The sequence below is a fragment of the Ischnura elegans genome, chromosome 7 (assembly GCF_921293095.1).
Source record: "Ischnura elegans chromosome 7, ioIscEleg1.1, whole genome shotgun sequence".
Taxonomy (NCBI): Eukaryota; Metazoa; Arthropoda; class Insecta; order Odonata; family Coenagrionidae; genus Ischnura; species Ischnura elegans.
Window position 1 is genome coordinate 78,932,403 of NC_060252.1, and position 144,179 is coordinate 79,076,581.

General features: G+C 39.2%; 5 protein-coding genes and 1 long non-coding RNA gene across 12 annotated transcripts; 2 read left to right on the top strand and 4 right to left on the bottom strand.

Annotated features, from left to right (window-relative positions):
- The first annotated feature begins 1,840 nt into the window (after positions 1-1,840).
- Positions 1,841-4,584, top strand: LOC124162555. Of its 2 annotated transcripts, XM_046539131.1 has the most exons (3): positions 1,841-2,008; positions 2,345-2,503; positions 2,644-4,584. In XM_046539131.1, the coding sequence occupies exons 2-3, from the start codon at positions 2,361-2,363 to the stop codon at positions 4,463-4,465; spliced, it is 1,965 nt and encodes a 654-aa protein (XP_046395087.1). In that variant the 5' UTR covers positions 1,841-2,008; positions 2,345-2,360; the 3' UTR covers positions 4,466-4,584. The 2 variants fall into 2 exon arrangements, with proteins under 2 accessions (XP_046395087.1, XP_046395088.1); XM_046539132.1 differs by lacking the exon at positions 1,841-2,008 and having other exon boundaries at positions 2,413-2,503; positions 2,633-4,584.
- Positions 4,585-6,904: 2,320 nt separating this feature from the next.
- LOC124162776 (uncharacterized protein KIAA0930 homolog) lies at positions 6,905-48,695 on the bottom strand. 4 transcript variants are annotated; one of them, XM_046539411.1, is made up of 11 exons: positions 48,246-48,695; positions 47,738-47,898; positions 40,909-41,088; positions 37,593-37,694; positions 35,024-35,173; positions 31,652-31,793; positions 28,548-28,654; positions 26,351-26,513; positions 18,706-18,954; positions 17,171-17,320; positions 6,905-16,556 (listed from the first exon to the last, which is right to left on the bottom strand). In XM_046539411.1, the coding sequence occupies exons 1-11, from the start codon at positions 48,355-48,357 to the stop codon at positions 16,516-16,518; spliced, it is 1,557 nt and encodes a 518-aa protein (XP_046395367.1). In that variant the 5' UTR covers positions 48,358-48,695; the 3' UTR covers positions 6,905-16,515. The 4 variants fall into 4 exon arrangements, with proteins under 4 accessions (XP_046395367.1, XP_046395366.1, XP_046395368.1 ...); XM_046539410.1 differs by having other exon boundaries at positions 18,706-18,957; XM_046539412.1 differs by having other exon boundaries at positions 18,706-18,957; positions 35,033-35,173; positions 48,246-48,694.
- A 555-nt stretch (positions 48,696-49,250) lies between these two features.
- LOC124162775 (histidine--tRNA ligase, cytoplasmic) lies at positions 49,251-75,841 on the top strand. 3 transcript variants are annotated; one of them, XM_046539406.1, is made up of 8 exons: positions 49,251-49,711; positions 50,088-50,294; positions 50,371-50,592; positions 51,667-51,774; positions 61,865-62,098; positions 62,783-62,942; positions 67,329-67,651; positions 75,245-75,841. In XM_046539406.1, the coding sequence occupies exons 1-8, from the start codon at positions 49,610-49,612 to the stop codon at positions 75,452-75,454; spliced, it is 1,566 nt and encodes a 521-aa protein (XP_046395362.1). In that variant the 5' UTR covers positions 49,251-49,609; the 3' UTR covers positions 75,455-75,841. The 3 variants fall into 3 exon arrangements, with proteins under 3 accessions (XP_046395362.1, XP_046395365.1, XP_046395364.1); XM_046539409.1 differs by having other exon boundaries at positions 49,251-49,702; XM_046539408.1 differs by lacking the exon at positions 49,251-49,711 and adding an exon at positions 49,819-50,004.
- A 9,486-nt stretch (positions 75,842-85,327) lies between these two features.
- On the bottom strand, positions 85,328-86,019 carry LOC124162897. Its single transcript, XR_006865701.1, has 3 exons — positions 85,771-86,019; positions 85,578-85,644; positions 85,328-85,468 (listed from the first exon to the last, which is right to left on the bottom strand). It is a non-coding gene; the product is annotated as an uncharacterized LOC124162897 (long non-coding RNA).
- Positions 86,020-89,609: 3,590 nt separating this feature from the next.
- LOC124163014 lies at positions 89,610-90,035 on the bottom strand. Its single transcript, XM_046539797.1, has one exon. It carries the CDS (start codon positions 90,033-90,035, stop codon positions 89,610-89,612), a length of 426 nt encoding a protein of 141 aa, XP_046395753.1.
- Positions 90,036-96,848: 6,813 nt separating this feature from the next.
- LOC124163015 lies at positions 96,849-97,430 on the bottom strand. Its single transcript, XM_046539798.1, has one exon. The coding sequence runs from the start codon at positions 97,428-97,430 to the stop codon at positions 96,849-96,851; it is 582 nt and encodes a 193-aa protein (XP_046395754.1).
- Positions 97,431-144,179: the final 46,749 nt, after the last annotated feature.

A 144,179-nucleotide genomic window follows, 5' to 3' on the forward strand; every position in this document is an offset into this window, starting at 1 on the left:
CAAGCCTTCACTGCTGTCATGAGCCGCTTTCTAACCCGTAATGGCGATTAAACCTGGGAATAGAAGATCTGTCGTCCTGGCCACCTGGAACGTGAGTGGAGGTCTCCACAGGAAGATCCCGGAACTGCTTAACTTCTCAAAAACATCGAGAACAGCAATTCTTTGCCTACAAGAGACGCACCTTCAGAGCAATTCAACCCTCAACATCCCTGTATGGCAGCTCTACAGGGACGACAGAGAAGGCCGCAAAGGAGGAGGAACTGCGATAGCCGTTTCAACGAACATCATCTCAAGACGCCGGACGCTGCCTGCCATGCAGACTTTAGAAGCTACTGCCGTAGAAGTTGAGACGAGCTTGGGCATAATACGAGTTGTTTCGGCATACCTGGCGCCTAAACGTTTCCATGCTGCTGATTTCGACCACATCTTCTCTTCGCCACATCCGGTCATCATTCTGGGGGACCTGAATGCCAAGCACGAAGAATGGCTTTCCCGAGTGCGGAATCTGCGGGGAGATGCCCAGTACAACTGGGCTACCAGGGCAGCGGTGAAGACGGCGGGACCGCATGCACCAACTCGGCTCCACTGGAACGGCAATGAAGATGTGCTCGACATTGCACTCCACAAAAATCTGCGATGCTCACTGGCCCTGACTACTTCCATCACCCTGGACAGCGACCACTATCTAGTGTGTGCATACCTGGGCTGCCAACCCATCCTTGCACCGCCGAAGGAAGTCCGCAACTGGCGTAAGGCGCAACTCCGTAACGGAGTAAGTGTAGTTTGTGTGTGTGTTTCCTTAACTTAAGCAACCTTAGCGAGGTCCCCCAAAACCCTCGCGAATGTTTCTACACTGTTGATCGTGTGTTAGTGAAGGGTTTCCGGTTGAGAGGCTGGGGTTGGTCACTGCTGCGAATTTTCCCGTTCCAGCATACCACACAGTCTTTTGTTTATACCTGTGACGAGGTCCCTTGTTACGGCCATTGGAGTGTTTCTTTCCCCATTTGACTATTGAGCAAGTTGATAATTGTAAATTTTTAGGAATCTCTCTTGAATATAAAATATCTTAGGATGATCATAAAATATACAGCAGCAGCAAACTAAGTTGTACCCGGTAGTTGCTGAGGCAGCTTAGTTCCACAGTGGAAAGAAAAACTTAGCTAAACCCACATTACAGTGACTTTTACCCTCATGTTTTACCTGAAAGGGAATCTACTGTGACTTTAGTGACTACTGTCTCAAATTTGACCGCATTACCATAGGGTCCATACTGAAGAACATGAGGTGAGCAGAATTGTAGGACTGTCCACCAGAGTGCCGAGCATCCTGACTCAGAATGCTGCCTTTTTAGGGGTTAAAGAAGCATTTCCGTGTAACAATTGCGGAATAAAGGGGCATCGGAAGATTCAGTGCTGCAGACCAGGAGGTAGAACCTATTGCAGAGCAGTACGAAGAGGTCGTATATTCAAAACTTACAAGGGCCGAGGATCAACAGGACAACACCTGCAAGAAGGTTGTGTCAATCGGGGACATCAAGGAGGCTGGGGCAGCAGCTAATGGATGCCGTAAAGGCAGTTACAATCGCGGACGTGGACACTGTCAGGCAATGCCAGCAACAGCCAAGTATCAGGGAGAAACTGTCAGTTTTACCTCTGGGGGAAACTCTGGACCAGTGGCTTATAGTTTTATAACCGATGTAGGAGATGGAATTGAAACTATTGAGCATGAAACTTTGAGTAATAGTAAAATTGTTGTCAGTTCTAAAGCTTACAGCTCCCTAATGGAGTCAGATGTTGTCTGAATGAAACACAAGTACTGTATGGTAGGGGAGGGTGGGGCACAGCGAAACATGGGGCAGGGTGAAACAATTCAAATTTCCCTCCTCCTGACAATTCTATGAATTAGTGCTCTCTGTGTTATATTAAGGAACTAACACCACAACAGCTGCTGCAGTCTCATGGCTTGTGCTCTTCTAGTCTCCTGTTGATGGATCAAAACCTATTTTAAGGTGAGAAAAGTAAATAATTCCAAAGAATTATTTCACACTGACAAACTTTTCCTTTTCATGGGAAATCTTAACTTATCATTGTATTTACTGTTACCATTTCTTAAGTTTTGGAGACCACCAAACATATTTCTATATCTTCATTTGTTTTCATGCAGTAAGTTTATTTATTCAAGATGGCCTGGTGGGGCACACTGAAACAAGATAAATGGGGCACAGTGAAACATGTTTCACTGTGCCCCATGTCTCATTTAGGAAGAACTATTTGACTTGAAATATGCAGTGTGGATTACTATAGTAATTATTATTGTTATTCTGATGGAATTTCATTATTTTCAGAATAAAGATTCCAAAAATGAGGAATAGAATAAGAAAGAGCCATATTGGATCCTTCACAGATGGTGAAATGCGCGCTGCAGTTCATCTTGTTCTGCATGAAAACTATTCAATCAGGAAAGCAGCCAAAGAATGTAATGTCAATTATGTAACACTCAGTCGGTATGTTTATTTGTTTTTTGCATGTGAACATCTTGTAACATTGAAAGTTTTCTGAAAATTTTTTTAAATTTCAAATAAACAGTAAACGTAAACTGACATTCAAATTTTCCAAATAATAATTTTGAAAAGATTCTTTTCAGGTATGTGAGTAAGCAAAAAAAGGCTAGTGATGAAGGGACTGGTGAACATGTTCGCATGACACCAAAATATCAATCCAGATTGATTTTTACAGCTGAACAAGAAAAGTGCTTGGCTGACTATTTGATAACATGCTCAAAACTCTGTTATGGTCAGTCGACTCGTAACACTCGAGAGCTAGCTTATGAAATGGCAGTGGTGAACTCTATACAAGTGCCAAAAAACTGGCATGATGACTCTGCTGCAGGTTTAGACTGGCTACGATTGTTCTTGAAGCGAAATCCAAATTTAAGCATTCGGCAGCCTGAAAACTGTTCTCTTTCTCGTTGCACATCATTTAATGCACACACAGTGAAAACATTTTTTGACAATCTTGGTGCAGCCTTAAGACGTTCAGAATGTTTTGGTGATGGTTCCAGAATATGGAATCTAGATGAAACTGGTACCTCAACAGTCGTAAATAAGTCTGCCAAGGTGATTGCAGAAAAGGGATCCAAAGGGGTAAATAATGTAACAGCAGGTGAAAGGGGAACTCTAGTTACTACATGCTGTTTTGTGAGTGCATCCGGAAACACCATACCCCCTGCATTTGTTTTCCCAAGGGTCAAGTTCAGTGATCATATGTTGATCAATGCCCCTCCTGGCTCTCTTGGACTGACATCGAAAAGTGGTTGGATGACAGCAGAAATATTTCCTGAAGTTATTAAGCACTTCATCAAACATACAAAAACAAGTAAAGAAGACCCTACACTGCTAATAATGGATAATCACCAAAGCCATATTAGTATACAAGTAATAGATTTGGCAAAAGAGTATGGCATAATGATTGTGACTCTTCCACCTCATTGCAGTGCCAAATTACAGCCCTTGGATGTTTCCTGTTATGCTCCATTTAAGACCTATTATGCCGCAGCAGTTGATTCCTGGAACAAAAGCAATCCAGGTAAAGCTCTTTCCATCTACCATATTGCAGGATGCGTCAATTTTGCCCATCAAAAGGCTATGACTCCAGCTACTATTATTAATGGATTCAAAAAAACTGGAATATATCCATATAATAGGCACATTTTCACCGAGGCAGATTTCTTGAGTAGTTCTGTAACAGACCAGCCTTCTCCTGAAACTGAAGAGTGTGACTTATTGAGCCAAGAATTAAGAGCAACTGCAAGTACTTCCAGTTTAAACAATGGTCAAGGTGAAGATAAAAGAACTTTTCAAAGTCCTGCTCAGTTCAAGGGCTATCCTAAAGCCGCTCCAAGGAAAAATTCAACCAGGAAAAGAGAACCAGGCAAAAGTATGATCATAACAGACACACCAGAAAAAATCCGTATGATGGAAAAGAAAAATACAGCTATAGGAAAAAAAACTTCTGAGGCAACTAAATCATGCAGAAGTTTATTTAATGCCAATGTTGCCATTGATAACTGTGAGGGGCCCCATCAAAATTCAGACACCACGTCAGAGGGAGGACTTTCAAACCCCTTGGAAGGTAATGAGGATATTTTAGAAGGTTTTGGAAATAAAGTAGGTACAGTAAAAGTTGGTGATTATGTTTTGATTGAGTTTTCATCGAAGAAAAAATTCTACTATGTAGGTAGAATAATTAAAGAAGCAAGAAAACACAATGGCGCTGAAGTTACATATTTACGAAAAAGTTCCAAAGTGCCAAATTCATTTTTTTTCCCACATATTGAAGATATAGCATCTGTCAGCATGAAAGACATTAAATTAGTTTTACCACCTCCTTCTTATCGCAAAGGAACTGCAAGAATGAAAAGGTTTATTTCATTTAAAATTTCATTTGCCAATTTAGATGTTCGTTAAGCTTCTAATTATCACTGACTAAGGTGCAGTTTGTTTCATGTTTTTTAATCCATTACTGTATTCATGCATTGTGAGTTTCATTCTAGTGAAAATATTGCCAAAGGTAAAAATAAATGGTATTATAAAATCTGAAAAAATGTGTTTCACTGTGCCCCATAAGTAAAAAAGGCCCTGTTTCACTGTGCCCCACACATGGGGCACAGTGAAACAATTGACATATCACTACAAAAATTGATGTAAATCCATTGCTTTTTTAAATAATTCCATTTTTTAAAGTAGGAATAGTGAAGAAAATGACAAGCACCATTTATATATTTTCATTGTTATTTTATTTTCAAAAGCAATGTTTTTATAGGCAAAATAATAATTTTTGTTTCACTGTGCCCCACCCTCCCCTACATTGATTCTGGCACATTGGATCTTATGGTGCAGGGAGGAGTGCCAATATTAAATAGAAAAATATTTAAGTTCTGGTAATGATTAAAACTGGTCAGAAGGAATCATATTTGAAAGCTTTTGAAGTTGGAGATGTTGGAGCAGTGCCGAAGTTGGGAGGTGAAAGGAGCATAATTCACCTTAAGAATGTTCTGCCAATATTATATAGAAAAATATTTAAGTTCTGGTAATGATTAAAATTGGTCAGAAGGAATCATATTTGAAAGCTTTTGAAGTTGGAGATGTTGGAGCAGTGCAGAAGTTGGGGGTGAAAGGAGCATAATTCATCTTAAGAATGTTCTTATTGAGAAAAATCTGAATAACAATTTGATGTTTCTCCTTCATCTGTCTCCTGCAAAATTGTAAGGGCAGGGTTTTCCGACCACTTTGGCCTTCAAGTGAGTTTATTTTACGAATACGTACTGTGTTAAACCCATGCCAATCATGACATATTTTGAAGCTTGTTTTCCTCTCAAAAGGTTCAAGACTAGAAATTTCCATGAAAGTTTTAAACTTGACTCTCCAAAACTTTGAATGTTGTCTGAGAACCTCTGCTGTCTTCACTACCTAAGCAAATTCACATATACATCCCTTCATAGTCATTATAATACTACCGTCAAGGATTTTAAGAACTGGCATGCTTAGTGAAGACGTTGATAGATTTTTAGAACTGATCTGCATGAATCTACTTTTGTCTAAAATTGTTCTATTCATTCGTTCAGGTACACCATTGTTATCAGGTGTTCAGGGAATGGTTAATTCAAAATGAATTCCTTTTTCATGGTAGAATGCTCCAATAGAATTATGTTGAGAGGGAATTCAAGTGAATACTCTGGCAGGAAATGAACAGAAGGACTTACATAATGGCAATGAGAAGTCACTCAGTAGTTGCCCTAGTCGAGGATCTCAGAGTGTGGTCGATAAGCAGGCTCCAAAGAGACCAAGTACAATTGTTGACAACGGTCCTCCCGTAGTTCTAACCCACTCTGGTAGAAGGGTTAACAAACCAGTCAGGTTTTGTGCATAAGTTTAATTTCATGTTGATGCAAATTTTATTAGTGAAACTGATGATTATTTTCCATATTTCAATGTATTGTTCATGCCATAAAAATAATTAGTGAAAAGGTTGTTCATGTCACATAAGACTGATTATTTGTATGACATAACGTGTCCTAATTTCTCATAATATTTGTGAAAGGGGAGATGTTAAGTAGTTGTGTATTTAAATATGGTGGACCAGAAGGAATGCCGGGGAGGACCACCAAACAGAGAATGCCAAGATGGCGGAGTTGTGGCAAGGCTATGTATTTTGCAAGCTGTATCATTTAACAGTGAATACAAATACAATTACTGTTCCTGAAATGGTACACCTTATCACTTTAACTCTGTTGCGGTCATAACAGGTACAAAGCTAGGCTGGTGATAAAAGGTTGCGCTCAAAGGAAATGAATGCATAGATTTCAATGAAACACATGCTCCAATGCAAGGTTATCCACTTTCAGGGATCTGTTGAGTATTGTATGTAAAGAAAATATAATTTTTCATCAAATCCATGTAAAGAATGCATTTCTCAATGGCATCCTTAAGTAAGAAGTATATATGTGGTTACCAGAATGGTTGAATGTTCAATCAAGTCATTATCCTACCAACCCTACCCTTTTAGTCGCCTCTTACGACAAGCAGGGATACTGCGGGAGTATTCTTCAAACCCCTACCCGCAGGATTTTCATTGCTAAGCAGGAAATGGAAGAGAGTAGTCCTAAGATCATTTTCATTGACCTTTTCATGTCGGAGCTGCAAGGAGGGAAATTTATCCACAGTATGAGTCCCTTGAAAATTTTCTGTCCCCTATATGAAGCTCTCTCGCATCCATGGAAGGCAGAGGTGTGCACCTGTCCCATGGTAGGGACCCAACTCAGCGGGATGCTGTACCCTTTCCTTGGCCACTGTCCCAGACCCTAGATGGACAAAAAGACTCCTTCACAGCACAAGTCCATGGTCAACTGAATGAAATAGCCTTGTTTAATATAAACAAATACATATAAAAAATAACAAAAATAAAATCCCTTAAGGACCCAGTTGTCCTTATGACTGCAGGAGTTTATAAAATCCCTAGTGAATGAGGTGATGTCTTCATGGGAGATACTGGGCGAACCATCTCTACTCGACTCAGATAACACCAAAGACATTTCCGACTTGGTCAACCGGAAAAATCAGCTATTGTCAAGCACAGCCTGAGCAAAGACCATAAAAATAAGGTGGGATGACTACAATTTTAGCCAACCAATTTAGGGATCAATTAACTAAAGAGGCTATAGATACTAAACTCAGAGAAAATGTAAACAGAGTTACTGGATATTCGATCAGCAGCTCTTGGAATAAAACTTTGAAAATAATATATGATCACCAAAGCAAAGTCTTCACTGAGACACGGTCCTCTGCCACAATAATTGGGACTCTACCAATCCTGCCTCTCCTGATGCCGAGCACAAACAGTCACTTCAAATTTTTAATTAGCAGCTTTGAGAATGGGAGACGAGAAGAAACCTGGAACATAGGCACTCTTAGCTTTTCTTACCTGTGCAGAAACCCGAGAAAAGTTTATGCACCCTACCAGCAGGATTTTCATTACTATGAAGCAAATGGACGAGAATAACCCTAAAAATCATTTCCATAATAATGAAAGCCCTTAGGAGCTGATTTATTCTTGTGGCTGACAGTCAGACTGAAACCCAGTTACTACTCCCGAAAATGCCAAAAATGCTGATGATAAAAATTCACAAATTTCACATGAGTTCAGGGAAGGGAACTATTGAAGGTGATGGTCAGGGCAAGAAAATAAATATGTACTCAAAAGCAGCACCTAAATCTTCAACATTTCAAACTCGACACAGCAACTGTTCAGGTAAGTGTGAAAAAAATGAAAAGTTTAAACAGCATTATCTAGAAAATTTTCTGGGCAAGACTGATATTACAGTAAACTCCTCCTAATTAATTATAATAAAAAACACGTGCATATAATTTTCAACATTAATTGGCATTGAAGACCTGAAGACAAAATTCACAAATAGATAACAAAATTTATACACATCTAGTTTCAAAAAAATAGGACCATGATTCCCATTTTTAGGTATGCTCGAGGAGAGAACAATGAGGTTCTAAGAAAAATTATCATTTTCACATTATTGAAAATACTTCCATTCTTTTATAAGGGAATCATCAACATGTAAATCCATGTGAAAATTCTTACATATCCATTACATCAAAGCAGAAAGTTGTACAGGCTTTTAATGAGGCCTTTTCAGCAAATACTGCCACTAAGAATATCTTCTGATGCATACACTTTCCTGAATCATTCCAGGTATGAACTAAAGCTTGCCTATCAAATGATCAGGCAAGCTACATTTGATTATTTTTAAAGTATTATCTATTCAGTAGCCACTGAGGTAAAATTTCACACATTTTTGATACCATAACTGTATCCACATTACATGATGTTCTATCAAAAAGGAGAATACAATCAGGGTGCATGGAATCATTTGTAAAACCATTCACACACATATTTTGTTCAGGCCAGTGTCAATTGAAGGCCCCGCGTGCATTGTCCACCCTGAATTCACTGCTTCAGAGCTGGCACATGCATTCTTGAGTGTTATATGCCATTGAAAAAAATGGCAGTGTTTCCTATTTTTAAATAGTTGAAAACTGGCAGGGAAGCAGGAGGTATTTCATTATGTGCAAATAAGCTAAGCATTGGAATGGCATGCATGTTTTTTACAACAGCATATGCATTATCACCTTGACACCAAGGACACAGCCAGTAAAAGGGTCAGGGGGACATGAGTTCAAATTGCCACCCCAATTTTTGGGAGATTGAGTCGTGAGAGTATCCACACTAAGTGGACCCTCTTTCACAGAATAGTTTTACTGGCTATGGCCTTAATTCAGATCAACACATACATACATACAGTAAAAAAGGCATCTTAGGAACAAAAATCATCACAGTATAGCATTAAACAGCTAAATTATAAGTAATACACAATTTCCAACGTATAATATGAATGAATACACAGATATCCCAGCATTGGTGCTCTACAAAAACCTGATGAAAAGGTTCAAAATCCAATGAGTTTGTGAGACATACATCAATAAGATGCCGCTTAGAACAGCAGTGCAGTTACACACCATTTAAAGAACAATTTATATAAGTACAATATAATGAGGGAATTGAATGCAGCTTTAAAATATCAAATTACACTTACTTTCATTGATTAATAATAGACACAATTACAGACGATAGCTAAGACAATGAGCTCCACTGAATATTGCAACTAAACCTTTTCTTTTGTACCATGATTTGAAGTCAATGGATACATCAAAACCCTACAAGAATAAGTTAGAAAGAATGTCAATGATTGCTCACAACACTAATGTATAGGTAGTTAGCGCATGAAAGTTTAGTTCACAGAAGTTTGCGCCACACATTGAGATAGTTACACAATGAGTAACATCTTTAAGACCTAAGAACAGTAGGAAATATAAGTATTAAAATATAGTATGTTACATTCATAGATGTAGCATGATAAAGTCAACATATCCACTACGACCCAATACTTCAAAGTTGTATCCACCTATACTGGTAAAAGTAAGCCCAATCCGAAAGTAAATTTTAGTATTTCAAATGATTATTATTATAATAGAGTAAAACTTAAATGCCATGATTAGAATAGGTAATATTCCTCATGAATGAAAAATGTTTGCTAGTTCTACTGTCTGTTTCAGATGAGATGAAGTGGAATCATATTTCATTCATGATGGAACAGTTCGTTCTACCACATCCTACATCAAAACCAGTTAAAAAAAATTCAAATCCTGACATAGCAGCAACTGTACATTCAAAAGAACAGTTATTTTAAGTTAAAATATTAAATTTTGAAGAGAAAACAGTCACCGACAGTAATAATACCACCTTCATGTACAGATTAATTGGTCTAAATGTAAGTGCACTCATCACCAAAAAGATATAGCAAACCAAATGATAGAATTCGATAAGAATCTTTCACTGCTAAGGACTAACTATTTATGAATATCAAATTATATTTTTTCCATTACCATAATCACCTCCTGTGTATAGAGAGCTATCATTAGCGTAGAAAAATAACAAGAAAAAGACATTCACATATGCAATGCACCCCATACTCAAACAGTATTTTGCTGAATTTACTGTCACTGAAATGCATGGACTAAATTCACTACAGCATCATTCTCAAAGATATATCAATGTTACAAAAGTTAGGCTGGCTATTGAAATTACTAGAAATATCTTTTAGAGACCTCTAACGCTTTTTAAAAATTTCAAAATAGAAAAAAACAAAGAATTGTTCTTCACATCCAACAACTGAAATTGCAGATCAAGGTATTGTAATCCTATAACCATTATTCCTACAACAACAATCCTAAATTTCCACAAACCCATTCCACTAAACACACCTAAATGACATATGAAGAAAAATAATAGTATATGTCATCCTTCCCTTCTTCTAATGATAATAGGCAGACAATTCCCATGAGTGAAAAAAGTTATCATTTACAACAAATAAAATTTAAGATCAATCAAGAACCAACCAAGGTGAAAGAGAAAGACAGCGATGTAAAGTAAACCCCCAATTATCCGTGCGCAGATTACCTATTCTAATTACGCATTATGTGTGCATGAGCTGCACCCTTCTTCAATGTCATCCGCATAACAAATAAAATTGGACCCAAAAACACCATATCATATCATAAAACACTGATCATTGTATTTTAATGGAATGACAAACAAGGCTTATAATTTTCCATTAGAATTGCCTTTGAAAAATGCAATTACTCTCTTTACTTGCTAACAAGGAATGCTCATAAAATGCAATTACTCTCTTTCCTTGATGACAGGGAATGTTTCAAGTTTACTTGGGTATCTGCTCCAGTATTGCAGATGACAATGAGCGCTGGGAAAAAATTGTTGATTAATTTTGTAAGACTTCTTCAATAGACAATTGTAAATTGAAAAAAATGCTATCAGCAATCTTTAAATTTATTTTTCAAATTGGAAATGTGTAATATTGCTCTAGCATGTGGTTGAATGCAGCCCATGCAAACCGGAGATTTCACCACATTCAAGCATGTTTATGCCTTGGTCAGTCAAGGTTGAATGGGAGGGAGGAATGCATGGACATACCCAGAGGGGCGAATGAGGGGCCAGGCATAGAAGCCCCCCCTAGAAGCAAAAGTAAATTTAGTTCAAAACGAAATTTTTGAACAAATTTTCTTTATTTCCAAGAAAAGTGACGTTAGCACAAAACATGTAATTAAAATAAATATATTTTTTAGAGCAAATAATTTTTTAGGATAAAAACGCACTGCTATAATTTTCCATAAATTTTGTTTCATAACCTTTTCTGTGTTACACCTTGAATGACCACGGCTTGCCCCCCTCTAGTTTTGATACTGGGTATGCCCTTGGAGGAATGGATTCGTGGAGGTGAAGACAGTGGGGGAAGTAGAATCAGATACAAAGGAAGAAGCTTGTTGGAGTACCTACATATATGGAGCAGTGGCAATATGAGTATACATATTGGCATTATCATCACCAAAAAATCTGCTGTTGGGTGATCTCAATGAGCCCTAGAAGCAATCTGGAATACATCAGACTACGTGCATAAATCACGAATATTACAAAAGAGGATCCTCAAGTCGGCCTATAAATGTGCTGTCACACACCATGCATTTAAATGGGTTCACAAAAGCCACCACTCACGTCACTGACCGACAAATTGATCCGAGGTTTCATGGAGAAATAAGGTATAATTAGAGGCGTTAACCAAACTTTATTAACATGATGATGTGATGTATCAAATTCTTTCTTTTTCAATGCTATTCCTCACAATTAAAAACATTACACAACAAAATATAGGAAAAAAGTGGATCGCATTGCCCTTGTCACCGTGCCGTGCACATTTTTGAAAACTGATTCAAATGCAACTGAAGTGGCCACAGAAATCGGCCTTCTGTGGGATGGAATTGGGCCTCCTCTATGCTGTCCCCTTGGCATAAACAATAACATTTGTTTTATTTACGTAAAATATGAATATTTTGAGAAAATAAGTTAAAGTTTGGATTGTCTGTGTATTAAAGCCTGTCTTTTCCAAGCTTGGGATTATGACTCTACAGCTTGTACATATATAAATACCTTTGCAATGTCAAAGATAATCTGTGCTCATTGGAAAAAAGGTCTAATTTTCATAATCTCTACACAAGGAACTGTGACACCCTAGACGTCCTTTATTGCAGGTTAAGCAAAAATAGCCATTCATTTGACATATTAAAAATTCGTTTTTTTAACAGACTGCACCCAGAAGCTTAAGTTGTGAGTGTGTCAAAGTTTAAAAAAGTTGTACATGACTGGCTATTAAAAAAAGCCTTTTACTCCATAAATGAGTTTTTCAAATGTGAAATTGTGTTGTCCTTTATATATGCATAATCCTATTGATTTTGCCATATGTATTTTGTGTATTTGTTAATTCCTATAAGTATGACGAAGACTATTGCAAATTCAAATTTGTTTAATGTCCAATAACTATTATTATTATTACAATTATTTGTCCCGCCTCTACCCATCATTTGCCTAGAAAATTGGGAGTTTACAGTACTGGAAGGAGACAGCAAACACGTCCAAGGAAAAAAGTAGAAACAAAAGGATCAGAAAAGAATGTACAAAAGAAAGACATGAGAATGTTTCAAAATGCACTGGGACCTGAGAGAGGAGAAGAAATAACATGGGTAAGGAAGCTGTCTTTGATTGTAGCCAAGAATATGTAAAAAATAAATAAAAATCTAACTGAATTAAAATAATAAAGATTCACCACTACTATTACAATATATATAAAATAAATTTCTCTAATTAAATGAAAATAACCAACACTAGTCAATGTCAACCACTCTCCAGCTTCTGCAATGTAATTGCAACAAATATCTATCATAAACTTGAGGGGAACAGAAAAAAATTCTTAGTCATACCTGCTCTAATGTTAATGTGAGAGCAAAGGCAAGCCTTTATCAAAACACTTAACTCAGTATGCTGCACACACAATACAATATTAGTCACTGTCATGAAAACTGAAAGAAGAAGTAGTATAAGTTAGATGAAATTAGACTACCTTAAGAAGAGGAAAATTAAAATAACAAAATATTAGTGAATTATCCATGCCTGTAATTCTTCTCATTCTGTAAAATATCTGTAATTCTAAATCATATATGCTTTTGCACAGTAACGTTAAGCAGTATTTTAAGTACATGGGTTAGTGAAACAAAAGATGATACCTTATTTTCCATTGTAAAATTAAGTAACACAAGTTTGAAAACCATTATCTCCGAAGACTGGTCATCCAATTGTAAAAGAAAATACATCAACTAAAAAATCATTTACTAATTAATTTACTAATGACACACAAACTATTTTGATGTTGATAATAATATCACTCTGCTACCAGGAATGAAATTTCGGTGCATTCTTTTGGTTTCCACATGTATGCATCCTGACTTATGACTTTGTACATAAAAAGCTATAATACTAGCAAGCCACCACCATTTAAAGGTGAAGAACTTGGGATTCTGACATTCAAAAAGCAAAAAACCAAGTTTAAAGCAAAAGCTAAGGTAAAAATGGCAGTTTCCCTAGACTTCGTACATACATTTTAATGAGGAATGTTGATAAAATCAAGTTAAAAAATATTTGACAATTATCTTACAACATGAAAACAAAAAATAATTTCACGACATAAATCATTTTATACCCCTACTATTCTAATAACTGAAGATACCTCATGGGCATAATTACAATGCATAACTGCACAAAGTAACAATGTTCACGTACACACAAACTCACTCGAAATTGGCATAATGACATCTTAAATAAAACTTGTAATTAATTTGTGTCATTGTATATGCAATAAGGACTTATTCCCTCCTCTAATAATAATTAATACAAAAAAATGCAACAGAACTTAAGTGCACACCATCAACATCTGAAAATAATTTTCATCTCAGTCATGACTATTTGACCAAATATAAACTATGAATTACGTTATAATTTAAAATGACTTAACTAAGGCTTCTAAAGTCCTCTTCATTACTTCTCACTTTACCACACCAAAAAATGATGTCTTTCAACAACAGTATAGTTTGTCATAAAAAATTGCTCTTAAAAAAATAAATAACAGTCACTCAGCCATCGAAGTTACTGGAAGATGAGAGTATTTTGCAAAGAATTCCTCAGCTGCTTCAATATGCTGAGAGAAAATTAAAGCTATAATGATACTGACTATAATATAATTGAAGTCTACAAAAACACACCAAATGACTACACTACGAGTGAATGAAACTGGATGGCAAGAAAAGAAGAAAAATTGAATTTTTGTTTGAAAAAACCTCCACCTAGCAATAAACATTATAAATGGCAACATTGTCAAGCCAGGTTGTAGTACCACCCTCTCAGAGTGCTCATGGCTTAGGATAGAAGCACCCTTTTGTGTTACAAATATCATTGAAAGTGCAACCTCACGCTGGTAACCATCATGGGAAAGCACATTAAAATGTGTTTGTAAGGTGCTCCTCAGCGCTCTTGACAGCCTGGGCAACTTCTAAGTTAAAAAACCTGAATCATATGATCATTATATTGCATCTGTAAAGAGTCTGCCTCCAATGATATCACACCAGAGTGCTGCACAATAAAAATTTCCAATGAATAATTTTCCCCATTTTGGAAGTGGCTGCATAAAGCCCTCATTAGCTAAACCACAGGTTGTGGGCTCTGATTCCCACTGTGAAGGTTTTTCCTATCTAGCATTTGGGTTTTTGTATTGGTCAGGATAGATTGCCAGATACACTTGATGTAGAAGGGCTGAAGCCCTGATATCCAAGAATTAACTATTGTGGCTATATGGTGAGAGATGACATAATTATACATCTAATGACATAGCTGGAACTGTGAGCCAATCGTTTCCAAGCATCAAAAATGGAAGAGATTACGTTATATGATCACCTTCACACAGCAGTTACCTACATGAAAACTTGTGGATGATGCAACTTATGACACACTGACGAGACAGTTTTTGATATGTCACAGAGGTCTGATGTATCCTCATAAATAAATTTCCCACATCCATCATCAGTCTACCATGCATCATACAATCACAGACACATAGTTTTTGGAAACCAGTGCTTGATGAGGCTGTTTTTGAGGCTTTTAAAATAAAAAAAAAATAAATACAGTAAGGTGAAGTAAGAATAGCTTAATTAAATGTACCCCATCACTTTTCGTAAGATTGTATAACATAAAATTTTCAATTTCTCAAGATTCCATTTTGCCAATCTGAGTTCACAACCATAACAAGGGATTGAAATACCATGTTCAACTTATGATGGAGTGAGGGCTGTAAACAGGAAATGGCAAATTATGCAAAAAGGGACAACAAATAAGATGTGCTTAGGTTCTGCAAAAAAATGAGACACTGATTTAGAAAATTATAGCAAGCGCTATTACCTTTACACTCCCTGAAAAGCAGCCATTAGAGCCAACCTTAATAACGACAGCAAAAATGATAGTATGATTCAGGCTTAAATAGTGAATGCATTAAGTGCAACTCCCAATGTGTAGATAAGCAGCATTGCGCGTCACCAGGCAAACATGAAGAATTTTGCAACCGCTCCAATTTCCAAACTATTCGAAGTTCAAATTCATACTCCTCAAAGTATCGTACTACTTGAAAAAATTGAACACGGGAACACTCACCCTTTCATACTTCACCAATCATAAATCACCATTTAAACTATGAAACATTAGATGATCACTATTTTGGTATGTCACAGACTCGCCTTCCATGCTACCCAAGGTGTGGATAAAAATCTCTGAATACAACCATTCTCAAAACTATAACTATGTATTTGGATGGATGAAATACAAATTTCAGCACTCACTGTGAGATTTCTTTACGCAAATTCAAGAAGAGGACTAATTATGGCCAATTATCATGTTGTTGAGTATCCTGCTAAAAACACTTGCACATAAAACTATGCAGCAAAAGCTGTGAAATAAAAATCTGTCATGAAGTAGAAAAGCCACAATAAAAAAATATGTATTCCATTCACATAAAAAAAGAGAAATTACCATCTGTGAAGGGGTTCATGGAAGTGTGACAAAAGATATTCATGTGAATATAGAAAGAATATTTGCTCATAAAGGGCTTCTAACAGAAGCCTATCACGGCAGGCACATGCTGGGATATCTGCACCCTCTAATACCAAGTAACTCACATTGATCAATGTTCTCACACATTTCTGCCAACCAGAAGGGTCATTACCCTCTTGCAGCAAGACTAGAAAGCCAAACGGGCCACCACCAACATGGCCTGCCAAGCAAACCTGTTGCCGTCACTCAACGCAGCAATGGTTGGAGACACACAGGCTTTGAAGGCACACTGGGGACATGGGACAGTTCCAAACAGCATCCATTTCCCCAACGATATATATAAATATCAACTAATTTTTTGAGTCCATAGGTATTCACTTCCAAAGCACTTCTAGAAAGTCAATATTGGGCCTTCCCGGTGGTTAAGTATGTCTGAAATACGAATAAATCAAATGTTTTTCAGAATTCACTGAAATTGAGATGCTTTTACATGAAAATTAGTCCACTCAGATGAAAAATGGAGACAAAAACACATTCTGACTTTTCCTGATTTTCATCCGTCTTCCACTAACTTCAGTCAGATGACAGCTTGGGATGCAAAGGCATTGTTTTAAAACAAAAGATATTCTGCAGATAACATTCAGAAATGGAGAATAACAAGCAGGAGTCACCCAGCTCACCCTTGAATTCAGCATTATCATGTCTATTGTGATCATGATTAACTCATAACAAAGTGTGACCAAATGCCTCTGAACTTCATAACAAGGGTCAGCTGAGGTCTGAAAAAGTTTTGATGATTGAAGACACTTTGATTGGCCAGAAAAAATATCTTGGCAAAATGGAGACAAGGATAAAAACAAAAGGGTCTACAAAAAGGAAAATATACCAAAAGTAAATAATATGGCAGAAGGGTGAGGAAATGATTGACAGTTTCAGTCAAATGAGTATAAAAAAATGCAGCTTCCCTTTGGATATAAGTCATTTATGACAAAGAGAACTTAAAATTCATATTAATAACTAAATGAAGAAAGATCCCACACACTTACCCCTTGCAATGCTCCACCATGGCAGTGTGACATATGTGAGGAGGGCATTAAGGGGCACTGATTGTGCTCGCTTTGTTTCCTTCCAAAAGTGGAATGTCTGCGTAAAGCCTCTCATTGTCCACAATGGATTGTAAGCGCCATCATCCAGTTCTGAAATGGAGAAAGGTTAAGTAGACTCTAAAGCTCATACAAAAATAAAGCTTATTAAGTTCTGGTATGAACATTTATCAAAGCCTATGCAAAAACTATGAAGGCCTACTTCGGAAAAGAGTCAAACTTTGATGCATGATATTGAGACCATTCATGTTAAGGTCAAACTATTGTCACAGAAATTAGAAGGTGCTGCCCAAACACTATAAGTACATGGAATATTGTGAACTTTACCACCTCCTTTTCATTTCCTGAAATCCCAGGACTAATGGCTAATCCAATCCCAGGGTAATGCCAAATTCTGCTGAGAGTAATCAGATGTGCCCATAGACAGGAAATAACTGATAATGGCTCATGAGTGGGAAATGTTCACATTTTTTCGTTCACTTACCACAATGGATGGATTCAGAAAAACTCTCACAGATGGAACATGGAGCTTAGCACTGAGCAATGTTTTGAATCCAATTATTTCCAAGCCTTAGTCATGAATGTAGGAGTGAAGGTTGGTGTACATCTAAATACAAATGGTACCTCTACCACAAAAATTTGTACCATGTTTGTGTTTTAACTTTTAAGACATCCCTTTTCAAAACATAATAAACAAAACACCTGCTGTTTTTAATGTAATACAAATACCAGTCAAATTTTTAACACCTGGAACTTCATACTCAGAGGCTGAGCAAAAAATTGGTATTAAAATCTGACAGATAACAGAAAAGTCACTAGTCACTGCAAATAGGCATGAATTTAAAGCCACGATTAGCTCAAGATAAAAAAGTAAGAGAAATCCGGTTTCAGAGAAAGCATTGACATCTGTCAAATCTTCAGTTGTAGTGCAAAATTATGAACAATGATTAACAATGGATTTTCAATGAATTATGTATGTCTTAAAAACTTTACATTTTTCAATCAGATTTTGATAGTTATAATTTTCTTCCAGCTGCTGACACATACTAAGTTTTAGAATACAAAACACATTATGGCAAGCCTGCATTAAATGCAAAAGATAATACATAATTAAAACTTCATCAAAAGTAATCCCATAAACTAATCATTTTAAATTAATGACTTGCTTATGCTGCCATTGAATAATAAAATAAGATTTAAATGAAGTAAACATCAGGCATGAATATTTCTTACCATAAACAGAGATGAAAGTGTAGGGATAATTATCAAGTCATATCAATAGTTAAAATCCTCTAAGGCCAAGGAAAGTTGACGTGATTTTACTGAAACTCACCACTACTAAATCCCCTAAAACAATCCTGATTTCTCTATTCCTTTAAATTTATTCCTCTCATCGGTTCATTATCCTCTACCCAATGCTCTTCTCAGCGAAAATGATGCGAATGACACTGGATTACAGCAAATAGATGAAGACGTACCACCACTGTCACCCTTGCTGGCATCACTGCCAGTGCTGGCCTCCTCCTTTTTGGCAGTTTCACCCCTAGCCACCTTCGCATCACACACATAGACAATGCGTGACCCATCACCCATCGTCTTGAGTGGGAAGGTAGTGTCGCCCACATTCACATGTGCCTTGGACACCCTGCGTGGGCATCCGCGAAAATACTGGTGCTTGGAATGGGCGGAAAGGCAAGGAGCAGAATGGTGATGGCGAGGAGGACGGACTGCTGGGAGGGCAAGGGTCAAACAAAAACAAAAGCCGATAAATTAAGGATACAAAAACAAAACAAAAATGAAAATAATAATACTTATAATAACAATAATTTTGGTCCTCGGCTATTATACTCTTCAATGTCAATCGCAATTTACTGAACTCCTAATTGACACCTCTTCCTACTTATTTAAGACTTCGACTCAAATTTAAGATTTTTGAACATCACACCCCTTTCTCTCTGCAATTTGCCAAAATATATTAATCCGAGCCAAAAATAGGCTCCCAAAAAAATACATTAAACAGACCTCTACCTATTCCTTCCCTCGAGCCTTCCTGGATAGGTTAACTTTGAAAGCGTACTCAGAACAAAGTAGACCACATAGTATAGTGCTCCCTGTACCCAAGCACGTAGGACAGGGGTCATGTAATTTGAATTCATACAGCAACCTTTATATGCTTCTTCATCTGAGTATTTTCATTTCTACAGTTTTGAGGCCATAGAAGCTCAACAATCATTTTTGCATTTTACATTTGCCTGATGTTGTATATTTGTGATGATAGTCGACACCTATAGCCAATCTACGGATTTTTCTTATAAGTATTCATATTACACAGGCATTGGGCTATAGGTAAAAAAGGGTGCTGCGAATTCTTTTTTGGCAGAATTTCCTCACTGACAAGCTTTTCATTGGAGAATGTTAGGTTTTCCTCAGAATATTAAAGAGCATGTGTATATCCCATAGAACAAGGCTTGTGAACACAGAGTTCCAAATTCTTCTTCATCTTTCAAGCCCAAAAACTTTTGTGCCATCTCCTCCAAAAACATGGCTTACTTGTTGAAGTTTATTCGGGATTGCCACCGGATAAGGTTCTCCATCTCTGCCGACGTTTCGATGGCCGAGTCGTCCATCGTCATCAGGGCTTGTCTTTGTGTTGGGTGATCCCAGTTATATAGTATGGGCTCCAGGTCAGGTGACTCGTGATTGGTCCACCTTTTCCCGCCTTTATTCCTGAGCTTCGCTGACATATGCCAGGAAAACCTCAGATCTTTCTTCACGGCTTACTTGATGTAACGAGCATATTTTCGATTTTTAGTGGTTAATTCACCATTAAATGGCTTTAGGAAAATACATCCACAATCCATGCTGAGTTTGTTCAATAAGTAAATGAGAAACAGTGATTTTGGTTCATGTGTAAAATTGCTCAGAAATGTGAATTCACAATTTTTCTGAATCCACGAGAAAGCCAGATATACTTTCACTCAGCTCATGTCATGAAAACAGTGGTGGTTGACCCAATCGATTGTTGCCTAAGGATAACATTCTTATCTAACACGTGTATATTAACTTTGAAAGTATGACTACATTTTTACTTAATCTTCTTGAAACCAGAATAGTGTATTAACTGTTCATTAACAAAAATTTTTTTACTAGAATATGTTTATGATTTCAATTTTTACCAATCATCTCTGTCACCTCCAACTTCGTTTTTTCCTAACAATACCTCTCCATAACCTGACCATTTCCCAACCTTGCTATTACTCCACACTTCTCACTTTCCCATTCCTGTTACCTCTTCCTTCAGTCCATCCTATTTTCATCAATTTCTCCCCTCATTTCCTCCACTTTTAAAAAAATATTTACAAGTCAACAACACTTGACACTAGATAGACACTGAAGGCGAAGTAGTAAAATTGACTAATGACTTTAATTTTGAGGAAAACTGAAATTTATTATTCTGATATTACGATGGTAAAATAAATTTAGAACTTCCAATCAAAATACCACAAATTGAAAAAATAACCACAACACAAATGATTATTTACCCTTTTTTTACCCTTACCCCAGCCATCTGGCAAATAAAAATCCTTTGGAGTTAATTCGCACCTACATTTGGATGTGTGCTTATACACTTAGGATTTGCGAACATGATTGAATAAAAAATAAGAATAATTGTGCAAATGGGAAGGTGAGACCAGGCATATGCATTTCCACACTTGGCAATATAAGCTCAAAATTAGCATGTAACTCAATTGATCAACTTTTGTACTCAGCTTCAATACCTAATTGCATCGCAAAGCATATGCACAAAAGCCGAGGACCCCAGGTAATAATGATGAGTTAAATTGAGTACATAGTAATAATAATAACGAAAGGTATCTAATCCAAATGGCCATTTATCGAGGTAAAAAATAAAAAAAAAATGAGAATAAACAATGGATTCCATTCGTTTCAGGTAATTCAGTCACTGGAAGGTAAGGGAATGACAAAAATACCACATATTCCACTCCTCGCTCATCTCGGAAAATTTTCTAATTTTCCGCATTACAGTAAAACTTTGATTTTACGCAGTTGGAGGGACCGAAATATGGGCACTGTGTAAAATCAAAGTGTGTAAAATCAAGAGTTGGTATTGAGGAGGAGTATAGTTTTCAGGATAACACTAGCTCATTATTGCTCGGAAAATGAAGCCTAATAATCTTATTTACTCAAAAGCAACACCACAGATGACGTGTTACCTTAAGAGAAACAACTTTGAATTCCTGACTTTGAACGAACAGTGTTTCGGATGGTTGAACAAAATGGTTGAAATGCTTTCAGGCACTAAGATTACTTCTGTTACCCAGGAGAAATTTCGGAATGGTGATACTAAATGGTCGCAGAGAAGCTAATTTTCGAAAAAATTCTCATTAGAAGCAGTTTTCAGGATATCCGTTTAACCACCAGCAGACAAACAAAGATTGGAGATTGAAGAAATGAGATACCTGAGGATAGTCATCCAAATTAACCCCATTAACAGGGTGCAAAATTTTGCTAATACATCACAAAGGCCTTACACCCTGTGGGCTTGGGTTCAAGTCCTGGCAGTAGCAGAGACTTATCAGAGATGGCCCTATCCCTACTTGAGTCTAATGTGGAGGGCACTTCCAGTGCACCACCCTATCCATCAGATGGGAAGTTAAGTCCTGGTCCCTTTTGAGCTTATCATTACAACCTGGCTAATGCCAACATAGGGTACCTATCCCCCCAGCCCTTACTTCATGGCGCTAATGACCCAAGTTGTTGGTTACCTCCAAATAGCATACCATAGATAATACGGAGCACACAGGACCCGGGATATTCGGAAATTCAGATTTTTCCGGTGCTTAGATCACTTTTTTTAAGTGAGCTATTTAAATGACCACGCAACTGCCGTCATGCCGCCCATGATGAATAAAAAATGACTTATAGTCCTGAAAAATTTTCCTTCTTTCTAATTTATATGCATTAAAAAAGCATTTCCCCATGAAATTTTAGCATTAGTAGATTGACTCTTCTGGGAATAGCTTCTCTGTCGGCATTCTTCCGCGAATTCAGCGCCGGGACCTTCGACTCACAAGCCGTGTGACTCAGCTTCACGTAATACAGTGGAACTTGGTTAGTACGTTTCTGAAGGGACCACGAAAAATGAACGTACTAACCAGGAAAACGTACTAACGAGGAAAGTAAATAATAGCAGTCCGGGTTATTGCAATCTGTGGAAAAGTCGTCATAATTACAATTACTATCGGTAGTTCTCATAGGATCGCCTACCTGAACTCTTTTCACATTTAAAATCAAGAAAATGAGCGCTACCATGAAAAACAAACCCTTTTCTGAATAAAAATCGCAATTTTTCATGGACATCCCGGAGACGATTTCATGATTACGGCGTCTATCTCCCGTGATTTATATATATTTACAGAACGAGGACGAGTGAAGCTCAGACAAGCTCAGACAAGTCATTTTTCTTTCTCACAGCATACTCGGAGAATATAACAACAACCCGGAGTAGGTCAACTGGTTTTTTAAACATCATAAAAATTGGGCAAAATTATATTGACTTTCAAATTACGGCAACAGCCGTAGACATTCGCTTCTGCAATGATACCATTTCGATTGTAAAATCGATCGATATATCGACTGATGACACGCAAGATTATTAGATTACGACGTAATTACAAGAAAATTTTATATTAAACAGTTGAAATTTACATTCAAAATTTGTCTAATGTCGTCTGCTTTCGTTCCGAGATCAAGTATTTTTAAGCTAAGCTTCGCGTGGAGATCCAGAGGATCGTCTGCTCCTGCAACAGTAGTCAAGTAAATACGCACGACGTCGAGTTTATGGAGCAGTACTGCTTTAGATAATGTGGGAATTGTCTAATACCGTTAAGACTCATTTCTTCATCATGATAACTCGTGCAATAGCAACAATTTCCCACTCGAACTTCGTGCGCAGCAGTGGGCACTCCCAAGCGCTCCAAAGGCAACAAAATGTGAGGAGCTCGGGGTGGGGAAAATTGGGGCTTCTTATTGGCTGTAGTTTTTCATAGTCAGACATTCCCGAAAAATGGCCGCATTTTATTATTCAGCACGTCACAAGAATTCAGAAATGCATTTGGATAAATTACGGTAGATGAAAGAGATGTGGAATGAATGGAAGAATGTTAATGGCTAATAATAATAAATTAAATCATGAATTCAGACGTTTGCGACCCTTAAGAAGACACTAGAGAACGAATTGCGGGTTGCGTCACGGCAAGCAATTGAGCGTACTAACCAGGAAAGCGCAATTTTTTCAAACGTACTAACCAAATTCTTTTACCTGTATTTTGTTCGGATGGTACCGGGACAGAGGGAAATCGCCGTACTAAGGAGGAAAACGTACTAAGGAGGAACGTACTAACCAAGTTCCACTGTATTTTGCTTCCCCATATCTGATAACAACACCGGACACTTTTTGTATTTCGATTTAATGGTACTAAGCCATTCCTGAGTTTAAAGGGACTGCCTTCACTCACTCACGTCTTGAATTTGACTTCAATGATTACATGACGATTGACGACGCGAGTTATTCTCCGAGGGCATTAACTCCCGTTCCGTTAAAACGCTTGCCACCTAGCGGAGTTAAGCTAATAGCTATTCAAGTTCCAACCATGTTTAACTTAAACCGTCTGACAATGAGATACAAGCTGAGTCAGTTCTGATAAGCGCGCAGCGCAAGCAATTTTCCCTCGCCTCCATTTGTCCCGCAGATGTGGGGTTAGCCTGGGAATGAGACAATGCAGGCTGCTTTTACCATCGAGTTGAATCACCATCGACTTACGTCCATACCAGAAGTACGACTATCTTTTCTGGATCACCTTGGAAGCCAAAATTTTGGCACGGGAGTATTTTTAACGACTCGAGTGATCATTTCGCGGTTATATTTCGCTGGGGCGACGGAAAACATAGCGTTGGCAAAATTCTAGAAAGCCTTGTGTTGGGGATAGATATTCCGTAGCTCATAATTGTGGATATAAACAGCGTCGATCAATAAGTCGAATAATAAACGAAAGGTGATAATGTTAATATCTCCAGCGATCATGTCTTAATCAAAAGTAGTTACGCATACACGGCGATTGCCGTGTGTTTTAGGTTTCGATATCCTTCTACGGCGAATTTGAACTAAGAGCGACATTCGCGTTCGTAATGGAGCCTGAAATATTACTGAGAGGGCTCACAGGGAAGCAATAATTAGATTTGCGATGTATTTAGTTTCACGCTCAACAGCGCGATGTCATTTCAACGGTTCCTGTATTCATTTTTGCAACTCATTGAGACGAAATAATAACCTAACTGCATATTGCTCTAGTCGGATTTTCAAAACAAGCCGAAAGACAACTGCGTAAAATCAAGATTAGCGACCTCTTAGGGGCTGGGGTTATGCTGCGCAAAATCGAAAAACTGCGTAAAATCAAGAAAAGATGTAAAATCGAAGTTTCACCATTGCAATTCCCTATGCTTTCCGGCCGGACTTGAGTGCCGCTGCGTAAAAACGAGACTTGATGTAAAATCGAAGTGCGTAAAATCGAAGTTTTACTGTAGTCTCAAATTTCTTTCTTGTATCATTTCACTTTCTTTCTTATTTCCAGTCTGCCTCCCACTGGGAGGACGTTTATATGTTAGGTAACATTTACTTTCTTTCATCTCAACAAGAAGTCATGATACCCGCCAATTCTTATTCACCATGTATATCAGCATATAAGATGACTTTTTTACCCTGGAAAATCATCTCAAAGGTAGAGGTTCATCTTTTACAGCTGGTTTTCAAACTAATGCCCCAAGCAACAGAATCTGAGGTCACTGCTAAGGGTGGAAAGAGTTCATAAATGTCCACACCAGTATCTATACCAATTGCAGAAACCCTTATAAAAGCAGCACGGGTAACCTAACATTTCAAGTTAGATTGGACTTAACTCATAAAATTACCATTATATATTTTACCAACCCAACAACTGACAGAGTAATTTTTCCTTTGTGCCACAAAAGAACATTATACAATCTTCCAAACTCCAGGTTGATCTTTGGGTTGGTGACTCAGATGCATGTTTGAACTCTCTAAATAATAAAGAGCTTTGAGAGTGTTAATACAGCAACTTCCTCCCAAAATTAAATTATTAAAATCAATAGATCAGGCACATATGAAATGATATGAAAGGTACTAAACAGGCAAAGATGTTTCAAGCCCTGTGCACAAAGTGTAGGCTCCAATGATAAGCCACTGTCTCCTCTATAGAAAGACTGCCATCACCCATGCACTGAGAACAAAATAGCTGTTGAATCAGAACAAAAACTGACTCCTTTTAAGATCACAGATCCCACTTGCAGTGAGAGAGTTAATTTTTTCCCTTGCTGTGGAAAAAAACATGAATTAAAAAAAAAGCACCTAGTAATGCTAAATCTTTCAAGCTCAGAATGGTGAAAACAGGTCCTTGTTAACTCCAACCATGCCACCATAACAAATGAAACAGTAGAATTCTGAAAAGCATTTTTGGTATAGCATTCATCCCCTTTTGGGTTGCTTTGCACCAGCAAAGTTAATTCCAAAGTCATCTAAGTCAATTAAACCACTAAAAAATTGGATAGCTTGGGACCATATTTAGGAGAAATACAGCACTTCAAACAAAATTTGGGTTTGGTTGTTCAATGTAACAATACTATACCAGTACTAAAGCAAAATGGACAAAGGCTTATGTACATAGAGGATAATTCCACCAGAGAAACAACTAAATCTCAAAATTTCAAGGAGCATAGTGATGAAGAAGCAGTGCTCATGTAAAATTGTCAAAATAATCGAAAATGCAAAAAAAATGAATAGAACATTAGGGAATGAACATATCTTCAATTCAGTTTACATTTAGTTCTCAGAGCCAGCTAGCAGTCTGATTAAAGAAGGTCAACAAATAGAGAGCTTCCAAACTAAAATTGTTTCTAGCAATGCCTTTTCCTAACTAATCTGTTAATAGATTTGGCAATTTGTGCTTCAAAGCCAACATTTGGAAACTGTGATGATTACAGCATGAGAGTGAAATAAAGCTGCCTCCCTTCTTGCACATAACTAACCATCTCGCACATCACCAGCTTCGATCTCAGCTAATCCGCCAGCCAAACAGTCGAGCCCTTCATTTTCTGAGCGTGACTTCTGACCGGAATCCGCATATGACTTGGTGCGCCATCCTCCTCTCACAAAATTGTTGAGATTAGAACTTGGGTCACTGAGTCTCCTCTAAGGGAAAAGAAAATCAATGCAATATTTCATTACTTGACAGCACAAGCCATGAAAAGAACATTTTATCACACCAGTACATCCTTCAACATAACAAAAAATTAATAAGGCCATATAGGCTAAAAACAATACAAAAATATTTGAAACAATAGTTAACACATTTTAACTAATTCTTTTTGCATATTGTCATGAAAAAATGATGGCTTTTTCTGCAATATTAAAAATGGTCCTTAAGACATGCGAATGCATATCCCTCTCTGTCTTGACAATGTAGCAGAGAGATGCATTAGCGTTGATCAGGCTGAAAGTGTTAAGAACCACAACCTTTGGAGGCTGTGAAAACACCGACTGGTACGTATACATAACAGTAAGCAGTTAGAAGTGAATACCAGTAAATCTCTTGCGACACTCAGAACTACATGTCTTTATTCATTGCTATAGTCACTACCAAATCATGGCAAAAGCAGCCCAATGGTAGGTTAATGTTTTGCATCCTGAAACATAAGTGACTTTTCATATAAAGTTTATAGACTCCATAACCATTTGGATCTTCTTTACTTAGAGTTATGCTCCCAGACACTCTGAAGAGGTAAGCTCATTGATTTTTTTAAGAGTAATGATAGTATGTAAAGATGGGTGAAACAGCTGCTCAATAACACTCGAAGTCATACAGGCAGAGCACGAATTACTTATGATGGACAGGTCATTTCATCACACAATAAAGAAGACAATTCATGAGTGGGGAAAAAGGAAATCATCAATTAAAATGGAAATTTATTATGATTTAGGTGAGGACATTTAGATACTAAAAATGAAGAAATATGCTAAGTATGTCCAAAAAGTATCAAAGTACAAAGAAAGTCCCCAAACAGTAGTTTTCAGTATTCCAATCTAATTTCCTAGTTCACTAACAGTCAATCGATGTTCATTTTCAAACCCAAGTTGCAAATGCTCGATGTTATCAGCCAGAATGAAGGTCACTACCAACATATGTGTGGTCATTTTTAAACTGCCTGTGCCACTCCTTTATGTATGTTATGCCCATCCTTTAATAAGTCCTGTTTCATTTCAATCATCTCCAAACAACTCTTTTCAAGATCGAAGCAAAACTTGATGCCTATTTGTTCACCTGTTCTTTCTGCCATTTTCAACAATAAATAAATGTTATGAACCAAAAACATGTTGCACATAAACACAAGCTGCACGTGATCCAAGGCTTCTGGCCAATACCTACAGCAATCAGGGAGTTCGTGAGGGACTACTGGTTGTGCTCACACCCCACATAGACAGCTTTAGCACTCTGATGCAAAGGTACGAATGCAGGTCGGATAGTTTTAGGACACCTCACAAAGAAGCCAGTAAATTTTTTCATACCATTTCACATGAATCTGTGAGTCTAGAAATCCCAAATACCTAAGCCTGCAATCAGGAGTTCCAGGGACCAGACAATAAGAACTTGGCATGTATCTACAGCCAGACTAATCTAATTTCAGTGCCAAGTTATACCAGTGCTCTCAAGGTGGCTGCCTAGAACTAAATTAAACTAATACCAAAGTAAAAGTTAAATAATTGCTGAGGCTAATATTAAAACTCCCACTTAAGCATTATTCTTTCAACACTTCAGAATTATTCTTTAAAGTCTTACAACATGCAAACAACTACTATCCTTGGAATCGGTCTATCAGAAACATAACACCCATCAAATCATCTTAGATTTTTTCATCCCGATATTGGTCACACAGAAGGCAATCATCCCTCTCTTAATATTAACTCTTAGCATGAAGGACCCACCCAGGCAGGACTCACAAGGCACTCCCAAAATACTTATTTGGATAAAACGAGTACACTTTACTTTCAAATCAAAAACAGAAAATCTTTGAAACACTTGTTACCACTGAGCTGTTGCATTGCAAAGGTTTCATTACTTATGGGAGGCCATACAGCAATAAAAAATGAAAAATACCTATAGAATTAAATGTGTAACATAAGACAAACAGGTACACACAGACATCCAAAATCAATCGCAAGGCTTACTTGATGTCGATAAAGATAGAAATCCTCAGGATCTTCTTCCCAATCTGAGTCCCAGGCATCAATAGCACACAATCCTGGTTCCGATGTTGGCGTCTCAGCTCCACAGCCTTGGGGAGTAAAAAAAATTCATGGGTTTATAGACAAGTAACTGTTTTCAATAAAGACAGACCAATGATTCAAACATAAAATTAAATTTATCCAACATAAATACACCAAGACACATACTCGGATCAACTACAGATAAAATACAATTAACATAACAGAGCAGAGGCAATAAACCTATCTGTGATGCTTGTGGTCCCACAAACATTTGTCAGACAGGGAGGACATTTGACATGACAATAAATTAACACAAGGCTTGCATCAGAAACAATAAATATACGTAAAAATTAGTTAGTCATCTATTGCAACACAAAAAAGGCAGTGATATGAAGGAAACGTTTCACCGGTGTGGGGCAAGGGTCCCAAATTGGATGTGCTGCAGGAATTAGAAATACATTATGTGTTTCACTGTCCGAATTCCAAAGATTGTAACATCTACCTCAAAAACTTCCCTTTAGCTAGCCTGGATTCTACCACACCATAGCCCCAAATGCCCTGATGCATTACCATGCTTGTTTCAACAAGCAAATTCTTCGTCATCCCTCCCCCTTTCGCCATCTCACCTTTTCTCCTTGCCATCTAACCTTGATTCACCTTCCAAGTGACTTCCTCATCTCCAGATGGACATATCATTTATATACAACAAGGTGTCCAGACTAACTAACAACCTTTATCAACCTTACGATCCCAAAGGGACCACCTAATGTTTTCGTTTATGGCCTTGCAGTCCCTTTAGGGCCCACTGAGACACACTTAGTTTAACATTGGCTTATAATGAGTTTCGTCACTGAGTTATTGTAAATATTTTTTAGGCTCCTGGAATGACACTTGCTAAGATCAGAAAATAGGTTACACTTGCCATTTGACTTAAAGCCGTCGTTTAAAGGTTAACAATGCACATACATACCAAACTACTGAAGGTATAGCGTAGAGATGGGTCAAAAAGAACCGAACTGCCAAAACGAACTGTTCACTGAAATGAACCGGTTCGAAAATGAACCGTTCTCTAAAACACCCTGTTCACTGTTCATGTCGGCACTGCACAATTGCGGCGTACTCGGTACAGTGTAGGTATGATCATCAAGAGGCATTTTGAACTGCAGCTTACTCGAGCAAGTGTGTTGTGGGTACAACAGATGGCGGTTACGAGGGAGGCCATCCAAGGCCGCCCAAGTGCGTCGTAGACGACCGAGCCCCTCCCCTTCTTTCTCTACTATTCCCCTCCGATAGCCACTGAACGGTTCGTTCTAACTAATATTTGAACTGATATTTAAAATATTAGTTCTTTCGAACCGTTCGAAAGATTAGATCAAATATTAGTTTCCTTGGGGCGTTCAGTTGGGATATCGCGTTCATTTTGATTTCGTATTTTGAACATTTGTGGATCTGTGGATGCATCTCCAAAAATATTGTTTAAAACGTGATTCATGAACTTAGGAAACGATTGAACTCATGATTGTGGAACATTTTTTTCGGTCCCTTTACCAAGTTGATATTTGGACTTAGTTTTTGGCGCCTACGATGAAATTTTAATTTTTTAAGTGCGCTGTATTGTGCAATGTGGATGCATCTCCAAAAATGTTGTTTAAAACATGATTCATGAACTTAAGAAACAATTTAAGTCTTTGGACTTAGTTTTTTCAGGTGCATCATCTAACTAGGAGTTTAATCGTTTCTTAAGTTCATGAATCGCGTTTTAAACAATACTTTTGGAGATGCATCCACATTTCACATCACATCGCACTTAAAAAATTTCATCGTAGGCGCAAAAAACTAAGTCTATAACTAAAAAAGAGTATATGATGACAATATAAAATGTGTACATTGTATCCACTATTTATGTTTTTCTTAGGTTGGTCGTACAGATATTTACTTTTAACTGGTTTAATCTATATTTTACCCTGCGTCGCTTAAGAGTTCTCAACTGATGATAGTGGGAAACACATATTTGGCTCCAAATTACTTGCTTGTATCGGCAAACTTTGGCAAGCTTGTAATAACCTATTAATTGCACACCACACTAGGCTTTCATGTACTCTAAACGCATGATAAACAATATTTTCTACCGAATGACCCTACCTGTTCACTATGAACCGATATTTTGAACCGTTCTTTTTACTGAACAGGATCAAAGTGAACGGTTCATAAAAATGAACAGTTTAACCCACCTCTAGTATAGCCTTGAAATTTTCACGATAAATTTTTTTTGTCATTTGTAGGTGCACAAAAGAAAGCCATTTTGCAAGAAAAAATTTATGTGGTCACTTTTACCCAATTACTGGTGAAATTTTGACTCACACAAGAAAAAAATTGAATTCTGTGCAACCTTTTCAATTTTGCATTTTAAAATCCATTCCACCGAATGGAATAACTTAACACCATGGTCCATTAAAAATAATAAATATTGGGGTCCATAGTAAAAGCAAGTGTGCATTCTTAAGAAGATAGCACTATGAATTGCACTGTTTACAGGATACTATTCAAGAAGTTTTGGTTGAAAGAAATGTACCAATAGACTCTCACTGTCTCCTCCTTTAATGTAAATTTACTTCTGCCATGGCAAAACAACCAAAATACCTTAATTTCAACCAAAAATTAATTGCAGCCAGGCCCGGCTTGACAATGACCCAATCTGAATGGAATATTTGGGGGCTCCATTGACTTAGCTTATACTATCCCAAACTTAGTTACATACATATATCAGTTGTTATTTGTGAGCATAATTAGCACTAATTAATGATTCACGATAAATATTTATGTGCCAAGTAACTATAACAAATAAAAAGATAGTCACCTAAGTTGCACACTACAACACTTTCAGTAGTTAGGATAAAATGTATGGATATGTATTTATCATTTAAGACTAAACAACATAAAGAGTAATGAAGCAGTAAAATTGCATGCGTTAAGTCGTAACAAAATCCACTACCACCATTAAATTAGCCTTAAAGTAACAATTTTCAGCACTAGTTATTGTTAATAATATCATGAGAAATTTTTACCTTGGGGTTTGGTAACAGCCATTTCTGCATGGCCTTTGCCTCGAGGCCCTTTCATTTTCACAAACTCCACCCTTCTGTTGGATGAGATTCCAGAGAATAGACCAAAAGTCATCCTTTGGGCCACTTTCCCGCCTAGACTAGACTGCATTGGTAAGTAAACAATGAAGTAAGTTATCACAGAAATACACCAGCCAACAGGATCTCCAACTTGAACAAATTTTAACATGAAGCTGGATTTATAAATATTGCAACAGATGAATCAGTGCCATAGATGTTTCAAATTGAAAATAATATTGGCATATTTGAAAATTACGGAAATGATAGTTCAAGCATCTAGACAAAAAAAATGAATAAGCAATAAATATGGGTTTTACCCACAATGGCAGGAATTCCAAGACAAATAAAAAAATTATTTCTCTGTGACATTGTACTTCGACATTATGTACTACTAATCAATAACATCTGAACACTTATAAGCTACTGCCCTTGAAATGACTCACTCAACCTCATCATTAATTTTATTTTGAAATATTGTCATTTCCATTAGATTTTTGGCTTCCTATCACCTTATAAATATTTTCCATAGATTAATGCAGCAAATATCCACCCAGCAAGCATACATAAATTCCTTTGGACGATCGATTCATTCTAACTACTGTCTGAATTCTTCAATACAGTGGAACTTGTTTAGTACGTCTCTGAAGGGACCGCAAAAAATGAACGTACTAACCAGGAAAACGTGCTAACGAGGAAAGTAAATAATAGCAGTCGGGGTAATTGAAATCTGTGGAAAAGTCGTCATAATTACATCTGCTATCGGTAATTCTCGTAGGATCGCCTTCTTAAACTCTTTTCACCTTTAAAATGAGCGCTAAATTGAAAAAAAATACCATGTGAATAAAAATCACAATGTTTCATAGATTTCCCGAAGACAGTTACATGAAAACGGCGTCTATCTCCCGTGAATTATCCGATATATATTTATAGAAAGAGGACAAGTAAAGCTAAGTCATGTCTTATATCTCACAGCATACTCGGAGATAATAACAACAACCCTGAGTATGTCAACTGATTGTTTTTAAACATCATTAAAATTGGACAAATTGTATTAACCTTTAATTACGGCGACAGCCGTGCACATTCGCATCTGGAATGAAACCATATCGGTTAAGATATCGATCGATATATCGATTAATAACACGCAAGATTATTATATTACAACGTAATTACAAGAAGATTTTTTATTATACAGTTGAAATTTACTTGTTTTTAAATTGTCTAATGTCGTCTGCTTTCGTGCCGAAATCAAGTATTTTAAAGCTAAGCTTCGCGTGGAGATCCAGAGCATCGTCTGCTCCCGCAGCAGTATTAAGTAAATACGCACGTACTCCAGAGCCTAAACGACGAGTTTATGCAGTACTGCTTTAGATAAAGTGGGATTTGGATAAGACTCATTTCTTCATCATGATAACTCGTGCAATAGCAACAATTGCCCACTCGCGAAATTTGTGCACAGCGGGCACTGCAGAATAGAAGGTGAGGAGCTCGGGGTGGGGAAAATTGGGGCTTCTCATTGGCTGTCAGACATTCAACTGATAGATGGCCGCATTTTATTATTCATCACGTCACTAGAATTGAGAAATGCGTTTAGATAAATCACAGTCGAAGAAAGAGATGTGGAATGAATGCAAGAATGTCAATGGCGAATAATAATAAATTAAATCATGAATTCGGAGGTTTACGACCCTTTAGAAGATAATAGAGAACGAATTGCGGGTTGCATCACGGCAAGCAATTGAGCGTACTAACCAGGAAAGCGCAATTTTTTCAAACGTACAAACCAAATACTTTTACCTGCATTTTGTTCATGTGGTACCGGGACCGAGAGAAATCGCCGTACTAAGGAGGAAAACGTACTAACGAGGAACGTACTAACCAAGTTCCACTGTAATTATTTTTTGGTTTTACTAATGTTACATTCCATTGAGCTTAGTCTACACAATGCATTTATCTGTGCAAATACATGATGAGTCAGATACAAGGATTGATTCACAAAATCAGAACAGGAGCAATAGTTTTCCTAGTCATGAATTTGTGCTTACTCATTTACACGTGTGGGTAAATTCTTAGCATAAACAAACCAAAGAATGTAAATATGTAAACCCAGTCAATGTAAATTTCCAACTATGTATATCATATTGCATACATCCCACTCAAAGTGTGTCCTGCAAAACCTGCTTTTTCACCTCATGGAACATAGGTGAAATCAATAGCATTATTATATACAGAAAAAACTATCATTGCTCAAAGTCAAAAGAATGAACCATGCTACCATGCACACTCAAATATATATTATCAGCTTAGGAGGAAGAAAAAATCTAATATAAGACTGTTACTATTGATTCCTACGCACAAGAGTTATCTGTGGGTAGATACCCCCCGGAGTGGCAAAAATAGACCCACATGATGCTAGTACATGTGTCACAAACCATTAAAAAATTAGAAGAAAAATAATCACGCAGTACCTCCACAAGTCTATGCATGATAAACATGGTGTACTCAGTTGCACATCATAGTGCAAAATTGCTGAAGGAAATAATAGCCAAATTGTACGGCTGAACAATTCTTGACTTTTTGAGATTCGAGCAAGATAAAAGTAATGCTCGACTCTCTATTCATGTTGAGATCAATAAGCTTGAAAAAAATTAGTTTTGAGGTAGTCTCAAGATGATTTAAGATCTCTATCATGATAGATGCATTACATGGAATTGGGAAAACTAAAATTAATAAATAGGCATAAGTAGAAAGTGGTCCACTATCTTCTTTAGTATGACAATGGACTATTCTGAATCAGGCAATCACAAAGCATGGCAAAAAATAAATATATCCAGAGCAGGTGCTTATCCATTACACAGAGCTGTGTTGTGCATTACGTTGACAAATTATGTAAGGAGAATACTTGGATGTACTTAAAATTATAAACATACATGCATGCATACATGCATTTTAAAAGCAAGGTGAATACATGAAACATTTTCAATGATATGCTTGGATAAAAGAGCATCATCAAACTGAATATATTCCTTCAATGGCCAGGTAAAAGAAAGATTAATTTACTAGTAATTGATTTGAGGTTTTCAGCTAAATCATAAAACAAAAGTGTTTTTCAGAGCCTGCCTTTCGGTAAAAGATTTGTCATCACAATATCATGTCAAAGACTAGAATAAGTTATGAGGTGTATAACTTCATCACAATTTGCACCACCATTCAAAATAAGCACATGCCTCTAAAACACACTACATTAACTCAAGCACAATACAACAGCAATTAACAGAAAATGTGAAAAGTAGATGTCATGAAATTGAAACCTACACGACTCACCCTCGCGTCGTACACTTTCTTGAGGGCATCATACCGTATAGACCCAAGAAAGATCACACCCTGCACGGCACCCTCTCTGTCAGATGCGACTAGCTCCACACATACCATTTCACCATCACGCACCAAAATATCACAGAATATCTGCAATGACAGTTGATGATAAAGTGGCTATAGTACTTTTGAATAAATATTAGAGATGTGAGAATAGTTTCCGTGAATACTTATACCTCGAATACTAGAAAGTATTCAATATTCAAGATCTAGATTAATTATACTTAAAGTGCAATCTCAAATGCCTCGAATACTTGAATTTTGCTCCATACACTGTCACACGCACACCATTTGTAGTTGACTAGGAAACCATGCAGAGGACTCTATTCATTTAGTGCATGCAGTGCCGTTTTAAGCAAGCTGATGAACTACATTAAATTCACGGATAAGAGTGGTAAATAGATATCGTTAGATGTGGGGGACCTAAAATGATCGGAGGAAAACTCTGAAAACCCCAAATTTCTCCCTTGAAACCCCTCCAAAAAATTGAAAACGGAGGGAAAAAAATTGACTTTAGGGGTACCTTCCGTCACGCATTCAGCTACTGCTCCCTAATGGTTCCACTCATCGGAAAGATCATCATGGATTCAAATACTACAAGGATGCGGGCTTCCCCCTAATGTCAGTTTTGTTTTTCTATGCTGAACAATGTCTCCTCAATTATGCAACAAAGTTGAAAAAAATCGAAATTTTCATTAAAATAATAGTAAAGAAAAACGGTTGATCTCGTCGAAGACTTCAACGACAGCATATGCAGTCCCCTGGATGAACGCATACCACCAATACACCAACATTAAAAAAATTATTTTCATCACTTCTCAATCTAAGCTCATCCAGGATGAACACACAAGGTGAAACTCGCTTTTGAATATGATGAGGTGTCTTCTGGAACAGAAACAAGGAATAACATTAGCTGCCTCTAACCTGAGTTTTAATGTGGACATAACTCCACCACAGTGGGATGCTATCAAGCAATAGATTAATGCTCTGGATGTTTTTGAAGGAGCAACATTTCTTGCAAGTGGAAGTGCAGTCACAGTTTCTTAAGTTATCCCCCTTGTGAATAGCATCATTAATATCCTAAAAACTAAAAAGCTTTTGCATATTCATCTACAAGGTTTCGTCAATGAATAGCTGTTTTCCATTCAAAGTCGGCATGAATTTCTTGGAAAAGAACAATTATTCACTTTTGCCACAATTCTTGATCCACAATTCAAAATCAGTGTGTTTCAAGATTCAAATAAAGTTGATATGATAAAAAATTAATAGGCTTTCCAGATGAAAAGTCTGTCTAAACAATGTCACCCAACAAAACAGATACCTTAGGAAAAGTGCAACTGAAAATAGCTGATGTAGAGCTACAACAATCAATATGGGGAATTTATTCAAAATAAAAAAGTTGATTTTTAAAATGTTTTATATACATACCTTTTTATTTATATACTCATCAAATGAAATAGAAGAATAACATTTACAATGCTTCGTGCAATTCTAGTATTCGAGGTATTCAAAATTTGAGATATTCGAATGCTCAAGATATGATTTAATATTCGAATTTGATATTTGAGCTCGAGAAATCTGCTACTTGACCCATCTCTAAAAAATATCATAAATATATACAAGCAACATCTGTTACAACATAAGGACTGATACCACCAGAATAAAGCTGCAGTCAGTAAAAAACAAAGATCGGAAGCAAGAGACCTAACAGTGACAGTAAGAAATGTAAAAAGAGTGACTTTTTCCAACCATTCGGAGAAACAATTTTATGGCACAAAGAATCTCTCAACATTTTCCAGCACCACATTTACATGAATCCTTACATATAAACGATGCAATTCATAATATTGACAGAAAGTAAACTGAGGATAGGCACATTGAAATGCCCTCTCATCAAAGGTACTGGTCAGATTAAAAAAAAAAAAAAAATTCATTAACATACTGCTAATAGTTATCACTTGATATCAATAAGTGAATGTGTAAGGCAAAAGAGTAAATTAAATCTCTATCAGATTAAAGAAATGGTTTCTCACCTCACTTCTATACTTTAAAAAGTCCAACCAAGATATTTAATTTATAGCAATTAAATGTCATTAAGTAGTGACTTACTAAGCACACAAATATTTTTCCAAAGATTTTATCAGCAATTTCGTAAGTCATCAGTGGTATTATATCCACCTAAATTTCATTGCTTATTTGTGGAAATTCGTTATAAGGTTCATTTTGTAACCACCGGGACAGGGACTGAGATTCTTAATTTTGTAATAACGTTTCTTTTACTCTAGATTGGATAGGCCTTTTCGTCGGGACCAATGATTTGCTTCGTAACAACGAGAACTTCGTAATAACATTGTTCATATTAACGAGAGTCTACTGTACCACTTTAAATGCAATTTCAATTTTTTCTTATCATTTCATACATGATTATTCTGATATAATTACATGTTAGAACCAAGTCAATCAATTTCAACATATTTTGTGTACACAACCTCTCCTGCTGTATCCTCACCTCATCAAAATTGTCCACCATAAAGCATATGTGTGGATAGGTCATCTCCTCCACCTCTCCCTTTGTGTCCATCCTCCGGCGGCTGGGAGAAGCATAAACTTTCTGCAAAGGGTATCATGATGATATGAGGAAAACATGATTAACTTCAAATTAACCCCCAAAATAGCTTTGAATACTTATTTGTATTGGGACAAAAATAAACATGAATTGTTGACATTGTAAAAATACCCCTGAAAACCTAGACCAATACTGATATGGTCCCATATAAAATCTTGTTTTGAACTCCTTGCACAACAAGAAGCCAAATGAAATAATCATTATATACATTAATAACGGATGGTAATTTAACATTTATATTTTTAAACATACAATTGGAAACATGAAAAATATAAAATTAAGGGTGCATTTGCACAGGAACTGCAGCATTTGAGAATGGCTTGGGGGGGTGTCAACGAAATCAATGAATAAAAATAATGCACTAAATACAGTGCAACCTCGATAAAACGACACCCCACGGTGCACCAATAAACACTCGCTATAGCGAATTGTCGCTTTACCGGAGGTGGTGCAAATAATAGCCAATATACCTCATATTACTCCTTTATTTTTATTTTATCACTTAGACGTGTTTGGTGTTTTTTTTGCCATGATGTGTTCCATCAGATGGTTCCTATTCACGCTACTCACGGACGTGCGGGTATGCTGCCGTCTGCTTTCTGCCGCCCGAGGAACAAAAGAAGATCAAGCATTCGCAAATGCTAATGCCACAATATTTTCACCAGAATTAACTACTTATTTATCGAACGACAGTTTACCACATAAATTTGAGACTGAGCACTCCATTAACTTCATTTCTAAAAGATCGCTAGCAATTACAGAGATTAAGGAGTCTTGGTGTAAGTTTTTCCGGCGGTGAAACCCTCGCTATGGCGAGAGCCAACACCAAAAGGGCCTCGTAAAAACAAATTTTTTAACACGCTTATTATAGGGTCAATTGATCGGCTATCTCTCGTAATAGCGGGGGTCTCGCTATAGCCTGTACTCGCTTTAACGAGGTTCCACTGTATACAAACTATCTTGCATGGCACCTCATTAAGTGAGTGGTGGGAGCTGTTGAGACATGAGCTACAGCATCAATAAAAACCCAAAAAATATAATAATGACTACATAAATTATGCTTCCAATTTTAACATAGACTAGCTTATTGAAGTTGTTTATTGCTTGAAGGAAAATGAATTCCCATGCACAGGGGTGGAAAAAAAATGATGCTCAGAACACGTTAACAGATATCTGGATGAGGTGACATGGGAACTATTTGAAATAGTCTTCCAATTATACATCAACTATAGATGGATCGGCTCCGGTTCCCAGTTATGCCAGTTCTTGGCCTGTGGAACCAGTATCGAGCACCAATCTCTTAAAGTCGGTACTTCGGAGCCGGCTAGGAACGGTCGCGAGGATTTGAATTTGGCACCCAAAGCTGAAATGGTATGCTGCATATTCAAGGCCAAAAAGTAAAAAAAAAGAAGATTTAAAAACATATATATTACTTTCCGATTGCATGGCATCCACTTTTTTACTTTTGAGAGTTTGCTCACTAACATGTGCATTTGGGGTTTGTCAGTTTGTCACTCTTACCAACATTGTCACATTTCCGTGGCCACGGCCACTTAGGCCCCCATCAAACGAGCTGACTTTTTGCTTGCCACCGTCTACAGCATCGTTCTTTCAACTTTCCATTGGTCTCTATGGATGTATTCAAACGAGTCGAATTGTGCCGTTGACGGCATGGCACCCATTTCAATGCGGCCCGGTGATAGGCCGCCTACGGCGTGAAATATTCTCAATGTTACATTGAGATCGCTTTCAGACGGAACGACTCTTTGCCAGCCGTCATTCACGTGAAAGTCAGGTGGCTTACAGACGAGACGACTCTGTGCAACACCGTGTGCCATGCCATGAACGGCGGCCGGCAGAAAACCTTCTTACGTAAAAGTGGTACTATGATTGATTAATTTGCATATACAGTAATTATTCAACATACGAGCAGGATACATTCCGAAAACTTGTTCGTAAGTTGCGTTAGCTCACAGGTGCTCAGTTTATCCATGGTGTGGCTGTACTGGCGTGTTGAGCAGTTTATAGTTGAGGTTATAAGAACTGTGACAGTGAAGCATGCGAATAAATTGTCCATTTCAGTAACAATTTAAGCTACATTGAATATACAGATAAATTTTCAACTGACTCACAAGTTACAATAAATTAACAGATGATGTCGTCAGATGTTGGGGGAGTTTCACCATTGATCCTGACTAGCTATCTAAGCAGTATGTTCTGTATTCAACCATATTTTGGGCAGCCCTTCAAAATTAACATTGTCCGCTGCTGTTATCAGAGAACGCCTGTTCAATACCGCAGGCAATATTTCAGCCAAAAAAAGAATAGATAGGGTAAAAATGCTGAATTTTTTAAATTGAACCCTGGAGAAATAACCAGTGACTGCCACATGTAATCTGACATATTGGTCGATCATGCATTCTTTAACGTGTTATTTAAACTTTTTTGCTTGGCTAATAAAATTATAGAGACGATCTTAAGCTTTTTTTCACAAAACTTTCCTGCCTATTTACATCTTTAGTGAAATTATTTTCATTTATTTCTGGTGGTTTTTCATTTAAATTTGCCATTAATTCATATAATAAGAGTTCATCCTTGGAACCGAGTATCGAGAACCAATGGGGGAGAACCGCACCATTACGGAGAACCAAGAAAATTTAAGCACTGACTCATCCTTAACATCAATGAAGAAATTCATAGAACCCAGAATTTCAACACTTAATATTCTAAGAAAGTCGACTCATTGCACTGTCATTGAAAATAATTAAGAGTTCAAAAGTGTTCATATTACATTATTGATCAACTCTCATCAAGAAGGGACAGTAAGAACCTGAGATTTTGAAAAAGATGTAAATGGTACAAAATCCCTACTAGATTAAATATTTTTTCAATACTTTAACTGTACTCTATGGAAATTATCACATAAACATTCAACAACAGCAACTGTAGCATACATTACGCTACCATATTTGTGATATTTTTGCACTGGCAACAATCAAATCTCCAGAACACCATATATGTATACACATGGCTTACTATGGTAATTTTTATGACCACATTTATGCTCTCCACACCAATACCTTCCATTATTCCATAAACATATAAATATTGCAATTCAATAGATTTTTTGAATGGGAGGGCTTGAGATAGCTTTGAGACGAAACAGGATCATTACCTATTCCATCAATTTTTCATTTACCTGTGAATGTCTCTTCAGGACTTGCAACTCTTTTGGACTAGTACGAGTGCAGATAGCCAAGGTGAGGGTGTAATCAAACTGGTGGACAATAAGGTTCAGGTACACAGTCTCCTCCCAGTCAATATCTGGATCTCCGATGGGCAATTTTCGACTGTCCTTCCGAAATACCTCAACCTCTGTCTGTAAAACATTCACACAATTCATTCTAACAACTTGAGCTCAAGAATATCATACATCAAATTCACACCATGCTGCGAAGTCCACTATGCCTATGGTGAGGCCCACTAATGAAAAAATGCCACACAAGAGAAGCTAAGTTGCAATGAAAAGCTCAAAAAATATACAAATTACCACAACTTATGAAATTTTATTTAATCAAGCTGTTCTATCAAAGCAATAATAAAAAAATTACATTTAAACCAGAAAATCAAATTACACTCTTCCTCATGGGTGTACCCAGGATCAAAACTTGCCATGGTTGTTCAAGTTGTAACATGTTAGCACAGAAAAAAGGCAACTGCCCAACTAATGAGGTTTATCTCTTCACAGAAGCCCATGGCATTGTCTGCTGGGCCATTTCATCTCAAATCAGGCAGATAGTGCAAAATCATGTCAGGTGACCATCACCGATTTCTCTGAAATTTATATATGTGAAAGCAGTATCCTTATGATGAATAACGATGACTTTATCTCTGCTCAGAACTGAACCGTCATAAAGTTACCGCCCCTTGAACATTGCAGTGTCAGGCCTCACAGTAAAAAATGAAAAATCACATAAATGCTGATTACTTAGGAACCATGGCCCATAAAGCAGTGCTTATTGTTTTATTTTGAAGAAAATTTATTTATGCACATTATGGCATAACTTTCAAGTCATTTGAAGCAATAATAAACAAATAGGACTTGTTTAAACAATAAAAATTAGTCATTATTTAACAATTTATTACTAAAAAAGGCCACCTTTTATTTTCTTTAAAATTTCTCAGCAGGTAGTTTAAATGTTCTGCTTTCAATAAAAAAAATAAAAAAAGGTAGTATTTTTATACTTTTTGTTTTAAGGCATGTCAAAGTTAGGCATGTTTTCGACTCTTTTACACAAAAATTGCATACCTTCAAGGGGGGGAAAAATGCAGTTTCATTCTACTTAGCATTCATAACAGTGAAAAGTTCATATCTGAGTGATTGGTTACATCTATTGACTGAAAGCAAGTTCAATCTTGTTTACTTCCATGGCATCCAATGTGTGCAAACACCCACTGCTACTGGCTGGAAACGGTGAATGGGTCACAATTTGCACAGAGTATTTTTCAATGGCAGTTCACATAAGTCTTTCTTCTACTTTGGGCCATGTGGAACATTTCGATGGACCATGTGGATGCATAAATGAGACACTAATGTCATTCTCTTCTAAAGACACTGCAGTGATTTTTGAAATTGACCAGGTTTTTCGGAAACACACAATGAAGTCATTCATGGTGAGATTTTGAGTACTGTACATATGTCATTATATCTGAATTTGTTAGTGTCACAGCCTGTTTGATTGTGTGGATTATAGAGCGAGCTTTAGTTGTCCCGTGTCTTTTAACTACCAAGCATGAAACTGTGTATACCATGTACAGGTGCTACTTTCACCCAATCATTTTTTTGTCTACATAGGGTGGTTTCCTATTATTGTTCATCGCCTAAATCGAAAGATTATTACTGCTGGAGTACATATATCTCGCTTTTAGATTTTAAAATGATGATATCTGTTTTTTGTGATTAAATGAAAAGTGAACATTTTCAAACGTTCGAAAACGCGACGGCTAAGTATGAATGCTGCGAAAAGCCCGTGTGACCTCTGGCTGCTTGCTGCCGAACATGGCGGTAGCGCTGAGTTCCTTGCTAGCAGGTAGTGCTTGGTTTAAATAAGGATTATTAATACCCTATAAAACAAAGATAACTCTCTGACCAAAGGCAATTTTAAGAGGGGATTGTTAAGGGATGCTTCCCTGAGCTCTGTGCCTCATGTATACATTGGTAATCTCAGATGATGTAAAACTCCCATCTACTCATATAGCATCTAGGTCCCTGTGACGTCATGTGGAGTGGCATCGTATCGGCGCCAATCTATCCTTTTTTAAATGAGGTTAAAATTGACCATTAACATTCGTCTAAACAGGGATTTCTAAAAATCAAATAAATTGTATATTATGAATATGCTAAAGGTGGGTAACGAATCGCAATCAATGCCTTTCTTTTCCTTTGATGAAGGAAAATGAAAGGAATGAACCCTATTTGGCTAGTTTAACATGTGTAAAATGCAAAAGTTTGATATTAGGCAAGGATATACTCACATGTTGTACAAAGGACTTGTTTGAATTTACTTGCCTTAATTGAAATATCTCAGGTTTTAGTTTGTGTCATAATTTTTGACCAATTCTTGCAACTCTATCAGATGGACCCAATTCATGTCCTGTTGCATTGAACAACCACCAATGACTTTCTTCCTGTTTAAGACTTTTCTCCAAGTCAAATATCTGAAATGTTTTTTTTAATTAGCGGCTGACTTTTCTAGAATATATGATTTATTTCTCCATATGATATCTTTTTACTCTATTGTTCTTCTATTTGATTCATCCTAAGAAAAGCATGTGCAGTGTCCTGTGAGAAATCATCTGAAGTGCCTGCATATCTTAGTTATTATATTCCACACAGGTTAATATTGATATCTGTACTTTTTCCCAGTCATACAGTTGTACTTAATCTGGAAGAATCACACTCCAATTCTCGGAAAAGTCGAAATGAAGCACAAACTCCATACCAATTAGTGTTACCAACTTCTCTTTTTGAATAGCTTCCCTTTCTTTTTTCCAGATATGGTGATGATAAACACCTTTCTTGGTTCAATCCTAAACTTCAGCAATGAATTTGTCTGAATGATTCTCAGTGGCAGTGAACACATCTTGCTGATTAGGAGTTACACAAGAACAATCTTTATCATCATCCAAGTAAAATGAAAGCACAATGTTGATTGAGCACTATGAGGAAGAGGATGCCAACAGTATACATCAGCATTGCCCCATATTCCGAGTTGTTTTGTAGCTCTACATGATATGTCAATCGTATGTTTGGTTGAAACTGGAAAAGCAGCCATGTTATGTTGTTTAGATTAACTTGTGGAAAAGAATGATAAAATTTGAAAATAGTCACTCATAGACATTTTACTCTCGCTTCTTCAGAAGCTGCTGAGACATTATTTTACCATGAAGTACATATTACATTTATTACCATGAAGTACATTTACAATGAAGTATATTTACCATGAAGTACATTTATCACTTTCATTAAGTTAGTAAATTCTTGCCTAATATGAAACTTGCATTTTACACATGTTAACAAGCTCAATTTAGACAAAAAAATGATTGGGTGAAAGTAGCACCTGTACATGGTAGGTATACACAGTTTCATGCTTGGTAGTTAAAAGACACGGGACAACTAAAGCTCGCTCTATAATCCACACAATCAAACAGGCTGTGACACTAACAAATTCAGATATAATGACATATGTACAGTACTCAAAATCTCACCATGAATGACTTCATTGTGTGTTTCCGAAAAACCTGGTCAATTTCAAAAATCACTGCAGTGTCTTTAGAAGAGAATGACATTAGTGTCTCATTTATGCATCCACATGGTCCATCGAAATGTTCCACATGGCCCAAAGTAGAAGAAAGACTTATGTGAACTGCCATTGAAAAATACTCTGTGCAAATTGTGACCCATTCACCGTTTCCAGCCAGTAGCAGTGGGTGTTTGCACACATTGGATGCCATGGAAGTAAACAAGATTGAACTTGCTTTCAGTCAATAGATGTAACCAATCACTCAGATATGAACTTTTCACTGTTATGAATGCTAAGTAGAATGAAACTGCATTTTTCCCCCCCTTGAAGGTATGCAATTTTTGTGTAAAAGAGTCGAAAACATGCCTAACTTTGACATGCCTTAAAACAAAAAGTATAAAAATACTACCTTTTTTTATTTTTTTTATTGAAAGCAGAACATTTAAACTACCTGCTGAGAAATTTTAAAGAAAATAAAAGGTGGCCTTTTTTAGTAATAAATTGTTAAATAATGACTAATTTTTATTGTTTAAACAAGTCCTATTTGTTTATTATTGCTTCAAATGACTTGAAAGTTATGCCATAATGTGCATAAATAAATTTTCTTCAAAATAAAACAATAAGCACTGCTTTATGGGCCATGGTTCCTAAGTAATCAGCATTTATGTGATTTTTCATTTTTTACTGTGAGGCCTGACACTGCAATGTTCAAGGGGCGGTAACTTTATGACGGTTCAGTTCTGAGCAGAGATAAAGTCATCGTTATTCATCATAAGGATACTGCTTTCACATATATAAATTTCAGAGAAATCGGTGATGGTCACCTGACACCCCTCTGCCTGATTTGAGATGAAATCCCCCTGCTACCACGTTGAATGTAACACTGCTTGTAAAAGGCATACTTAAAGACATACAAGGAGATCGGATGAGATTAGGCAACACTGCTCCATGAGCAGATTCACGATGTTAATAAGACTGAGGTCTGAGAGCAACTGAATTTCCGAAGCGCTAGGCCACACCAGCAGTCTGCCAATAGGGTTGTTTCCTATTATTTTTTTATTGCCTAAATCGAAAGATTATTACTCCTGAAGTACGCATTTCACGCTCTTAGATTTTCGAATGACGATATCTATTTTTCGCGACTAAACAAAAAGTGAAAAATTTCAAGCGCGCGAAAACGCGACGGCTAAGTAGGAATGATGGGAAAACTCCGTGTGACGTATTTCTGGTTCCAGCTGTCGGCGTGTGAGGTGACCTTGGGGCGAGGTTTGAGCGCTGATACGACGCAGGCTGCTAGCAGGTAGCGCTTGGCTTAAATAAGGATTATTATTCCCCTATCAAACGAAAGAAACTTTCTGAACTTAAGTATTTTTAATGTGTGATTATTAAGAGATGTTTCCCTGAGCTCTGTGCCTCATGCATGCATTAGTAATCTCGGACGATGTAAAACTCCTATCTACTCGTATAGAAACTAGGTCCCTGTGACGTCACATGGAGTGGAATCGCATCAGCACCAATCTGACCTTTTTCAAATGAGGTTAAAATTGACCGTTGCCATTCGTCTAAACTGGGATTTATAAAACCAAATAATTTGTATATTATGACTACACTAATGGTGGGTAAGAAATCTCAATCAATGCATTTCGTTTTCTTTGATGAAGGATACTACCCTATAGGCAAAGGGAAAGTCTCGTGTCGAGAAACTACCCCTTCCCTCACTCCCACTTCCTTTGGCCACACCAGCTCACCCATAAAATATGCAGATAAAATGAACAGAGAATAGGAGGAGCTAGACATGAATGGCGAGAAAAGGAAACTTCTAGACTTTAAATTGTCATTTAAATGTGTTTTAAAAAATCCAGCCCAATTTCAAGCCTGAAAAACATGGTTATACAAAAATTCCACTCAATCAAAAATGTAAGGCAGCATTTTGCTCACAAGACAGTTAAGCGTATCCTGTGAATTCAAGAAATAGAAAAAAATGCTACAACCTTTCATTAAGAGTTACAGAGCATGAGTTCATAATATCATAAACCTTTTTGCAAATGGGTTTAGCCTGTTGATTATTCATGACGAATACCTCGAGAAGTAAAGATCTAAAATTTCCAAATTAGAAGCATTGATACCCACCGGGTTGCGAGTGTTTGGTATACGTTCACAGAAAAATTCAATATGATACTATAATTTAAGTAAATGAAAGGTCGTAGCACTTTTCCACAAGAATTTTTAATGCGTACAACGCGTTTCGGCTCACTGAGCCATCATCTGGTACAAGACGCTTGAACACATGTGAAGATCCCTTTTATACCCTTGAGAGAGGAGAGTATTGGAGAAGGAGAGGATTTGACATCTTTGAGGATGTTTTAATGTCAAAGATGTCAAATCCTCTCCTTCTCCAATACTCTCCTCTCTCAAGGGTATAAAAGGGATCTTCACATGTGTTCAAGCGTCTTGTACCAGATGATGGCTCAGTGAGCCGAAACGCGTTGTACGCATTAAAAATTCTTGTGGAAAAGTGCTACGACCTTTCATTTACTTAAATATGTCTAACTTCCACCAATTGAAGCCTGAATCTGTTGAACTTATGATACTATAAGTTTGTTACAAGAAGAAGTAACAGAAAAAGTAGAGGTTTCAATTTCAAAGAATAGGCGCAGAAGAAATAGAAAAAAAACAGAATTCACTAATAACCTGAATTAGGAATAATGATAGGTGCGAGGCAGATATTCTCTATTTATAAAAAAGTCAGCAATTCTTAGAAAAATATTTTGCGACCAAGAGGTAGATGAGGTTGAAGATTGTGATGGAATGTGCACAAAAAGTTATTTAAATATCTCCAACGTTTGAAAGAATTATCCACAAAACAAAAACAGCAGTATTACACCTATCTTAAACTACACATTTCTATAATAATTCCTTTCTTTCAAATTACGAGTTTCAAGCTTGAATCAAACTAATCAACTCAGCGGTACTGTTCAGCACACGCATCATGGTACCAAAAAGCATGGTCAGAATTTCTACCGCAACATACGTTAAATTCCCTGACGTTCACTTTAAACAGAATTGTGTTATATTCCCCTGATTTACACAATACTCCGCCTGCAGCATATTCTTCATTTACAGGAAGGCATGGCGATTTTCGCCTTTCGACCAACATTTTCTTATCAGAGTGGAAGTCAACTCACGTTGTATGAGCATATTTAGATAAAATACAGGGGAATATACCTCATATTTAGGCAGATATCGGGAACTTCCTTTGATATGCCTCTTCCGTACAAAGAACAGAAGATCATCACAGTCGATGCAATTTTCAGCTTGAAAGAGGAAATGCCTTACGAAAAGGTCTGTCCAATAAGTAGTTCCCTGGAGGACAACAAACCCCGAATCTGCAACAGGTACATCAATGGATTTAGCAATGTAAATACCATATTTGAACATAAATTTAGTCCAAAATTAATAACATTTAAAGGCCTGAAAATAGAAACTTCCCATGCGAAAAACTCCACATTTAGCAACTCAATTCAAAGGCAGAAACAGTTTACGTTTCACTCAATTTCTAAGGAAAAAATCGATGACTTGGAAATCAATACCGATTTGAATGTACACAGAGATGATTAGAAAATAAATTAGAAACGTCAAGATTGCAAATATATCTTTAAATTCGACCAATGTCTCACATGATGAAGCAAAAAGACAATTATTGACATGAAAATAGAGGAAAGTAATGACACACCGTCTTTCATTAACTGTCTCATTTCCTTAGTTCTTTGAAAATTAATTTCTTCGAGCAACTGCTCCAGCATGGTAGGTCTATTCAATGAGATCGACATTTCGCCGAAAGCCATTGAACAACCTCTCAGCAAGTTAAGTAGCAACTAAACTAACAGGTGTTTAGCCATCCGATAATTACAATAATATAACTTCATCCACTTTTCCGATCCTTGAAATGTTCGTTCAACCTTCCATCAAATTCCCTGTACTTCCACACTCGATACTCATTATGCCGAGCTTAATATTCACATTCCTCAGCTTGATTGCGATAGAGAAATCCACGGACATTACTAAGAGCACACCATGCAGGTTTCAACAGATATACACTACATCCAAGTTTTTGCTACCGTTGCTACGGTAAAGTGCTGCCACTTCAACAATTTGTACACTTTTTCACCACCAGGTTGCACTAGTGGGCAGTGTTGCGGAAACGCGTCAATTCGATAAATAAAAGGTCTTCTATGATACATGATTGTTCAAATAAAAAATTGTATATTAGTTATAAATGCAATTGTAGATTTTAATTTATAAATACCCAATTACTGTAAATTTACTAAAGAAATAATAATTTACGAGAAACCTAATCACTCACGAATAAATATTCCTTCACTAACACTGGAAAGATTCTACAAGTTACTTGTAAAATCTTATACTGGTCCCTTTGCTAACTACGTGTGATGGACCCTATCCTTTAAAACATCATGAGATGGATGCGCGAGGCCATGGCCAACTCTAATACCAGTTTAAAGTTGGCCATGGCGAGGCCGAGCAGTAGCGGAGATACGGTGAGTCGCTCGGGTCGCTGAGTGTGCGGGCATCACGCATCCGAACGCCACGACGCCACTGCTGCTCCAATTGATCAAAAGCATGAAACTCCATCGTAGTCAATTTCATTGGTCTACGTTCCTTCCTACAAAATTCAGGGGACGGAAAACGAACCGTGGGAATTTGGCAACCTCGCGAATTGTTGTGAGCATCGGTTGGTAGTGGTCGGTGGTGGTTCTCGGCGATTCCGGACATGTGTCATGGGTGAAGGGTTTTTGAGACCAAGGTCTGCTCGTTTTCGACGTCAGCGTTAAATTGAGGAGTTTTTTTGGGTGTTTTGATAGGTTTTTAATTCTTTACCGTGTTTTACTTCTTGACATTTTCATCGCCGATGAGTGTCTCATTCCAGCTGTTTAGCGTTGTTTTCTCTCGAGTAACCTTGTGCTCTGTTTGAAGCTTCTCCCTCCAACAGCTGGAAAACTTGGGCGTCATATTTATTTTCAGGCTTTGGAGTGAAGTTTAGGTTCTGGTTAATTTTTTGGGAGCATTAGTGGTTCTAAAATGGCAGACACCAAAGCTGTAATTCAGGAAAAAATCAAAGTGCAAGGAGAAATCGTTAGGAAGCTGAAAGCTGAGAAAGCAGATGGAGACAAGGTTCGTCAGGCATGTTGCCATATGAGATAATTTTTTTCCTGTTAGTTAAGGCAAGTTAGTAGCATGTGTCTAGAATTCGGTACGCATGTGGTTCCGAGTGTTGCTGTGCGCTATTTATTTGTTTTGCCAGAGCGTGGCCAGTTCGTCCTTCCTCGAAGCAGCACATTTTCCTCACATGTCCCCATGATTTCCGAATCACTGATATGCCCTCTGTATTGCTTTCGAATCGTATGACCATATTCCGGATTGGTAGATACGTGAATTCGCTACACTTTTCTCGCAATGCGAGCGTTGGTTCTCAGGCCAGTTTGCCGCCCTATATGTCTGGATCTTTATTATTGGGTATGTTTATTGCTATTCTTACAACTATTTACTTTATTTACAGATTGCTGAAGAAGTTAGCAAACTGTTGGAGTTGAAAGCCCAACTTAGCGATGATGGCCCGCAAAAGTTTACCTTAAAAACCCCGAAAGGAACTCGTGACTATTCACCGCAGCAAATGGTCATTCGTAATCGTGTGTTAGATAAAATCATTACCGTTTTCAAGAAACACGGAGCCGAAACAATTGATACTCCTATATTTGAGTTGAAGGTACGTAAATATTTCTACTTCTGTTGGTAACATTAGTGTTTGTAATCATTTCATATTTCGTTATAATTCTTTTCAGGAAGTCCTAACTGGGAAGTATGGAGAGGACTCGAAACTAATATATGATCTCGCGGACCAAGGAGGCGAAATATTATCACTCCGGTATGATCTGACGGTTCCTTTTGCTAGGTACCTTGCTATGAACAAAATTACCAACATCAAAAGGTACCAGATTGCCAAGGTGTACCGACGTGACAATCCAGCTATGACAAGAGGACGCTACCGTGAATTTTATCAATGTGTACGTTTGACCGGGGTATTATGAGCGAAAAGTTGAATGATTCCGCTGTAACATTATTCGTATTCGCGTCATCTTCCATGTTTGCTTGAGCGATTTATGAAATTGTTTGAATTTGAAAGGTATCTACGGTAATTTTAGAATCTGTAATAATTTTGGTATTACTTTACAAGAGGTACATGCAGTTACCATTTGTGAAGATGGTGACATTTGTTATTATAATTGTGGTATGAATTTCAAAGTAACACCAGAAAATGTTCAAATTGGAAATCGGATCTGTTAATGCTGTGAATAAATTTTGGATTTTCAAATTGTGGAACTTCGTTTAGTGAGTAAGGATGCTCACTAAACGAAAAAATTGTTCGTGTAAGTATGGAGGATGACTGAAACGGCTATTGGCTCTTGAATAATTGAAATTTGGAATGCATATTCTCCTTATGTGCAGTTAGTGACATTTAAGACAAGTAAACTACTTTCATAATTAATTCGGGTCGATTACAGAAATAATATTGTTCTAAAATGGTCAAATATTTATTAGTGGGTGAAATACAGGGGAGAAATTGGCATCTGAGTTAGGATGAACTTAAGCTAAGAAATAATGCTTACGGTTGTTGACATGGGTCTTTGCAATGATATCACCTCATCATAAGCACGATTCCTCTCTGGAGATTGAAAGTACCATATAATGGTTGCCAGTGATCAAAGAGTATAGACTTAATGTAAGAACAATTTCATTCAACATTGAGTCATGACTCTACGTCCTGCAATCTCAGAGAAAAGTTGATGATATCCGGTAATATATTCTGCATTTATCCCTGCATACTTTTGCTGATGATTTATTTTAATGTTAAAAAAATCAAAAGTGGCTGCATCTTGAATTTTCCATTAGATTTACATGACTTACTAAATTATGGTGGCATGTATTTTCAGCAAATTTTAGAGACAGTCATGAATATTGATTTATGTTTGTCTTAAAATATTACCCTCTTATATAGTGTTGGTTTGAAACCTTTTTTTCTAATTTAGCAAGAACTTAAATGTTTTATTCATCACTGTTTCTTGCATTATTCTTTAAAGGATTTTGACATAGCAGGACAGTATGATGCCATGATTCCGGATGCTGAGTGTGTGAAGGTGGCTACAGAAATCCTCTCATCTTTAGAACTCGGTGATTTTGTTATTAAGGTAGGTGGTCTCCTTTTTTAAATTGTCTGGTAGTTGTGTTCAGCAATTCTTAACCCAATAATTCCATAGCATTTTAATAACTTGAAAAGTGTTTGCTATTCACATCTGGAAGGGAATCCAGGTGGCAGCACTAAATTAGGTGTCATGGCCGAATAGAGGTGATCGGTTGCCTTAGTACGTTTGTTCGTGTGAAACGATCGCCAGCCAGCACTATACCCTTTTGGCGAATATAAATGGCATTATGATGAAAAAAATAGAAGGAGAAGTTCATGAGCAACAAAATGTGTGGCGTTTATAATTGCACCAACCAGTGTGAGACAAAAGCTATCTCTCTACATAGATTCCGCAACACCCCTAATTTGAGAAAGAAGTGGGAGCACGTCATGAGAATGGGCAAGAGTTATCTAGCTTATATAAGAAAAAAATTAGAATGGGTCATAGAGATACATATGAAGACATGACAACGTCAATGTATTATTTAATGCCTACTTAAAAATTGTTCGTGTAAGTATGGAGGTGTCAGATGAGGAGATGCAAACGGAAGGAAGGTTGATCAAACTTGCAATAACTATCAATGAATTTTCAGCTATCCAATAAGCCAGGAAAGTTAAGGTAGGGGAAATAATTCGAATTGCGACAACTGAAAATTATATGAATATTCCGGCGCGACTACCCACCAATTGAGACATGTAATTTCTCCCAAACTCGCACAAACTTTTTTCCGGGCGATTCCCCTCACGATCGTCGGGATATCTTCCTCCCGGGGGCCCGTCAAAACCGGGTCGGTCCTTAAAACATGTCTCTTTCTCATTCAATAGCTAGGCCCTACTCTTCGGAAAATGATGCGGGGCGAATCCCCGACGTTCCTAAGGCCTGCGTGCTTGGTTCGGTTAAAGGATTTCACGAGTCGCTTCACCCAAATGGGCAAAATTTGATTTTGCTGACCGGGGCCGAGGCACGGAGACCCTCGCGCGACCTGAATCGCCACTTCCCCATCGATCTTCGCTAGCTGGTGAGAGTCGAGTGACTCCACATAGCAGTCAAAATGCCAATGCAATTCCACTCGCGACCACACCAAAGTCAAAATCCCCTAAGAAGAATAGATTGAGGACGGATGGCTTATGTGAGGAGATGCCTATCATATTGTTTGATGATTTTAATGATGATATCTATTGTAATAGATGGTTGATAAAATCGTCAAACATTACACACGAAAACTGAAAAAGAAGCACCAATTTTCTTCTGAAAAGCATGCATCTCGTGTGACATGCCATTAATGACGCTTGTTTGTATGAAAAAGCCATTACAAGAACCAAATACTCTAGTGCTTCAGCCATGACAACTTACAATATGTGATCACAGCATTCCACTTCATAGCCCTCAACGAGGGACCTGTTGAAGTCTCTGTTGAACTCCAAAACGTCTGATGTGGAGAAAATTAATGCATCCATTATTCACATCTGAGATATACATCAGTATTTGCTTCACAAAATTGCTGAAAACACACCCGTTTCGCTCACCGCTAGGCTGCAGCATTAGTAAAAAAACAGGCCGACTACCTCTGTCTCATTTCTGAAATTGGCCACCAGATGTCAGCTACTTTGATTCCTGTTGCGATTATAGAAATGGAGTGAAATACATATTTGCTGTATAGAATGTTGGCGAAAAATTGCTTGTACACAATGGTGGAAGTCCGGTACAAATGAATCAATATTTGTGCTTTTTCTGACTGTTTTGTTTTTTTTGATAAACAAGTTATTTTTGACAAAACAAAATATAATAGCACAGAAATAATTCAATAAATACCATTTCCTTTATTAAATTTATTGAAGTAATCACAATGAATATAAGTTTTGCACCTATTACACTCACAAATAGTTCTACAAACTGTTTGTGAATTTTTTAATGTGTAAAATTACATGGCCAATTCAATAATTAATCTTTCCGAATTTCATCTGGGCAATGAGGCCTGTATTCTTAGTCAACCCTGTAGGGCCAACCGACCCTGGATACGTCATCAGCCCCTACGTAAACCGATCTCTCCCTACATACGCCATATCAAGCCTTTCAAGTACTCATTATTCAGAATAAGGCAATAAGAGCAACATCGCTTTGACGTTCTCCATTTTCAAAGCAATTGACCTCGTTCAATTTCTCTTCTGGGTTTATGGTTTTTCTTGATAACTTCTTGATTTTTCTACCCGCATCCCTATTTTTGCTGTTATTCTCTTGGTTTTTTACTCTGTATGGCTCTATCGAAATTATCTTCTACTGTTGCACTGTATTCCTAAGACACAGAGGGCCTAGGACTGCTGGGAGGGAATGAAACCATTGTTTTGAGATTCTATAGCGAACCCTTTTATGTGTTAATGCTATTCATACACAACTTGGCCACCGCTCCATTTCTCCCTCGTAAATACCGATGACCATGAAGACTTTAGCGAAGGCCCTATACCTGGAAGTTAATCGTACGATAACCTATGGCAGCAAAAATTACGTCTCAAACCGTATTGCTTAAAAAAACTCATTTCCACTAGCTCCACGCTTTATTAATGATCAAAATTAACTATTGTCATTCTGTTAAGAAGACGAGATAAATTACTTTTGTAGGTCGGCTATCTGGACCTAATGACGAGTAATGCTTTTGTCCATTGCGAGGCAATGGATTTTGATTAATATATAAACAAAAAAGAAGATTCGAGGCAAGTAATACTATAAATATGCATAAAATGAAAGCAATTTCGTGTGTATTTAGTGCGAGTTCACGTTTTATCATGAGATTGTTAAAAGTTTTGTGATTAGGCTACACTGTGTTGCGATGTTTTCCAGAGGAAAGATTAGGGTAGTTTCCTTCATCAAAGAAAACGAAAGGCATTGATTGCGATTCGTTACCCACCATTAGTGTATTCATAATACACAAATTATTAGGTTTTTGAAATACCGGTATAGACGAATGGCAAGGGTCAAATTTTATCCTCATTTGAAAAAGGCCAGATTGGCGCCCATGCGATTCCACTCCACGTGACGTCACAGGGACCTAGTTTCTACACGAGAGGATAGGAGTTATACATCGTCTGAGGTTACCAATGCATGCATGAGGCACAGAGCTCAGGGAAACGTCTTAATAATCACCTACTAAAACTGGCTAAGGGCGGAAAGTTTTCTTCGTTTGATAAGGTATTAATAAACCTTTTTTAAGCCAAGCGCTACCATTCAGCAAGGTACTCAGCTACCCGCTGGCAGCCTGCGACGTATCAGCGCTAAGCCTCGCCTCAAGGTCACCTCACCGGGCGGGAGGGGGAACCAGAATATACGACGTACGGAGATATTTCCCGGCATTCATACTTGAGCGTCGCGTTTTCGCGCGCTTGAAAATTTTCACTTTTCATTTAATCGCGAAAAATAGATATTGTCATTTAAAAATCTAAAAGCGTGAAATACGTACTCCAGGAGTGATAATCTTTCGATTAAGGCAATAAAAAAATAATAGGAAACCACCCTATTTGCGCTTTATCGAAATTGCGCTCTACTAGGCATGGGTGTACAGAAAATGGATGATCGTACTGTTGACTTTCAGTAGCAATGTATTTAAGCACGATTTTGGACATATTTGGTGATACATTTACATAAAACCATTAGTCTCCGAAGTTTTTAGTCGAAAAATACCACTTAAACGATTGATGACCAGAAAAAGACATCTTGAAGTGGACCGACACTTTTTACATGACATGCGACAACCTTTTTCGTTTAGGGAATTAAAATCCCAAGCTGCTCTCAAGGCCTGGTTACACGGTACTTTAACACATACAAGTGAATGTACATTTGAGTGAATGATTTTGGTGTAACGGAACATGTACGAATGCATGAACCAAATTAGAACAGGTTCTATTTTCTGTGCATGCATTCGCACAAGTTGGGTGGTTACACGGTGCATTTTGGTGTTCATTCTCGCGTTCATACATTTAGACATTAACCCATACGTGTTCATGTATCGTGTAACCAGGCCTTCATAGATGATTGTGGCTGAAGAGTATGTTTTATTTTTTCATGTAAAATACCACACAAACTCACCCATATTTCAAAGCTTCTGACCAAGATGTAGGTTGAGGTGTAGGTTTCTTCTTAAGGCCTGTTTACACGATACATTAACACGTACGAGTTCATGTACGTTTGCGAGAATGATTTTTGTGGAACGGAACATGTACAAATGCATGAACCAAATTAGAACAGGTTCTATTTTCTGTGCATGCATTTGCACAAGTTGGGTGGTTACATGGTGCATTTTGGCGTTCATTCTCGCATTCATACATTTGGACATTAACCTGTACGTGTTAATGTACCGTGTAAACAGGCCTTTAGGCTCTTCCCCTGATAATGCTAGTTCTGTCATACCATGGGCACAACTCTGTTTTTGATGCTCTAAAAAAGGTAACCAGGTGTATCATAAAAAATGCCATTCCTCTGCAAGGAGTCGACTCTTTTGTTGGTAGTTGTTGAAAAGGCGGTATTTTCAAATAGAAAAACCAGCGGAGGAATGGTTTTTTGTGAATACACAAACAAATATGCCTAAATTGTTTCTAACTACAGTAGACTCACCTTAACCCCTTCCCTGATTCGGACGAGATATCTCGTCCTAAGAAGACGCGCAAAAACTGACGCGGCCGAGTTAACTCGTCCTATGTCAAATTCGCTTCTTCTTTCGTGATCTGGACGAGATATCTCGTCCCCTTATTAGAAGTACGTAGTTTTGCCGCGAGAGTGCATACGTGTCTTCACAATGCATGATATACTGCAAACTTCTACGTTTTTTTGGGGTCCAAAAGAGGGGAAAAATCTATTATTTCTCGTAATGTTTATGTTTATAAACCTATTGTATGTCGAGATGTGATAAATGAACAAAGAAACATATTTAATGCGTTTTATAAATAACTGCGATGACTTTCCACAGAGTTTTTATCAATCGTTGGAACAGCCGAAGTGAGTCGTCTGACCAGTGCCGTCTTGCTATTCTGAAGGTCTCGCGTTCGAATCTTGCAATCGGAAAGGATGTTGTAATGTCTTTATTCAGTGAATAAATTGATTTGAAACATTTTATAAACACTACCAAGCAAAACTATCATTACTTACTCTTCAGTGTAGTCGACGAGACCTCGTAAATAAATTACGTCCAAGCTGCTATTCCAAAGGTCGCGTGTTCGAAAGCCATTTCTGTAAACTACGTAACAGTAGTCGGGAACTTTCTGATAATGTTCTTTTTCAGCAATATGGTGTCAAAATCTTCGCACCGAAAAGCAACTTACTCAGTGATGTTTTATTGTCTTTTTTCTTTATAATGACCAACTATATCTTTGCTTTTTAGATTTCAGTTTATTATTTAGCTACAAATACAACTGATTATTACTTCATTTCTGTAAGTTCGTCAATATTTGTGACCGTGCATAGATCTGAGATGGAACTTTCGGCTATTCAGCAATTTCTAACTTCCAGGGAAGGCATATTTTCTATCTTCCAACCCCCTTGTTTATCCATCCCTTCTCTTCATCCATTGTTTTCTCCCCTCCGCCTTTCCTTTTACGCAGCCTTTCCTTTTATGCACTGTCGCAGCCGCCTTTTCATCATCCTCCCCTCCGATCTCCCTTTCATGCAACCACTGCACCCTCATCGGTTTTTCCCTACTGCCCTCCACTTTCCCTTTTTACTGCCGCACATGACCCAAAACACTCTTTCTCACCATTTTTCCCTTCCCAATGCCTCTGACCCTCATGTTTTGGTTTCTTTGCCTCGGCCCTTTTACCACTATCTGTTTTGGGTTACTTACACTCCCATTCCATAAATTCTAGTGTCAGTTCTACGGAGTCTTTTGGAGTGTTCACTGCTAACATTTTTTTCCTCTGCGAATTACTGTACAAATAGCTAGATTCGGCATAAAAACATTTGTCCCCTGCGAGTCCAGCACTGCATACGTCTGGTCAACAATCATTTATACCGGGAAAGGCACTACTCTTGACAAAGACTTTGAAAGTAAGCCAATGTCCTCCCAAGTGGTATTGTCACTGATGAAACCACTATTTGAAAAAGGGTATTGTGTTACGACAGACAATTTTTATACCTCCCCACAACTAGCCGAGGAACAAGTTTCTTATTCTTGTGATACTTATGGAACTGTGCGCGGAACACGAAAGGGGATGCCAGAGGGGCTGAAGATGAAAAAAAATGAAGAAAGGAGATGTGGCAGCTTTCCATAAAGGAAAAATTTTGGTTATTCCCTGGAAGGACAAGAAGGAAATAACGTTACTCTCTACAGTTCACAACAGGGAAATGAGAGAGGTGCAGAAAAGGGGGGCAGTGGTTATGAAACCAAAGGTAGTCATCGATTACAATGAGACAATGGGGGTGTTGACAGGGTAGATCAGCATTTGGCTGACTATCCAATCCCAAGAAAAAGAGGGAGAAAATATTATAAAAAATTATTTTTTCATCTGATGGAAATTTACTTATGGAATTCATATGTTTTATATCGAAAAACAGGTGGTGATAAAACACATTTGCAATACAAGGCTGGACATAATAGATAAAATGATTGAACTGTACTTCCCAAGTGTTCCCTCCCCTAAGGCAGGTAGGCCACCTGCAAAAGCCTATCCCTTCCGAATTACCGAGAGGCATTTCCCAGACATAATCCCACCCACGGAAAATAAGTCAAACCCAACTCGGAAGTGTGCTGTGTGCTCCCGAAAGCGAGATGCGCGTTGAAAAAGGGTGAGGAGGGAGAGTCGCTATTTTTGCCCTGACTGTAATGTGGGTCTTTGCGTTGCCCCTTGTTTCAAAGTGTACCACACAAAAATATACTTTTAGTTTATATAATATTTTACTGTGTTTCAAACTTGGAGTTTATATTAATATTTTTCTAACTCCATCGTCTGTTTATATAGTGAGTAATTTTTGTGACTATATTTATTGTGAAATATTTTACTTGATTTTTATACAGAAATACATGACATTTTTTAAAAAGTGATATAATAAGAGTAAATTTTAAAATAAATTACTTCGTAAAACACTTAAATGAATGTTTTCTATTTAATATCTACCTGTAAATAATTAAAAAACGTAATAAAATAATATGACATTTTTTGTGATATTTGTTGAGAAATATCCGTCAGTGAAGGGGTTAATACGGATAACGTTATTACGAAGTTCTCGTTATTAAGAAGCAAATCGTTGGTCCTGACGAAAAGGCCTATCCAATCTATAGTAAAAGAAACGTTATAATGAAATTTTCGTTTTCACGAAATTGGGAACCTTAGTCTCGGTCCCGGAAGTTACAAAATTAACTTTATTACGAAGTTCCATCCATAAGCAACAACGTTTAGGTGGATACTCTCTATGCTAAGTTTTAATAATTGCGCCACATATAAGATCTTCTCGTGTTCTGTGCCCAAGAGCGTCAATTATGGTTCTTTATTCAGTTTACATGCAACATAATGTAATAAGCTTCATTCCTGTGGAGTCATGGCGACCCACTCATTATCCCTCGTAAATTGGATGCACAGTTAGTCCTCCTCCTACGACCGTTTGATTTATGAATTTTCAGCAATACGAGCATTCAAAATTTTCAAATTTCGAATTTGGTGCCTTTCGAATTGGCCGATGCTACGCAGTGTGGCGTAGAGGAACTCTCGCTGAGGGCACAACCTGAACAAAGTATCATTGAATCCAGTGCGAATTTAGGAACTTTTCAGCATTTCGCCCGTTCTTAGTCACTGTGGGGAGCTATTTTTCGGATGCACTGCGGGGAGCTATTTTTCCGGATGCATCGCACGCTCAACTAGTTCAGTTTGTCACAATTGTGAGTTAGATAATAATAACAAGACTCTACTCAAAGTCAGTATGTAATTTGGCCAGTAGTACTTCCAATTTTGATGGGTATATCATGCTAAATATGGTTTTTACATGTACATGTATAAAAGTTTGACTTTCAAAGGAAATTTGTCAAAACAGTCATTGTAGAATCTTTTCAAGATAAAATGTTTGCCAGTGAAAACATTTGTAAGATTAATTTTTGCAAGCTAGAATTACCTGACTCTATCATATCAAAGTTTCATAATTGCAGCGTACTTACTTTTGTTTTTATAGTAATTCAAAAGTGGTTGATTGGCATAGTTTGACCAACAGGTAGAATTTTCTTCTGTTACTTGATATATGCCATTCATCTTGGAAACTATTGGTTTCTAGGCCCAAATATTTTGTATATTTCTTAACAAAGGTAGTAACTAGATAGTGAGAAATTTCTCAAAATCTGAGCAAATGAATGTGGGGACCCCGAAATATTGATTTAGTTGATGTGGAATGACTCGTCTGTAAATTAGGACTGAAATGTTTTAAGAGTACATGAACTTCAATGTTTTCATGAAAACATTTTTATTTGTGAGTCTCATTAGAAATGCCCTGAACAGGGAATGAATCTGTCCAGGATTGCTGGAGTCCCCTAAAGGTTGCATGAATGCAACACTAAATATGTTGTTTATTTTGCAATATTTGTTTCAATAGTATAGGTTGTGGTTGCATAATTCCATGTGTACAGGATCCGTTCAATAAGTATCGGGACTGGTTTATATACAAGAATTGCCATGAGAAAAAGTTCCCCTGGACCGGGAATCGAACCACGAACCTTTGGCTTTCCGGGCCACTGCACAGACCATTACGCTATACAGGTTCTTTAATTCTCATGGCAATTATACCGAGGCTCTTGGTACTAGGTGTTAGGCCCTCGCGGTCCATCAAGGATGGCAACGCGAGGGAGACAAACAATTGGTTTGCTGTAGCCTCAACAGTGCTGTGTATGGGGGGTCCAACTTGCCGGCTTGATTGAGGGGTCCCCCACCACTCAGGCACACTTAGTTCAGTCGCCGACAGGCATGTGCTGAGACAGCAGGTTGATTGTTGTGAAGTGTGATTGTTTGTGGTATCTTCGTGCCAGCATGGAGTATACTGTCGAGCAACACTAGTTTTCTGTCAATTTCGGGAAATTGCGTCTGAGACCCTTAAACTCGTAAAACAGGCTTATGGGGATGATGCCTTAATCTGCACAAGAGTTTTTGGCACGAAGTGTTTAAGACCGCTTTGGACGCCCGACGACCGCTCTAACTGATGCTCAGGTGGGTAAACTGAAAAATGTTTTGGACTCTGACAGGCATTTAACCATCAGTGAGGAGACCGGCTTTTCAGTCGGAACCATCCAAACCATTGTAACAGACGATCTTGCGATTAGGAAAGTGCACAAAGTTGGTGTGACTACGCTTTAAGCGCGTTCGATCAGCCATTGCCAAGAATTGGAAACTACATCATGACAATACACCGTGTCACAGTGCGATTGTTGTGCGGCAGATTTGAAAATATGAGGTATTTGGTAGTACCTAAAAAGAACTTTTTATTGCTGGTGTTGAACACATTACAAAAACAAAACTAAAAAAAAGGAACTAGTTTTAAAAGTTCATAATATCTTATGATAAATGGAATCACTTGTGTGTGAAATATGAACATTGTATTGTTGCTGGATATGGATTAAAAAATCTCAAAAATTGATTGGTTTTCACGCAACATAAGGAAGAAATGGTTAAATAATTTCTAAATGTTACCGTATATGTCTGAATATAGTCCCCCTTTTTTTCCAAAAATGCCCAAGGTAAAAGTAAAGGGGGGGACTATATTCAAACACATTTTTTTAACTCCCAAAACTTCCCAAAACTGAAGCCTCAAAATTAGGGGGGGGGGACTATATTCAGAGGAATACGATATCTAATGTAAACATGCATCATAATTTTCTTGGCATGCACCACCTATTTGTAGCTTTAAAAAAAACTTCAAAAAAGAAGGGTCTTGCTGCTCCACTTTACCAGAAGTCGAAATAGCCTACTTTTGCTCAAAGACTTATTATGTGAATGTTAATTGTTTTATGAATGCAGATTACATATTCATGTATTTGGTATTTACATATATGATAATTTTGCATCGCAAGTGGATCTGGTATTTAAATGTTTTGCATTATACAGCTGCATACATCTGTGTCATCACCTATGATGTCCTTTTTCAGGTCAATCACCGTCGTCTTCTAGATGGTCTCTTTGAGGCTTGTGGCATCCCTGCTACCTCATTTCGCACTGCATGCTCCTCGGTGGATAAGCTGGACAAGACACCATGGGAGGAAGTGCGAGCTGAAATGGTGGGTGAGAAGAAGTTGGATGTTGAGGCAGTGGACCAATTAGGAGAGTATGTGAGAATGAATGGGGGTGAGGAGCTTGTGGAGACACTACTGGCTGACCCTAAGGTATGTGTATTTATTTAAGGCCCAGAGTGTCAAATTAATAATAAATTTTTTTGGATTTGTAATACTCTCTTTCTCAGTGCAGGATATGTGTATATTGTGTTTATCTATTTATAAATAATGAAAACATGGCGTTTTCACAGGTTTTGATTGAAATAAAATAATTTATTAGGAACACTGAAAAGGATGCAACTTACAGAAAATATCAGCTATAATTTGGTTTGAATGCCTATTTTGCACAGCAATATAATAGTCTTTTTAAGATATGGTATTGTTTGGGAGAAATACCCTGCCTCAAACAATGCTTGTTATGAAAATTTTCATATGAGTAGCATTTTTGAAAATTTTCATACAATAATTTTTGTAGGAATTCATGAGCAAAAGATGCTCATTTCTAGTATTATAGAATTTTTGTGTAAAAATTAGATTGTTTCAGGAGTGGACAGTTTATCTTGAAGTTCATACCTTATGGAAAGACTTAAATTTGATCTTCTTTATTGATGCCTAAATGTTTCAAAGAAATTATTTTCTCCCATGAAGTATTTGAGAACTTGAGTGGGGGAAAAAGTAGCATGAAAATCTAGTAATTGAATAATTGTGACCTAGATAATTATGAATACACCATGATAGAGAGAGATTAATGATGCTTCATTGTGTCACAGTTTTCTGTTGCCATTTGCCTTCTAGATTGGAGGAACAGCAGCTGCCAAGGAAGGCCTCCAAGCTGTCAAGTTATTCCTCAAGTACTGCAACTTATTTGGAGTGTCAAATAAAATCTCATTTGACCTGAGCTTAGCCCGTGGGTTGGATTATTACACCGGAATAATCTATGAGGCTGTTTTATTAGGTAAATATTGTGATATTCTGTTCATCAATCCCAAGGGTTAAATATAACATTAGCATTATGTAATAGGAGTTCTTGCATTACGTAATTACAGAGCAAAATTCACTAACTCGTTATCAACTTTGTGGTAATCCATTATAAGATTTCTTGGATATATATCACTATTACTTATACTACTACTTTTTTACACGCTAACCGGCTTTCAATGAGTTATCCTCATCTTCAGGCGTAAATTATGATGATTTATAAAAAAAATATATATATATATATATATACAGTGGAACTTGGTTAGTACGTTCCTCCTTAGCACGTTTTCCTCCTTTGTACGGCGATTTCTCTCGGTCCTGGTACCATCCGAACAAAATACAGGTAGAAGTATTTGGTTAGTACGTTTGAAAAAATTGTGCTTTCCTGGTTAGTACAGTGAGTCCTCGTTTAACGTCACTTACCGTTCCTGAAAAATGTGACGATAAACGAAATGACGTTAATCGAAACATAATATCCCATAAGAAACAATGTAAAAAGTGAATATCGGCTCCTAAACCTCACAATTCCTACGCAAAAAAATTTTAGCGTATCATATGTGGGGCATTTTTTACGATGGGAATGCCAAACTATGGCATAAATACGAGTTCCTGTCTTCATCGACGACAATAGCAGCACTGACGTAAATCCTTCTCCATTTTTGTATCTTCCCGCATTTGCTTTTCGGCTTCGCTATGGTGGTCGCCCGGGCGAGCGTCGCCTGGGCATCATGATCGCTGAAACATCGTTGCAGTTACAGGAACCAAAATTATTGTGAACACGGTGAAAAAAGTGACGACAAAAACTCTACACGGAAAAATTCCTTGAAATCACTTTTTAGGTTCCTGAAAACCATTATGTCAAGTAAAACCTTGCGCACCTACCTAAGAATTCATTGTGCAGAAAATTTGCTAAAACCGTAATCGCAATTAACAATAAACACACCGTTTTACACTTCGTTTAGACTGACTGTATTACCGCCCACAAAACGAACAACCTGCAACGCCCGCCGCTTCGCATTTATTTCTCGTGCGAAATTTAAAAGCCTTGACGTTATCGCGAAGCGAAGGCGCGATAAACGAATGACGGTCTCAAAATTTTCGTGACGTTATCGCGAAATGACGTTAAAAGGGGTGACGTAGAACGAGGACTCACTGTATTACTTTTAACACTACTTTTTTACATAACGCAAACCGGCTTTCGATTAGTTATCCTTATCTTCCGGTGTAAATTATGATGTATTTATCAAAATACATATACAGTGGAACTTGGTTAGTACGTTCCTCCTTAGTACGTTTTCCTCCTTAGTACGGCGATTTCTCTCGGTCCCGGTACCATCCGAACAAAATACAGGTTAAAGTATTTGGTTAGTACGTTTGAAAGAATTGCACTTTACTGGTTAGTATGCTCAATGCAACCCGCAATTTGTTCTTTAGTATCTTCTTAAGGGTCGTAAACCTCCGAATTCATGATTTAATTTATTATTATTAGCCATTGACATTCTTGCATTCATTCCACATCTGTTTCTTCAATCGTGATTTATCCAAACGCATTTCTCAATTCTTGCGACGTGATGAATAATAAAATGCGGCCATTTATCAGGAATGTCTGACTAACTAAACTGCAGCCAATGAGAAGCCCCGATTTTCCCCACCCCAAGCTCCTCACCTTCTATTGCCTCTGGAGTGCCCACTGCGCACAAATTTTGCAAGTGGGCAATTGTTGCTATTGCATGAGTTATCATGATGAAGAAATGAGTCTTATCCAATTCCCACTTTATCTAAAGCAGTACTGCACGTACTCCGGTGGTGCAGCGAGGGGGGGGTTTTGGGGGATAAAATCCCCCCGGAGCTCAGAAATTTTTTTAAGGTAAATCTATTTTACTTAATTGGGTAAACATTACTTATAGAATAGAGTGAGGATTAATAAAATATCCCTCAGAAGTCCATAAAACTCATTATTTTGAACCATTTGTCTTAACTTTTTTTGGCAAAGGGCCCCCGCACCTCCCGGTTACCCTGAGGGGTATGCCATACCCCAGTCACCCCAGTATTGGTTGTGCCTGAAACCCCCCCTAGCCTTAATTCCTAGCTAAGCCCCTGACTTACTCCATAAACTTGACGTCGAGGCTATGGAGTACGTGCGTGTTTACTTGACTACTGCTGCGAGAGCAGACGATGCCTCTGGATCTCCACGCGAAGCTTATCTTAAAAATACTTGATCTCAGCACGAAAGCAGATGACATTAGACAATTTTTCAAAGTAAATTTCAGCTGTATAATATAAAATCTTCTTGTAATTACGTCGTAATCTAATAATCTTGCGTGTTATTAATCGATATAACAATCGACATGGTTTCATTCCGGAAGCGAATGTGTACGGCTGTTGTTATATAATTAATATAATTAATTTTAAAGGATAATATATAATTTTGTCCAATTTTTATGATATTTAGAAACAACCAGTTGTCATACTCAGGGGTGTTGTTATATTCTCCGAGTACGCTTTGAGAAAGAAGAAATGACTTAGCTTTACTTGTCCTATTTCAGGGTTCCCACTCAACCGTGGAAACCTTAAAACCGTGAATAAGCCGTGAATTTCGTCTACCGTGACAAAACCTGGAAATAGCCGTGAATTTCGTCATAAAACCTTAAAAATCTCTCAAACTTGATTGAAAAACTACGATTGATGAATCAAAAGGAAAATCGATATGCCGAACATGTTTCAAGGTCAGTCACGCGCAGACACTGTCCACGCATTTATCTGCACACTTATATCGGAGAGCAATTATTGGTCCTTGTGCCATGACGACACATTGACCTTATGCCTGTGATTGGAAGACCGGTAAACTAAGTGTTCATTAAGTCAGGCGAAAAATCAGACTCTTCTTCATTCTCTACACACCTGCTCCATTCGTTTTCCCACTCACAACCGTTAGCCGGCCCTGAGTTTTGATAATGATAGGTGACGTCGTAAGAGATGGCACTTTCATTGCTGCGTTTGCATTCACGGTGTCTGTCGCGTTTGATAAATTTTTAGTTAACGTGCGGCCGGTGATTGTTACGTGATCAATATTTCTGCCTGAAATGGCTTATCAACAGACAGGAATTTGACGACATTTTGACCGTGAAATCCTGGAAAAAACCGTGAATTTTGTTATTTAGTTAGTGTGGGAACCCTGTATTTCTATAAATGTATATAGGATAAATCGTGGGAGAAAGTCGCTGTTTTCATGTAATTGTCTTTGGGAAATCTATGAAACATAGTGATTTTTATTCACATGGTATTGTTTTTCAATGTAGCGCTCATTTTCTTGATTTTAAAGGTGAAAAGAGTTCAGGAAGGCGATCCTACGAGAACTACCGATAGTAATTGTAATTATGATGACTTTTCCACAGATTGCAATTACCCCGACTGCTATTATTTACTTTCCTCGTTAGCACGTTTTCCTGGTTAGTACGTTCATTTTTTGTGGTCCCTTCAGAAACGTACTAAACAAGTTCTACTGTATATTTAAAATAAAAAATACATCTTAATTAACTCCTGAGTATGATGATAACTCATCGAAACCCGGGTCGCTTTATGTAAAAAAGTAGTGGCATAAGTAGTAGTAAAATATCGAAGAAAACTTGAAATTACAAAAGTATTTTTCTGTTAGATGTTCCAATTTTTTGCTTGTTATAAAGTTAAACTCTAAAGGACATGGACTAAATGATTTAAGGCAAGGCAGCTGTTGCTTTTGTTACAACCTGAAGCATGAAGACTTCTTGATGACTAGCCTTCGTCCTTGCAAGGCCTTCATAGTTATTGTTAAGCTAAGTAAGAGAGACAATAAGCTTATTGCTCTGATTGCCAAGCATATTGTCAGTGCTTCTTTATTGTCCGCTTCAGGTGCATGGTTTGGCATTGAGATGGGACTTTAAAAATTTTGTCTTCTGGGAGGTAGGATTCTTCTGTGCAAGACTTACTAAGATTATGTACAAACACACAACAGCAGTGGCTGCTTAAATTGGTTTCCTGTCATCCATTACCTACCTTTTGAATCCCTCTCATAACTTTGTGTGCTATGCCCCATTATATTGGTCAAAGCAGTGCATAATTATGTTCAAGCTTGCATGTAAATGAAGCATTCAGCCGTCAGTAACTTTAAAAGCTGTCTGTGTTTGGAAATATCTTTAGAATTGATATGTTCTATTGATAGTTGTACCACTGTGTACAGCTTCTCTCTGAAAATTCACTGTGTAAAGCTGATGTTTGAAGGCAACATGCACAAATTTCATTTGCATTATTATTCATCATGTGCAACGGCCTTTAGAAATATTTTGTCTGGTGTCTTCACTTATTGAAATGCTTGAAATCCCTACAGGTCAAACAGTTGAAGTGAAAGCCACTGATAACAAGGATGCTGCTACTCAGGAAGTTGGTGTAGGGAGTGTTGCAGGGGGTGGTCGCTATGACAACCTTGTTGGCATGTTTGATGCTAAAGGACGTGCAGTACCTTGCGTGGGCATCAGTATAGGGGTTGAGCGTATATTCTCTATAATGGAGGCCAACCTCGCTCGGGAGAAAGCCAAATCAGGAGAAGTGTTTCGCACCACTGAAGTGGAGGCATTTGTGGCATCGGCTCAAAAGAACATGCTCACTCACCGGATGGGGCTGTGTCGAGACTTGTGGGATGGTGGAATTAAGGTGGGTTCTATATTTTTTTGGGACCAAGTCCTTTGACTCAGCCACATCATATCCTTATTTATTGTGTCGCTGTCTTTGAGGAACTCTTTCATGATTGTGCTTTTCTCATCTTTTTCATACGGAAAAACAATCCCCTAGAACGGGTATCGAACCATGTATCTGAGGCTTTCTGCTTAAAATTTCTATCAAGGTATCAAGGAGGGTGGATACCTAGGTGGTCTCTGAATTGGCCGGGAAAGGTGAAAATTCCCGTGGTTCGATTTCTGGTCCAGGGTTGTTAATGTGAATTTTGTTGCTATGGCTGGATTGATATATTCAGCATGATTTCGCTGTATCAACTGTTAGCTTATAAGGTTTGACTTTGTTAGCTTGAGACCTAACAGGGGTAAGAAATAGCTCACTACAAGGAACTCTTGCTTTATCTAGTTACGGCAAAAGGTATTCAGTTGTCATAAATGTTTGGTGCTATCATTTATTGCATTATAATGTGGTAAAAGAACTTGCCATGTTGCTCAGTAACATTGTTACTGTTGCTATATTTTCTACTCTTGAAAAAAGTCACTCCCTTATGGTAAATATTTCTCTGATTATTTTGATTTTTTTGCCCAATATCTATAGGAAAAAAGTCAACTCTCTCACTCAGTGAACCTCTAACCTGTGGTGGCTTTGTAGGGTTTAGGTGATCCTAGAAAGGTCATTTATTTAAGGATGACCTTGTTGCCTTAAAGGTCTATATGGTGTATGCTGTGAGATGTACAATGCCACATGATAGAAGGCACATGTATCAGTCTCAAGGCTAAAGGCAGAACTCAGAATGTCAAGGTGTTCTCCATGGACATTATTCGAGCAATTAACTTAAACCAGCCAGTGGCATTCTTTTGCCGATTCACATTGAAGTTCATTTTCGTGAGATAGACCCACAGAAGAAAAATCGATTGCCTTGACTTTGACTCAAACCCAGATCTCCCGAATCTCTATATTTCCACACTTAATTTAACTTTGATTTTGTGGTGATTTTTTTCCCATTACTAGCAATGTATTTTCAGAAGAGATGGGTCGGTTCCGGTACACAGTTCTTGCTACTGCTGGTTCTTGGCTGTGGAACGGGTTGCATAAAGTCGGTATTTTGGATCCGGCTCGGAACAGTGGCAAGGATTTCCATTTGGCACCTAAAGTGGGAATTTGTCTGCAGCGTATTTAAGGCCAAAAAGTGAAGAGAGATTAAAAAACACATATATTACTTTCCGATTGCATGGCTTCCAAGTTTTTTTTCTTTTGAGAGTTGCTCGCTAACTCGCGCTTTCAAGGGTTCATCAGTTAGTCGCTCACGCCAACATTGTAACATTTCCGTAGCCGCATCAACTCAGGCCACTTTCAAAGGAGCTGATTTTTTGCCTGCTGCCGTCCATGGCTTGGCGCCATTCTTTCAACTTACCTTTGGACTCTATGGACGACTTCAAATGAGTTGAATCGAGCCGTTGACGGCATGGCGCCCACTTGGCCAGGCTGTGCGCCATCTATGGCGTGATATACAGACAATGCTACATTGAGTCTACTTTCGGATGAAATACCTTTTTGTCGGCAGTCATTCACGTGAATTTCAGGCGGCTTTCAGATGAGGCGACTGGAGACGACTCTTTACAACATTGTATGCCATGCCGTGAATGGCAGCCAGCAGAAAATCATTTCATCTGAAAGTGGTCTTACGATTGAATCATGTACATATACAGTAATTCTTCAATATAAAGGCAAGATGTGTTTCAAGAGCTTGTTCGTAACTTGATAAACCTATGTAAGGCATCGAAAGGTTTGGTTGTCCTGCAGAATGCAACACTGTATTACAATTTTGCGTTAACTCACAGCCACCAAGTTTATCCATGGTGTCGCTGTACAGGCATGTTAAGCAGTTTATTGTTGAGGTTAAAAGAACTGTGACAGTGAAGCATGCGAATAAGTTGTCAATTTCAGTTACAATTTCAGCTACATCGCAGAATACAGATAAATTTTGAACTGACCCGCAAGTAAGAACAAATTAACAGATGATGTCGTCAGAAATTGAGGGAGTTTCCCTATTGATCCTGATGGGATGCAGTATGTAAACTGTGCTCCTAGCATATTCTGTGCAATCCTTCAAAATCAACATTGACCGCTACTGTTTTCAGTGAACGCCTGTGCATGGCAATATTTCTGCCAAAAAAAGAATAGATTAGACCGAGATAGGTTAAAAATGTTGAATGATGAATCAAAAGCTGGAGAAAGAACCTGTGGCTACCTGATGTAATATGACATATTGGTCGATCATGCATTCTTCAACAACGTGTTATTTTAACTTTTTTGCTTGGCTAGTAAAATTATGGAGACGATCTTAAGTTTTTTTACAGAGCTTTCCTGCTAATTTAGTTAAATCAGATAATAAGAGTTTATCCTTGGAATCGAGTATCGAGAACCGATGGGGGAGAACCAGACCGGTACTGAGAACCAAAAAAATTTAAGAACCGACTCATCAATTTTCAGTCATTCAGTTGTTAAACCTTAGATTGTTATTATCTTTTTGTGTAAAATAGTTGATGTATCCTTTGATATCAGCCTATTTTTATTCCCGTACACATTATTTTGTATGAAACCCATGATAACTAAATTACAATGTCACATGATGTTATTCCACAGAGTTGACACACAATGTTCTCGCTCACCAAGGAAAAGTTCTTCTGGTGTACTGACCTTGGAATGGATTATGGAAAGCATTAGGATGGGAAGGATTAGGCAAAGCAGAGTTGAAAGGGGTGTAAGCAGTCAATGGAAAACATTCTCAGAAAACCCTGTCCTCAGAGAATAACTTGTGTCATCATTGGCTAGGTAGTGATTGAAATCAAATTCAAGAAGTGAAAGATAAGGAAGGAAAGGCCGTATCACACTAGCGATTGCGGCCGGCATTGTGGCTGTGACTGCGACTACGACTGGCCTGTCGACCAGAGTGAGGTAGTCGACCCTGCGCATGCAAAGAATAGCCGACTGGCTATTCTTCCGAGTCGCAGCCAATCAGGGAGCTCCATTTGAATCTCGCGCGCTTGCAACAGGCGTATTTGTTTCGGTTGGATGTAATGGGGTAGCTGGTGAATAATGTTGTGATAATTTCGGATATTTAAACTGAAAATAGAAGCCCAGCATCAAGTAAAAGCACGAGCGAAATTCTCCTCGGCGTAAGATATCCGTTTAATATACGAAGTAGATAACAGTAAACAAATAATAAACTGACCGCAAAAGTACGCCGTGATGGGCTGCCTTCGTGTAAAGGGTTTGAGGATTATATTTGACCAGTTGCCGAGAAAAGAGTCTGGCACCCTGCTAGGAAAAGTCATTAAGTGGAGGAAGCGACTACCTGAACAATTCCTTGCCGAGAAACAACTCCGCACAGGGTGAAAAAGAAATGCTCCAAGCCTTCGTACAGCCAAAAGCAACTTCCCGAGAAGGAGAAAGGGTTAATTTTTTTTATTGCTTATATTGATCAACTGTCAGAATAAATATGAAAACCACTTCTTTCGAGACCACATGTCCTTAAGGCCAGGCAGTGTGCAGCAATATGCGTGCAGATGTAATAAATCAGAAGACAAAACGAATATAAATTACCATCTCTCTCGAACATTTGTAATTCACATTACTCCAAAGTTAACTTCAAGTACCTACATTATAAAAGAGCCATTCTGAAATATTAATTCAATTAATAAATAGGAAGGCATAAAAGTTGATTATTTAAAATCAACAATTGCATCAAATATGTCTAGTGCTCACCACTTCCCAAAATCTTCCTCAGCCCTCCAGCATAATTACAAGAGGATCACCTACAAATGTAATTTCTTCTAAAAAGAAGCCACTGTTATTGCCCACAGTTCATTTTTCCGCATGTTCTTGAGGATGGTAGCAAGTGTAGTCTTCATATTTCCACGTTTGAAATGACACTGCTTTAAATACCTAAATGCCATTGTGATGATAAAATTTTTTCTCATGCCTATGCTTGCTGCTATTAACATTAGTGAAAAACTTGTTGCCGAATGATCAAAATGAAAACTACAAAATGTACTGTTGTGGCAAAGTATCGAATGTGGGCCCCCCAGGTGAGCGCTGGACGTACTCACTACTAGACCAACTGACGCTGTAGGGTCAGTTGGTCTATTTTAGGCCCGATGCAGAGGCAATTTCCTCCTAACTCGTTTGGAGGGTTTTAACCCTAGAAGGGCACACTGGGGTCCAGTGGACCCCAGCAGTTTTTTTCTTTGCTGTAAATTTTGTAATACATAAAATATTGAAAGCTCATACCAATGTAAATTTCCTTTTATATCTTAGTAAAAGTTTCATGTGTGTGGATATTTTTTCAACGCGCTTATTGCTTTATAATTTAATGTTGAATATGGTCTGGGGTCCATTGGACCCCAGTGTGCACTTGATGAAATTTTTTTGAAATTGCGAAAAAAAATTAACACATATGTTTATTGCCTTTTTGCTGAAAATACATTTGTTATAATCGTATTTATACGTTTATAGTAATTAAAATGTCATTTATCATTTTTTATCAATTTGGGATATTTGAGGGCATCAACTTTTGTTGTGAAATTTCTTGGTTTCCTCTTTTGCAAATAATTTAGGAACTTCGGAGTGAAAGACGTATGAACAAACTTCAATGGAATTGATTGTAGAGCAATAGTTTTGAACATATATTACTCATAATAGTAAACTATTCATCAAACATAGACGTTTGAAATCATTTGGAGATCGAAAGAGAGAGCGAAATTTGGTTTCGGATCTGCCTGGATCAAAAGGAGCAGCGCGCGACGTCAAAACTTCCCAGCAAGCTTGGGAATTACTGTTGGATAGCGCTTTACGAAATAAAATGACGCACACAAATGAGGAAATACAACGGAAGCGTCAAAATATCACAATACCTCAATCATACCACGGTGATGTAGATGTTGAGGAGATTGAGGCTTTTTTTGGACTTCCATATTTTTCTGGGGTGCAGAAGACGTGCCACACAAATTTGTATGAACTGTGGTCAACTGAGTTTGGATCTACGTTGTATCAATGCACCATGTCTCTTTACCGATTCCTGTTTTTGCTGTCAACCTTGCGTTTTGATGATAAAAACACGGGAATGCAGCGCAGAACGATCGATAAATTTGCGCCACTTCGTGAAATTTGGGAAGGGTTTGTAGATAAATGCAAGAAATGTTACACTCCTCATGAGTATTGTACAGTAGATGAACAACTTCTCGGTTTTTGAGGCCGTTGCCCCTTTCGGATATATATGAAAGGAAAGCCAGATAAGTATGGCATAAAAATTGTAATGATGAATGATGCAAAAACGTTTTACATGGTAAATGCCTATCCTTACATAGGAAAAGTAGTTACCAATCCAGATTAAACTGTTCCGACATATTATGCACGGAAATTGTCAATGCCAATTCATGGCACGAATCGAAATATTACGTGCAACAATTGGTTCACTTCTGTTGAGCTTGTAAAGAAGATGCTAAAAGATTATTCAATAACGATGGTGGGCAACATTCGTAAAAACAAGCGTCAAATTCCAGTGGATTTTACAGGAAGCTGTTGTTCAATCTTCACGATTTGCCTTTGACCCTGACGTGACCCTGGTGTCTTTCACACCGAAAAGAAAAAAAATAGTGCTTTTTTTGTCATCTTTTCATTTGGATGGAGCTATAAATGAAGACAATGGAAAGCCCAAGATTATTTGCATGTATAATGCCACTAAAGGAGGAACAGACACATTTGATCAACTGTGTCATGAATATACAGCAGCCAGAAAAACCCTTCGATGGCCAATGCGGGTTTTCTATGGCATGCTAGACCAAGCTGGTATAAACGCAATGGTTCTTTACTCTCATATTGATAGTAATGAAAAAATAAATCTGAGAACATTTTTGAAAAACTCCCTGTCACTCATCAAGCCTCATTTGCATCAACGGATTTTGAAAAAAAAAACCGCGTTCTTCAATCAGGAATACTATTGCGGAAATTTCAAAAAATTGAAATATCAGCAATTGATAAACCTGAATTCCTTCACAGCAAAATACGATGCAGCTCATGCCCAAGGAATAGAGACAGAAAAACAAGAATTATATGCTCATCGTGCCGCGCTCCGATGTGTGACGAGCACCAAAGTTATGTGTACTACCTGTACTGGAGTGAGAAATTAACAACAAAGCATTTTTTCTAAAAATTTATATTTTACCTGTAAAATAAATAATAGTAATGTGCATTTTGGAGCAATAGGAAGTCCTAATGAAATTTGTGAAAAAAAATTTAAAAAAATACACTGGAAAATTTTGTTGTTTTCAATTGTTAAAATTAATACGTTTTATGGAAAGAAAAAATATGAAACATTTTTTTACATGAACTACACAATGTAATACTTGAGCTGTTAAAACTATTTGCCTGTACATCTAAATCATTCGTAAGAGTAAATAAAAGTAGGATTGGTGACTTTCTTAAAGAATTTTTATGTCTTTAGAGTGAAAAATATTGTTTTACTTTCATTTTAATATGTTTAAATAACTTATTTTTACATATTTGTGTAAGAAACACTTCTATTATTGATATTTACTATATTAATTGTAAAAAAATATCAGGGGGTTGAAATTAAAAAATTTTAAATTTATGGGGTCCGCTGGACCCCAGTGTGCACTTTATGATTGAAAAAATAAGTGTGCACTTCTAGGGTTAAGGATAATCCTTTCACAGAGGTCTGGAAAAATGGTCTGTTACTATGCTGAATCATACTGTGAAGGGGTGGCACTATTTTGGAATTATATAACGCTTGTTAAAAATACCTCTCAGAAATTAATTAATTACTGCCAAACTAAGGCCCATTTAATGGAACCACTATCAGTTCAAAGATGTGTTCGCCATTCCGAATACCATAACAAATATGGCATTGAAAAAGGCGGAGTAAGGTACGTGGTCTCCCCTGGTGAGTGGGTGTTGCATAAGCAAGTGGGTGGACCTATGGAAAGTGGGAACACTGTCAGTGAGCTTTGCTGATTGGAAGGGGGAGTAGGGGGGGGGAGTTGCAAATTTAACATTGCCAAAAGTATATCACCACCCTTGTTCGTCAAAGAAATTGCATTAGTCTTGCGTGACCACAGGTATTTTAGGCCCGTTGCAGAGGCAATTTCCTAACTCGTTTGGAGGGTTTTAAGGATAATCCTTTCACAGAGGTCTGGAAAAATGGTCAGTTACTATGCTGAATCATACTGTGATCAATGTACTGTTGGAAATCATACTGTGAAACATTGTTTCATGTTTAAGGTTTGGCAATACTGCCAGTGGATTCAAGATGTTATCAGATTAGAGGTCTGAGAGTGACAGAATTTCTGAAGTGCTATGCCATCTTTGCTGTCTTCTGATTGGCAAAGGGAATTTCTCATGCTAAGAAACTTTCCCTCTGCTCATCCCCCTTGCTCAAGCCTTACTAGCTTAGCTGTAAAGATATTTTGAAGCATGTATTGCAGCTCTTCATACTGAGTCTTCGATTGATTATAAAGAACTTACAGCTTTAAATGTTTTTTTCCTTGGTAGGTGGAGATGTCATACAAGCAAAATCCAAAACTGCTGGCTCAGCTACAATACTGTGAGGAGCGTGGCATTCCCTTCGCCTTAGTTATTGGTGAGTCGGAGGTGGAGAAGGGCATTGTCAAGTTGAGGGAAGTGACATCACGTAAGGAGGAAGATATACCTCGAGAGAATGTTGTGGAAGAGATTCGCAAGAGGTTACAACTGTGCTCATAGGTTTTCCTTTGGTGTGGTTGAATCTTCTGTTTTTAATTTTGGCTTTTATACCCAGTGGTGACTGATGCACGATCAAATATAGGGACAGTTCTTACTGGCTATATCACCTTCTGGCACGTGGGGCAATGGCTATTCTATTTGCTTGTTATTTATTTATGATCATTCTGTGATCATTCCTTAGAATTGAGAATAGCGAAACTGAGCAAATTACTTGCTGTACCTTTCATACATTAAGTATGATTTGGGTTGCAGTTGGTGTCAAGAATAAAAGTTAACCATGCTGGACATGTACAGGTGTGAATGAAAGTTTTATTTATGGACATGTGTCAGTTTTTGCGACTACAACATGGTATGTAAAAATTATGTACATAAACATAAAGTGCAATATTTGGTCAAATTTTATTCTTTTGATAATGAGAATGCAAAATGCAAAAAATTAGCTTCTGAATTTCTTTTCAAATGATAAGTTGAAATGGTTTGTAATTGGATTTTTAAATGGAAATATATTATGAAGGATGTATGAGAGGCACTGTTGCACATGTTTACAGCTGAATGAAAATGTGTTAAGGTTGAAAAGTAAGTAAGAAGCAAAGAAGAAAAGAGTCAAATGTTTAAAAATGCAGCATAGTTCTTTCTGTATTTCATTGGCCATACATGCATTACCATTCTCATTGTATGGATGGACAATTAAGTTTTTTCACATAAAACTGATTTTTTAGTTTGGAGTTATTTGTTCATATTGTGAACAATTTATGGGATGCAGAGTTAGCGAAGAAAAGAAAGAGACAAATTTGTTATCACTGAAATTTTATCCGAGGTCTCCACACTAATATGGATGCATGAATTCATTCAAGGTAGTAGACAAGGTATTTTCTGCTTTGGAGTTTAAGCCATTTGTGTTCATTGGAGGTAATTATGATTTTTATTTTCACTGTATATGTTAGAACTGCATGTATGAAGATGATATTCTGGAGCTGCCAGATTTCTGAGCTGAATTTTCAGCTTCTTAAAAGACTTCTCCATAGCTCGGCCAATGATAACTCATTTTAGATAAGGTCTTTGGACACAAATAACTACATTTCAGAGACCATGACAGCTGAGTGATTGATTGTCGTATACATTTATCCCACTGGACCTTAATACTTATTTGTATATCCACTGACTGACTGGCATCCTTCCTCCAAGATGTGGGCCCATCAATTGGTCCGACGAATGCTGAAATGGTCACCTTTTCCCTACCGAATGCCCCCACCCCCATTTCTACATCCTCCACAATATACATAAACCTGGAGAGACTGGCTGCCCAATATACTCATTCTGGACTCGGTCACTGATAGATTCTACACCTTTGTTGACCATGATCTTTAGCCTTTTGTCCAATCCCTTCCCTCACGTATTTGAGGCACATGTAACTTTCCAAAATGTACCCACTTTCTCGAAACACCCCTCATATTGGCTAGCATAGATGTAACACCCTTTCATTCATCCATTCCCATGATAAAGGTCTCCTCTGCCTCTGCCACTTCCTCCTAGATCTGTCACTCTTCATCCTCATCCTTGTTGCATTCTCCTTCAATGACCTTTCTGTACTGAAAATGCAAAGATTGTGCCATGGGAAGCTGGTGTGGTCCCTCACATGGGAATCTTTAGCTTGGTCTCTTTGAGAAGAAAATTCCTGTCTGAAGTTCATCTCCCACGAGGGTCTCTGCCTTGTGTTAGGAGTATTGATGAAATTTCCATACTTTGGCCACAGGATTTCTGCTGTCTTTAACTCCTTCATGTCATCCATAAATGAATCTCCCCCTATCTACTTTGCCTCACCTATCTCCCACTCCATAGTCACCTTCCTTTATGCTCAGATTTTCTGTTCAAGACTTTTTGTCACTGCCACTCTAACTAGCAAACAGTAATATGTACTCCGAATAAGTTCAACAGATTCAGGCTTCAATTGGTGAAGTTTGACGTATTTAAATAAATAAAAGATCGAAGCACTTTTCCACAAATTTTTTTACTGCATGCAACGCGTTTCGGCTCACAGAGCCATCATCTGGCACAAGACCTATCATCTGGTACAATAAGGTCTTGTGATGATAGGTCTTGTGCCAGATGATGGCTCTGTGAACCGAAACATGTTGTATGCAGTAAAAAAAATTTGTGGAAAAGTGCTGCGATCTTTTATTTACTTCAATAGTAATATGTACCTTCATTACAGCTGCTACCACCCCTCCCCCACTGTATGATCAATTCCTTACTCTCTTTCCATCTGTTTCCTTTTTGCCATGCTACTTAAAACTGCACCCTCATAACTAACATCAGCATTTTGTAGCAAGGTAACTATTAAACATACACTAATATCCATGCTCAGGATAGGGGCTATCCACCCTGATGAGACTCAAATCCATGGCCTTTGGTTTGACAGGCAAGGACTTAACATTGTTGTATGCTTATATCTCTACCCTGTAGAGACTACTCATTATCATTTTTACTATAAAATTATAAACCAACACCTTCATTAGCCTCCCAATGATCCAGAACTCCCACTACATATGCATGTGTTCTACCTGTATGCACATACATGGTTCAATAGTCATAAAGGGCAAAGGTATAGGTAGAGGAGTCCAGGGGATACGGTGAGATATCAAATAGGTAAGACAGGTTTAGGAATAGTTTGAAAAACTTGAGCAGCTACCCCGCTGTGGATGTGGATTCAGAGCACAACCAAGTGCTTATTAAATGCAATGTAAGCATCAAAAGACTAATGAAAATTAGAAAAGCAGGAAATTAGAATTTTGAAAATTTGACGGGGACTATTAGGGGAGAGTATCAGGAACGGGTGGCAAATAGCATCAAGAAAATTGAAAATACAGACACTGTAGAGGAAGAGTGGGACAATATTAAAACTGGATTAGTCGAAGAGGCTGAGAAGTCAATAGGTGATGGTGACATTAGAAAGATAAAGAACCTGTAAATGGCAGAGGAAATGATAAAGAAATGGAGGAGTGGTGGAAGTGGAAAAATGTAAATGCGAAGCAGGGCAAAAGGATGTTTATGGAAATAATCGATTATGGCATGTAACTAAGAGAGCCTGATCCATCTTCAGGCTGAATGTAGATCATTCATTTTTGCGCATGTAGTGGGGTTAAGAAAAATATACCGGCTGGGCGATGTCTGCTGGGTTTTGCCACTAATCCTATTTAATCAAGTGTTGTACATTGTCATAACTACTTTGTAAATATTCCATTCTTGGTGATGTAAGAGCATTAACATTTATTCAGTTGGTGACTTTTTTATGCTCTTCTTGGGTATGGGATATGTTTTTTGCACTAAGAGCTTTTTATTTCTGAAGATATCACCCTTCAGCAACATTTTTATGGTTTCATGAGATACATGTAGGTGCTTGAAAGTGTTCCAGGATTACTTAACTACATAATTATTTTACACTGAAAGTTGCTTGGCATCTTCATATGATTTTATTGACGTCTGTAGTGTGTGCTACGCTATAGTTATTGGCTTTCTTGGCAAGTAATGATGTAAGGAAGATAGTGCTGAATTTCATGTTCATTATTTATCTCTTCATTCATTTCATCTCATTTTTATTGTTTTGTTGGGAGAGTAAGTGAATCATTTTACACATGAAAAGTCTTGATTCATTTTCAAATTCATTGAAAAACTATTACATATATTAAGTATCATCTTGATGTCCCTGCAGGAGGGGAACAGAATACTCCTGCAGCATCCCTGCTTGTCGTAAGAGGCGACTAATGGGGTGGGAAAGATCCCCAATACATTTCTGTTAGTTCAGTCAGTATACTTTAAACAAAACGTGTGTACTGGAAGTACTTCCAGTGAAAACAGGATTTTGTATATGAGCACATTAAACATACATATGCCATCTTCAAAAACACTGCACACAAATGAACCACTTCAGGGTTCGCCCACCTAAACTCAAGGACCGGCTGTCCAACTAAAGAGTATTCAACACTACCATTCCTGCCAGCAATTTTAAAACTGGCGATTGATATGTTTATGTTTTTCACATGATAAGGAATTATGAGTGAGTGGTGGTTGAGTAGCTTGTCATTGCCATCACTTCCACATCAGGGGAGCTCTATCTCCCGAAGACCACATCTTAAACAGCTGCTGTTGAGAGAGCATGGTGTGACGTTGGATAGACAAGGCTGGAAAGGGGTTAACATAAGCCTTTATTTGCTATTAGTTACAAGTAATGAACCCAGATAGAGGTATAATTGTAGTGATCCAAATAGTCCCCTTTGTTGTCTCTGTACTCAGCTGGTGTCTTGCCATCTAAGAAGTATCACTTAGCACGGTGCATGATCACCCCACATAGATATTGGAGGTATGCGGCTGACTGAATCTACCTGTTGGACCACAGGTATTTGTAATGCAGATACAATGGCCATGCACTAGACATGTGGCTAGGAATCGGTCAGTGTCCGTTGTATTAAGTATTATTTTATTTACCTTACCATGTTACATTTTACAAATATACAAAAGTATAATTGTTTGTCAGTACAAATTTTTTTGTTCTTCTTTCACTTAACACACTGGTTTAAAATGTTCGTTTATGCATATTTATTTTTCACACTCATGTTAAAAATTTACCTGCAGGCCGAAGATTTTTTTTGTTAAAACACAGTCAGGTTCTAGTCATACCTTTCTTTTTGATAAATAAATACCATGTTTTAAAGTACAAAAAAAAGAAAAAAAAAACAAGAAATTGCAATGCAATAAAATATGCTTGGAACCTAAACAGAACAATGTCATTAAGGTTTCATATTCACGTAGCATGTCTTAATACATAATTATATAAAGGAGCTAAACATTTTAAGGTACGAATAAAAATAACTCGCTCTTAAAATATCACTCGGCCACCTCCTCAACTGTGCGTCTTTAGGGCTTTTACTCACCTTTTAAAACTTGCTTCATATTGGAATGGTTTTTTTAAATACCTTCGTTTTAAAAATAATATCTTTGCTTTAAAAATTCAACTATTAAAATATCCCTCTTGATAGTAAGGAATAAGCTAAATTTTAGTGCAAGCAGATATCTATTTTTTGTGTTTCCTCCCACTAAGAAGTCCCTTGTCTTATAAATACTGCATATTTTTTTCCCATGTCCTATCTTTTTCGAAACCACCCAGGATTTTGTGCTCAATATTAATAATAATATATTTATTTAACGGGTTCGTAGAACACCCTTTATATTGTTGTACATTGATTACAAGTATTCAAAGTAAAAAGAAGAAAAAGACATCAAGGGTATAAAGGAAACACTTCAGATAAAAATATCATGGTAATAGTAACAATTGAATAAGACAAATTTTATATAAGAATATAGATATTACATTGCATAAAATGAGGAAAAACAGTCAAGAAACATTGCTTCTCACATATCTTTTGAAGGTGGTTGAAGAGGAGGCAAAGAAATCGATGTCCCTTGAGTTTTCATTTGCATCTCTCATTGGACGGTATAGTGGCATGTAAAAAGAGTAATTATTGAATAGACAAGGAACATAGAACACATTTCTCAGTCTGGTATTCACCAAAGGTACTCTTGAAGAGAGAAAAGGTACTCTAAATATAGAATGGCTGGCCCGTTACAGGAACCAATTCGATGCCAACATTCTTTCGAGTTATCTTTCTCCGGGAGCATTTCAGAATAGCAAAGAAATATTCATCACAAAGAGAAACTGAACACCCGGTATCTATTAAAGCCTTGAATGGCATTAAATGAAGAACGATGGACAATATTGGCAGGCGATTTACACAAGCGTCACGGACACTCATTAAACTCATGGCAGGTTGGTTTAACCGCCGTATTTTGCGACACTAGTTCACTCTGTGGCCCACGGTCTTAGAATATGAGGTCTGGAAACTCTCCATCCAGGCATGGTCATTTAATGAAGCCGTTTCCTGTGGATGTCGGTGGGGCGCCACCTATCCCGAAGGGCTAGTTCCCTACGTATCTGTTTACGATACTTCAGTATTTATGAACTAATTTATGGCAAAAATGAAGATAAACACATCGACAGTGGTTACTAGCTAACAAGTTCATATGCACTTAACATCTTATAGCGAAACATGCCTTGAAGACGTTCTCATACGTATTAATCAAATAGAAGGTATTGGATTTCAGCTTCGTCTGCTTCCATACCTTTGTATTAAAATCAGTTACAGCCATAACGAATGATTGTCAGCAGTTAAAACCTTATGTAGTGAGGAAAGGTATTTTTAAGGAAACATTTATAGCTATCTTGTGGTAAACGTCAACATAAGTTGTCATAGAAGCAACGTACGCACCATTGCCTCTGAGCCCATCGGCATGTTTCCGCGGCCTTATAAGAATATAGATGTTTTCCTTGCTTTCAAACAGGAGTTACAAATATAATATCAGAAACGCAAACGGCTTCTTACCAAGGCCTAAGTGAAATACTTGTTATGAAGTGACGTATGTTAATTTTTTTACTCTCCTGAGTCTCGATCAAATGATAATAATAAGGCAGGGCACAGCAAATCTAAAAAAAATGATTTTATCCTAGGGAAGTTTTGGTGTTTGAAGTGAGGGTGTAGAATAAGCACATTTTAAGCGTTCACAGGGTGAATAATTTCCGGAAGTACTATTTATACCGTTAAAGGCTATTATATAACGATTCCCAGTAAACACGTATGACTCATGCATGAGGTCATAAAGAAGTCTGACGAATTTGTAGGACTCCTACAAAAGAGTCCCAAATGGCCTCATAATGATGTCTCCGTGAGGTCATATGCACTCGTATAGGAATTCTTTTCGCGGTCTCACACGACTCTGAAGGAGCTCAGTCAAGAGGTCTTATAGGACTCCTATAACAGTTCCAATATGATATAGGCGCAAATGTGGCGCCTCGACGTGTGTGATAATGGAACTACCTAGAGAACCAGAAAAATTACCCACTTCGTAATAATTCCGATAGATGGCTTTGAAATAGCCTACAAAAAAGCCGGGGCCCCTACCAGCCCATTAATTAAGATTTCAAAATACTTTACGCACCTTTATTTAAGAAAATTCTCCGATGACATAAGTACCCGACGTATCCAATTAAAATAAAGCAAAATAATACATTTAATGAGAACCATAGGTGGAAGTACGGCAGAAAAACAAAATGGAATAGACAACTTCATGATATTTATAAATTTATTCTTCATAATATTAAGTCAATAAACAAACATCACGAGTTTTTGAATTCTTCTTCTCTGCATACTTTACGCGGTCTCCGCTTGATACAGCCACTGCCTCTCCACTCTCTTCAAGGCGACACTACTTGCTGATGTCGGGTTCCATTTCATAAGAGAGGCTGCAAAAAAACATTGAACTTAGTTTGTTGAGAGTTATAATTGATAACATGATAACATCAAATAAACCAGATAAAGACTATTTATCTCATTAGCAGTCCCTAAATACTCCCAGGGCCGGTTTTAGCACCGAAGATGACCGTTTTAACTTGGTTAATTTTAGGAGTAACCGAATTAGTGAACTACTTTTGATTAACTCTTACACTTAATTACATTCCTATTGCATTAGAATGCTCTTAGAAGTTAACTTAAATACATGGTGAACGTTATTTCCATGCTTTATCGTTCCATAAGTTACATTACGAAGTGAAATCAAGCAAATTATAAATCGGTTAGCACTTTTGTTTGTTTACGTCATGATTTTGAGAACTGAGAAGTATATAAACTTCAATGATCTTAGGGAAAACTGTTTTGTGAACCCGAGATAATAAAAACATTGCTTGAACACGTACTAGATATGATCGAGATAGTGTATATTAGCGGAGATAATTTAAAATGCGATAACAGCAAATCTATAAGGATACGATGAATGAATGAAATGAAACATGAACAACAACAAAGGCACGTTACATAACGTGTTCCACCTAAAAATTGTACATGGATATATTTACCGATAATCAATGATAAGCACGAACTTAACCAGCTTGGAAAATAGAAATATTAATGAGTTTTCTCATTAACAAGTGGAAAAAGAATCGGACACATAAAATCATTGAAACTTACCTTCCACTCCGTGCACGTAACACATCATGATGTCCACAAGGTTCGTGCCGATCTCAGATCCGATGGAATCCTGATTCACGTTCGTAGACACAAGGAAAAACACGAGCAAGAACTAGGCCATGGAGTACACACGATATTAATCATAAACTAGACGTCTGAGCTCAAGGCAGTAGAATAACACGGCAACACAATGGCGGACCTAGCGGAAAGTGGAAGTGTCAGCTTATTTAATATAATCGGAGGGAGAAGTTTACGAACCCATCTCTTAATATAAAGAGTTAATTGAAGGAAGAAAAAATATTATACACGCAGAAATATATAATTACGATTGAAATTATAATTCATTAACATATACATGACTTGATTTTTCAGGCCTCATGTGTGTGTGATCTTGAAGACCACATGAAGTGTGAGGTCTTCAAGACTTTATGAAGTATGCGGTCTTAAAGACATCATTCATGTGACCTCATGAAGTGTGAGGTCTTAAAGGCCCTTTCATGTCTCTTAATGTGGAATCTTAAAGGAGTCCAACGTATGAGTTCATATAAGACCTCATTACGAATACTGTGTTGACTGGGTTCTTGCCTACTCACCAAAGGAATAATTTGAGATTTAAGGAAGTAAAATACCATCTGAAAGATAAGAACGAAAGAGATTTCGCAAATAATTTCCGAATAAACTTCCACGAAAACAGTGCAATGGATATAATTCGAGGGATTTGCGGATGCCATTCCTCTCGAAGGGGTTGACATCCTGCAGCCTCATTTTTAATAATGTAAAAAAAATTTGCATCAAAGCCACACTTGGAGTCTATCAAGGACAAGTATCTCCTTGAAGAGTCTGAGCTTTTCCCGGTGAATAGCGTGAAACTTTGTATCTCCAAGTAACCAAGTATCTCCTTACTGTGCGAGAAGCTGGAAGGGGCAATATGTCATTGTCTGAGCAAGTTGTAGCCGCAGGGAGACCTGCAGGGCTATTCCCATTATCGTATCGTCGGGTCATAAGTAGAAATCGGTCATAACTACCGCCTCGAGCGATTCCCATCTGACCTCGAGGTCATAAAGTGGGCGGTACGTAAGACCCAAAGGCCGTAATATTATGAACTGTCCAAGAGGCTGTCATATGTCAGGCGGTAGGAAATTAAGACTTTAAAATGAACCTTTTACGGGAACGGAGGCGGATTCAGCGGGCATTAGTGATACATATTGCTGAGAGACGCCGATTAACTCTAGAAAGACGGAGATTGAGGGATGCCAACAATCTTTTTGAATACGAAGATTATATTTTCGTCAATTATTTCCGTGCGTCGAAGGAGGTTGTTACATTCGTGAGCGAAGCCACGGAAAATGTCCTAAAGCGGAAGAACGTGGATGGATTAAGCCTCCACAATTCATATGCCTCCACCTTGTCATTTACAATATTCAACTCCTTACGGAGAGAAGGCCGCTTGGGTTGGCAGCTTTCTAGTTAATGCAAATAGATTGAATATGAAGTGAATAGCAGTCTACATTTCGTGGCTTAGAAACAAAATAATAGCAATTACAGCCTCTAACTAAGCGCTAGATAAAATAGAACAACACTTGCAGCTTAACCATACCCATACCAAACAGACAGAAAGGCAAGATGTGTACCAGACTCTCTTTAAGGCTGGAAATCCACGAGCATCTTCAAAGGCAAAATTGAGTTAAATTTGCATGTAGAACGATACATAGCACTACTTTAAATGTGATCTCAACTCTGTTCCAAGTAAAAAACAAATGTTAGATACATTATTGTTTATAATGGGGAATTCCCCATTGTAAACACAGAAGATGACAGTTGGGAGTGAAATTAATGCGGCAATTCTCTAAACACTATGTTGATACTTCTTGAAAACCAATTGTGAAGAGAAAATACTGCTATGACTTACTTTGGGCTGCAACACTTCTTTCTCCAGCAGTCCCTGTTGAGTAAGAGTGAGTGGTCCATGAAAAATTAATATAACACTGGATGTTCACATAAAAGCACAGAACCTTGAAAAAGCAAATGATATTTGATATAAAGGAACACACCAGCGTTGGTTGAGCAAATGTCGACACTCTCATCTAGAGTGACCATGGAACTCTCCCCGACAACAACCTGTAAGTATTAAGCAGGCTCATCAAAGAGTATCATACTTTACCACTCAAAAATTGTATTTTCAACAGTTATAGCTCTCCACCAGCCATTCACAGAATGTCAAATCAACATGGCAATACTCGTTACCTCAAATATCCCTTCCTCCAACTCCATTTCTCCTGGGTTTTCACATTCATCCTAGAGTAATCAGTGATAGAATCAAAATGAAATGGCCAAATAGCATCATTGACAATCATTTAGTGTCATAACCAATGCATCAAATACTCACAGACTCAACTCTTTCAATACCATCAAATAGAGGAATGGATGTAAAATGCCCTATTACCCCTAATATTTTTTTCTCGATCTCGGAGAGTTCACTATCTGGGACCGCCTATAGAGTAAAAGCTCAACTTATCAAGTATTATCTCATTCCAAACATGAAACCATTTTCCATAACGTTATTTCTATTACTTACCGAAGCATTACCAGTCCTTACACGTTCCGCATTCATTTGGGCGTTCTTCGCCCGAGTTTTCCTCTTCAAATCCTTCCAGACCTACAAGGATCGTACAAAATTTATAATAAGCTATGTAATATACAATGACATACTACCTTGATAGAAACGAAAACTGCTCAAGATCTTAAAATGCTACTGGAAGAAAAGTCGGAGATTCGGCAGAAAAGTAGTTAATAACTTAATCTTCACCTTTTTTCCACTGGTCCACACTTTTTTGGGGTCCATGCCCCCCAACAAGTTCGGCCAGCTCGCACCACTGCCTCTCGGCCGTCGCCTTTCCTTGTGGCCCTTGGAAGCGTCCACACGCAAAATCACGATGGTCAATCATATAATTTACCAAAACATTTATTTGGCTGTCGCGTACTCGAGCCGCTCTTTTCTTTGTTTCCCTGAAAATATAATAAAATCACTCTTTGTCCGTATCGGTGAAATTGTTAAGTGATGGCAACTATAGTCGAGATTTAACGCTAGACGTAACAAAATGGGAAACGATATGGTATTATACGGATTTAGGAACAATTACATGTATAAGGAAAGATTTTTCTGAGTGTTGTTTATCTTCTCTGCTCCATTTTCGGTCGTTTACTTTACGTTTACCGTTCTAACTTAATATTATAGAAACTTAATATTATAGAAACTTAATATTATAGAAACTTAATATTATAGAAACTCTCGCTCCATGCCTGGGATTCGGGACTGGTCTTCATTCTCTATGGCTTGTTTTTCATCGCACACATTCCTTTTGCTTTTCCCTTCATCAGTCCTATATTTTGAAACCCGAAACCACTCTCCAATGCTCCTCTTTACGCATTTAAGGTCAAACAGTGCTCCAGGCACATTTTTGGCCTTCAAACTCTGCAAAGTAGTTTTAAAACAATGTGGTGAATATTTGGAAATATGTTTACTTATAGGGTTTTCTACTTACTAAGCATAAGTGAAGTAACTAATGAATAACTTAGTAAGGTAGATTTTTCAATTGAAATGGCATAGTTTAAACATAATAAATTATCAAACCCTTTACAAAAGTGTGTCCATGATACGATTAATTCACGATTACACAAATATATATTCAACTTCACCAATTGATTAGGAGAATATAACTACGACATACACACTTAAAAGGAATATAATTGTAATACACTTACCAAATATCACATTTATGATGGCGCTGAAATGGACCTCAAACGCCATCTTATTTTCTGATCTGCCTTTCATGCAGAAGTTGACTGCTAGCTCATTGGACATCAGGATTGAGGGACATGTCACTCACCGTTTTATTCAACCCAGCGCTCATCTGGTTGTGATGCGTACATTTAAATATCATTTTAGACGACCTGTCCTTCAAGAAACAAGTCTGAAAAATAGTATGAAAACGAGGAAATTAAGAATATGGTCTCATTAGAGAGAGTTCATCCATGGTATCATTAGAGCCACAGAAATGCTTATGTTATGATGAAATTGCTACTCAAATACTAAAAATACAAAAATGTTTACAATTTAATTGGAATACCTACCAAATACTCCCTATATTTTACATTCTCCCCAAGTGTTTCCTCTACATTTAAGAGGTCACCCACATCATTAATAGGGAATGAATGCATGTCCTCAAATTCACTCCCAATGGACCGTATGCCTGGCAGTCCAACGACGCGACTTTCTAGGTCACCAAGCTTGTTCTTTACCTCCGTCATGGCATCACTGTCCTCGAGAATGTGCCTGGCAATCTTTCTTTTTACATCCCTCACCTCCTCCAAAACCTCATTTTTCATGGAAGCAAGGAAGTCTATGGATTGAAAATGATAGCAATTAGGTACTTCTGTGGAAGCTATTGTGAGCTCACAACTTCCAAGTAATTAAATAGCATGGCATACCCATGATCTGCTTATTTGGCAAATCAGTGTGACGAGGGAGCCCAGACCCTGATACTTGGACTCCCTTATCACATTGCACACGGACACATTGAACACCTTTTGAAGCCACCTCTGTTTGTATATTACATGTACGTGTCTACTAGCCAGAGCAAGAGAATTTCACGAAAAATGCTAATGCTTACCAGGTGACGGTGGTTTGGGTAGGATATTATGCTCTTCATCGTCTACCTCAGACGAGCTCTCATTTGGATATCTCCAATTATTTGGAAAAAGGAGAACTCCAATTCTTTGGAGTTCTTCTCCTTTTTCCAAAATTTTGCATCTCCGCTTTGAAGAATGTCTCCAAATCAGTGTCATCACACTCGGCCATTTTCCGCTCAATGGCAATGGCTTCTTCAAGAGTTTCTGGGAGAAGAATTTTTATTATGTCACTATAATTGATGAAAGGAAGGAGTTGCAAATACACAATGTCAAAAATATACTGTGGTGAGTTATTTATACTAGAGCGAGACAGACAACAGTTCCCTATAGTATCACATACACATGATGAAGGACATTATTGTTAGTCAAACGGATTAAATTGAATGTAACTCAGTAAAAAAAAATAAAAAATGAAATAATAATTGGCAAGGAAATAGTTTAAGGTACATTTATTTTGCCTGCATAAATTGTTATTCCCCCCTTAAACTAAATAACAAATATTATTTTACTAACTCACCAAGTGGATGTGTACATAATTTTACATCAATTACATCCCACCCATCACTAGGTGGAGATGCAATCTTAAAAGCCCGAGAGACAGCTGCCCAATTATAGCTGTCCCTGGGGTAGTGACAAACTATTTTGTCTTGGATGAGCTTCACCCAAGACGAGGGAACTGCCTGAACAGTTAACCCACTATATCCTCCATGTGGGAGAAATCCCACCACTTGCCAGGGCATCCTGAAAGAGTGAAAAAATCAATTACTAAAATATTATATTCAAAGAAACACTATTGTATACTGGAACTAATGTTCATAATAACGTCATTAGCCAACATACCATACAATAATAAGCATACACTATGAGAGCAATTCAGCGAGATAGAATTGCTCACAATGAGGAAGAGGATATAATGGAAGCATCATCATTTTCGCTCGAACGTCAGCAAGTAAAAATGATACTGAGCCCCCTAAACCACTGCCAACAAAAATACCAACATTTCCTAAAGGAGCAGGTGAAGTGTAGGCATAATTAATTTTGCTGAAAATTTCACCCACTTAGGAAATTTTGCCATTTCTCTTGGCAATGACAGTTACAACAACTGCAGTGCTATCACTCATGACAACACAATTGTCTGGTGGAGCTATTGCTATCCTCGACCCCTTCCAATCTACATAATGATAGCTGGGTCCCTCCAAACCTAAAGGTAGGTTGTGACAGTCCTTCTTTTTGCCAAACTTACACTTATCACCAAGTAAATCATTTGGCTGGAGGAATGATTTCTCTTGTAGCCGCTTAACTATTTGAGGTAGAACTCCGTTTGGATTCCTAACAAGTTTTTTGATGCGTTGCAGTTCATTCTCAAATTTGAATGCACTGAATTGGTCAAGTGGTCAATGCACCCTACAGTCATCCACAACATGCTGTAAACCATGCACATTGTAAGTCACATTTTCCAAGCCGTAGAGCTGCCCATAGTGTGAAACCACATAATGAAGTAATTTGCCCGCATAACTTGAATTCTCCATGTAAGCTTCAGTTGCCAGGATACGGATTGCATAATGCAAGGAGAGGAAATGGTTGTACACAGCTGGGGCTAAAACATCCTTCATCAGAAATGGACCAGTATATAACAGGAACATTCTGAATTCGGTGGCTTTCCACCTTAGCAACTCACTTATTGCCCTGGGCTTCCTTGAAAAATCAGTGGGCACACACTTTTGGACTCCCAAAATCTTCTGGTTGAGAAGGGCAATGCTTCTGGATGGAAGCCGCACGCTATGGACACCACTTGTCCATGACACCATCATCTTCCTCATCACCCCTAAACAAATGAGGTGCATATACTCAAATGGAAAATCTTCACCATCCTAATTCCAGGGATCCTAAGGAGGGGAGACACTCCTATGTGATGGGCCTCATCATCCCCCTGGGAAAAGCTGGCATCACTCCTACGTTGGGCATTAACCTCATTGAAGACCACTTTATTTTTTAAATACTCTCCGTGAGCACAACATTTGCCACAGCTTGAGTATCCAGTGTGCGATTTTATCTGCGCCACAAAGGCCCGAGCAGGGGCATCACAAACATAGCAGGAAACGTTCACGTTAATTACTGTTCCTGTATGCTCAATCCCATCATTTTTCAGAGAAATCATTTCCTCCACATAGTCGCACAGAAACTCGTTGCATGACTGGGGTTTCTCATAACCATGATAGAGTCCCACAACAAAAGGTGAAATGGCAGGGAACTCCTCAAGGCATGTAATATGGGCCACACTTGGCTCCCCGAGCTTTTTGATAGTGGGAGACCATCGATGTTGCATTGCAACTGTAACGAGTTACAATCACCGATACAGGGGTAAATGTTGAGCAAGTTGACTTCTTAATGCCGAGATGGTAGTAAGTGCCACTTCCTATCACTTTTGAAGAAATCGATTTGGGAGTCCTCAGCAAGGTCCTCACATCGGCCGGCAGGGCTCTCAAGCTGGGAGATTTCCTAAGTAAATGCAGCAAATCACTCACCTTAGTCATTGCCACGCCATCTGCTGCCCACTCTGCGAGGGCACTGCGGAAGTCTTCGAGATAGAAACTGGCACTGGAATCGTCAGTATCAATACTGTCGGCCGAGTATTCCGACTCCTCATCACTCCCCAGACCCTCGCTGCATGCCTGCACCTTCGGATCGTTCAGAACCATTTCCTCCCTCCAAATCGCCAACAATCCCAGCTACCTCCGGGGCACACGTCATCAACGGATGCCGGGGGAACCATTTCCGGAGCTTCACCACCACTATCCGACCCACTACTGTCTCTTGCGGTGTGTGCTTTCATCCGTAAACGCCTAATTCTCTGCCTACCGCAAATGAAGTCATAAGGCATATAACTACCACCCTTAGGCATTACGGCGAAATTTGCTCAAGAATTACAATAAGCAACTCCAAGCAATGACCTGGAACTGACGTAACGATGGAAATTCTTAACTTGAAACCAGGATACCATGCGAGCCAGATCAGCAGTGTTAAGCAGGGAGTGACAAATAATCCACAGGAAGGATATAATTAATTACACTTACCTTATATGTCTCCCGGCGAAACCACGCGGTAGAAAGCTCTTCAAGCGTCACCGAACACTTTCAAATGAAAACGCGAATTCGCGAGAGTAAAAGTCACTCACGAAAATATGCAATTGAAAGTCACACACGGCAATCCACGCCGATGAAAATGTAAATGAAATTATGGATGAAATGTGACGGATGGGAATGATAAATGCAGATGGAAATGGATGGCGATATGAAATGCAAGATGAAAAACACGTGAAATTAGATTAATGAAAATAATTAGATTATGAAATATATGAGGATGTTTGCGCGATGGAGATTAATGGAAGTTCTTTAAAGAACTGATTATAAATTCAGTGAACGATAACGCTCCAAGACCACCCGAAAAACGATAAGCACCACGATGACGACTGAGCACAAAGGCAGAGGACAGCAAAGTGACATGGCGTATATGATGGCGGCGTGTCAGCTTAGGTTCCTTCTACCCAGAGTGCCCTGGCGCTAGCTCAGAATAACCAGCAGACGAAACCATAAACGAAAGGAAATTAATGCATTTATACCATTCATTTATCCCGATTTCATTTATTGTTCGAATGTGAATCAAATTTACTCCGTTGATTACGTAATCCAGGGTATTCTTCATAAAACTCGAATTGCCTTTTAGAAGGCGGTAGATATTTCTATGAATGCATTCACAAAATCCTCCTCATAATGAGTATTTGGCCGTTGCAAGCGTTCAGTATATTAATTTGAATCATTTAAGGCACTAAGTGGTTAGTTATTTACTCGCAGATACTCTCAAATACGCGCACAAAGTACGCCATACGTGGCAGCCATTTCTACAGAGCAAATCTACCTCACCTGTTGCTATCATGTTTCTGGCAATCTCGGGACAACATATTAGGATAAACAGTTGCTCATATTTTGCTCCGGACGTTTATATAAACGTCCACGGGCGTGCTAGCTGGGAATGCTGGCACCTATTTCCAACCTCTACAATAAAAGAACATTCACTGTGTCTCATCCTATCAAAATTATCAACAAACACTTTCTCTAAGTTTATGCTCGGATATGATGATGATAAGACACTACCCTTACACACCTTGGCTGCAGACAATTTATAGTGTGCTGAACTTCTTCAGCACTTGTCACCGTACCCACAGATCCGAGGCTGGATAAAGATTTATCAGCAACAGCAGCGGTGATTCTTCCATTTCTCTACACTATAATTTGTTTGTGAAAGATAGGTATCACTTCACCTCTTTCCTCCCTGCACTTCAGCTCAAAGAACACTAAATTATCGTCGCCCACTTTTTTTCACTCCCCACGTGTTCGGCATATTTAATGTCGACGAACTCTTCGACAAATTCAGTCCCAGGCAGCGATTCCGTGTCATCGGGCTAGCCAGAACTGGTCCAGCGGAGAAGGGCCTCGTCAGGATCGGCTACATCTGTTGCCAGTTGTGGCAGGATGGGTGCATTAGTAGTTGTTGGATCCCCTGCGGCCCCGGCCACGCCGGGGCTGTCCCCGAAAGGGCTGCTGAGGTTGACGCTGTTGTCGTGGTGGTCCGCCTTTCCAGGGGCCCTGTTGCGGCAGCTGTTGGGACGGCTGGAACCCTTCTGGGATTCTTAGCAGGTCGGTGGGGATGGATGGCAGCATTCTCAGGGTGTCTGGCCACCCCATCGTGGCCACTGCGAGAAGAATCCGGCCCCTGTTGTAAAGGAGCCTTTTAGTTGTTTCTGCGTGGGTCTCCCAGTCAGCTGCTAGTCCGAGGAGGAAGGCTACCTCATGTTGATCCCTTGGTTTAAATATAATGGAATTAGCGTTAGTTTTCAAGGTTGCAAATAGTTTTAATACCTCTTCTTCCGCAGGAAGATCTAAATGTTGAGGTGGTGGAGGCGGTCGTAGAGATTCCCACGTGGTGGGCTGTTGCTGTGATGCGACCGGGTTCTGTAGGGCAGCAATCGCTTGGGTAAGCGTGGTAAGTTGCTCCGTCATTTGCTGCAGTTGGGCCTCCATGGTAAGTTCCGCGGGTTCCACCTCTGATAAAGTTTGCAATGTAGCCTCAATGGTGGTTTCTTGATCTTCGTCGAATAAATCTTGCGATCTGGGATCTTTGGGTCTATGTAAATTGTACATGTAGGGGTTTTTAATACTGAAAAGCACTGCTGCTGCTGCTGCTGGGCCTGGGTGCCCTCCCTACTCTTCCAATTCCCGCGTGAACGAACCCAGGAACTCCTGCATAATTATGCTCTCCCATGACATCAATTTGTTCCTCCACCATTATGCTCCTGACTGAGGAAATGTTGATGTTTTTGACCACAGAGCATGTTAGAATAGGAACGTGATCTATTGGCACACAATTTCCATTTTTGTTTTCCATCAGTTCCTTGTGCACTAAATTCTTTTTAAATGCACTTGCAAACTGACGGCAACTCGGGTTATTATTGGAACCAAACATGGATCTAATAACACTAAAGAATATTTCTAGGCGGTCCTGGCTCAACTTATATGTTCATATGTACATATTTTAAAATACATTCGGTTTCGACCCATTTTTCATAAATGGCCATAACACTTATCATGCAGACCCTCAAACCAACAAAACCAGCTTTTCTGGGGCTAGTACAAATATGAGTCCCATCTCCAAGCTTCAGCTTCTGGATGTAATCATACATTTCATGGAAAAAACCTTATGTCTCTCTGTATTTCCGCATGTCAATGGTACGTTTACTACCCTTACTGAAAATAGATCGTGAGTTTAAAACATCAAAAAGTCGTTTGAACATTTTTATAAATATAATAGTACCATTACAATTCTCAAAACCAGAGATCTTTTTTACCTGGCAATATGTCGATGCATCAGCTACTGAGTTGCTGAGTAGCTGAACAGCCAACTTAACCTTCATGATTTGCTGCCTGTAATTGATATGACCAGCCCTCAATTTAATAGCAACATGCAGGCCTTCTTTTCTTTACAGCTTCTCAAGAGACTCAATAAGAGCCCAATGAATTGCTTGACCTTCCCCATCAAACAAACATTTTTTGTCCCCTAATGTATTTCTGACCAGTATCAGCATGTGGCATGCATCAAGGAATATAGATACTGGCTCTTGAGTGACCGGATGCGGGAAAGAAGTTTGCAAGTTTGCATAATGCATTAAAGTGCAACCTACGTTATTAGCCATGGAAAAATTTACACAAGGACCGTCAAATGTCATTGATGTAACCTTTAAATTAGGGTGATGTACCGACTCCAAGCATGCTTTCACTAATGAGCATCGCTATTTCCCGTTAAGACCATCGATTAAAAAAATATCCAATAGGTACCTTCCAACTACTATTGAGTCCAAAAAGCATGATTACCAATGCCTCTTTTGCAACAGGCATTTGGTCAACCTCCGCAAAATTTCCACCAAAACGAACATGACCCCACGTCTCTTTCCCATCAAATTCCGAAAACCTCCTTGCAGATATTTCATCCATCACAAGGCTACATAGAAGAGGAAAAGATTCTCAGCAGTCAAATGTAATAAATCTTTTGCCTCCTTACAAAACCCATGCATAAAATTCATAGTTTCATACCATCTACTGAGGGTACGGGGATGTGGCAAGCAAGAATCAAATGTTTTACGAACATAAGAATATGCCTTAGGGGAATAGTAGTTAAGCGTAAAAGCAAATGCTCTCATCTCCGGTGAATACTTATGAGGCAGTTTCAAACCATTGCTTTTCTTGATCCGGCGCATCAAAAGGTCTTTATTGCCCTTTGAAGCACTCTCAAGAAAAGTTGCGCATTCATCATTGATATGGTTTTTCTTTTGGAGTTCACTAATACGATAACATACTGCAGGGTAGTAACCTTACCTTTAAGCCTACTCCTTGTTTGCCTTAGAGCCTTTAACTTCCTGTTCATGGAAGCTAGTCTCCCCATGACACTTCAGCTTCAATGACAGGAATTTCTTCCTTTGTGTGTCAGGACCACAGCACTTATGTCCTCCTGAATAGCTGAGGATGGCCCTGGCTAAGGTGCATCGGCCAGCACCACTTCATTTGGCTCTATCAATTCTTGAGCATGATCAGGCATATCCATCCTTGCTCTCTTTCTAGGTTGTCGTTTCACCTGTAATTGTGTATTAAAAATTAAATGCAATTAATTCTCTCTCATGGTCACATATCAATTGATGTAGCTCAATGGACAGCACTTGTTGCACACTAACACATTGTAAACTACACTAAAGATTCATATGTAATTCAATATTCAAAGAAAAAGTCATCATAGAAACTATAACCTACTTTATTATGAAACCTACTTTATATGAAATTAGTTATTAATGCCTGAAGATCTTAATTCTTTAGAATACTTAAGTTAGAGATAATGGTCACATATTGTTAAAGCATATACTATTGAACAGAAAAATAAGTACACATTCTTATTTTAGCATTCAAATTTGGTGTTTCAAATTATTTACGGTGAAATTTCATAGATATGCTGAAATTATAGCGTTTTTGGCTTAAATATTGCAAAAATTTCTTAACAAACAAATTAAAAATCAGTAGATTATCGTGTCTTTTACGATTTGAACTTTTACCGCTACTATGCCTGGAAGATAACATTAACAACATCAAATGAATCTGAATTTGACAATGCAATTCCAAGCTAGCAGAAATAGAACCTCTTGCGTCAACAGTTAAATACTGTTTTGGGTCATATTAACATAAATCTACTGTACCACCTACCACTAAGCAGCATTACTTCTATAAGAATGCACATACCTCGAACCAGAAGTGCAGGGTAACATTATGTTGTCTTAGGCTTGCTTTCATGAAATTGGCTTAGAATCATGTTCACCTCATGATCATGAGCTTATTTCAAACCCTATTCTGTCCTGTTGTAATACATCTATGTGCAAAACTAAGCTATCTATCATTTACAATGCAAGGCAATAAGAAAAAAAGCAAATGATATATTGGCTGTGTTGTCCTATAACTTGAAGAAAGAGATATTGCTGTGAACTTCACTACTTACCCCTGAAAGCAAATGTTATAGGCTAAGTTGAAGGAAATCATCCCAAATAACTTTAGCACTTACCTAATAGCAAGTATGAGTTAAATATGGAGCAAAATATTCTGATGAGTGGTGCAAAACAAAGAATAGATATGTTGATACCAGTGCTAAAGACTGTCACATCTTGCTTGACAGCAATGTTATGGCTAGAAGCAAGTCTGGAAACCTTTCAAATGTTATAGGAACGAAATAAATACACAATATAAATTTCAATTAGCTATTAATTCTTCAACAATTTTTGAAATGTTACAAATAATAATTTATTTTTTGTGACATTCATGGTGAAACACAAACTCTTTACACCTTCATCACCTTCAGATTGCCAAGTGTTCATTAAATATTGAAGGCCAATTCCCTTCCCTGCCAACCTGATTATCATATATGATGATAAACCCTATCTCGCAGAGGTTTTAGAGTAGGAAGTAATTCCCTTTTTCTCTTGCTCTGCTCTTGCCTCTTTAAGAAGGACTGCAGAGTAAAACTGAACTGTTCAATCATACCTTCACTCACAAATACCTTTCCACAATTTTTTTTAAGTTCAAGGCATCTATGTGTGAATTATGCCCACTGTTGCTGAAGTCTTTCAGAACTTCTTCCACTAATTTGCTCTGAGCATTGGACTTCCTGCCTGGCAGCACTTTCTTTAAAAGGGGCAAGGTGTCCGAAAACCCTGCAACAACTGCACCAAAGTCTTCCAATGTATTACAGTGGTTCACTGCTGCCAACACCATTCTGGCATCAAATTGGACATTGTGTCCTTCAAGTATCACCTTCTTAAAACTCTTCAGATAATCAATAAAAGCACATAAACCTTCCTCATGATTACCTGAGATGACTGGCTTGCCTTCACAATACAGAAGTCCATCTACTGCTCTAATGTGAGTGATTTCACTAACCCTGTCGGGAATGCCCTTATCAGGGTAAAGGCAGCATGAAAAACTCGTGCTTCCCACTGCACCAATTTGAAGCAGCTCTGCATTCCCTGACAAGCCAGTTGTTTCAGCATCAAAAAACACAGTTGTACATGCATCACCCCCAAGAACAAGATAAGAATAAAAAACACTATTAATATCAGGGTCATAGGCCATCCCTGTTTTATACGTTATCCCTTCTTTAGCCTCTTTTAACTTCAGCATGCCCATAGAGGAAAGACAACCTCCTCTGCTTAAAAGAGCATGTTTCCCTCTTCTCAGCCAGTGACTTTCTTTTCAGGCTAAGTCGTGCCCTGTAGCGAATTGTTTTGTGACCAGGGGATATCAGTAGATTTTTTTTACATCAGTGACATATGTTACACCAACATTTTTTGGCAGACTGCAGCTGCCACCCGGAAATCATTAGACTCAGATGACCCATAATGTCTCATTTTCGGTCAGTGCCTTACTGGCAACAATAGCATTAAATTTTCATTACATTGAGTAGAGCCACAAGGAGCCAAACAATCAGAATTACTGGCAAATTTCTGAAATACATTTTGTAACTCAATTTGCAACCTCTCCCCTACAAGACCTATTCCTTTAGGAAGACCCTTGTGCATATATGACTCCGGATCTTTCACATATCCACACCATGAGCCACAATCTCTGTGGATGTCAAAAGCATGCGGAACAATATTTGTAATGGCCTTTCTAAGTAGGTCTGGTTGGCCTCTGTTTTGCTGCAGGGCATAGCCAAAGCATCTCTGGAGGTACTTGATGACCATGGGAGTGAGAGATTTATGGTTTGATCTCAAAGAATACAGGGAATTTCCCAAATTCTTCTTGGCGTGATTGATGTCAAAGACCTTTTTAACATCACCCACTTCACTCATCAGTTTTGCAGCTCTTGAAGAATCATCGCCAACAACTGTCCCTACTTTAACATTAGCTGCCTTCAAGGGTGTACTTTGGGTAACTAACTCCAAGGCTAGATCAGCTTCCATGGCTTTAGCACTCCCAGACCAGTTACGACGACAATCATGTTCTTTCTTGCCGTAATTATTTTCTACAACAAATCCATCACCAAGGGCATCAGGTGATGCTCCCAAGGCAGGATATTCTTTCATAAGAAATAACCCACACCGAGACATTTTGCACTTGAGCTTACTTTCAACAACATTTAGTACACGATTTTCTAAGTAAAGCCCTCTTTTCATCGCCTCTGTCTCATGCCACTTGGTAGCACCTAAAATTAGCCTTAATATTGACCCCTCTGCTTTACATCGGCTGGCATCATATAGTCTGGAAGCAGTAATCCTCCCATATCGAAGCTCTTGCCAGAGGATATCCTTGGATTGATTCAATGTCTCATTTGCTGCTAGATCAATCAATTCATATGACATTGCACTTTCAGCAAACCTTAAAAAATCGGTATATTCTCTCCCTCCATCTTTTGCAAAATTAAGTACCAGTTTATGCATTGATAATTCCATCAAATCATTCCCCTCTGTTGTCATCTTTGACAGCTGACAAGATATGGTTTCCTTTGAGGCAATCTCTTGAACTGTCTTCAGAAAATCTTCATTTCAGGGCCTCAGCCTCTTTCTTGAAGTCCTCAGCTCTTATGTGGCAATGAGAGCTTTGGAGTCCTGCTAGTTTAGGCTTAGACCAATATGATGTAATTTCTGTGGGAGCTGGCTCCTCACTCCTATGCATCCACATAAGGAATGCATAAGCATGCTTGCAACCTCCTAAAAATGGGAAAATTCAATATGTTTGTAAATTGGCAGAAAAACAGCTTTTATTTAGCATTTAATGTATTCTCATCTGACCCATTTCTAAAACCAATTATTCTATATTCCATTGAGAAACAACCATATGTAATTTTATTTGTATTAATTAAATTTTCTTTATTAATATTAATTCATTATCATAAAGCAAGACTGCAAGTTGTCTAATGAAAACCATTCCCGATCATGTATATTACAAATGTGAGCTCTAAATGAAAAATTCATTTCATTGAAATTATTTTTCAAGCCATTGTTAATACGAAGATGCTTTCCAAATGTAGTGCCACTGAAAGCAATTTGCATTTCCCACCAGGTCACTTCTGTCATTCCTACCAACATTTTGTGACTTGATTTAAGATCCATCCTCAAGGCTACAGTTTAAATGCTAAAGGCCGCAGTAAGAGTGGTGTCTCTGTAGGGTATGAAAATAGATTTAAATGGTATTATTAGAATTTTGAGACAAAGTATTACTAAGCATCAGCACTCCCCAAAACCTTGATCCTACATTAATCTTTATTTTTATTCACCTAGGCATATGCATTTACTTGGCTTGTGCACACCAGCATATATTAGTAATAAGACACATGTAAGTAGAGAGACATTCAAGGGACTGTATTAGTGTAGTGAAGTTTGGCATGATATCTCACAGAGGTTATTTGAAGGATTTCTCTGGCATCAGTCCTAAAAGTTATTATATGATGCATAAATAGGGATACGTGGAGGTGAGCTTTACATTTCATCTCCATGTACCAAGAGGGAGCTTGTTACCTTGAAGTGCTTCGTTGAGTTATTTCATCGGTAGGAAATGGGATGCTGTAGCCAATCTATTTTTACTGCCAAATCATTACATGATTCAATAATTTATAATGGAAAGCAAACAGTGCGAGAAGGGATAAAGTGCAGACCAAAGCAAGCAATGATCAAGGGAGTTTTAATGGGTGAGAGGATGCTTTAAACTGTAATGAAGGGAAGGATGATGGTTAAGGGAGGAAGAAAATAGGGTGCATGGTTAGGATGAAGACATGTGAATCTACCTGGACCTGGAGATTAAATGTAATGATAATGGTTTGCGCAAGAACATGATCTATTCTAATAGCTACACCAAGCAGTGTTGCGTTTGGCACAAGAAATTGTATAATCAGTCAATACCCCATGTCACTGTCATTTATGGTATTAAGACAAACTTAATAAAGTAACCATTACCTCTCAACCCTTTTTCTTGAAATAATTATATCAATGATACTACCTATAGCTATTGCCAAATTAGAACATTTTCTTAATTTACTTTTCCATTGGCTAACAGAAGTGTAATGATATGCTAACACATATTTTTTGTCATATATGTGTATAATACAAGCAAATATAACTACTTATTTGTTCACCAGCACACAAATTGTTAGTATAGAAATTGTTACATATGAATAACAAACAAGCACAACCTAAATGGCAGTATCTATGACTGTTTATAACTACAGGATTATAGAAACATTTACCCCTCAAACAGTCTAATCACATTTTTAGAAGCATTTGAACAGTCACATCAAAATATGTTATTATAAATTTTCATTTGGGTATTACATTCACAAAACTGTGCGCCCTAGAGGTGTTTCAGTTTATTACAAAATCTGGCTAAGCAGGCCAAGGATTTTTTTTGCTCTCTTGTGAGCTCTATGTTAAATACCTGATTTCCAGGATGTAAAACTTGCTAGAGGAATATATTGAAAATTGGCAACAGGAAAGTTCTTATTCGGCATTAAATTTAGTCCCATATAACCCATTTCCCAACCCAAAAACTCATAAACCAGATAGATCATTTGTTTATAGAACCACTACTTGAAAAGTATAACTCTATTATATGAAATGCATACAGCATATATATGCAAGTTATTTCAATGTACAATTCAATTTCACTTTTGTGTCGTTTTTAAATAATCATATTACAGACGAAGACTTAAACGTATGTTAGGACGAATGCTGAATGTTTTTTGGCTGCCCTCCTGAGAGGGAATATTTTTCCCAAAATTCTCACTTAGAACTTCCAGGTTTTCTAATAATATCGACCCATATCTACCCCGTTCTTAAAAATGTTTAATTACCACCAAACGGAATTGTAAAAAGTGAAGTAAACTAATTCAGAAGAAATATATTTCTAACCTAGCTAATTCCAACTAAGGCTTACCAGTGGACGCAGGGCAATCCAGGCAGTTCAGCTCCTTAACTGTTTCCTCTTTTTCGTTCAAAACGAGGGAAACATACGATTTACCTCGGATTTTATGCTCCGGGCAAACTCGAGCATTTACAATGCACTCCGATCCCACTCTCTTCACTTTAACGTAGCCGATTGCAAAATCGCCGTAGTTCTCTTGGGCCGTCCTAATGAGTGATTTTTAAGTAGGAAATTAATACTATTCCTTACAACATAATTAAACTAGCAATGAGTGCTATATTCCTTCACATTAAAATATTTATTGGTGAAACTTGGCCGTATGCAGTAAGATATTCATTTCGGGGGATGGAACTTACCTCTTCATTTTTGTACCTCTGACCTCATCGGCGTTGAAGCGATCATCTCTTATAAATTCGTGAAGAGTAAAAATGTCCAAGGCGGGAAGATTGCTAGAATCAGCTTAAACTAAATCTTCCTGATCCATTATATAAATTTATTATAGTACACGACGAAGGACACAGTATAAAGCGTCTTACTCAATGAATCAGCAGCAATCAGCAGTCAGTTCGAGTTATGGCCATGCGGGATATGAGTTGTGACGTCATCCGTCCTTCGGCCAATGAAATGTCGTTTCGCGGCGCATAAGTTTTTATGCTAGACTTCATAATTTATTTTTAATACAGTCATTTAATACTTCATTTTATTTGATTCAATGATTCAATGATTTTCAATCATTGAATCATTCATTCAATGATTTTTATAATCTGCTGCTCATAAACTATCGCTTAAGCTAAATAATTTAACAATATTATTTTTAGTACAGAACCCCATTCTTCTTAATCGTTCATGTAAAATATGAGAAGTAGGGTATGATGATCCCTCAATATCATTTAACAATTACACAATTTCATTTGTTCTTTGATGAAGATGGCCTGTATTTCTATCACTTTAATTTCATCTTCACTAAGACCAGAGAAATATTCCGCTCCAGAATTACCACAGTTCAATATTTCCTCTGTTTTTGAAAAGTGAACAATATCATTAATATGGTCAGCTATATAAATTGTTGATCTAAACCACGATGACCATCTAGTTATCACTGGCATAGGGAATAATGTCACTTCTGTACCACTGTACTTTTTACTCAAGAATGTTTTAAACAGATGTCTCCTCTTTCTTGTATTTAGGAAAAGTGATTTTGCCTTTGAGACTGCATTATTCACTTCTGATAAGTGCTTCATGAAAACATTACACAGTAAATTCAGTTTATGATCCCAGCATTGAATAATTATAACATGATCCCCAAGAATGACCCGAAGGGTATTAAAAGTTTTGGCCATTTAGCGAGCAGAATCTGAAACTAAGGCAACAACATTATCGTAGTGGATGTCATACAGTTTAAGACTGTCCAGTATTGCTCGGCTACACGATTTGGAGTCTGCTCTTTCTAAATAGTGCACTCCTCCAACAAGCAGGTCACATTTTTCACTTAAATCCATAATTTTGAAGAGTACCACAAAAAAACACGAGCCTTTTCTGTCTGTGGTCTCATCACATAGAACAACTATATTTATACCCGAAAGTCTTTGTTTATTTAGCTCCTTCTTTTCTTCAAACAATAAAGGAATATACTTCTCCCTCAACTGCTGTACACACGGCATATCACCAGCTCCTTCAATGAATTCATTAATGAACCCTTTAACATGCTCATTCTGAGTTTTCTCTGAAGGGATATTGGCCCTCAAAAAAGTTTCCACTATTCTTCTTCCGAAATATTCCTTTGCATGCCTCCTTTTTTCAACATTTGCAAAAGATGTTGGTAAACTGGCCTGAACTTTGGTACCCACTGATTTTTCTCGAAGTTTGTAGTGTTTCTCCCCACTTATATGCTTCTTAATTGTATCTACGCGCTCCCAACTCAGTGGTACATAACAATATTTACAAATTAACTTGGAAGAGTCACTCGTGTACAAGCCTTCACGTTTAAATTCACTGGCACGTGAACGAGCATTTACAACTTTTCGGCATTTTGATAGCGTGGCCGTGGAATAGTAGTAATCGTACGCGTGACCTTGGACCGCTCCGTCACTGCGTAGCAGTCGTTTATTTTAGTTTCTGCTACGCTCGCCCGCCAGGTACGAACTACGCTCAGTAATTCGATTTTTTAGTACAAAAAAGGTTTCTCCGATAGATACTCATCGCCAGTTAGTGGAATTGAGAAGTGTATGAACATAAAAAAAACCTGCGGAAATGATTTCGGGGGTTTGATATAGTACTGATTATTTTAAACAGCAACTGACACGTTTCCTTGTTTCAAATCAAGAAATTTCTTGATTAATTGCCCGAAATTTCGCGTTTTTTCACAGACATCAAGGAATTTCGCGTTTTTTCACAAAAATCAAGGAATTTTGCGATTTTTCGCGAATTTTCGTGACCGCGAAAATTCTAGGTCCCTAGTTATATGCTATTTACATGCCAGTCCGATTAGATTTTGAACAGGTGCACTCTTTGGAATCACTTCGATGGAATTGATGGATTCACTTTCGGCCACATTTCGTTTCCTCAGATTATCCAAGTTCTTACCCTTACCTTTAGACATAAATTTGCCTTTAAATCTGCATGATGAAGCCATCACTTCAGCCCAAAGGTATATTTAATAATTTAAGGCTAAGTAAATTGGATAATGAAATGATAATATTATCACAATGCTACGTAACTCGACGAGGTAGCGCAAACAAAGGTGCCAAACCGGTGTGAAACTACGATATGGTGACAGCGACAGTTTTATATCGGATTTGAGGATTAAATTTGGAATATTAGATAAAGATTTATGGGATTCTTTTGGTTCCATTCTTAACTTTGGTTGCTTAATAACTTCTCCATTCTTCTACGTTGGATACGGTATTAAGCGGGCCCTTTCCTGTTACGATGATTGAATTACCTTCTGTTATCAAAACATGACATTTATGACAGATAATTGCTATAGTTGTATCATTATCACGGGTATTTACATATGTATAACATGACCATATAAAATGAATACGTTGGTTGCCGTAACTTATTTGTTCACGAAGAAGTGATAGTTTGCATTCGTAGAAATCCTTGATGTTCAATCCAGTGTCTTTAAAATCATTTATTAAGAGTTTTTCGTGATTTATTTCGCTCTTCTAGCAGTATTTCGTAATTAGAATTACACAGTGAACTGAAACTCACGCATGTAAACTACGGATTTTATTTTTCCGATGTTAGAGGTATGAAAAATTCACCAGCAAAATAATTTCTCCTCATAAACTATGTTTTGGAAAACTTGGATAAAATGACGTCGGGGAAAGGCGACCCTGAGATTACTGAGGCAAATGCCCCTCGGTCAAATTCACTAATTCTCTCTGGCAGCCTCTCTCTCCATAAACAACTGATATTCGCAACCTCAGGGTGCGCATGTCCTTATCGCAAAACTTGACGGGCACAATTGCAAGGCCCCCGTTCGGCAGCTCTTCATGGCTTCGGCCGACAGCACCGAATGCTGAGACCGGTCCGTACTAATTATTATCGTGCCCCCTAATTTCCAATATCCAAACACCCTCAGACTTGGAATCCATGCCGGAACCGCCCGAATGCCATATCTTTCGAAAACACTATCCTTACTCCCTAATGGCACCTCTATTATTAGGCGTAACTGTTCCCCGACAACGACGTCTGATGCTCTAGCAATTTCGTAGTAAATGTAAAGCGATTCGTGATTACAAGGCGCGAGCATGTACAAGGGAAGGCGGATATTATCTCGAATTCCCTTCAATATTTCTAGATACTCTCCTGGCTTCATTCATGTGCTACTCAATCGGTTATACACGCTATTTTCCAACGCGATTTTTATTCCCACAATGTCAATTCTAGTGTTAACTAGCACATGCCCAATTTGTCTGAGCGATTCTACGCTTAACACCGCGCGTGTAAGCTCCCCTGTAGTATCTGCGATGCTTTGAATTGCTTTCCTACTTTCGTTCCCGAAGGTTATCAATTCCTTGACCAAATTAAGTAGGAAATTAGTGGAGTTAGTAATGCGTCTCTCCAATTCTTCAATCGCGCTAAGTTGTTGTGCTGCCATTGCTCGGGTGCTCTTCCTTTCCCCCTCTATCCGCCGAATTTTCTCATTAATCCGATGCAGGTTGTCAGCGTCCAGAGTGCCGAACACCGTTTTCAACAACATACCTCCGGCATCAATCCACCCTCGCCGTTGCCCCCGCTTCCCGGCCAAATCCACTAAGGCTTCCATTTCCTCCCTTACCTGATGATACTCGTCAAACATACATTTCAATGCTAATTCATTACCATTACCCAGGGGTCCCAGCCCCCATCACGTATCCTCCTTCAGCAGTCCGGTAATCTCCGGATACGTCAATGGCTCTCTGCCCTCGGCCCTGGCTCGGCAATACGTGTCCGCGGCCCCCTTAAGTCGCAGCCTAATCGCATGCTGTTTCTCCTCCTCCGTCCACTTACTCAGCAAAGCAGCCCTGTCAAACCGTTCGATAAAGGCGTCTACGTCTTCCGCTGGTCCGCCGCAGAAATTCTCAACCGAGGCTAAGAGAGCGAAATTCCGCGGTTATATATCCGCGTAGTCCTCAGCGGCCGGGGCGGGGGGTGCATGGGTCTCTCGGCCTCTTGAGCACTAATTCTCGCGTTCTCCTCCTGCAGGTCCTTTGCCAGAGCACTCAACGTGTCTAACGCGCCATTTCTTGGCCCAATATACTAACCCTGCCCGTCATTCTCACTTACCTTCACTTTAGACTAGGTTCCTCTTTTTGTTGGAGGCCAGCGTCGCATTTCTGGCACCAGTTGTTAGCGCGGGGTTTCCGTTGGGATGGCACTCCAGAAGAATTAGCGGAACAAGTCATTCAATGAAGCAATTTATTGTGATTGATTACATTACATATTGCGTCGCGTGCACGCCCGCCTTCCGACAAACACACCGAGTATATCCCGCCGACTCACTTCTGCCTACGGCGTCATCCGCCGTCCCATCACCACGTGGCCATCTGCTTGCTGTAAGGTGCTGATGACAGCATCGCTCCCACGCAGGTACATCTCATAAGTGCCTATGTACATGTATAGGGATCAGAATACCATTAGACGTCTTAACAACCATCCGGTCTCACGTCCCGCAAACTCAGGTTGCTCCGCTTACACACCTAATTTTTAGCGACTTAATTTTTTTAAATCAATGACTCAATCTGCGTCAATACATTCATTTATGAGCAGATTTATTCAATTAGTGGAAATAATCAGGGGAAGTGGCAGAGGTATTTTATCCTTACGACTGTCCTTGATGACGTGTCCGTTGTCATCTGCACTGCCTCAATGAGCGCTCTCCAGTCCATCATCCGTTTCTCTCTGTCTCATCCCATTGCACAGGAAATTCATGAAGCCCTCAGCTCCCTTCACATGAGGGGTGTAAAAATAATTTTCATGCGAGACAATTTAAACAAAAATATACACTGTGACATATCTTGCTGATGAATTTAATGTGTCCATGGAATGGAATGTTTTTGAGTACTACCATGGAAGGGCTGTGGATGCAATTGGTGGGTTGGCGAAGAAAATGGTGTGGGCTGCCGTACGATCAGGGAAAAGGTGATGAATGCTAGTGAGTTTGTCCGTGCACAAAATGAAAGTGGACAAAAATATTAATATTTGAGATGCCATTGGACGAAGTATCCGAGTGTAAGGTTTTGTTGGACAAACGATGGACTGGCATCAAGGCTATACCTCGCACACATACTGTACACCATGTGAAAGTAGTTAAAATAAATGAGGTATTGTTTGCTAAGCTCACTCATAAGTCATCTACGCTCAAAAAACGTTTCGCTAATTGATTTTTATGGCCACTTTATGAATAAATTTTTATCTATTTTGAGGTTCGTTCATTATTTTGAATGATTTAAAGGGTTAAAGCACACATTTGTTTTATTTTAAATTTAAGAAGTTATTTTGTAAATTTTTTTGGCAGTGAATAAATAAATTTATACCAGAAGGGAATCACAAAAGTCAGTCCGTGACATTTCTGGTCAGTCCGTGGCATTTCTGGTCAGTCCGTGACATTTCTGGTCAGTCCGTGACATTTCTGGTCAGTCCGTGACATTTCTAGTCAGTCCGTGACGATGATTTTCAAGAGGAATTACTCCACTGTTAAATCAGTTATTGTAATGGGCAGCATTATAAAAATTGCATTAGGAGTTCTGAGATGTATCTTACTGAAAATCTTATCACTCTTTGTTCCAGAGCAAAACTTAAAGGTTTTACTGTGAGCTGAAAGTTCCTTTCATTTTTTTTAGTCCGTGACAGTGAATTTTAAGTCACCTAAGTCCTGTATTTTTCAAGACAAAATAGTGTACCAACCAAAGTTTAATTTCACACAATTGTGCAGCAATTTGGAAGTTGAAAAAGTTTTGTATGTCAGTCCGTTTGCGCTACATGTGTTCTTAAAAGTTCAAAAACGCATTGTAGCGGTCAGTCTGTGACTGGGCGAATCGCCCTTTAATCAACCATGCAAAGATAAACAGTCTCCTTATTCTCAAATGAGGGTCAGCCACTGCAAACACACATTTTTGCTTTCCAAACATTGACATTTGCACCATCATCTGTGCTAAGCACTTTGCTGTTGGTGCGCCATCTCTTAAATAATTTTTGAGTGTGGAAGAATTTATAGGGCACTTTACTTCCACGAGAATGTGATCATAAATGCCATCAGGTGTAGCTGCCAGGAAAGGGTACTTGGGATTCAAGGCAACACCACATTTGCCAATTTTCCTCCCAAGACAGCTCTGTAATACACGAACAACCATTCCTTCTAACTCCCTTCCCCGCCTTGTTGCATCATTGTCTGGTCTAGATTTTGCTCCAAGGATCACATTTACCAATACACCTTATCGCTTCTGACTGTGTATGGCCTCATTCACCCTTGATGCAGTTATCCTGCCTTGCCTCATGCAATGCCACAGTGGTGAAGTATGTTGGTGCGCTGTGCTCCTAAAAGCCAACTCGCACAAGTTGCTGTTCGCCATAAAAGATGTGGCAAAGTCCAAAAATGGTCTTGCAGCTAGTGGCCGATCGTTCATGGCGTTGTAGTTTAATGGCATGTGATGGACGGTTTTCTCTTTCACATTCAATTGATGTGTATAGGACATCAAAGCACTATCAAAATGCCCCTGTTATTTCAGAGAAGCAATCACTTCCTCCCTGAAGCTGCCCTCCTTACAGGAATTATAGGTGCTTCACCTGTCCTTTCCTTGACTTTCATCAGTTGAATTCCTCCACACGGAGCATAGAGCTTGGACTTCTTCCAGTAGCTCTCTACTTCAGTAGGAGATGGCTCTTCACTCCTGCGATGAAGCCAGAACAAAAATGCTATTGCATGCTTGCAACCTGCTGTGAAAGAATGAAATCTAAATTGATGGACATCAACCTTAATGGCAATGAATTGAAAAATAAAATAAGAAACAAAAACTTAACCGCAGCATACAAAATCAATAAAAGTAGTATAAAATGTTTATTGCTCCATCTGAAAAAATAATTAGCGCATTATCAGGGCTTAAGGTTCACAAACATCTTAGGTCACTCGAGGTTGTGTGATGTTAATGATGTATTTCAACACTATAATAATGCTACCACTACAGGGAAAGGTAAATGAATTTAATATCTCTATTGGTGAACCTGTTAAAAAGACAAATATACTTAGTAAGTGATAATGAACGTAGTACGGGAGTGGAGGGCACAGAGAGACAATGGTATAGTGAGACAAAATATACACTAAACAAGTGCAACCATTTACCATTATAGGAATTTACAATGCAGATGTAACCTGTACCAATGCAGTGTAAAAGCCAAAGAAAGTTGTTCCACAAAAAGGTTGTAAACACATGAGTCAAGTCACTAATGCAGAGAAGTACATCAGGATGAAGAAATTCCGATGTATTTATTACATTATAAGAAAATGTAATGTCACAATTCATCTGAAATTCTAATAGCTCAAACGAAAACCCCTATCTCTTTAGATAATGGATAATCAGGAGAGCCATTATTGTTTTTTAATGTACGAAAAATTATGAAGGGCAATGATGAAGATGAAACCCACGTATATAGTTTGTTTCCTAAGTAGTAGCATCCAAGTTACAAATGCTTCTCTTATCCTGTCATAGAAGATGTAGCATTTGTTTCGGGGAATTCATTAAAATTAATTATGCATTCGCCTGTTAAGTGGTTAACTGAGCATCAAACAGGTTGCAAAATTACGAATATATTTCAGCTTAATAACTATTCATTAAAATATATTAAAATTAATAATTTCATTATTAAGTATTTCTTAAATTAATATGGAAATAAATTTTTAAAATAGATAGTATAGTGCAATCATTCGATGATTTTATAGCCTTGTCTCACGGCACCTCAAACCATGACTCTATGTACCCCACATTAGGGAAAAGTGAAGGTTTTTGCTTTACTTTATGGAGAACGTATCTACCACCAATTTTTAGTATTTACAATAATTTTATATGATACCTAATGGATAAAATGGGTGTTTTCAAAACGTAAATGAGGTAATAACATTCAGTATTCTCCCATTAAAATAAAGTAGCCTGTAGGATAGGTACTTTCGCACGCTCGCGGAGGTGATAGTAACACACAGGCACGATTTACTATATTTTATTTGGTCGGTTAAACTGTACAAAAAAGACCAGCGTTTCGATGTAGCACCGACGGGCGTAACAAGCGACTTCGATGACTGGGCCAGACTGACTGCCCAACTCCTTCACGAGCAACTCCCTCGGGAACTTGCGCGCATCGCTTCGCTGTTGTTTTCCGGGGAGTTCCATAGACGTCCGCAGAGGGCGCGCGGTGCGCCGTTGCGAGTCGGAACATCTCCGTTATATTGCCGTGTAATCTCCACATCACCCCCCTTCCAGCATTCAAACCTGCGTAGATAAATAAACGAAAGAAGAGAAAAAAAATTATGTTATGTAATCCGCCAGGTGCGCTGGAAAACGCACGCGCCGTCCAGATCTGGTGGTCCTCGGCGCGGGAGGCGGTGGTGGCTGGTCCGCGGCATCGCGTCGTACAGGGGCGGGCCTGGGCTGAATCATGCGGTCCTCTGTTGACTCGGGTCGTCCGCCGGCAGGCTCTGGAAGAACGAAGAGATCGCTGTCCTCGATCGTCGCGTCGGCTCCGCTTTCCGCATCCTTGTTGACAACGAACGCTGGCTTGAGGCGATTGATGGCCACCCAAACGTCGCGCCCCCTTATGCGGACAAGGTAGTCTTTCTCCCGACGTTGCAAAACCTGAAAAGGACCGTCATAGGGTGGAAGCAGCGACTTGTGCGCGCCGTCGCTCCTCACGAAGACGCTAGGAGAGGAAGGGAGATCTTTAAAAATAAATATTTTCTTGTTCCCGTGCTGCGTGGCTGGCGTTGGACTGATCCTCCGGATGTGGGCTCGAAGCTGAACCAAAAATTCCGTCTGATCCTCCATGGTAGTGTGTGGGGACGGGCACAGAAACTCCCCAGGGAGTCTCAGCGGCTCCCCGAAGACCATTTCGGCTGCAGTGCAGGCGATGTCGTCCTTCCAACTGGCGCGGATTCCGAGGAGGATGCCGGGTAGAACGTCGACCCAGCTGAGGGTGCTGTGGCAACGGATGGCTGCCTTCAATTGCCTGTGAAAGCGTTCCACCATTCCGTTGGCCGCCGGGTTGTACGCTGCAGTACGGAAATGGGTGGCGCCGCACAAGCGCGACAGCTGATTAAACAACCGGCTCTCAAACTGCCGCCCCTGGTCCGTAGTTATGCGGGACGGAGTTCCGTAGCGGGCGATCCACCCCAGGAAGAAGGCTCTGGCCACAGTTTCGGCGGTGATGTCCTGCAGTGGAAAGGCCTCCTGTTGTGAAGGCAGTATAGCTTGATCTTGCCATTTCTGGAGGAGTTCCCTGCTGTATAACCCGTCCTCTGCAAGCTTGCTAGGAACAACATAAGACCATGTTGGTTTCTGATAAGGTGATAAAACATAGGGCTTAACCGCTTGGTGGAGTGTGGGATTTATTTTGTACCAGGCTCCGTCTATCTGGTACATAACCGGCATAATTTCAGAGCATTCGACCTCTTCACCATAAGTGCCTATAATCCAGCTTCTAGCGGAGAGGAACATCGACTGGTTTCTGTATATCACTGGCAGGTCGTTGTAACACTTGGCGGTCTCTCTCCTCGTCACAAATGCGGGCATACACTCGGTTAAATAAACCACTTCTCCTTTCCTAATAGCTGTGAAACCTGCTTTCTTAGCATATGAATACGCAAACTCCTCATCTGAGATCATAGCTGTCGACAGAAGATTCACCAAAGTGTTGCGATGGATCAAACACCTATATTTCAATACATCTCTGTAAAGAGAATTGATCTGATTCCTTATGTGTCTCTCCACATATACGAACTTGGCATTGATGAAGGAGGAGAGACTAACATCGAGAGGGCTGAGGGAGGACGATTGCAATATATACCTCCCGAGCACTGACGGACTCACGTATAGTTAGGAATGTTCAGTTTTGTATAATACACTGTTGCACAAGGAGATGTGGTCTTTTAGTTCCAGGGAGAAAGAAGAATCAGAATCCTCCACGACGAGCACCTGTCTTTCATCTCCAAGTCCCGACAGAACACGGCCCTTCCCTTCATAGAGAACCAAGTAATCGTATGCAGCACAGTCCTTCTTGCTCTGGTCGTGCCAGAAGACTTGGCCCTTGCTGAGATCCATGCCCTTATACTGAGAAAAGTCACATCTGACCCCTGATGGGAGGATCACCGCATTATTTTCTAAATCCACATGAGCCCTACCAGTTGACAGAGTTATGGAGTAAAATGTCATTTCTACCAACCTGTCATATTTGAGTCCTTCAACAGTTGTTGTCTCTCCACCGCAATATCCACCTTCATGGGTCCAACCGACTGTGTTGAGGTAACCTGTTGTTGTATGGTTGACCCTAAGAGGAGGGGAGGGCTGGCCATTGGAGAATTTATAACGAGACCCGTTGACCAGGGCAGAGCACTCGTCATGGCTGATTAGATCATAGTATTCCTGATAACCTCCTGTCAGCATGTACATATGGTTATGACTTCCGCACTGGTAGCGGTTCACCTTCCTTATCATTTCACACTGCACATAGTCTATGTAATCAAATCTGCGTTTCTGCACTAGCTGAATGTTCCATTCTTCTTCTCGCTCTGGATCAGGGTAGTCTGGGCAATCTCCGAGCTCCGTCAAGGATATAGCAGTGATTTTAACGTCAGGATGTCGGCAGTCGTAACCAACCAGTGATAAAACAGGTCCAACATGTATCAGGAACATAACCATCATGACACGCATTTAAAACAAGATTGATACATTGTTTTATTTGTGTTGTATACATGGGGGTTTAGTATAAAAACACAGATACAAGTAAATATATTTAGGTACAGAGCCATACATATTAATTTCTGATACGACCCAAGGACTCTCTGAGTTGCTTGTAGAACTCCGAATTCGAGGTGGCCTGAGTATCAGGAGCCTCTGGAGCCCGGGGGTTGGCCCGGGGATTGAGAGGCTCGGCAGTTTCGATCGGACCATCTGATCCTTTACCTGATTTCCTGAAGGAGATAAGCAGATGGGCTATATTGTCCCAAACGCAGCCGATTAAGGCGAGAGAGAAGCCATAAACCTTATAGAGAGCAACCCCATTCATCAAGGAATCGATCAACCATTTAATTACTTTGATAACGATTACGAAACCGATAACTCCTGAAGCAACTCTTCCGAAACTTGAGAACACTCCCCAGGTTACATCCAGAAAGGACATAGTGACCCTCTTGAGTGTGTCCTCATCTATCATATGATGCAGGGATCCCCCTTGATTGCCAACGCCGACTCGCAACGCCGACTTGCTTTACTTTATGGAGAACGTATCTACCACCAATTTTTAGTATTTACAATAATTTTATATGATACCTAATGGATAAAATGGGTGTTTTCAAAACTTAAATGAGGTAATAACATTCAGTATTAGTCTCCCATTAAAATAAAGTAGCCAAAACTGTCTAACTGTATCGCTCTCTTATTCATTAAAATGGAGTCCCTGATCATCACCTAAAGCTTCTGCACAACCATGACATTCAGCCTCTTCAATGGCTCCCTCATCTTCATTGACCGCTATTTCCGCGGTGTAATAATAATTATAATAATAATCTTTATTGGCCCCGTTGGTTTGGATTACAAACATAAGGCAGGTCAAATTATAAATTAAGATACATACTTCAAAGGTATATAGGGTACATAATCATGTATAAATTTACAGAAAAAGAAAAAAGAAATAACACGGGTTTTGTACACAATGGATTAAGGAGATAGTTTACTTATAATAAATATTCTTCTAAAGAGTAGTAGTAGATCTGTGAATTAAATAACTGGATTGATGGATATTCGACCCTTTTTCGATAAGGATGGAAAATTACATACGAAGTTTTAGTGAGATTGAGAAGAAGGTTGTTTTGGGATGTCCAGTTGAACATTTCGGTTGTAGCCTGATCAGCTGCAGATTCAATTTGCTTTAGAGAGGGGGCACTGAGTATATGATTAGTGTCATCTGCATAGGTATCTAACTTGCCTATATTCATCATGCTTGGCAAGTCATTGGTGTATAGTAGGAATAGCAAAGGGCCAAGAATGGATCCCTGTGGAACACCCTTGCTGATGTTTTGAGGTTGGGACTTGTATATGCTTAGGTTACCATCTTTTGAGTGGTATTTTAGTTCTACATATTGCTTCCTGTTGGAAGTAAAAGACATTATCCACTCAGATACAACTCCATTTAGTCCAATTTCCATCAGTTTTCTCTGGAGTATCTAATGATCAACTGAATCAAAAGCCTTTGAAAGGTCATAAAAAAGGCCAATAACGATTTCCTTATTGTTAATTGAATTATAAATTGATTGGAGTAAATAAAAAAAGCTGTGGATGTGGATTTACCCTTTTGGAAGCCATGTTGAACTGGGCTCAGAATATTATATTTTATCAAGTACGAAGTTACACGGTTGTAAATTATTTTCTCAAATATTTTTGAGAAGGATGATGTTATTGTGATGGGTCTGTAATTGTTGGGATCCTGAGTGGAGTTTTTCTTGTGTATTGGGATCACTTTGGCTATTTTTAGACCTGAGGGGAACACACCTATTTTTAAGGATTCATTTATAATATGGGTAAGAGGTGAAGTTATTACTGAACAACATTTTGCTAATATGTGCCCAGGGATATAATCAGGGCCTATACTATGACTGTTCTAAGTACCTGCAGGTATGACATAACTTCTTTTTCGTCAGTGGGGGCTAAAAAGAATGAGTTGCTTGGTCTGGGCGCTCTTTGAGGAGTATTTGCATTATGCGCAGTGGGTGAATTGTTCGTAATAGAAGTTTAGTTCAATAAACTTCTCGTTCAGAATATCAGCTACCGTAGAGCGGGGTTACTGTGTGACATTTTTCGGACATTTTTGTCTCTAGGCTCGTTAGTTACGTATGAATCGCGAAACTAACTATTACAATACATTTCTACATCCTTCCTCTTCATCGCGATGCATTAATCGACTACAAAAATCAATACTTTAGCAGATATTAGGGTTCAAAGTTGTCACAAAGTAACCGCTGTGGGTAGGGCTACTTTGTGACAACCGTGGTAGGGCCGTTATAAAGCACTGGAAAGGAAAAAAGTCACAAAGTTAGACTGCTTATGTTTATTAAAACAGTTTAACAGTACTTTTTTGGTACAAAAAACTCATGTTTCACTAGAATTTGTAACGTCAATCATGTCAAAACTTGAAAACATAAAAAGTTCTTGGTTTTTCTTTGGAAACATTGCAAATTCTTTTAAAAAGAACTGAAACCGGTAGGTACGGTATAAAATGTAATACAAAAAGTATCAAAACGAGAGACATTTAATATAATTCTTTAACGGCAAACAGACCTCGCCGGACAAGTTCTGGGACGGCAATTTGAAACAAAATTTCGTCTTTCTCGTACTAGATGTTGTCCTCGCGGTCTGGCCATTTCCAATACCGGTTCAACTTAGTCTTCTCCATCACGCTTACCATATACCCTTCTGATTCGACTGCGGTTACGCATTTTGTATTTGTTCTGGGTATTTTGCGCCTCTACGAGTTATGACTTTCTTGGAACCCGGGTCGTCCATCAGGTTCGTCTCGTCGTAGTTCCATATGTTCTCCGGGGGAACGCCTTCAAGTTCCTTTTCTAAGTTCTCGAAGAACATGTTGATGACTTCTGCGTTCGTTGCGGCCCTCGCATAAGTGATATTCTTCGACATCCGTTGAGATATTTCATCTTTGTGACGTTTCATAAACGCTAGCGCCCAATCTTTCCACGGAGGGTTGTCATTTTTGAACTGTTTAACCCTTCTGCCAGTTCGGTCCAGGTACGATTTAACTGCTCAACGTAAATCAAACGTTGTCATTGGGAATCCGAATGAAGAAAGCGCAACGGCATGAGCTGCAAACGAAGATTCTTCCTCCTCATTGAAAATTGGTGGTCGACCCGGCTTTTTTGATGGCTGTTTTTCTCCCTTTGCTTCTCGTACTTTCAACCATAACGTATTCCTATGAATGTTGAATCTGAAAGAAACAAGTACCAACGTTTTGGAATTCGAGTAATGATTATTATTGTTAGCAAAAGGTACGAAGTGAAAACTAACCTCTCCGATGCACATCTCAGTGATATTTTCTTCGATAAAATCATTTGGACGGCATCATTTAGGGTTTCTTGGGTGGAATTCCGGTAGGTACGAGCACCCAGTTGACGTTTTTACTTCCTCATTTTCCTTCAATCACTGCAATAACACAAACATTTTTATTTTTTATAAACAAAGAAGGTGGGGCTACATTGTGACATTTTCAGCCGTCACAAAGTAACCCCATCATCTGCTGACTTTTTGGTTGTGTTATCGCAACTACTCCAAATTTCACTTTTTTTAAGATCACAATAATATATGTTGTAGCCAAGACATTAACAATCATAATAATTCACCTGTTTAGGACGGCTCGTTCAATAGTACGGCTGCAGCATACAAAGTTTCAAGCAGTTTGTCTATTCACGAAAACACATGTTCCGACAAGAACCTGTAGACAATCAACGACTAGCACCTTTGCGCGAGTGTCACTAGATGACGCAGTACGTTGGTGAAGGTGGTGGAGGCGTCAGTAGATACAAATGAGTCACGTACGCCGCGTGAGCGAGAAAATTCAGTGTGACATTTCACACACCGAAGGAGATATGCGACGTTCTCGGGGAAGCGTTTGCCAAGACCAGCAGCGACGAGAACTACTCAGCAACCTTCCTGTCTATTAGGGAACGCTCCCCACACTTGAACTTCGCCGAATCGCACGCAGCAGCCGGATACAATGATCTTTTTTCCTTATGGGAACTGAAGTCCGCCATAGCGGATTCCAAAGACACCGCGCCAGGAGTGGACGGTGTCCTAAACATATTTCTTCGGAATATACCGGAGAACGCGTTGATGGATATTCTCCATACCCTCAATCAAATTTGGGTTGAGGGAAGCTTCCCTACAGCGTGGCGGGAATCCGTAGTTGTCCCTATCCCCAAACAAGGAAAGGATAAAACAGACCCAAATAATTATAGGCCAATATCCTTGACCAGTTGTCCATGCAAGACCATGGAAAGAATGGTGAACCGTCGGCTCGTTTGGTGGTTGGAGCGTCGGAACCTTCTTTCCAATATCCAGTGCGGTTTCAGGCGAGGTAGATCCACCACAGACCACCTCGTGAGAACCGAAAATTTTATCCAGGAGGCTTTCCTTCTGGGCCAGCATGTCATAGCCGTGTTCTTCGATCTGGAGAAGGCGTATGACCCGAGTCTGGCGCCAGAAGATTCTGAATACGTTACACGAGTGGGGCCTAAGAGGAAATCTCCCAATTTTTATCAAAATTTTTTTAACAGACCGTGTTTTTAAAGTAAGAATAGGTAATCATTTATCCGGACCTTTTACACAACATAATGGGGTACCACAAGGCTCTGTACTCAGCGTCACACTCTTCGCCATTGCGATAAATGACGTTACAGAATGCGTCAGAACACCAGTGATGGGCTCCTTATTCGTGGACGACTTGGCCATTTTCTGTCGATCATCCACAATTGCCAGTGCCGCACGGGTCATCCAGCTGACCCTTAACAGACTTGGGGAATGGTCGAATCGAAGTGGATTTCGTTTTTCCGTTGAAAAAACGAAATGTGTCCACTTCCATCGTAAGCGGGCACAAGTTCCTCCACCAGAACTTCGCCTGAGCGGCCGAATTCTACCTTATACGGATTCAGCCCGCTTTCTGGTTTTGATTTTTGACCGCCGCCTTAATTGGCGTGAGCACATTGAGTTTTTAAAAAACAAATGTTTGAAAGTTTTAAATATCCTGCGATATCTATGTAATTACTCGTGGGGTGCCGATCGCTCCACGATGCTTTTATTGTATAGAGCATTGGTGCGCTCGAAATTAGACTATGGATGTTTTGTCTACTCCTCTGCCCGTGAAAGCTATTTGAGACCTTTGAACACGGTTCACAATGCGGGGCTTCGATTGGCAACTGGAGCTTTCAGGACTTCTCCGGTCTTGAGTGTTTACTCAGATTCTGGGGAGCCCCCGTTGACTGCACGCCGAAACATCCTCATGTGCAACTATGTTTCTAAAATTCTAACAATGAGAGGGCACCCTAGTTTTAATATTATTTTTACCCCACGCTTTATAAAAATTTTATAACAGGCGGCCTAGGGCAACTAGACCCCTAATTATTACTTTTAATAATTTTATCCTGGACAGTGAGTTTATACTCCTAGAAGTGTACCCCATTGGGAATTCGGAAAATGCACCTTGGCAGGTACCTTTTCCACAAGTCAGCTTTGTCCTCCACAAAAATCAAAAATCTTTGACAACTGCCGCGGAATACCAGCATAGCTTCAAGGAAGTAATGCACCGCCACCCCGACTTCATTCCTGTTTACACGGACGGATCGAAGTCGGAGCGTGCGTGCGGGTGTGCAGTGATCTCGTCTCACCATGGAACCCTCAAGGCCAAGCTCAGTCCGCTGTGTAGCGGCTATACGGCAGAACTGTTCGCCATAAAGATGGCTCTGGATGGTATTAAGTGTAGCAACGCGTCCTTTATGGTCTGCAGCGACTCCATGAGCGCCCTGCAGTCCATTTCCAGTTTTTCTCCCAGTCACCCAATCGCCCAGGAAATTCAAAATAGACTACTTTCCCTTGCTCGGAAAAAAGTGAAAATCCGTTTTCTGTGGGTTCCTGGACATGTGGGTATTGCTGGAAATGAGAAGGCCGACTCGGCCGCGAAGGCAGCCAGCGAGGACGACGTTGCTGATTCTGTGCTGGTACCATATGAAGATTTGAAGGCGACCACAAAAAAGATAGCCTTAGAAAAGTGGAAAGAGACTTAGCGCTCTCTTACCGGAAATAAACTGCGCGCAATCAAGCCGGTTATTTCAGCGTGGCCCACGTCTGTCAGGAGGAACCGCAGGGAGGAGGTCGCAATCGCACGATTGAGAATTGGGCACTGCGCTCTGACCCATTCGTACCTCTTCACCGAAGAGAGAATTCCACCCCTATGTGATGTTTGCGACTCTCCCATTACTGTGAGACATCTCCTGACTGAATGTGAGAAATACCGCTCTGTGCGCCATCGGCTGAACATCGGAGGAGACCTAGGGCACATCCTAGGAGACGACCCTGATAGTGTCAGCCGAGTGATAAAGTTTTTAATAGAGACCGGGCTAATTAACAGTGTTTAAATTCCAACCTTTTTATAATTTGACAACCCCTTTTATTTCAAAACTTTTATGAATGTTAAAATGTTTTTTTAATGCAACTTTTAAAATTTTTGTTTTTATAGATTGTCTGTGGTGCAAATGACCTTAGTTGTCGAGGCACCCGAAACACAAATACTACTACTACTACTACTACTACGAGAAAATTCAAAAATTTCGTCGCGTGTCACAAAGTTGTACCCACAGTCACAAAGTAACCCTACGGTACTTCTTTACGATCTGAAATCTCCCTGTTATCAATCAATAACTTAATATTTTTAAGAAGTTTAGTTTGATTTTGTTCCTTTTTTATAATATACCAAGATGTTTTAGAGATACTATGAAAGTTAGATATTAGTTTGTCATTGTAGAGTCTTTTTGCCTCCATGATTTTTTTCTTGTATTCCCTCAGTTCTAATTAATAATTTTCAAGAGGATGTGCTGTTATCCGATCTCTTTAAAAGGCTGTAGTCATATCGCAATTTTGCTCCCTTGTTTACTAGCTCTGGAGTAATCCATTTTGGTTTCATATCATGATTTATTTTATGGGTCTTGATGGGAAAATGGCAGTTAAAGTGATATGAGAAGATGTTGATAAATTCATTAAATTTGTCATCTACATTAAGGCTTCTAAGATTTCAACCCATTTAGAATATTTTAGGCTATTTATGAAATGTACCACATCTGTTTCATGAAAGGTCCTTTTTCCCCGCACGGGGGGAAGAGAGTAATCTCTTCCTTTGGGGAGTCGCGCCCCCACGGACCCGAGCCCACCGGGGAGACAACCTCGTCAAAAAACCCTTCGTACGCTAGGATAGCGTCCAGACAGCATGTGACTCTGCTGTGCTGAGTAGCCGAAACATCTGGCGTCCAGATTCACCCACGTGTTTGCCGTGCGTGGAGACCCGTACAAGGGGGAGAAGGGGATCCTGGTGGGTGAGTTCTCCGGCACCCAGCTGGGCGTCGGAAACCCGGTATGGGCCGGAGTTCAACACCCCACTTCGGCCCTGGATTCCCCGAAAAACGGGCGGCCGAGAAGAGCCCAGCTCGGTCAATCGGCTCCTGGCGGCTGGGGAGCTTGGCGGCTCCTTCCGAGCGTACGCCATGACGGGTTAGTGCTGGAGATATGGGGGTCTCCGTAGGGCGGCCGAAGGTGCGTGGGTTCGGAGGGAGGGTCCAATCTAAAAGCGTTAAAATGTTTTAAATATCCCTTGTCCGTGTCCTTAAAATGTGTTTCCTGCAAACATATACAGGACGGGTTAAAATCTCTGATTAAAATGTCTAGCTCCTCCTTATGCCGATAAAAACCGTTACAGTTCCACTGTATGATAAAAGCCATTAAAAATTGATAAAAATTAAATAAATAAATAAATAGATAAATTAATTTAAAACTGCCAGAGGGAGAGTCAACGCTTAATGCGTCTTCTCTCCTTAGCCTTCGCCCGGATGATTTCTGACTCGGAAATATATTCGTCTTCTTCCATAGACTTTGGTTGGCTACGCGTAGGCGAACCAGATGGACCCGGGGACTGAGATTTTCCACGCCTGCTTTGCGTGGCCACGGTGGGTGTTGTGGTTGGGTTCTTCTTTGAAGAGCCCTGACTAGCATCGTTTTTTTCCGGCGGTGTGCCCTTCTTCGTTGCCGGCTTGGTAGCCTTATCCGGCTTGGCTTGCTTGCCTTATCCGGCTTGGCTTGCTTTGCATTCTTAATAGTATGTTCTTCCTTATTTTTCTCTTGCGTGTCTGTATTGTTATTTTTCTCACTATCTACTACGGCAGCATACGAACGGGAGAACGTAGGCGCGATGAGTGTTCTGTATTTCTTTCGTGCTTCTTGATATGGCAGCTTTTCCACGGTCTTTATCTCCATTATTTTTTTCTCTTCTCTCATCTTGGGGCAATCTCGAGAATGAACCGGATGTGATCCCTCGCAATTCACACAGGTTGGTGCAGAGGTGCACGCGTCACCTTCGTGTTTATCTTTGCCACAGCGCGGGCAGGCATTGCACACCGTTATCCCCTCGGGAGCGTGCACCGTCACCGCTACCGCTTGGAACGGTGTGTTAAGATTTATTCTGGAGGTGTTAAGTGCCTCCCGAACAAAAACCGCCACTCCACCATGGGCTCGTTGGCCGCTCGGCCAAAATCCTCCACTATTCCCTTGGAATACCAACGTGAGTATTTTAAGTTTCGGTGGAACCACCCCAATTTAATCCCCATTTACACGGACGGATCGAAATGTAACTCTGCCTGTGCATGTGCAGCGTTCTCTCCTCTACATGGAGCCATTAAGGCGAAGCTGCATCCGCTGTGCAGCATTTATACGGCGGAACTCTTCGCAATTAAAATGGCTTTGGAAGCCTTGAGTGACGAAAATGGCTCGTTTGTCATATGCACCGACTCCCGTAGCTCCTTACAATCCATTTCTGGCTTCTTACCCATGCATCCAGTTGTTCAACACATTCATTCCACGCTGCTGACTCTCATGAACAAGGGAATAAGTGTTTGCTTTCTTTGGGTTCCGGGACATGCGGGGATACGTGGAAACGAAAAAGCTGATTTGTTGGCCAAGGATGCTCTTACTAACGAAGAGATTAAATCAACGCTAGTTCCGTACGAAGACCTAAGAGGGTCACTAAAAAATGTTGTACTTGAACAGTGGAGGGAGTCGTGGAGGACTTTGAATAACAATAAACTGCGAAGCATCAAACATACAACGTCAGCTTGGCCTTCTTCTACCAGGATCAATCGAAGGGAGGAAGTAGTTATCACTCGTTTGAGGATAGGGCACTGCCCTCTGACTCATGCCTTTCTTTTTACCGAAGAGAAGCAAGCTCCTCAATGTGAAGAGTGTAGGTGCCCTTTAAGCATCCGACATATCTTGACAGAGTGCGACAAATACCGTGATGCGCGGACACGGTTCAATCTGGATGGGGACCTAGAATCTATTCTAGGACACCACCCCACCAATCTAAGTAGTACAATTTTGTTTCTCAAGGAAATAGGTCTTTTCAACAAAATTTAAAAGCTTCCCTCTATTTTATGTTAAAAATTGCGTAGTAAAGATCCATTTATGAGTCTTGAATCAAACGATTGAGTAGTGGTGCAAAATGACCTTGCCGTCGACGCACCCTTTATCTCAAATCTACTACTAAGGTCCTTTTTCTTTCATAGGATATGTTGGGGGGATAACTGGAGTACGAAAACTTAAGAACTGGGCATTTTGATCCGATAGTCCCAGCTCTATTGTATTGCAAAAGTTACATAATAATGAAATTGGAATGAAGATGTTATCGATAAGGGATCTGGACTTGGCAGTGATCCTAGTTGGCAACTGGATAGCAGGCTTCATTCCAAAGGATGCTGCAAGGTCCAGAAGCTGCGATTTGTGTCGGTTATTGTTTAGTAGGTTGATGTTAAAATCTCCACTTATTAGGATGTTGTCGGTGTTGGTAGTTGGTCGAAATATTTCATTTTCTAGGTGGTTTAAGAACATACATGCATCACTATATGGAGATCTATATACAGTTACAATTTTGTGAGATACTTTTCCAATTTTTAATTTCAATGCAGGACATTCAAAGGTTTTTTCAATGAATATAATGTTCAATGGACTTGCTTCCAAATTTTGGTTTCACAAAGATTGTAACACCACCATTTTTATAAGTTTTCCTACAGAAATAAGAAATTAACTTGTATCCAGGTAAATGGGTATTCAATAGTTCAGATTCGGAGGGCCAATGCTCTGTTATGCAGAGAATATCAGGGTAAATATCTAAGACTGGAATTGTTAAATCATTCACTTTGTTTCTCAAACACTGTATATTCACATGCATTAATTTTAGTTCACCCATATATTGCCTTCTGGGCTTATTTGAATTCAAAACTCAAGGCTTTTGGGAACAGCTTGATGGGTTAATGAGTTCCTTACCAGATGTTGGTTCAAGCTTTTTAATATGAGGAGCACTTCTTGTGATCACCGAGTTAGGATTCCCTAGTCGCAAAGTCTTCGGTTTCATTACACCCATCTGAGATCTTGTGACCGGTTTTTGGCTGCTGTTAGGTTTACCCGTTTTGTTTGGAACTGCAGCTACATTCAGGACAGCAGAGTACGTTGGAGTAGGAGATGAGACAGTAGGAGCAGGTGACTGCGAAGCACTTGCAGTCGATGGATGGGAAGGAGGAGGGGGGAATCTCTTTGGCTAGACTGACTGTTGACTGCACTAGTTTCTGCACTAGAAGGGCTTTCCGAATTTACTACACCAGGAGCAAGGATAGAGTCACACGAGAGGGTAGGTTGTGACATGGACTTTTTAGGAGGAAAGAATTTTCCGACAAACACCATTTGGCCAGTTTTTCTCATCCAATAATTGATCCTTTATTGAAAAAGGGGCAGCCACTTTAAAGGATTTGTAATGGGCGTTCGTCATTAAATCGTAGCACTTCACGGAATCTATTGGAAATTTGTGAGCAACATACTCAGAATTGTTCCGACGAGATCGTCGGACTAACACGACCAACGTATAAATGAAATTGACGTGGAACACAAAATGACTTATTGGACGAGTCAGAACCATAAATGACCGGTGTGCGACGTTTTTTTCGGTTAACTAGTTAGTATTCACCATCTTCGGGGCCAACTGAGGCATCATCAACATCAGCTGCCACACTTAGGTGTACTTCCTTGTTAGAACATAGTAAATCAGACTTCACGGAGGGTAGGGAGCTGCTAATCACCGTTTGGTTAGTAGGAACAGAGACCTTGGACCGCTCCAATGTAGTGGAAGCAGCGGAGGTAGCTTCTTCCGGCGTAGCGTCTTGATTTAAAACAGGAACGGATAGTGGACCAGGCACATGTCTTTTCCTTTTGTTTCTTTTGTCCCTTTTTGGACAGTCAGTGCGAATCAGTTCACTCAGTTTAAATTCTAGATTGCTCCCGTTCTTTTGTAATTGTTGAAGCGTGTGTTGAAGCTCTAGATTATTATCAACCTTCGAAACAGGTGTCGGTTGCAGGCTGTCAGTGGATCACCGATTACACAACCAAACAATCGAAGAATTAGAAATAATCACTTCGTACTCAATTCTAGAAACACTACAGCACTTAAAATGCATAATGCAGCTACAAATGCCGCACTTAACGGTTAGTGACAGGGTCGAAACACGATTAGAGCAGGAGCTACATATCAGAGAGCGATCGTTCGCGGCCATCTTGGAACATGGCCGCTTGTATGGCTTCACTTACATGTTCTGGAGTGACTCTCCCAAGTGACCAACATTTTCCACCATCACGTTTTATTTGGACGTATCCTATTGCAGAATCTCCATAATTCTCCCTTGCTGAACTGTTTGGAAGGAATAGGAATATTTAGAAAATGCATAGAGGCTGAATTACTGGAGTACTTAATGAATCAAAATCTTTCAAGACAACGAACTAAGTGGTTTCAGGAATTTAAATTCCTGGAATGAGATGCTGAGCAGTCAAGGTGGCTCTTCGACTTAAGTCCAGCACAGAAATTGAGTAAACTATTACAAGTTTACTCAGCAAAACTTAATTATAATTTCATCACATTTTCAACGTTACATTACGTATTACAATCTAAGTGAAATTAACTGCAACAGGCATTCGAAGACTACTTAACGGACAATGTGCATTGCATGCTTGCAAAATCAGTCAGTCGTGCTCCTGACATAGTTGCGAGATCACAGGGAGCTTAATAATTATTGATTTTCGTATTCCAAAAGAGACTGCTAGACTCTTTGTCGTTGCAACCGTATAAAGTGAGAACTGCGAGTCAGTTCAGTTCATCAGTGTTTTATTTCACGAGAAATAACAATACATAGAATATACAAACTTAACAGAATAACAAAATAGCAATAATATACATCTAGTGGAGCTAAGTAGGCTTGCGCCTCATCAGCATTACTGGGGCTATACACTGGTACGGGAGTGGTGTTGGCCCGGCATTCACCCTAAGGACGGCGGGAAACTTGTAAAACCACCGTCACACAAAAACGGTACAATTAACTTCGAAATATCAAAATGCCAAGGGTAAACTACATTGATATAATAACAGAAAATAAATGTATAAATTGTTTTTCTCCTATTTCATTGGTATTAGTATACTTCAAGGAGCCTATGTCCTCCGATGTTGTCTTCTTTGTCTTGTTGAACGCTGTCCTGTCTACCTTCTTCCAGTCCAACCTCTGGAAGACGCAATTTCCTCGTTGTTTGACCCACCTGGAAGGTGCAAATCGCTAGATCAACTGGGTCCGTCGAGGGGTCATGAGGGAACCAATTAAGACGCCAACACAAAGGGTTCAAAGTCTCTCGCTTTATTCGTCCATTGCATACAGTATATTAACCAAGAAAGACTAGTTCTTGAGCGCGCTTCGCAGCCACTCGGCATCACCACGTGACTTCTGTTGGCCATAGTGGGTTTTGGGTTGCCCCGAGCCTGGACTTAAAATTGTTTACTAGTTGGGAAATGAATTGTTTGGCTGTAGGGAGCTTGTGAGCAGCTAGGTCGTCTGACATTCGGGTAAGGCGGGGAAGGTTGAGAAAGAGGCGGATGGATTTGTTCTGGAAATATTCCAGTTACTTCCTGATTGCATTTGAATTCGCAAAAATTTCGCAGCCATACAGTAAAGTCGGTCGAATGATGGTAGAATATAATTTAATTTTGAAGCTGTGGGATAATGGAGAATTGCGGGTGGATAATGAATGTAGGGCTTGCTTCTAGCTGCAAGAGCGGTGAGGGGAGACATTATCAGACGCCTTCAACATTAGGTAAGTTTTGTTTCTATGAAAGGTTGTTTGGCAGTCTAACTGCACTACTTAAATTTCCTTCATCTCCTTTACAGAAGAGGTGAGGCTCTCCAATGATTTCCTCGTCTCCTCCGAATTCCTCGCCACAACCTCTACAGCAGATGCTATTCCCTGAATAGCATCTGCCACAGCCTCACTTGCAGCCAAGGCCCTCTCCTCCTTTTCATCGAGATCAGCATCTTAAGGAAATGAAAATAAAATTCTCACATGAGCAACCTTATCACTGAAGCTGCTGTCCGGTAATTTGCCCAAATATTGACTAATCAATGAGTATCAATAAAATGGCACATGACATAATTTTTAGAAGTCTTTATAGTGATGGTTGAACCATCACTCACCACAAATCCTCCTCTTTTTTGCAGGAGGAAGCATTCCTGAGGTGGAATGGGTGGAAGCATCTCCTAAGGTGGAAGCATCTCCTAAGGTGGAAGCATCTCCTAAGGATGAAGCATCTCCCTCCTCGATCACAAAGGGCAAGCTCCCATCAGGCAGAACTGTCACTATCTGAAACGTGATAAAGTAAGTAACAAACTTACACCATAATTTATCAATTGGATATTACCTTCACTGCTACGATAAATGACAGGGTGCCTCACCTCAAGGGGGTCTACGATCCCCGGAATGCCACTAACGTTTCCCCAATAAAAGCAATTAGTTCTTCTAGGGCAGTCAGCGGCACGGCAGAAGATGGCCCTGCCACTGTTTGCTGGGCCGACCTCCTGATCTTTGCGGCCTTCTGCTTTACGTCGGACCGTCAGTCCATCCATGACTGTGATAAAACAGGAAATAACATTTAAATACCTTCACGTGGTGATAGAACCACAGTTCGAATAACGTAGTGTTGAAGTTTACCCTTGACCACTTCTCAGGGGTTTTGCTCCCTCCAGTGGGGCAGGAATTGAGGAGACCTGCAAGTTCCCTCCACAGCTCAGACCTCAATCCTGCCTGTGGCCCACTAATTCGGCCACGAGCCAGTGTGACGTTACGTCGTAAATCTAGTTGATTGTTCACGTAAGTCCAGACATATTGAAATACTCCAACCGTCGGTCACAAGCTGGATCAGGGAAAGACTCCACAAACAAGAAAAACAGCTCACAAGAAAAAGGTAGCCAAAAATAATTTACGAGTTATTACCGTTCGATATCTATTCAAAATAGAGTATTCAAAAATCAGAAGTATTACAGAAAACAATGATAGTACCCCGCACGGGGGGAAGAGGGTGATCTCTTCCTTTGGGGAGTCGCGCCCCCACGGACCCGAGCCCACCGGGGAGACAACCTCGTCAAAAAACCCTTCGTACGCTAGGATAGCGTCCAGACAGCATGTGACTCTGCTGTGCTGAGTAGCCGAAACATCTGGCGTCCAGATTCACCCACGTGTTTGCCGTGCGTGGAGACCCGTACAAGGGGGAGAAGGGGATCCTGGTGGGTGAGTTCTCCGGCTCCCAGCTGGGCGTCGGAAACCCGGTATGGGCCGGAGTTCAATACCCCACTTCGGCCCTGGATTCCCCGAAAAACGGGCGGCCGAGAAGAGCCCAGCTCGGTCAATCGGCTCCTGGCGGCTGGGGAGCTTGGCGGCTCCTTCCGAGCGTACGCCAGGACGGGTTAGTGCTGGAGATATGGGGGTCTCCGTAGGGCGGCCGAAGGCGTGTGGGTTCGGAGGGCCCCCGCGCTGGAGGTTCTAACCCAAAAGAGACCCCCTATCGAAAGTTCCTATATCCCTTGGGTAGCCCTGGCGACCACACCGGATTTCGGTGTGACGTCCCCAATGTGTGGCTCCGTGGTGGGCGGGGAGCCCAGGGGATGAATTTTTCTTTACGCATTCATGGAGACAATCAATCTTCCTCCAACCAAAAGATCCCGTCCGGAAACGGACGGGGGAGTAAATATAGCTTCCGCTTGCCGCAGATTTTTTGTGATGAAATGTGTAAACGAAGGGGAGACCCTTACTAAGGTGTCACCTTTCTTAATACGCAGAGTCCTTTCAGCAACAGTGACGGGTGACCTAAAATCCGCCAAAAAATTAAGAGACGGAACGCTCCTAATACAGACAACAAACGAAGCACAAAGTGAAAAATTACTCGCATTAGAGAAATTTAATAATATCCCTGTCAAGGTCCAAGTGCACCGCACCCTTAACACTTGCCGGGGTGTAATCAGCAACTATGACCTCGTCTACGTGTCCGATGATGAAATTAAGACGGAGATGGCACCACAAGGCGTAATAGACTGTCGCCGATTAAAAATTAAAAGGAACGGCGAGCTGATAAATAGCACATCTGTAATCCTAACATTCTCACGCGAAACACTTCCCGAAAAGGTATACGTGGGCTACGAATCTGTGTCAGTCCGACCATTCATCCCAAGTCCTATGAGATGCTTCCAATGCCAGCGTTTCGGCCACATTGCTACAAGATGCCAGGGCAAGGCCACCTGCCCACGCTGTGGCAAAGATAAACATGACGGCGATTCCTGCACCTCAGATCCATCCTGCGTCAATTGCGAGGGTACACACCCAGTGTACGCCCGTGATTGTCCAAAAATGATGGAAGAGAAGAAAATCATGGAAATCAAGACTGTGGAGAAGTTACCCTATTTTGAAGCCCGCAAAAAATTCAGAACGTTAATGGCACCTACCTTTTCAAGATCGTACGCTGCAGTAGTAGACACCTCAGTTAACAATAATAATAACAATGTAAGCCAAGGAAACAAAAAGAACGTGAAAGAGAGCAAAGCAACGGACAACAGCAACAACCAAGCCAAACCGGATAAGGCTACTAAACCGGTAACAAAGAACATTCCGACAGCGAAAAATGACGCCGTGTTGGATTCTTCGAAGAAGAACGCCAACTCAGGCACCACCGGGACCACGCAAAACAAGCGTGGGAAGTCCCAGTCCCCCGGTCCATCTGGTAAGGCTATACATAGCCTACCAGAATCCATGGATGAAGATGATATCTCGGAGTCAGAGATAAACCGGGCGAAGGCTAAGGAGAAGAGACGCTTTAAGCGTTAAGTCTCCCTCTAGCCTAGTGATCGAGTTTTAGTTTATTTATTTAACTTATTCCCTATTTTAATGGCTTTTATCATACAGTGGAACTGTAATGGCTTTTACCGACACAGGGAGGAGCTTATCATTTTAATTCGTGATTTTAACCCTAGTTGTGTTTGTCTCCAAGAGACGCATTTTAAAGCTACAGATAAAGGAATTTTAAAGGGTTTTAATGTTTTTAGACACGACGACACCAGTGGTCAAAGAGCCCATGGTGGAGTGGCAATTGCTATTCGGGAGACCCTTTACACCTCCCAATTGCACCACTCCATTTCAAGCAGTAGCGGTGACAATCCATGCTTCGGAGACTATAACGTTATGCAACGTTTACCTACCGGAGGGTGCGCCGGTCACAAGGTGCAACTTGGAGAACCTTACCCGCCAACTACCTAAGCCCTTTATATTGCTTGGAGATTTCAACGCGCATGACGCCTTGTGGGGTAGCACAAGGACCCAGCAAAACCGGCGAGGAAGAATTTTATCTAATTTTATTATAGATTCTAACCTTATTTTATTGAACAGCAAGGAAAAGACACGTTTTAACAGTTTTAATGGTGAGTACTCCTCCATAGACCTTTGTATTTTATCAAGCAGTCTTATAACGAAGACTAGCGTGGCCGTGCACGACGACCTATGTGGGAGCGATCACTTCCCGCTTTTAATTACAAAAGACCACTGTGTAAATGGCAATTTTAATCGACCGGCTACCTGGCTTCCCCGTAAAGCCGACTGGGACCATTTTAAAGAATGTTTTAAATACTTGCACGATAATAATCGGGACGCTGTACAAAACATCGAGCTCTTAACTTCGGCCATCATAGAAGCTGCAAATGTAAGTGTCCCGCGATCTCGAGGTAAGGCAAAACGACCACGGGTACCATGGTGGACCGATGAATGTGCCAGAGCTATCAGTATTCGTAAGAAGGCTCTTCGAATATTTAATAAATACCCCACAGCAACAAACTTGGCCTCTTTCCGCCGCCTGCGATCCAAAGCTCGTCGTGTGGTGAAAGAGGCTAAAAGGATCTCATGGATGGAATTTATTGCAAGTGTTAACTATAAAACGCCACTTGCGCAGGTATGGCGCAAGGTCAAATCCATTTTAGCTTCGGGACAGCCTAACAACGTGTCCTACTTGAAAATTGACGGCAATTTATTGACAACAGCGCCCGCCATTTCGGAAGCTTTTGGGCAGGTCCTAGCCAACACAGGCAGTGACGATAACTTCCACGGCTCCTTTCTCCACCGTAAACGCCAACACGAAGCCTCTCGCCTTTCCTTCTTAGAAGGAGATACAGATGCTCCGTACAACGACCCGTTCACCCTGTGGGAACTCACCTCCGCCATCGGAGACACCAGGAACACCTCGCCAGGGTTGGACGAGGTACATAATGCATTCCTACGTAATATTCCGGAAAAGGCATTGGACGAAGTTCTGCTCACTTTAAACCAACTTTGGGTTGATAGGGATTTTCCATCGTCATGGCGGGAGTCAATAGTGGTACCTATCCCTAAACAAGGACAAGAAAAAGCTGACCCGAATAATTACAGACCCATTTCCCTCACAAGCTGCCTATGTAAAGTCATGGAGAGAATGATAAATCGGAGACTCATGTGGTGGCTGGAAAAGCAAAAGCTTCTCTCAAACATTCAATGTGGCTTCCGCCGAGGTCGATCCACATTAGATCACCTCGTCCGTGCAGAAAATTTTATTCAGGAAGCCTTCCTCCTTCGACAGCATGTCGTAGCAGTCTTTTTCGACCTAGAAAAGGCGTATGACAGAGTCTGGCGGAGGAGAATTTTAGACAGGCTTCATGCGTGGGGTTTTAGGGGGAACTTGCCGATTTTTATTCAAAACTTTTTAACCGACCGAGTTTTTAAGGTACGAACAGGAAGGCATCTGTCACAATTTTATTCACTTGACAATGGCATACCCCAGGGCTCAGTTCTAAGCGTGACTCTCTTCGCCATTGCTATTGACGACGTAGTCGACTGTATTCAGGAACCGGTGATGGGTTCTCTATTTGTAGACGACTTGGCAATATTTTGCCGTTCGTCTAGAGTTGCAACAGCAGGACGGCAGTTGCAAATTACTCTCAACAGGCTGAACGTGTGGTCCAAGCGAAACGGATTTCGATTCTCTGCGGAGAAAACTAAGTGCCTGCATTTCCACCGTATGCGTGGGATTCATTTCCCACCAAACCTTCGCCTGGGCAATGCTTTACTCCCTTTCGTTGAGTCATATCGCTTCTTGGGGATGATATTTGACCGACGGCTAAACTGGCGTGAACACACGAAAGACTTGCGGGAGAGATGTCTGAAGATTTTAAATATTTTACGGTTTTTAACTGGAACGACTTGGGGAGCGGATCGCTCCTCAATGATTTTATTGTACCGCGCACTAGTACGCTCCAGATTAGATTACGGGTCCATAGTCTATTCGTCCGGACGTGACTCCTACCTGAAACCACTATCAACCGTACACCATGCTGGCCTGCGCTTGGCAACTGGGGCTTTCAGGACGTCACCCATCCTGAGTTTGTGTGCTGAAGCTGGAGAACCACCTCTCGAAACGCGACGGAAGTTTCTAATGTGCAACTACGCTGCAAAAATTTTAGCGACGAGAAATCACCCAGCGCATAATGTCATTTTCAAACCACGATTTTTAGAAATATTTAACCGACGACGGAAAGCCACCACACCAGTAAGCGTACGACTAAGAAACTTTTTAGACGAATGTCCGTTCAACGTTCCCGTATTATTCCCCGCTACTACTAGACTACCTCCATGGGAGAAGACGAGACCGTTATGCGATACGCAACTCCACAGACGTCTCAAGAGTTCCACCTCGGCCGCCGAGTTCAAGCAGCTCTTCAACGAATTCTTAGCCCTCAATCCAGAGTTAATTCCCGTGTACACGGACGGGTCGAAAACTGATTCGGCGTGTGCATGTGCCGTGGTCTCAAATCACCACGGTGTCATCAAGCGGAAGCTCAGCCCTCTGTGTGGTATTTTCACGGCTGAATTGATTGCTCTGTGGATGGCCCTTCAGGGAATCCATCAAAACGGAACACCTTATGTCATCTGCACTGACTCAATGAGCTCTCTGCAAACCATAATCCGATTCTCTCCGTCGCATCCCATTGCAAACGAAATTCATGTTGCCCTCCACTCCCTCCAAATGAGGGGTGTGAAAATCAGTTTCATGTGGATACCAGGGCATATGGGAATACGCGGAAACGAAAAGGCAGACAGAGCGGCGAAGGAGGCTCTATCCGATATAGAATGCAATACACTTCCAGTACCTGCAGGTGATCTCCAGGTAGCGTGGAAGAGAATCGTTCTAAATCAGTGGAAAGAACGCTGGTGTTCCCAAACGGGGAACAAACTCCGTAGTGTGAAACCTGACGTGTTAGAGTGGGCCTCTTCGGTCAGGAATACTCGGAGAGAGGAGGTAGTCATCACACGACTGAGGATAGGGCACTGCGCCATGACTCACTCCTATCTATTCACAGAAGAGAAAATCCCGCCCCATTGTGAGGAATGTGACTCTATAATCAGTGTGAGACATATCCTGACGGAATATGACCTATATCGGATATTGCGATATAGGATGAACCTTGTTGGAGGACTAAACGATATGCTTCGTGACGACCCTGAACGTCTTAGTCAGGTAATACGAGGGTCAGTCAAAAAGTAATGCCTCCTATTTTTTTTCTATGTTTAATTGTCAGGAAATTTAAATGCAATTACATAGGTTGAAAACCACAACATTGAGGATCATTTTGTCATTTTTCAATGTAATCTCCGCCCATCTCTACAGTTTTGGTCCATCTTTGAACAAGGGCATGTATCCCAGCACGGTAAAAATCACAGCTCTGCTTGCTAAGCCATTGACGCACGGATGTTTTGACGGCCTCCTCATCTTCAAAATGAATCCCACGATGAGCTTCTTTTAGTGGCCCGAACAGATGGAAGTCTGATGGTGCCAGGTCAGGGCTGTATGGGGGATGAGGCAAAACTTCCCATCCAATTTTGACAATCTCGTCAGAGGTGTGACGACTGGTGTGTGGTCTTGCATTGTCATGCAAAAGAAGAACATCTGCCATTGATTTTGTTGGGCGAACTCGCTGAAGACGTGCTTTAAGTTTTTTGAGGGTTGTGACGTATTGAACAGAATTTATTGTGCATCCCTGCTCCAAAAAATCAACCAGAATCACACCCTCTGTATCCCAGAAAACTGTTGCCATAACTTTCCCTGCCGATCGCACAGTTTTGAATTTTTTCTTCCTCGGCGAGGTTGTGTGATGCCACTCCATTGACTGCCTCTTTGATTCGGGTTCAAAAAAATGCACCCATGTTTCGTCCCCGGTCACAATTTTTTTCAGAAACTCATCTCCCTCCAAACGGAAGCGCTGCAAGTGTTGGGAGGCTATTGTTTTCCTTGCCTCTTTATTCTGATCGGTTAACATTCTTGGAACCCACCGTGCACAAACTTTTGAGTACCCCAATTGTTTAATAATCGTGATCACACTGCCTTTACTGAGAGAAATAATGCGACACACTTCATCTGCAGTCACCCGACGGTCACCACGAATGATGTCATCAACTTGCTGAATGTTGTGTGGAGTCACTGCACTCACCGGCCTGCCGCTCCGCTTTTCGTCAGTCAACGGTGTTTGCCCTTCAGCTTCCTTACAACGACGAACCCATCGTCTAACAGTGCTGACATCCACTGTCACAACACCATACACCTTCTTCAGTCTTTCATGAATGCGTATGGGCGTTTCACCTTCTGCATTCAAGAATTCAATCACACAACGCTGTCTCAAACGAACATCGATGTCGGCCATCTTACAAACTTCTGCTGTGCTGCCACCTGTTGACACAGAAAGTTACTACTGCAGTGGATTGCAGAAGAAGGTTTGAGGAATGGCGCCAAATTCAAATTTTTCACTTAACTTAATTTTTTTAAGTAGAAAAAAAATGGGAGGCATTACTTTTTGACTGACCCTCGTAAAATTTCTGAAAACTATTGGTCTGCTGAATGAAATCTAACCTCGTTACACAATTTGTATTCACGCACTCAACTTTCTCACCTATTATTTTATATTCCGAGGAAGTAAATATCCAGATTCCTTTAGGTTCAGATTTATGACGTGATCCTCCCAAAATGAATTTTTACGAATGGAATGATGCGGTGCAAAATGACCTAAGATGTCGACGCACCCTAAAAATAACAATAACTAACTAACTAACAATGATAGTAATTCATGATCCCAAAGGAAACATTACCAGCTAAATACCACCAGAATAATTGCTCTAAATTTGCCATGTCTCACTAGACATGCGTCCACGACCAGGGCACGAGCAGAAGAGAGCTTGCCTATTGCAAGACGAGACAGGATTTGAGGGGAGGGGTCTTTCCAAGCGGCGGAGGGGGTACTCAAGGCGAATTCAACCACTGCGCCACTGCTCCCGTTGACCGGCCGCTCCGCAAAACGTCATCCCCTGGGTTCGAGTCAACAGCATACCACCCAGAATCCTCCCCTCAAACTTCTGGGGGGGGAGGGGGACACTAAAAAATGCCATCCTCTATGGGAAAATGACCACAAAATTTGCTTGAACTTGTGGACCAAGACACCTCCACCAATAAATTATTAATGCCCAGAAACATTTTCAAGACATCACAGTTCCACTCGTTTTTCACTGGATGAACCCCTACTGTTTAACCCCCATAAATGTCACAAAAGAACATGATTCAGTCATTAGAATTGAACTGAATATAAAAATGTTCATTGATTTAGACAACAGTTTAGATGAAATAACACTCAAAAAATAGTTTTGACAAGAATATACAATTTTTCTCACTCTGTAAACGATAACTTCAAGAGTGATGTTTGGAATTCAACAGAATTCTTAAGTGAATAACATGGCATAATTACAAGAGTGAGACAACAAAATATATACCCCATTTTATATAATCATTAAGTACAAGTTTATTCAATTATACGGTTATTCACTAAATAATTATTAGTTATCAAAATAGCAGCAAAATATTCAGCATAAGATGTGTCTCACTTACTTGATATACATTGGCATTATTAATTCTCCCTTCAAACCCTCCATGTTTGTGAGTATTATCAGTCCATAAATAATCATCAATAAAGAATCCTCCAAAATTCAACAAGCATACATATATAATCATAGATTGCACTAATGTCCTCGATTTTCCAATAATTATTAACAATTTATAAGGCATGTGGTATTCATGTCAGATATTGATCAAGTACTGACTAAATGTAATTACAAATGTGTATATATATCTCTCAGTATTAATTAAACAAGTCAAAAAAGAATCATAGGCGATGCTAACAAAATGAGAACTGCATATTGCATCAACAAAAAAATCACTCTAAATTTCACTCTTCAATTAACAATAGAAAAAGCTTGAAGAGCTACGTGCTGTTTGCGACAATATGAAAGTTCATACTTGTCGGGCGATGAAGGTCGCAACTCAACGCCAAAAGCCACACTAAAACACAGTAGGCAGTCTTAAGATCAGCTGATCAATTCAATCACTCAGCCATCGATAGAATATCGAACACAGCAAAATCACGACACTTATCACTGTCAAGAATCACTAATTGTGAGAATGTCCATAACGTCTTGGTGGAGGAAAGGTGACACAAAACACAATTGCATCTTAATAACTGGGGCCACCTCCACAGCTTATCTGGAAACGAGCCATCTCGGGGATTTTTCCCCAAGTTATTCTCCCGTCCTCTCCCTCCAAACACCCATAAATCCTCCACCTTACCCCATCTCACAACCATAGTAGACCAACACTAAATAACATGAGTGATTAAAGCAGTGAGAATAAGCGTGTACAATACAATATTTCAGTACAAATTTCAATTACAAGCATAGAAATAGACTTATTATTCATTATTCAAAACAATATTATTAGGAATCAATAGAAATACAACACCGAATCAAGCATCAAATAGTATTTGAGAAAGCAAACATTAGCATTCATTGAGGAAAAAAAAATCTATGATATTTCTCTCCTTTTAATTACTGGAATCAGCTATGCCACCATGATATGCCTTTAAATGAGAAACATGACAGATTTTCTCTTTCCCAGGAGAAACTTCCAGAATAACTGTTACAGGAGAGAGATACTTTTTAAGGACAAAAGGTCCGTTCCACAGAGGTTACAGTTTTGCCATTTTCTGTTCACCTTTAGAACTGACAGGATGGTTTTTGCAGAGAACAAGATCTCCCACACAGAAAGTGATTTGGGAGTGAGATTTATCATAGGATTCTTTATGCCTATTTCTGGCCTTTTTTAAATTAGCAATAACATGATTCAGGCAGGCTTGTCTGTCATTATCGCTGAGATCATTCTCGAATAAAGATTTTGGAATGTCCCACTGATTAATTAAAGGATGCTTAAGTTCTCTGCCGAAAATTATTTTGGCAGGAGAATAACCACTGCTCTCATGAGAGGCAGTGTTCAGGGCAAAATTTAAGTCAGCCAACATAGTGTCCCACGTATGGTGGACATTATTGCACAAAATGGCAAGTGCAGATTTTAGATTTCTATGCAATCTCTTAACTGATTAGAACAGGGATACAAAGGAGAAACAAAAATTTGCTTAACCCCCAGTTGCAAACACATCTCCTTTACGGCATGAGATTTAAAAACTTGTGCATTATCAGACACCAAATGTTCAGGGAAACCGAATCTGCTAAACACTCTTTGAGTGAGTATTGAAACAACCGAACCAGCAGTGGCCTTACGAACTGGCTCAAGAAAACAGAATTTAGAAAAACCATCAATAAGAGAAAGTACATATTGGTGTCCACCTTTCGTCAAAGGTAAAGGTCCCACAAAGTCAATATAAAGTCTTTCCCAAACTTCAGAAGGATTGTGCGACGATAGCATGCCAGGAGGTGAAGCATTTCTGGGTTTGCAAGTTTGACACAGATGGCATTTTCTGACCATGTCATAAACCTCTCTTTTCATGTCCTTCCACCAAAAGTGTCTGCTAATCTTATCATAAGTTTTAGCCATGCCCAAGTGAGCAGACAGACTAGAGCAGTGAAAAAATTGAAAAATCATAGGCCTCAAGACCGTAGGCAAAACAGCTCTTCCTCGCTTAATTTTAGAATTCCCATAACATAATAGGTGTCCCTTTAGAAAATAGTTTTTGTCGTTCAAGGAATTATTATTGATCTGGCTGAAAATATCCTTTAGAACGAGATCAGTTTGTTGGTGTTTTCGAATGTCGACAAATGACAGAGGCAATTTATGTAGCACACAAGAATAAGGAACAGCTGACTCCTTATGAGTGTATAATTCCACATCTGATTGACTATTTGTAGATGAGGATGGCTCAATGCGAGAAAGACAATCTGCGACAGAATTAGATGATCCTCGAACATGATGCACAGTGAATTTATAAGAGGATAATTTAAGCACCATCCTGCCTAATTTGCCCAACTGCTTAGGATGAGAGAAAAGCCATGTCAAGGCACCATTATCAGTGTACAAGTGAAATGGTTTTACTTGTAAGTAAACACTGAATTTTTGAATTCCAAAATGAATTGCGTGACACTCCAATTCATAAGAAGAAAATTTACGTTCATGTTCCAAGAGTGCCTTACTAGCAAAAGCCACAGGGACAAAATCGCCATTTACTTTGTGATTCAGAACGGCACCAACCGCCAAATTACTGGCATCGACAAATAAATGAAATTCCTCGTCAAATCGAGGGAAAGATAATACTGGTGGATTGGTGAGAGCTTTCTTCAACTGGCAGAAAGCCTCATTTTCAACGGCTGTCCATTGAAAAGGAACATTTTTACGTTTCAAGCGATTCAGTGGCATAGAAATTTCAGAATACCTTGGAATAAACTTGCAGTAAAACCCACAAAGTCCAATGAATCTGGCCACTTCCTTCACATTTCTGGGAACTGGGAATTACAAGGTTCCATTTGTGATGAGATGGCCCAGAAAAGTGAGTGATTCCACACCAAGCTTAACCTTGTCCTCGCACACCGTCAAACCGGCACTGCGTAGTTTGTTGAGAACAGCATTAACATGAGATACATGGTCTTCAGCAGACTTGGAATAGATACACAAGTCATCAATATATGGATAGACACAGGAATATTTCAAATCGCCCAATACTTCATTAATGAGACGAGTGAATATTTGAGGAGAATTAACAAAACCAAATGGCAATATATTATACTGATACACTCCGAACGGCGTCACAAAAGCAGTTAATTTCTTAGAATTCTCAGATAATGGTATTTGATGAAAGGCAGAATTGAGATCAAGAACAGTGAAATATTTTGCATCAGCAAGATATTAGAATGCATGTTCAACAGAAGGTGTTGGATAACCGTCTGATTTAACAACTTTGTTTAACTTACGGTAATCGACCACTAGTCTTTCGGATCCATCCTTTTTAGGCACTAGAAAAGCTGGGGAACACCAGTTTGAATTGGAAACCTCAATCACTTTCTTATCAAGTAAAGATTGGATGTGTTTCTTCATTAAATTAGCCTTTGGAGGTGACAACGAATAAGGATGGGATCGAATCGGAGTTGAATCTAGCAGTTCAATTTCGTACGTCATAACAGATGTGACCCCCAATTCTTGAGAAATCACATCAGGAAACTTTGACAATAAACCCTTCAACTTATCACACAACGTAATTTCAGTGGACGACAGAACATGTGATTCGGACGAGTTACTAACTGGCGCCGATTTAAACGCTTCGCAATTTTCCGTAAAAGAAAAGAGAGAATTCGGGGCATTTTCAAAACTGACATTCGTCGCACGAATGGTCATCTTTGAATTACAAATAAAATCCACACCCAGTAACACGGGAAACGGGATTTTGGTTAGATAAAACACGTGGTTCCAAGAAAACTTGCCTATTTGAACCTTGAGTGAGACAGAGGAATTGATATGAAAAGGCTGCCCCGACACCGTGATTAAATCGACGTCAACATTCTTACGAATAACCTTTCTCCGGCAACATTTCAGAGAAGCAAAGAAATCTTCATCACACAGTGAAACTGAACACCCAGTGCCAATTAAAGCCTGGCATGGCATAGAATGAAGATTAATATATAATAATATTGGCAGTCGAGTCGAACTCTTGTCACGGACACTCATCAAACTCACGGCAGGCTGAGTAAATCGTCGTCTTTTGCGACACTCGTTCACTTTGTGGCCAGGTTTATGACAGTAAGAACAATTAATAGGAAAAGAAACTTCCCTATACGCACTGGAAGAGGCAACAGAAGACGTGTTCCTAGAGATACGATGGAAAGTGTTGGAATATTCAGCACAGTCCATTAAGTGTTTATAAGCCTGCGTGATAACAGAGTCCAAATCTTCAAAAGTGTTGGGCTGATTTGAGAACATAATTGCAGATTTTGTTAAAGGATTTAACCCTTGAATAATGAGTCGCACAATTGAAGACCCGGAATACTGCAAACCCAACACCTGAGTGGCATTACGCACAGAACACACGAAATCGTGGGGAGTTTCGCGAGGGAATTGAAATCTCTTTACTTTCGTAGTGATCAAGCGTTCAAACTCTCTGTCACTAACAATTCTAGCCCAAACTTTTTCTGTGATTTGAGACCATGCGAGATTCAAGTTTAACATAGACAACCAAAAATGACGAGAGCTGGCAGGAAGTTTAGATACTACAAGGTACAATAACGTTGACAGAGGAACCAAAGACAAAGAAACGATTTCATTAACTTTTAACATGAAATTAAACCAATTCTCACTGTTTGACACTTCAAATGGCGGAAAATCACTGAGTAATTGTTTGACAATTACTAACCCTTCAGAAACTGGCAATGTCTGAGAAGCAGACATTTCATGAGAGACGTGAATCTCACTACTTTCCTCGTGCGTTAGGCGAGGTGGAACCACTTCTAAAGAAGATTCCCGTTCATTATTAGAAACTTCACTTCCATCGGACAAATTAGCCTTATTCCTAGCCTTACGATCCTCGCCCGTGGTTAAATAAGTTTTTTCGTACGGGTTGTCAGTACCTCCAGGCATTTTGAAAAGTGAAGTGACGACAACAAGAAAAAGAGAGAGAAAGAAAACGAGAAATAAAACTATCTATCGCTGCTAGAAGAGTCCAATCGAGATAAAGGGGTGCGAGAATAACTGGCTGCTATCCATACTATCAAGAACATAACGAAAAAATGTCAAATGGCATATGACCACGAGGAAAAATGTCGTGAGCCCTAGTCACGTAATCCCACACGAACCAAAAAGCACTTAATGGAACATAAAATAACTCACTTTTAAGAGGAGAAACGACCAGAAACTGCAAAAAGTGGAGAAATAGTGGAGAAATGTCACCATTGTCCAGCACTCGGAGACCTCGACGAGAGGACAGGAAATCGAACCACGGTCTCTGCTACCAAAATGTGACGTTACGTCGTAAATCTAGTTGATTGTTCACGTAAGTCCAGACATATTGAAATGCTCCAACCGTCGGTCACAAGCTGGATCAGGGAAAGACTCCACAAACAAGAAAAACAGCTCACAAGAAAAAGGTAGCCAAAAATAATTTACGAGTTATTACCGTTCGATATCTATTCAAAATAGAGTATTCAAAAATCAGAAGTATTACAGAAAACAATGATAGTAATTCATGATCCCAAAGGAAACATTACCAGCTAAATACCACCAGAATAATTGCTCTAAATTTGCCATGTCTCACTAGACATGCGTCCACGACCAGGGCACGAGCAGAAGAGAGCTTGCCTATTGCAAGACGAGACAGGATTTGAGGGGAGGGGTCTTTCCAAGCGGCGGAGGGGGTACTCAAGGCGAATTCAACCACTGCGCCACTGCTCCCGTTGACCGGCCGCTCCGCAAAACGTCATCCCCTGGGTTCGAGTCAACAGCATACCACCCAGAATCCTCCCCTCAAACTTCTGGGGGGGGGGGGGAACACTAAAAAATGCCACACCAGGTGAGCATTTGCTAGCATAAACTCAAGCATCAACTCCCTTTGGTGACTGGAGATGATCTTAGCACCTGAAAAACACATCAAGTGGAAGAAATTAAATGGGTAGAAACTTAGAAATAAGGAGTTTGTGCTAACCTTAAAGGAATCGCCAATCATCACAAATCCCCTGTGTACAATATAATTCCTAATCTTTGTTCTAGGAATAGGATATGCATGAAAGTAGAGTAGGCTGGAGTAGAATGGCTATGAAGGAATTATCCTTTTGCCCTTCTGTCCTCTACGTTCATTTGTATCACTAGAATTTGTATTAAAACTACAGAATTCACAGAAGACTGACTACCTATATAAATGATGGTCAAATTGAAAGGCTAGCTCAATTCAGCTCTTACAAAAGATATATTTTTGCATGACTTTAAACTTGAACTCTTCTTTTCTCCTGCCAGGAAGTGGCTGATGATGCAGACTTGGTTTCCTGAATTTAGGTTTCATCTTGTACACTGGGTTGCAACGCTTGTTCCGTGTGAACATTTTTTCTAATTGCCAACTCAAACAATTGTTTGTACTTGATGTATCTTTGTGCTATATTCTCATATCCTGTTTATTGGCCCTTAATGCTGGTAAGCAATTGTCTTGGCCACACTTGTTCTTTGTGTGAATTATTTTATTTTGTCTCTTTGAATAAATATATTGCTGTGTATGTTCTGGTTTCCTTATATTTATTCATCCTTGATCAATGCTATTAAATATATGATTTCTATAAATGTTCATTGAACTTACTTTTCTCAGCACTTTTGAACAGAATAAAATTCCTTCTGGATGTAAAAAAATAACTAGTGTAACTTTTACATTTTGCATAGGTGCACCTTATTATGAATAGTATATTAAGTGGATGCTTGGGCCAGGAAATCAATATGTGTCATTCATGTACGAGGGCCTGTAGATATAAATGTATATTTCATGCATGGGTATTCAGATTTCTAATTTGCGATATGCGCGTATACATACATCATGAGGGAATTTTGAAGCACTTTTACATGAAATAAACAGACGCAATACGATCGTATTCCATCTTATACATATGTTTTTGGTCATGTATTTTTCGTGTATTATTGATGCAATACAAAATGTTGTGCTGTCTGGGACGGAGCCTCAATTAAATATTTAATTCCTCACAAACAACTTTCAAATTAAAATAAAGATAATAATTTTCGCAGTAATTGCTGCACGTGTTTTTAATCTCCAATATGAGGAGAACGTTCGTCTGTCAGACCCCTGTTTCCCTCCAGAAAAAGTTCTAAATCCGTTCTTGCGTTCATTGATAGAATTCAGAAGGAACTTTCTTAATGACAACTACATTACATAGGTTTTATGGTATAGCAGTATCCGGGACCAAAATGTATGCATGACAATACGTCATAAAGGATAATTGAATTAATTCATTCCAACAACAATCTCCATCATATGCGAACTATTCGATGTTGTAATATTGTTTCATACGCCTTTGTAGGCTGAGCACTACTACCACATTATACAAGATATTTTAACAAGTTATACAATATCAATTATCTTCATCTATGTAACAACTTCCACAAATAAAAAGATTAATACAATGACAACAAAGTACGTACCGACGCCTTCCATTTTTTTTAGTCTTAGCGGTCATTCAACATTTTCAGTCTTCACACTTGTTTCCACACTTACCTTTCATTGGTGGAGACACGTCGAATAACTTCTAACTTCGGGTGTATTCGGCTTTTCCCTGTTTGGGAAGGAGGGGGAACCGTACCGACTTGTTTGATCGAATACTGAATCGTTGAACGTGCCGTCGTCGGTATGGAAACCGTCATCGGTACGGAATGATGTGCTGTCGGTGGGCTGGGAAGGGAAACCAATCGGTGCGGTACCGACGAAATACAGAATACGGCCCCTGAGTGCAAACTATGCACCCAATAACTCCAGGAAATCCTCTCCATGAATCTGAAATATATTTGTTAAAATACTTAATGGAACTAAATATTGATGAGAACCATGCAATAAAATAAGGGATAGCAATAGGGCCACCCTAAAGGATAAGTCAATTTTTTGCCTTGGCCCCCAAAGATTTTTAGTTTAAGATTTAAGGTTAGTATGGAGTGAAGGACAACTGTGCCTCAAAGGTGTAACCACCTCAGACCTCCAAATACATCATGGCATTAATTTAATTATTTCATTTTATACATACCAATGAGAGGAGGAATCACTAAACTGTTCTTTATGGCCTGCCGCTCTTCAAATGTTCCAGGAAACATGTACGATCCAGGCGCAAGTATATCAGTCATTGCTTACTTTCCTTTTGAGTTACTGACGGATGCTTGTCCCATTGATAGGTGAAAATCCTGGCCGACACATCTAGGTCGGAATTTTTGTAATAATTTCTTATTGAAAATTTTCCAGTTAGCGTTTCTTACGAGGGTAGCTTGAGAGCTTGTTCCTTTGCTATTAATTCCAACAAGAGCATTACCGATTTCTTCTTTCAACGTTGATCTATGCTATTTTAAATATCTCCATTGATATTGCCTATTATCTCGAGATATTGGTCTGTAGCTTTTTTATTTGCGGGGAAAGTTCTAACACCGGTGCGATGATCATTTTTACTTGCCTTTAAGTGCAGTGGTAGCATGTCGTTGCTTCATTTTTATTCTTGCAATCCTCAAATTTATGTTCTGTTTCGCTGCAGTGTGAACACTTATTGTTTGCATAAGCAATTATTTGCTCCGTGGCCATAGTTCTGGCATTTAAAACATCTTCTTACCGTTATGAATCCTTGACATTACACCATCTATCCTAAGTTAAGTTACTTTTTTCCCTTTTTCGTATAAGGTGTCAGTCTGTGAGAGCTTTCGAATACCCAATGCTATTCCTGGTTGTTTTGCCACTTTTATTTGGTGTAATCTGGTAATTTCTTGAGTAAGTTCTTGTTTCACAATATTTTTGGCTGTTTGTTTCTAGATCTCGTCGTATACTAAGTCTTCTTTGGTACCTTTTGGAACATCGTACATTATCATCTGTGGCCTTCGCTGTGCCTATTTTTTGTATAATTAGATCTTTGTTCTCCGCACGGGGGGAAGAGGGTGATCTCTTCCTTTGGGGAGCAGCGCCCCCACGGGCCCGAGCCCACCGAGGAG

What these genes read in the sequence shown, in the direction of transcription:
- LOC124162555 (XM_046539131.1), top strand. Translation starts at nt 2,361, where the DNA reads ATGAGGAATAGAATAAGAAAGAGCCATATTGGATCCTTCACAGATGGT. An exon ending in AATTATGTAACACTCAGTCG is followed by an intron (nt 2,504 to 2,643) that starts GTATGTTTATTT and finishes GATTCTTTTCAG; the next exon opens with GTATGTGAGTAAGCAAAAAA.
- LOC124162776 (XM_046539410.1), bottom strand. Translation starts at nt 48,357, where the DNA reads ATGGCTTTCGGCGAAATGTCGATCTCATTGAATAGACCTACCATGCTG. An exon ending in TGGTGGACAATTTTGATGAG is followed by an intron (nt 35,174 to 37,592) that starts GTGAGGATACAG and finishes CTGTCATTGCAG; the next exon opens with ATATTCTGTGATATTTTGGT. An exon ending in ACGACGCGAGGGTGAGTCGT is followed by an intron (nt 31,794 to 35,023) that starts GTAGGTTTCAAT and finishes TTACCAATGCAG; the next exon opens with TCTAGTCTAGGCGGGAAAGT.
- LOC124162775 (XM_046539406.1), top strand. Translation starts at nt 49,610, where the DNA reads ATGGCAGACACCAAAGCTGTAATTCAGGAAAAAATCAAAGTGCAAGGA. An exon ending in ATGGAGACAAGGTTCGTCAG is followed by an intron (nt 49,712 to 50,087) that starts GCATGTTGCCAT and finishes CTTTATTTACAG; the next exon opens with ATTGCTGAAGAAGTTAGCAA. An exon ending in ACCGTGAATTTTATCAATGT is followed by an intron (nt 50,593 to 51,666) that starts GTACGTTTGACC and finishes TATTCTTTAAAG; the next exon opens with GATTTTGACATAGCAGGACA.
- LOC124163014 (XM_046539797.1), bottom strand. Translation starts at nt 90,035, where the DNA reads ATGAGGAAGATGATGGTGTCATGGACAAGTGGTGTCCATAGCGTGCGG.
- LOC124163015 (XM_046539798.1), bottom strand. Translation starts at nt 97,430, where the DNA reads ATGGCCTATGACCCTGATATTAATAGTGTTTTTTATTCTTATCTTGTT.